Below are 121,896 nucleotides of genomic sequence, written 5' to 3'. Positions count from 1 at the left end.
CACAGGGGTGCAGCTACTTTTGCGCAACATTCCGCTTAATCTTTAGTCGTGGGGTTTTTTTGTGCCCGGCAGCCACAGCAGCGTGGGACGGACCGCACGGAGCCGCACGGAACCGACAGTCCATAACCGGGCACGGCTCAGAAAGGGGCGCGCTCCCCGGGCTGCCCCCGGGGCGAGCCCGCGGCGCCGGGAGGGCAGCCCTGGCGGGAGAGGAGCGCTCCCACCGCCGCCGGACCGCAGCTTTCCCTTCGCCAAGGCGCCGCTCCACAGCCCCGCTCTGCGAGATGGCGGCGGGGTCCGCCATTTCCCGCCCCTCCGCGCACCGCGCCCCGCCCGGCCCGGCCCGGCCCGGCCCTGCCCGCTCGGGGGCGGTGCCGCCGCGCTGTCCCCGCTTCCCAGGGAGCGCCCGGCTCCGGCAAGTCCCTCCTCCGCCTCGGCACTGCGGGCCGCCTCCCTCCCTCCATCCCTCCCCCGGCCGTAGCCTCCTCCGGCGGCAGCGGCGGTGCCCGCCGGCCCCATGGCGGCGGAGCCCCAGCCCAAGGCGCTGACTCGCAAGCCCCTCCTGCTCAGCAAAGTGGAGGGCTCGCAGGATGTGGTGAACATGGCAGCGATAGTGCCCAAGGAGGACGGGGTCATCAGCGTCTCGGAGGACAGGTACCGGGAGCGGGTGTTCGGCGGGGCCGCGGCGGGGGTCCGTCAGCTCCCAGCACTGCTGCCGGTGATGGTGGCAGCGCTGGGCCCGCGGCGCGGAGTCCTGACGGTGATCCCCCGTCCCCGGCGGGTCCCGCCGCGAAGGGATGGGGGAGGCAGACCACCAGCATCCTTGTGCCACTGTGGACTCCCCCGCTCGGAGCCCGGGCTAGCGTCAAGGTGGCGGTGGTCCAGCATGGGGACATTGCTTTCGGCAGACACATGACGTCCCGGCGGGGAAGGAGCCTGGAGCAGGGTCTCCAGCGAAGTGTCGCGCTGTGGGTCAGGACAGTGACCGGGCTGGGGCGCCGCTGAAACTTGCAGGACCTGAGTGACTTTTCTTAGCGTGGGAAAAATGGGATTCGAGATCCCCTTCATCACGAGGATTGCCGGGCAGTCTGTGGAGATCTCTGACCTTGCCTGAAGATTGTGGTGGCATTGGCTGAAACAGTAGTTTTGGTTCCCGTTTCCCCTCTCCAAACGTTTCTTGGTAATTGTTTAAAAATACCGTGTATCGGCGATAAGATCTTGGAGTTAAATCCCGTGTTGAAAAGCTGCCAAGGAGGAGAATGCTTTCAGGCCCTTTAGCAGGGCTTTGCAGGGACGGAGGCTGCCCAGGGGCAACTCTGTCTCTTCTGAAAGAGCTCAAACTTAATTCAGCTCTGCAGCTTCAAAATTCTATCTTGGAAATCTTTTATTTCAAAATAAGTGTTTATTTTTCTTGCAGAATCTATAAATAGTTATTTTAGGCGGGGTTTCTTTGCAGCTCAGGTGTACTGTGTAACCTGTGTCCTAAGATTGAAAGACACATGTAGTTGACCAGCATGTCAATATGTTTTGATACTCACAGGTATTTGGATGGACTATTTCTCATGGATGCCTGTTCTGTCGAGTGTCTACTTTTATGTCTCTGCAGGCTTTCTGAAAAACTGACAATATTTTCTTTCATCTTTGTCCTCACTATGACTTAGTTTTCAGCTGTCAAATATGTGCAAATTTAGGATCATTTAAGTTCACCGAAGCTGAGGTCTCCAAGTGAACTCTCATATGCCTGCTTGCAGGAGGAGCTGAGCTACTTAAAACAAGTATAAGGTCAAAGGAACCTTCAAGTAGAGTTTTACATTGTTATGTGATCACAATTTTATTGTCTTCACATTTTTAATGTATTTAAAGTGACGTTGAATAAAGCTTGAGCTTGTTTTGGTTCATTGTAGCTTGTTAGGCTTACTTAGCCAATTCTTTTTACCTGTAGGAAGGTATTCCTGAACTTTTTTTCCTCTCATATAGATGTCTCTCTCAATTTTCCCTCACCTTAGCAAAAGTAAGTAACTTTAGTTGTTGATGACAGGTTGATGCTCCAGTTTGATATTTCTATGTAGGGAAGGGGATTGATGAGACATCTTTATTTCCACTGAGATGTCAGCTTCCATAAGCTAGCAGTGACAAAGAAGTCAGGAGTTTCACACTAGAAAAGTCTGGAGGTTCCCAGGCTATTTTCTGTTTAAAGGAATTAACCAGGTAATGTGCCTACTTGCGGGACTTGTTTGCAGCATCCTTGACATGCTATGACACAAGCTGTGATCCTGCCTTTTATTTATTCAGACATGAAGATGCTGGTTGATGGGTCTCTCATTTCCTGCTTGGATTAGCATTTCTATTGTAATTAAAAGATTAAGAGTCTAAAACTGACTTGGAAGAGTAGGAAGTTGGGTGTCTAACTTGCAGGTTTTAGGCTACCTGGGGTGAAAGCATAATTTGTCAGACTTTCAATACCCGTGTATTATGATTAGGCTTGTGCAGATCCTTATGGCACCTTTTCCTGTTTGGACCTGCCTTCTCCTGTCAGTGTTGACGTGGTTGTTTAATGGCCACGGAATGTGGAGGGCTTTTAGAGCTTCCTGGAAACTGTTAAAGATCGTTATGGTGATGTTATCTGTCCTTTTACTTGTTAACCAAATAAGTGAGTTTTGTCCACATTTCCCAGCCTGTGATATGCACTGCTCACATGAGGAAAATGTTCTGAAACCTCTGCAGAGAACTTCAGCTGGAATGACTTGACATCTCCAGCAATTGCTTCAGGCTGGGGATCTTCTGTACCTGAAGGAGGAATTGTTTTGCTGGTGAACGGCTGAACACATCATTATTGAAGTTGCTGGTAGTCTTTGCATACCCAACAGCTAGGTTGGTATGTTGGCTAGCCACTTTAAAGATTTTCTTTGCTGCATGATGTGGCCCTGTGCACCTAAACCTTTAAAAGCAGGAGCTAGCTTGGTCTCTGGACCCAATTTTGTATGGCACCAGTGTTATCTGGTTTTAAAAGACACAAAAGTGGTTTTAGCTTTGGCTGGCAGACATAGTCATGGATTATATAGCCATGCATGTTTGTAGCACATACGTGCATATATTTTAAGAAATAAAATTAAAACTATGTAATAATAGAGAGTGTGGTTATTCCTCATAAAGAAAGACAAAGTAGGGGGAAAAGAAGGAATTGGGGGGAGTAGGGGGCAAAGCAGGTTTACATATTTAACTAGATTCTCAAAACTTTGTATACCCAACAGGGTTGGAGTTTCTTTTTAGTATGTGTCATTTGTACAGGTGATGCACATAGTTTTTCTCTTCTGAATCCTGGTCACTTGTGATAATTGAGTGATGTTCATTGTGTCCTAATCTTAGTGGGTTTTCTAATTCTACATGTGGGCAAAATAGACTTATCTACAGTACAGCTGGTATGCCTTGGAGGGATAAGGTATTTTGTGTTTTTCTTCTAAGAAAAAGGATGCACCTGTCTAGACAGGTGAGAGTTAAAATAGTCACAAAATTTGATGTCCAGGAATGTGTAAATCTAAAGCAGGATGACTCTAAGAAGTTAATAGCTTTCATCCATGCTCTTTCCCTGCCATGGAATCAACTGAGATATATGTAGAGTCTTGAGTGATCCATAGCAGTGTATGCTCATGTGGAGCTAGAGTGGGATTTTCCTAATGTGCACAGCTGATCCTAAGCTGTCATCATCTTCCTCAGTGTTAAAAGCATGCACTTCTGTTTCAAAGTTGCACAGCACCTTGTCTTTTGTTGCCTTCAGAAGGAGACGTGGGTGTTGGGCATGTCTGAAAAGTAGGTCATTGGCATGTCAAGTTCAGACATATCTAACTCCATGCTCCAGAGGAGATTTAGTGTCATTAATCTTACCTGAGCATGGGATACGGTGGGACAAGGGCACTAACTCAGCCAGCTCTCAGTGCAAGCAGTTCTCCTGGTGCTGGCACACTCGTGTGTTTCTCAAGAGCCTGAAGAGCCTGCCAGTGCTGCGAGTGCCAGTTCAGCTGGGCCTCTGAGAGGTGCTGATCGTGTGTCACCCATGTGCTGATCGTGTGTCACCGTGCGAGACTGGCAGGAGGGGCTGGGTGTCGTCGTGGTAAACCTGCACTTTGCCAATAGCTCTCTTTTTACCCCTAGCTGGATTGTAAGTGAGGAAAACTTTCACAGAGGCTGGTGTAAACAGCTTTCCTGGTAATTACAAACTCTTGTCTGTGCCCTCTTGTGAGTGGGAGTTCTGTGCTCACTTCCATGCTACACACCTCCTAAATGTACGTGTTGCAATCAAGAACTGTTCTCCTTGAACTGTTAACAAGAAGTAAAAGTTTTCACAGTCAACTGAAAATTGTTAAAATCCTTTTGTTTTAAAAATGGGCATTCTAGTCTCTTGGTGACAAGATATAGGAGAAAAATATTTATCCCTTATCAGATAGCTTTTTTTTTGTGTGTGTGTATTAAGGGAGTAGAGACCTTTGTCTTCTCTATTACCTTGTATTATCTTAAGTTCTTTTTGAACTCAGTTGTCTCAGCTTCTTCATAGGGATCACTGTATAAACAGTGAGCCCAGACTGCCTATCTTATTAGTGTCTTCATGTCACATAGAGAAAACTATGCAGAGTTTTGTATTGCTAGGTTTGGTTTACAGTTTGAGGATTTTAAATACAGATGTGAACTTCAGCTGTTGTCCAAGGCTTGTGTTCTGGGTGTGCTAACGAGCAGGTTTTTTAGGGGGCATGACAACTTAATGTCCATCTTGTGTAAATGAAAATCTCTTTGCTAAACTAACAGTGGACTGGGAATGGGAATATGTGTATGTGACAAGAAATGTGGGAGTTGTCTTTGGCTTTGTGCTGACATGACTTCTAACATGGAGAACCGTGATCTTTCCATCCTCAAGTATATCAAAAGCAATCTTTTTCTCCTTGCGGTTTTCCTGTCCAGATCCAGAACATTGAGCATACAGTGTCATAGTTCATGCCTGTGAAAAAGCTCTGATGGAAAGGTGGGATTCTTCACACAGTGCTGTATTCAAGCAGGGTGCAAGGGCCCACAGACCCTTGGTAAACTGAGTTTCCTTTCTCCTGTGGTGGAAAGTGATTGCTTTGTGGTAGAAAGTGATTGCTTTGCCCAGCAGTGTGGTTGCTGTACAGGTCTGTAATTCTTATCTAAGCACAGGGTTACATCACTGATTTCTGCTCTGCCTTGTGTGTGGCTGTTGGTTCACAGCAGAAGTGCAGGTGCTGTGAGAACTGATTTTGTTGCTGTCTGTGTGTGTTTATCAGTCTAAGCCTGTAGGTTTCACACCCAGGTGATTGCAGTATGAGCAGTAGCTCAAGCAAGGCAGAAGGTGTGGATGCTCTTTTCAAGTGTAAAAGGACTTGTTCCTGCCAGGAGGTTCTTTAAATTTTGGTAAAAACATTAGTCACCAATAAAATTGTTGATAGGAATTGAAGAGACCTAGTGCCGTAGATGGAATTTGGTTGCTCTCTTATTTTGTGTGTGTTTTTAAACTAAGTTTTTTGGATATGTCGTAATTAGATGAGTATGTGTTTGGAATAAAGGTCAGGGTGGAGGTTAGTGCTGGCTGTTTGCAAGGAAGAAGCGGATGCTGGCAAGAGGCTTAAGAGAGAAGATAGGAGGTCCAAAAGTGCTTGGAAACAGACATTGTTGCAGATGTTGAAAAGTACTTGTTCCGGATTTGACTAACATGTATCCTGTTGAGATGCCAAAATCTGAGACTAGCACATAAAATGTCCTGCTGAGTGCTTGTTGGGAGTGATAAACTCCACTTATTAACTCGTGGGAGACCTTGCAACGTTGTGCTTTTTTACTCTCTGCGCCACTTTCTGCCACCGCCTCTTGAGGTTTGTCTGAGGTTGTGGATCCCTTGCCTTAAAGATGCTCTCCTCCTGTGTGTCAGTGAAAGATTTAAAGCTCAAGCATTTAGTATCATCTCTCTGATCTGAGCTGTCCTGAAACTACTAGCTCATGTAGGTCAATGCACAGATTGATGAAACTTCTTCAGTTGCGTCGTTCTGAGCTAAGGGCCCCTGTGATGAAGTTCATGTCTTGATTTCAAGACAACAGCTGCAAAAATGTGTTCTGATGTGACTTGGACCCAGCTTCAGCAGCACAGTTGGGCAGCATGATAGAGTGGAACCTTAGGTGCTTGAGCCTTTCGAGTTAGGGGTGCAACGGCTTTTAGTCCCCTCTCTGTTTTAGAGATTATTCTTTCTATAAAAGGTGTGAGTGAATTTCTCTTATCTTACAAGCTTTATTTGAAATAAGAAGAGCTACTTAATACATCTTCTTTTAACCTTCTGATAGCCTCTTTTTCTGCCTGTTGCTGAACAGTGTTCTTGATGCAGCAAGTTTTGGGATGATGCATCTGCTTCCCATATTAACCAGTTCTCATTTTTCTGCTTGTCTTCCCTGACCCCATCTTAATTTCCCTGGCATTTGTTTACACAGAGACTGGATCTCTCATCAGTGTCTCACGTCTCTCAGGCTTGGTGACCTTCCCCTGCAGTCTCTCCAGTTCTGCAGCTGAACAGTGCTTCTCACCAAGAGGGGACTGACTGCACAATGCCACCTCTGTGCGTGGCCTGTGGACCCTGAAGGAAAAACAAATGCCAGTTATGGAGTCCATGCAGGACAGAGATGGCATATAACTAAAAATGCACTGTTGCAGGAAACCTATTGGTTTTTCTCCTCAAGATAAGGATGTCTAGAGGAGGCAGCGATGCTGCAACACAAAATGGCTGCAATATCTTAAACTAAAGGAATTGCAATGGTTTTGAAGCTACTGAGCTATTTAAGTAAGGCTGACCTTTCATTGTGGGTCACTTAGCAGACTGAAGCTCTCAAATAGCATGTGACCATTGTAGCACAATAGAAATATGTCAGTAGCTTGTTTGAGCTACTTTACACTATTTTGTTTACTGAGACAGACTCTTTTCTTTCCCTCTCTCCAGCTGTGCTGGTGCCTGCATGGTATCTGCCAACACTGATCTGTGCATAGATTTCCCAGCAAGATCTTTTAGCTATGTGATACTATGTGGAAGAGAATTGCTCAAAAGTGGCACAAGTTTTGTAAAATGGTGTTTGTAACAGCCCTGAGAGAAATCAGAAAATACTTGGCAGCTCATAGATCAAATGGAAAGGAGAGAGTAGGGGGGCATAATGCTGGCACTGCATTGGTGCCTCTTGGTGCTTCCATGGTCAGGAGCTCTAAAAGCTTCTTAAATGATGAGCAGTGCCCTAAGGGGAGCAACTGGCTTTTGTACAAGTATCTTCTGTGCATCACTGTGTTCTGTGCACTGTAACCTCTCAGACACTGAAGGATTATTTACCTAAAAACACTGCTTTGCTCTTTTTTGCTTCACACTCTGCCGAAATATGAGTGGGTTTGTATAAAGCTTCGGGAATCTGCATGTATTTGCCCAGGGATTTGATAAGAATTGCAGCAGTCCATAATGCAGTCTGTTGCAAGACCAGAAGCAAGAAAAAACACAGCTGTTTCCCTTCTGCGTACCGTGTGAGGAATGATGAATACAGCCATGCACTGCTGGATGTGACAGGATGGCATGGGGCACCATGGGAGGGAATAGGAGCAGCAGGGATGGAGTATTGAGGATGCATAGCAGGGTGCATCCTGTTCAGCAGAGCCTTGTCCTATGGAGCATTTTAAGAAAGAAAACAAAGCTTCCTTCTTTATACTTTTGTGAGGTAAAGAAATTATGTGAATGGGAAAACTGTAAAACAAACATCCACACAGGAATTGAAGGTACCCTTGCAAGCAGTTTGGGTGAGTGGCTGGAGCAATCCTGGAGAAGGAAAGGGACAGTTTTGTGAAAGAAGAAGCAGGAGAGGGCAAGTTTACCAGACAACCCTCCAGGCAGGGACCTTTAGATAATAACAAAGCCATATGCATCTCTTGGGGTTCTTCATATGTCACAATCTGCATGCCTGATGGCTTGAAACTGTGCATAAATAATGACCAAAATTGATATTGGACTGTCAGGAAACAAATAATACATTTTACAAATTAGACTGTGCCAAAATTTGAGATGGACAAAATACTGCCTTCATCCTCATGAGAGGGAGAACAGTTGTGGAGGCTGGGCTAAAAAATGTGTTGTTTCAATTTTTCTCTTAGTCAGGCTGCAGGAAATAGCATTTTGTAACTAACCTTGGCCAGACTTTGAACATATGGGCTTTGCTTGTCACATCATGTGTATTCACCACTTAAATTAAGTTTTTCAGGGAACTCTTAAGGTTTGGAGCACTGAATCGAAGGCGATGCCAAAGCACAGTTCTGGGTAAAAGAACTGCTGTTCTGCTGCCAAGTTTACTGCAAGTTTTGTCCAATGTTGTCTTTTATTCTCCAAATCCTGTACCATACCCTCCTATTGTGAGGTGAAAGATCAATGTACTTAGCAGGTTTTTGCAATAACAGTAGTGATCGATCAGCCCCAGAAAGCATTGCTTTTGACCTTTATAGGAATGTAATCATGGTTTCATTAGGAGTGGAGTCCTGTGGAGAGAAATCTGAGAAAAGGCTGTCCTAATGTGAAGTGGCCTATTTTGCCATCAGGTTGAATTATCTGGATTCAGGTGACAGAACAAGTACAGTGCTTTGTCCTTAAGGGATATGGAGAGAAGATCCTTGCCCATTTTGAGAACGTGAGAGATGAGATTTTGCACCTCTAGCAGTGAGTGCAAATGTGGTAAATTTACCTTTGGCTTCAAATTCACTTATAATAGCAAATAAAGCTTTAATTGTATTCTTAAGAAGGAGGTGCATCTGCTTTGTGGAACACTTTGTGAGACCTTTAATTTTGCACTCATTTTGCTTATGTGCCAAATTATCCTCACTTTATAATTTTCTTCTTGATTCTAAGTGTTATTAATCAATATATTCTCATTCCCATACCCCATTCCTTTTCCCCATCTGATACAGAGAAAAACTCAGCCTCTCCTCTCAGCTCTGTGTTTTGCAAGAGCAAATGTGGGCTGTGGAGTCATCCAATCAACGGTTCAAATTGACATTTCAAAGGCTTCATGTTTTGCAGCACCATGTGCATTAGTTGTATAGAATAAAAGTAGGATTTCCAAGGAGATGCTTTCAGCTTTATGGCAAGTGGCCTGTGGTCCAGCCTAGCTTTTGCTGCATGCAGGGTTGGCTAAAGGCAGCTGCGGCATTTTGATGGCAGTGGAGGTCCTCTACACGTCTTGTCTGGATTTAGGAATCATTCCTTGGCTTCACTCACTGTCAGCAGCTCCGCCAACAATAAGCAGTTGTCAAAGGATGATTGTCCTTCTGCAGTTACTGAAAGTCCAGCAAGAAAGGTCATGCCTGTGCTATTCTCCAGCATCAGGCATATAGCCCTTGTGCCTGTTCTTGTCATGTTGGTGCCATTGCTTCAGACTCCTGTGGCACTTGATCAAGCTTCGCCTTAACCTGCTTTCTCCTGGCCAGGAGCTTAATGGGAAGTGAAAGGGTCTTGCTGTGAATAGTCCTGTGTTTTTCTGCTAGAGATAAATGTTCTCTATGCTTTTAATCTGCCATGGGAACAATTTACTTTAGCATAGGCAGAAACAAATACTGATAAAAACTAGAGATCTAAGTAGGGCAATGTGGTAGTACTAACATGGGGAAAAGAGGATTGGAGCAGTGTCAACGTTAATTGTGCTGAGGGCAGAGGGTGAAGAGGTAATGTATCTGTCAAATCAAAATTGACACCTTTGACTTTATTGGCTCCTGATACAATTTAATTACTGAAATTAAGAAGTTAATACTTTTTGCAGCAGTCAAGTGACGTATTTTATTCTGCTCCATTGAGACCTATGTCCCATTCTGTCAGAACAACTACAATTCAGCCTGAAAAGAGTATTTTGGGTCTACTAAAGCCTTGCCTGGGCTGTCATGTGTGTTGCCTTAGCAGCTGGGAGTTTTAGTGCTGTCTGATATTACCTCAAGTTTTCTAAGTTCTGTTACATCTGAAGTTTTTGAGACTGCATGAGCTGGCATTGGCAGCTAAGAATGGACCTATGCTGGATTCCCTCAGGCAGGAGCAAGCAGGGAAAGCAGTTCATGTAAGAGTATCAGCTGCAGTGGGTGGTAGACCACTAAACTTGGCATTATGTGTTACATACAGGGGTTGGTTACACAATGTATAGGCACAAATCCATTTCCAATGAAGAATTCAGTCTCTTCTCTTCAGGAAATGAATCAGACTTCATAAACTGATCTCTTCTTGGTAACTTCTGTAACTGCCAGTAAATGAGTGCAGATAAATTAATCCATCATCATGCTTTGAAAATATTAACTGATAAATGATCCTGCCAGATTTCCAGCAGGGACAGACCCATACAAACACTGAACTTCCAGTGTGAAACTCTGATCTCTGTTGTTGCCAAGTTTATTTGTAGCCAAAAGGCCAAAGCCCATAAAATTACAGCGACCTCTCTGTGGTGCTTGGAATATCATGGCAGTCTGAGCTGTGAAGCACCAGCAGGTGGATGGGCTGTTGCAGAGATCTTCTCTCAGCTGTTCTGTAGGCAGGATTTCTACAGGCTGCCTAGCTGCAGGCTTTGCTCTGGAGGAGTATTTGAGACCTCTGGTGTTTGGCATTTCGTCTTCCCTTTTGCATACTCTTTATGGTTGCTAATATGGTTGGGGAGCACAAGACCAGGGGAAGGGACAAAATCCCTTGGTAGCTTGTACCACTAATTTAGGTTCCAAAGTGTTGATTTTGGAGTGGAAGATGAAAAGTAAGGGTAGGGGTTTTTTTGTTAAATAAGAAGTGCTGTGAATGCTGTTGGCCAAGGTCCTTCGGTTTCCAGGAATAAACTTTTCCACAAATACTGCTGCTAACCCATATTATATTCCAGAGAAAGGAGTAGGAAAAGGGAGCTGTGAATGTACTGATTGTTTAAAAAAAAATTACATGCTGTAGTGGCTGAAAAATGCATGACTTTCATCTGAATTCTGAAAGCTCCTCTGTGATTTCAGATGCTTTTGCTCCTTCTTTCCCTTCTTCCTTTGTTCTTTAGTAGATGAGAGAGAAGCCTGGTGAGGATTTCCTTAGTGAGTTTTTGTGACCAGGAAACCAAGCCAAGAAGTTGTCATCTCCAACTAGTTTCATCCACAGAACCCTTTTGATCACAGCTTATATTCCTTCTTCTAAAAACCTGATGACCTAAAACCTCTTCTTCAAGGAAGCAGGCATGAACATTGTTGTCTGGTTTTTATGAGGTGTGAACACACCTGAATGGATGGCCCAAGGATTGCAATTATTGAGGTTACCAGCAGGAAGCATGGCTAAACCTAACCAACAGCTTGATCTGCCTTGGTTGTTGTTTCCCGTGGTCCTTCCTGTGCTCTAAAATCAAACTTGTGTTCACATGCCCTTTTTGACATGAGCAGACATTTTTACATGGTTTTAAGAGTCAAATTCTTTTAGAAAAAAGTGTTATACAGGTGTTAGACAAGTGTTAAGCACAAAACCTGTATTAAATGTGTAGGCAAGCATTTTGTATACAAAATTATATGGGAGAAGTAGATAAACAACCACTGACAACAAATCTGGAGACAGGAAAAGCAAAGGGCATGGATAATTGCTTAGTGATCTGTGTTTGTGTTTAGCATGTGGATTAGAAAGTACAAACAGTGGTTTCAAAAACTGGTGTGTGTTCATGTATTTACACCTCAGACTCAATGGTATTTTTCCAGAAATAAATGATACTGCCTGTGTTTGAAGGCACGCTCCTGATTTGCAAGCTGGTTGTTGTGATATTCTGAAGCATTATCCTGGCAATGGTCATCTTTTGTTTTGAGTTTCATTTCCTTTTATTGCTGTGTATGATAACTTCAAGCTAAAAAATGGTGTTTATTTAATTATTGACCAATGCCATTATACTGACATCAGACTAATAAAAATGGAGGGAAAGTGGGAAAATATGGACCACCTTGAGATAATATTGTGGTGTACAATGTAACAAGAAAGAAGAGTTCTTGTGAGAGTAAGTGCCAAACTCCTTGTTTTCACTTCCCTGTTCTTTTAGACAAGCCCAGTATTGAATAAGATGGTTGGTGTACACAGGAATCAATACTGTTTCCTTTTTTTAATGGCTCTGTGAACCAGCTGGGAGAAATGGGCTGCTGAGCCCATGGCCAGCAGCTATAGTGACTGTATTTCTAATCAATTAAATAGTGCAGGAGTATATTTCAAGCACGGGGGTCTGGCTGGCTGTGGTGTCTCCTTGTTGGTATCAAGCACTGTTCACGAGCCAATTTGCACAGCGTCAAACAGTGCCCATAGAGGGTTTGGAAGTCAGCTTGTACCAGGGACTGTTCCCAGGACGTAGCAGCCGCTGTTTCCCTGCCAGGTGGCCTCACTGCTGGAGGCTGGTCCCAGCCCTGTGTCACTTATTAATGTCGGTGTGTTTCACATCTCTCGGAGCACCCAGGTCATGTGGCTGTTCCTCCTGGTAGGGTATCAGATTGCCTACAGGAAATTCATTCTGTGATTTAAAAAAAAACAACCCCAAACCAGCTAAGCCACTGGTTTAAACAAGACTCAACCCTTGAAGCTGTCATGCCTGTAAGCGTTTCTGGTGGTTGGAGATCTGTAACAGTAAGTTTAAAAAAACCTGAATTTGAGACCAAAGTATCTTGAGATTCTTGAAGATAACTTCAACCAGCCATCCAGAGGAGGACAGGTCTCCCATGGCCCCTGTGCTGAGCAGAAGTGCATGTGCTTGCCAAATTCCTGCGTGTGACATTAACCAGTGACCCACAGGGCTGCAGCCAGGGCTGGAACCCAGCTGGAGCACTGAAGTGGCATTCATGGCCTCTGTGGCCAAGGTCTCCAGTCAGACCTCCATGCTCGCTTCCTGCAGCACAGGAGGCCCAAGCATTGGACCTATAACCAATGTGGATACATCTTCTGGCGTTCCCCAATAGCTGACAAGACATGTTTTCTCCATGAGCCTTTGTTTCTGACACCCAGAGATGTATCTTTGGCCAGCTTGAGAAGAGCATTGCATGTCCTGTAGGTCTGGGAGATGGGACATGAATGCTTCCTTATATGCCAGCTCCTTCCCTGCTTACACCATCCCAGGGTGGCATCCTTCCAGTGGGTTTGGTGTCATTGCAGCTGCATTGTGCCTGCCAGTAAAAGTTACCCAGGTTTGTTCTAATAAATGTGACCGTCCCTTCACCGTTTCAGGCCATGTGGAAGCTTTGGTCCCGTATTTTTGAAGTCATAGAACAGTGCTAAGCTGAAGTAATGACCAATTTTGAAGTACAAGTCACCAATCACCTGCATCTGAAACACAGACAGTAGGACGTTAAGTGCTGAAGAGACAATTCTTCATCAGGGCCATCCAAATCTAGAGCATAGCTTGAAGAAGATCCAGGAAATCCAGACACCCTCTGCTGGGAAGTTTTACCTAAGCATTACATCTTGGAAAAGACCTTCAGTCATAAAAATTACATTTGTGCTCCTTTCAATTCTTAAAATACTTGAAATAAGGCAGATGTACAGTGGTCACTTACCTTACCCCAAGCAGTTTTCTGCCCATACATTTGGTATTGCTGCCAAGTTATTGTAGAAAACTCAAGTAGGTTTTGTAGGTTGTATTAAAACTTCAAGGAGGACAGAAAACAAGAAACTTCCATTTTCTAATAAAACTGGTGATGCCACAAAGAAACTATGAAGAGGAATAGTTTCCTCTTCGTAGCTTGTGAGCTTCTCTAATAGCCTCAAGAGCTTGTGAGCTCTTCTAACTAAAAAAAGTAAGGAAACTTCAGACACAATAATTAAATTAGTCTTTAAAGCACATTTTCAGTAGAAAGTACTTTTTTAGCTAGAGATGCTTGTTCTATAACTATCAAGGTCTCTCTTGCCCAAGCCTTGTCTGGTTTAACTGACACTGAAAATGTAATAGAAGTTAAAGGTGTTGTTGGGGCGAAGTGTTGTGGGGAGTCTGTTTCATAATCTTACAGTTTTTGTATAAGCTGTTTCCATTTGAGTATCTGGTAGATGATTCACACAGTATTTCAGTCCTCTTTTTATCTTCTCCTTTACCCACTGTTTTGGGGAGAGTGATGTGTCTCCTATTAGAAAGAAATAGTAATTTCCTTTTGCTTCAATATGCAAACAAGCATCAAAATTGTCATGGCTGGTTTCATCCTGCTCCAGTGTCACTTGAGAGTTTTGCTGCTGACCCTGGGAGTGGGATCAGCTGAGCGTTTCAAGAGGACAGGTGATACTTGGATTCCTGGAGGAGTGAGTGCATGTACTTCTGCACAAGGATGATAGATTTCCCTTAGCTGTCATGGCCACAGTAACTGGGATGGGGCAGCAGCAGAGTCAGAAAATAGGTGTGAGATGCAGCATCATTGTTCTGACACTCTGGCATGGTGCTATCCTGTGGCAGCTGTGTTCTTACCTTCCTGAACTTGACCCAAGTTGCTAAGCTGGGTTTTGTGTCTTGGAGCCAGGCTTTCCAGTGGCAAGGATTATTGGACTTGCCTTGTCTTCCACAGTCTGTTGCTGTTCCCTGTGGGATTGTGAAGGAATTTATATATTCTAGGTTTTTTTCTTGTGTGGCATGTTTTGTTGTAGGAGCCTTTTGTATTTTCTAGGAAAAGTTTCTTGTTTAGTTTTTAATATTACTTTACTGTTCTCAAGATTGTTGATCTGAAATTCTCTGGTACACAATACTGTCCTCTGACACTAAGGAAATGGTGTCAGAGTATTTTAGCCCAGCCTTGAGTTGTTATAAAACTATAATTGCTTTTTTAAGGCATCAGAGGATCAAGGAAACAACAAAATTTCCTTTAAATTATGTATGTCTGGAATACCCAGGACATAAGAGTTGTACAATAATCTTTATAGTATTTTTCTACAAACTCTGTTACTTTTACTGTTCTACAACATTGCACTGTCTTACTTTGGACACAAAGAGAAATTCTACTTGGTCTCCATTGCATAAAATCTTTTAGAAACAATAATTTCAACCATAGGCTGAGAGAAGCATATTTTGAGTCAAATAAAATTAAGTTACAAATAGCTATCAATTTTGTAGACATAACAAAAAGTAGCAGAACAAAATATCTAACTTAGCTCTCTCCTTCCTGAGAAACTGATATTCTTTTCTGAAATCAAATCAAAGTGACAGTGGTGTTGCTATTTGGCAACATGATCTGTTTACATGTTATCTGAGAAAATTAGGGAAAATCATCTGCTAAAGCTGGAAGTTGAAATGGAAAGGCTTCCTTGAAGAGAGAAAGAATGGCATGAATGTGTGAATATCGATCCTACCTTGCAGAGAAGTTTACTTCTTGTTCAGTCAGTGTGTATTCAGTCTTGATGCTATGAAAAAATGTAACTGCTATGAAAAAATGTGACTGCTACATCTTTGATAAGCGTGTACAGTGTGGATTGGCTTGCACTGGGGTGTTTCATGGGAATCCCATTTTTCACTACCTACCTCTATGGTGGAAGCAGAACTCCTACACCTGTGCTCTTACCATAAGCCTCTTGGACTTTGGTATCATTGTCTTAAGTTCTCTTGTGGTCCTGCTTTCTCTATATGTCCAGGACTGATTTAGAAGCATCCCAAACATGGTTTTTATTTTTCACTAATAGTTATTTTTGTAAATATTGCCTAAACAAGACATTGATTCTGTGTGTTTGTTTAGTCAAAAGCTAAGCTGCTTTGAACAGAAAAATATTTTATTTATGGGACCCAGTAATAACTTGACTCAAGTTGGGGAAGAAAAGAGAGTAGGAATTTAAGAGCCAGGGTTGAGACTTGAAACTTTCTATGAACACTGCAGAGGAAGGCAACAGAGGTGGAGCTTTTTGTCTTCCTTAAAATATGTATACATTTTGCAGTTTGCAGTTGGGGAAAAAATGCTTGCTATTGAATTCAGATAGCCTGCAATAGTCAAAACTTCCTTTTTCAAACTGTTGTTTCTTTTTCTCTATGCATATTTCACAGCAATAGATAATGAACCTTTGTTTGTCTTAAATGCAAAAACCAGTTCCTGTCTGTTGAAAGTAAACAGAGCCTAAAGGATTTAGTGTCCCAAGTAACAGAGCAAGAACTTTGTATTTGTGAGGTATCAAGGTAAGTGCAATTGCACTTTGGGGAAAAGCCTTAATGTGAGAAATACTTTCCAATTTACAAATTTGGAGGTAGCTGTTGAGTGCAGCTGTTAGGTTTTCATTGCCCTGTATGTCACCAGGCTGCTTCATAAATGCACCATGTGGAGCTGGACTTCTCCCCTTTCTTCTGTGAAAGACAATCAACATGCAGAAAGCTGCCCTTCGGCCACAGTATTTTGGGGTTGTGGGAGAGTCTTGAGCTCTGAAGGGTTTGTCTTCAGCCCATTACCTCCATTTGGATAGACCTGTTATTACCAAAACTCTGTGCTCTTTCAGTTTCTTTGTCTGAATGTTATGAACCAGATGTTTACTGCCATCCTTACTGCAGGCCTTGTATTTTTGTACTTTAGTATTGTTTGTACTTTACATCCTGTTCCCTACTGCTGTCCTGTTCCATTTGTGTTCTATCTCTAACTCCTCTCAACTCACTTTCTCATTTCCTCACCTTCCTGCTTATTAATTCTCTCAGTGACTCTTCTCTTATCAATTTGGAATTCAAAAAAGCAGGCTGTCCCCTTCCTGCATGAACTTGGAGCAGCTGCACATCCTTGCTAATGCTGCTAAATATCAATATCCAAGTCAGCTGATATGAAAGTGAAATGGGGCAGCTTGGATCAGGAAAATCGTTGACATCAGAAATTGGTAAAAACCACCTTGTACGTTGGTGATATGAAAAGGCATTTAGTGTGCTTAGCTGGTTTCATCTGCCAAGTGCTGCCTTCTGAAAACCTGAAGTACCTCCTCTATGCTTCTGTGGTCCAGCAGAGTCCACAGTAATTCCTAGTTTATTGCTAGGTTTTTTAAAACCTGTTTAAACGTTATTAAAATGCGCTGAATTGTTATGAGTAATTGAGAGACGGTGGATGTGTGATGCCTCCCAGACACGAGGGAGTGGGATAGGGTGCTACAAGCAGGAGAGAAATGGAAATCAAATGGGAAGAGTTTCTTTCATTTGCATTGGGTGGGGGGAATGGCAATATTTGCCTTTGCCCTGCTGCCTCAAGGCTGACTTGGTGAGGAAGGGAACATGAGCTGCTTGAGGAGGAACATGGGCTACTTCTTCAGTTGCTTGTGGGGGTGCAAATGCTGAAGGCTTGCTGCTGCCAGGAGAGGTGACCTTGGTAGCCTCATACCTGCTGGTTAATGGGTGTTCCTGAAAACAGAAAAACAGGGATGCAGAGGGAGTATCATGCACATCTGAAGCTTAAATTCTTGCCAATATCATGAGTAATTTTAAAAGGCTAAGTCTAGCAAGACTTGTAAATCGCTGTCAGCTGTTGTTGAACCAGATGCTGGAGGCAAAACTCTGGGGAGAGAAATAGCCTGGTTGAAATGTGTGTTAAAATGAAAGGTGCCAGAGGAAGAGACAGTGTGGGAGAGCTGATGGCAGTACAGAAAAATAAGTTGTAAGCTTTTAAGAGCAGGGCTTGGAAGTAACTGGCTATTGGACTGTCTTCTTTGATTCCTATGTTCTAAATAGAGTTAGTGGTTGACCACTGGAAAAGGTAGGACACAGATCTTCAACATTCACTGGCTTTTTAATTAGCATGTAGCTGCCATACCATGAATCTCTGTTTCCTTCTACAGAAATATTTTCCTTTCAAAAACTGATCAAACAAAACCCTTAAATGCTCTGAAAAAAAAAAAAAGAAAAGGTGAGTAGGAAAAGCAGAGACAAACCTTGATCTTTCAGACTTAAGAGTGTGAAGCAAGTATTTTATGGTGCAGTGCCGGGGGAAAGGTGCATTTGTGGAATGATATGGTTGTGCATTTCTAACAACCTTTATTAGCTTGTATTTCCACTGTGCAATGTAGATGATGAATATGTGTGTGCTTCCAAAGCAACCCATTTGTTCACTGCAGTGTTTGAGGTAGTAACTGCTCTCAGTCTTTCCTGTAAACTTGTTGTTCCTGTCTATTGGTGTTATTTACAGCTAACTGTCCATCTGATCTGTTTTAGGGGCCAGATCCTGTCCACATAACAGCTTTGTCTAATAATTTGTCTCCTCCCCTCCAACTGGAATGAAAATTGATTCTAAATACTGGCCTCCATATGCCCTTCCTCTCTCTGATGCTCAGTAGTTGGGCCATCTCTCAATTAAGTAAACTGCTTAACCTGCTGCAGATTGTTAACAATTTACATTTCTTGATAACTGCTCAGAAATTGCAAACATCCCTCCAAAGCTCACCGTGTGTGCCTGATAACAAGATACAATTTACTTCTATTAGATATGATGTGTGGAAGAGACTTACTGGACTGTCAGGTCATTTCTGGGTGTTTTCAGCATGTCTCAGATACCAGGACAGGAGAGTGGGAGGAGGAACTGCTGATACAGCAGAACAAGCATGGATTTTGAAACTAACAGAGGGGGTTTTAGTCTGTGGGATGTGTATCTTGTGGCTTGAGGTGACTGGATGTGTTGTCTCTTTGCATAGTAATTTAACTGTCTGTAAGGAAGGCTGTTCCCTCCCTCCCTGCCTTCTGTGTAAGAAGCAATCCTGTCTGACATGCAAAAAGGTCAAGCCAGAGTTACAAACATGATTTCATTTTTCAGGTGGTGCTGAGCCTGCAAGGCCACAGGATCAAAAGGGACCCTTCTCTTATTTACTGTCTTTACCCCGTCTCAGCTCATCTTTTTCCCCAGCAGATGCTGTGAGCTGATTTTATGCTTTACCTAATAGCACAAGGATTTACTACCCCAGTGTGTTGTCTCTAGCTGTCTTCTACCTTGTATTACCATCTAAAACCCAGTGTCCTCTGCCAAGGTCAGCAGTAGATTGGGTCTGCTTCAATCTGCTGCCGTTCTCTGCTTCCAATGGCCCTGGAAAAGGCCAAGTCATTATTTCAGACGCCTTTCTTTGCACTGCCTATGCTAACTGGTAGCCTTCCACTGGAAGGCAACATCCGTAGATGCAAATGCCCCATCCCTGAAAGCGTTCTAAGCAGGTTGGATGGGAGGGACCCTGAGCAGCCTGATCCAGTAGAAAGTGTCCCTGCCCATGGCAGGGGGGTTGGAAGTAGGTGGTCTTTGGCTCTCTGGTAAGGGACTTCATCTTTATTCAGGATGGGTAAAGTTGGTCAGGTTTTTCCAGTGATCATGTAGAGTTGCCCACTGTTTAACTCAGCAATGACTTTGAAAATCCTTGCTTTGAAATTATTTTGTTTTGAATCCCTGATTCCTGTAAATATATAATTATTGACACCTTTATTGTAATTACCATGCCCAGTAGCATGTAGTAAGTACTTACTACTTTTGAACCTGAAGATGTTATGTTTTGTATTAGCTTGTAATAAGATTTAAAAGTGAGAGGCTGCCAAGAAGAGAAGCATGTCTTTAGAGATGACTTTGTCTCACAACTTCAAATCTATTTCTTGCAAGATAATACTGATATTTTCCCTATGATTTGCAACAGTAAAAATCTGGAGGATGCAAGCTGAGACAGCATCTGGACAGGAAGTGCAACCCTCGTAAAAAATGCCAGTAAAGTAAGGTAGTAATAATGCGACAGCAAAGAGAGTTTTATAATATTTGATGCCTTTGCCATGAACCAGGATCTGTCCCTTATAGCAAAGAGGAAGTTACCCTTGAGACTGTGACCAGGTAATTGAACTGAAGTTGCTTCAGACTTTGTTGGTTTGGTCAGTCACCTGAGCAGTGGTGTCCTATCAGGACACAGTCCCACCAGACATCTTTTCAAGACTGCACTGCAATATGTTGCACCATTTCACATATTTGAAGAATGTATTTTTTGTACCTGAGGAGAGATGGTCTTGTGTCTTCCCAGCACTGCTGCAATAGACAAGGCTTTCCTGTCCTGTTTTCACAAGAGGAAAGCTTGATGCAAAGGGTCAAGGTTTTTCTTGGTATTTGATGGTCTCTGCCTATTGCTCTCCTTTATAATTTTCTTTCCACCTCTCTTGCCAGAAACATGTGGTTCTGAGATTGCCCTTGAGAACTGTGGCTGACAAATCCTGCGTTCCCTTCCCTAACAGTCTGGACTATCTGTCTAACCCAAATTAGCAGATAAGCTGATTGGGTCTGGTGAGATGTGGAGTGCAGAAGAAATTACTGAGTGAATAGCAGTGTAATGCAGAGAGAATCTAATAGTGATAAATATATTTTTTCTCTTTCATCCATAGTTTGTAAGTTTCTAAATCCTGCCAGCATGAAGAAAAAAACATGTACAACTGCTGCAAATAAACACTGCTAGGGTACATACAGGAAGAAGATGCATAAAGAAAAGAATGATAATGCTCTTGTAATTTAGCAGGTTTGTTTGTGTCTGGATTGCTGCATTTAGTACAGAAGATGACAGTTCAGACAGGATATTGTCTCATTAGAGGGATTAGAAAGCAAGTAAGGGGAACAGAACACTAGAACAACTTTTCCAAGAGACTGGAAAGATTGATTACCTTAAAGAGGAGCCATGTAAGAAATTATATGAGTATACACAGCAACTAACCAGTGGAGAAGGTGGAGACAACAGAACTTCTAGTCTCATAGGAGGAGAGCAAGAAGATGTTTATTGAAATATGCTGTTTCAAAATTGAAATTTACTATTTTAAACATAATAGAATAAAATTAATACAGTATGTACTACAATGCTGAAGAATAGAAAAGCTGCAACTAGGCCATATGAAAGATGTAGCTGAATATAAAGAGGCCCTGCATGTTTGAGAGAGATTTTTTAAATAATAAAACCTAAAGTTTAGGATGGAATAGTCAGTCTCATAATACAGGTTTGAAGATGATTTCCGTTCAACTCTGTTGATTTCCATCTCCCCATGCAACCCCCATGGGAATGCAGAGATAACAAACTGACTGGCTTTTAAGCCCTTGAAATGCCAGATCACCTCTAAATTACAGAGTCAGAAGTTTGGGTTTTGCTGGACTTTGCTGGCACCTCACAGCACACTGCAGTATGCATGGTAAGAAGAAATCTGAGAGCCCTTGGTAAAGCACTTCAGGGCTACAGTTCCTTTGCAGCTATTGTACAAACCTTTCAGGACAGGATTTGGTTTGCATAGCTTTGCCCTGCTTTTTTGATCCCTTTTTGCTGGTACTAATTCTGTTGACCTTACTTCCCAGAGTATTGAGACTCCCCAGCCAACCTTGTCCTGCTGGGTCAGAGCAGCAGAGTGGCTTCTTATCTCCTCTAGAAGAGCAAAGCCTGTGGGAGATGAGGACAGTGAAAATATCTCTGACTCGGGCTGCCCGGAGGGGAAAATGGCAATGAGCAGAAAAGCTGAGGGAACATTTTATCACCCATGAATCATTGTTCAAGTTCAGCTGGAGGAACTGGAAATGTGATTTCTCTGCAGAAAGTCCTCAATGCCTCAAGAAGAGCATTAGCAGAGGCACCTTGGCGTGGCACAGAGCACACAAATACATTCCAAGTAAATATGTTGTCTCTGAAAAAACAGTGCTGTAATTGTTCAGCAGTATTTAAAAAGTAAAAGCCTCTCTCTTCTTATAGAGAGTGTTTCAATGAATGACGCAGATGACTTAGGTCCAGATTAAAATGCTGAGAGAGGGCACCATCCTATACATGTGGAAATGTGGCTTCCTTCCTCTGCAGTAAAGGCATAAGTTATTAGATGTTACACTGGATAGTTAACCAAACATTTATTGAAAAATAAGTTGAGACCTAAGGGTAGGACTTAATTTAGAGCTTGGGATCAAATATCCATCTTCTCCTGTAAATTAACCTTTATGTGACTGCAATTTATTACAAAGTGCCATACTGGTGGTATGTATATTAAAAATTAGTATGTTCAGCTTTCACTTCACAGATCCACTTTTTTAGCAATTGAATAATGCATTCATTTTTGAGCAGAGAGAAGCATGCAAGACTTAAAAATTATCAATAAGTTGATAGCCAGTAGGATTTTTGGAGAAAAAGTGGTGTTTTGCTGGACAGATGTTCCAACCAGGCAGCTGGAAGGAGGACAGTGACCTGGTGGGTTCTAGTTCTTCACCTTTGCTACATGGGCAATTTAGAGGGTGTAGCAGAGTTTCTTTCTTGCAAGTTCTGGATCCACTGGGTATTTTTAGCATGGTTCCACTGAGTCACTTACTGCATAGCAGGTCTGTATTTTAATCTAATGAGGATCTTTCTAATAACTTCCATTACTGAAACATTTGAATGTGGGAAGGAGGTGAAAGTAATTGGATTGCAATAATTAAATCATCCAGTGCAATTACCTTCAAAAGGTTGTGTGTTTATGCTTCCTGAATGCAAACAGGAATTGATCAGTACAGGCAGCTCCAAAGCTGCATCTGTTCTGGAAGGGAAATCATTTGGTGGAGTATGGGTGAAGGAGGTCTGTGGGTAAGAGAGAGATGAAAATCATTTTGTTACCCCAAAGATCTGTAAGGAAGGCTGGTCCACAATTTTTAATGAGGAGGTAATTCTGGAACTTAGCTTGAAAGAAGTCCCAATGTGATGTAACACTTGTTTAATTATTTCTGAAGCTGTAGGTTCATGCTCACTGGGAACTCCAGCTCTGCATTTATCTGCATTTTCAGAAAAAATTAGCTTCCCTTCAGCTGGGATGTGGTGTAGTCACTTCACTGCTTCTTATGACACATGATGAGAACTGATTTTTGTGGAGCTGCTTAAGACCTGAGTCAGCTTGGCTCTCTGAACCTCGTTCTAGTAACCTCAATGTAATGGAGCATTTTTCTGTGGTTGTGACTTTTGGTTCATTTTTTGGGTCTCTACTTAACCAAAGTTTGCGAAGTGGAAACTGGTCAGATTGTGATTTTTGTCCCATGCCTGAAGAGCAGAGCTTGCACTGCTCCCAGGCATGTGTACTCAGCTAACTGGAAAAATCACTGAACTGCATTGCTTATTGTCCAGAAAACTGAAAAATGGGTAGAAATTGTTTCACAGCTGAGTAGTAAAGCTGTCATGTAACTATCTCTTTTTTTTTTTTAGATCATAAAAATTAATTTCTCCTGATATTGTCTCCTATAAATCTTTGGGTTTTAGTAACTTCCCACAAAATACCCAAAAAGCCTTCTATGTAAACCAAAACTGTGTTAAATAAAATTGTGTCAATTTCTCTGAGGTCTAAGTACAACTGATGGGTATAACATCCTGAGAAGCCCATGCAATCCTCTAGCTGCATATAACCTACCTAAACTTTGACATTTTCCCTGTTATGCAATGTGCATCTGCATTTAGTTACAGCAGCATGAATTAAATAGGGAAACATCTTATCAAGCATGGTTTGACTGCTTAGTATGCTTTGTGTGAAAAAAATCCTGCCTTTCAGTCCATCTGCCTGCTTGCTTGGCACTCTGTTTTGTGCAATGTTTTTTTTTATATCACTGGGTGGGATCGACAGTGCACTTGAATGTTCAAGTGCTCATGAGACTCCCCCCTTCCTCACAGCTGGTGGCTGAGCTGCTGCTCAGAGACCCAGCTGCCTCCAGCACACGGGTTGTGGTGTGCTCCCTGTGCTGTTCACCTCCAGGGCTGTGTGAAGTCCGTGCTTGGTTCACCCTCCTTGCTGTGATCCTGTGTCTCTGATGTTTCTGAGCTTTGTGTATGAGGGTTCCTGGATTGGTGACAATGGCAGCAGTGTTTTGGATACAACAGCAGGATGTCAAAGGTGCTGGATGTTGGGAGCTGGCCCATGTTCCTCTTGAAGTCAGATCTTACTGCTTCTACGGCTTTGTTGCAGGGCTTGAGAGATAGAGTATCTCTTATTATTCAAAATTATTCTCAGTTGTTCAAAATACAGATACAGAGTATCTTCTCATTATTCAAAATACTTCCATTTTATGGGAAGCCCAATGATGAGTTACAGACCAAGGTTACCATGAGGATATTTTATCTTCTAGAAATGCCTTTATGTAATCAGTGCGAAGAGAGAACCTCTGTAAAACAGTCCATCCTTCAGAACTCTTTAATCACTTCCCCATACATTTTCCCCCTTTTCTGAACTTGTAGCTCTTGCACTTTACTTCAGAAACTCAACCTGCCCTTTTGTAATATAAAAGACCCTAGACCAGACCTACAGTGATCACAGAATCATAGGGTATCCTGGCTTGGAAGGGACCCACAAGGATCATCAAGTCCAACTCCTGGACCTGCACAGGACACTCCAAGAATCACACAAATCACACAACATGCTTGAGAGCTTTGTCCAAAAGCTTTTTGAACTTCAGCAGGCTTGGTGCTGTGACTAGTTCCCTGGAGAAACTGTTACAGTGAAGAACTTTTTCCTAATATCCAACCTCAACTTCCCCTCACTCTGCTCCATGTCAGTCCCTCAGGTTCTGTTGCTGGCCACTTGAGAGAAGAGATCAGTACCTGCCCTTCCACTTCCCCTTGGCAGGCAGCTGTAGCCTGCCATGGGGTCCCCCCTCAGTCTCCTCCAGGCTGAGCAGGTCAAGTGACCTCAGCCACTCCTCATGTGGCTTCCCCTTCAGGACCCTTCACCATCCCTATAGCCTCTGCTGCATGCTCTCTGAATAGCTTTATATCCTTCTTATAGTGTGGCTGCATAGCTGGACACGGACTCAGTCTCAGAAAAAGTCCAGTCAGTTAATCTTTGACTAGTTCAGCTGAAATCACACATTTGTTCATCAAAACCAGGGAAAACAAGGTGGCACCTGGAATGTGCCCCAGCATTTCAGGGTTTATGCAGACCCCTCCATCACAGTTGTGTGGGAATTAGTATGGGTGAGTCTGAATGGGAGACAGTCATGCACTTCCCTGGGCCTTTGGTGTTGGGTTTGGTGGGGGTGGTGTCTGAGTACTGGGGTTATGTCTTGATTTTTTTTTTTGGTTTTTTTTTTTTGTTTTGTTTTGCTTTTCATTTAGGAGGACATAGGATAAGGACTGTTAGGAAAAAGTCCTCTTGTTGCCTGAGGCTTTGGCACTCTGCTATTACATTTCTATTTGTTTTCTCTGAAATGCAAGCTGGCCCAGAAACTACTTCTGGTTTTGATTTTTGCTTTCATATACTTTCTATCAAAATTTATTGGAGAGATGGAACTCCTCATCAGTGGTTCCAGTACACTGGCAGTGGTTCCTGAGCTGCCACTAAGCATGAAGGATCCTTTATTCACAGTAGGGTTCCATGTCACTAAGGGGAAGTCATAATCTCTTCCCATCTCTGCAAAAAGTCTCTGGACAGGTTGAGGGATTTATACTACTGTATAGTTCAGTTTATGCAGTTGTTAAATATTTTTTCTTATCCTAATTCTAATGGCAGTGTGTCCCTGCTAAAGGTGATAAAGCCATCAGCGGTGTACTTGGGCTTCAAAGGCTGCTATTGTCATGTTTGTTTAATGACATCAGGTACAGCTTTTGCTGTCACAAATGCAGATCTTTAGTTTCTACAGAAACATGTCTTTTGAATACTTCTGAATTGTCTGTTATTGGATATTTAGGAATAGGTGGAGTTTCTTTTCAACAATAAAGAAGTCTTCAGTGTATTGATGGTAAAAACATGTACTAGTACTCTATTAGATATGCCTGAAACCTCACAGGTTGCACTAATGCTTAAATAACATTATCATAATATCTTTTTGTTTCTTTCATCAATGAATAGTTGGAGGAGTGTTTTAAAGGACTTTCCACAATAGTTTAGTGTATTCTTTTTCCTTTTTCAAAGCTGTTCTGAAATGGTGTTAAATCAGTTCTGTAGTTAAAACATTGGACAGTATTATTGCCCCTGAAAATGCCCATTGGGCATTTCTTTTTAACCATGTTATTTGCACTGTTGACATATCCCCCTTTCCCAAGGAGCTGTAATGTGCAAAGAGTCTCTGAATAAGCCTGATGACTTTAGAAAGTGACAGATTAAAGCTTCTGTACCTCTGTAATTTGTGTCCTCGCTACAAATAAGAATAAAATTATAAAATAATAAAATAAAATCTTTAAAATAATTTCACATTTCTTTTGATGCTTAGTGGTTTTGGTCACTCAGCAAAACAAGAGATAAAATAATCCTGCAGTACACGGTCCAAGGTACAAACAATAAGGACTACATTAAAATGCTATTTAAAACATTTTCCCAAGAATACTTATGAAATAATGTAGTAAATGGTATGTGTTGAGGGTTACCTCTGCTGTGTTGTCCACTGGTGTATGTCTGGGGCATAAAGGTGATAATATTACAGAAGTGCATCTCATCAAAGAAAAGATTTTAAAAAGACAGAATTAAAAAAGGAAAAAAATGAACAGGAGAGTAAGGATCTGTTATGGGAAACAGATATATTAGGTTTCCTCACTCAAACTGTGAAACTAGAACTGGTGGGTTTATGGATATTCTGGAGAAGTGGAGTGTTGTAGGGATCTTGTTTCTTGCAGTAATGGATTTCCCTAGCACAAATTTCCCAGTATTGCAACATGCAAACATCTTGGGCCCGTGTTTTGACACATCAGTATGTCTGTACTGTGTGCAACACCAGTGTCTCATGCAAGGCACAAAGGAGGAAAGACAGGAGCCCTGCTGTGAGTCACTCCAGAAACTCAGCTCCAGCACTCCAAGCAATACTGAGTTTTCAGGCCAGAGTAGAGGTAGAGCAGAGAATCTTGCGTCCAACCTGGCAGCACTGTGCACATTTTCACAAGGCACACTGCAGCCTGGATGAACAAAGTTGGGTTTGTATGACCAGATTGTTTTTATCAGAAATGAGATGCTAGTGACTTAATAAGTTTCTGTAGATGGTGATGCACAGAGCTGCCACACCGAGGTGGACGTGCTGCTGTTGACATGGGCACCTCCAGGAGTAGTAGGTGCCCAAGTGAGCTCACCTCCTACACAGCCTGGCAGTGTGCTTGACACCTGCTGGTACATCCACAGCCACCTGGACCTTAGCACATTCTCTTCATCATAACAGAGAGAAGCTATTTTTCTTTTAAAATTGGCAATTTTCACATCCCCTTAATATATGAAGACACAGGCTGTCTTTTGTATGGCAGAATTATTTCTATATAGCCTGTCTCATTTAAAAATAAATCATCTCTATTATGAAAAGACTAGAAGAATATCCATCGATTTGACAGCTTCTAAAAATCTTCCCAAGTCAATTTGCTGGCAACGAAATGAAGGGACAACTCATTTCCATGGTGATGCTGACTGAATCACTCTAGAGCAGCTGAATCCTGACCCAGGTGGGTGCATCTTTAAGTCCAGTAACCATGCAAACAGCAAGTACTCCACATGCTGGATATCCATTAAAAAAGCTTGTTTTCATTCATTCTTGGGTTTTTTTCTTTGCATTCTTTAGAAGCTCCGAAAGGTCTGGGTTTCACATCTAGTAGGTAGTATTCTGTAAAAAAGTATACAGAAATGTGTGGAACTTCAGCTGAAAAAGGATGTGCTCTTCCAAGAACATTGGGCTTCTCCCAAACTCAGTAGTTGGTATGGTTCAGTCTTTAGACCAATTCTACTTTGGGAAAAAGTTACCTAGAAAAGGCTACTGAAGTGAGGTTGGTTTTCCTTCTTTCAATAAAACGCTTTTTCTATTTCAGTGATCTTTAAGAGAAGAAAATTCTGAGTCATCATATCCTGACATAAAGAATAACTTTCATGCTTTTACATGAACTTATGGATAGATATTGGAAATCTATCCATATTATAATATCCATATTATAATGCTTAATATTGATTTTAAATGTTTGCTTAAAAGACATGCATAGTAATCGTCCTTAATTTTAAAATAAATTGTTAACAAGATCTTTTCTTTAGATCATTTACTGGGGAGATACTTATTTCTCTGAAGAGTTGCATGAACTGACTTGCTGGTTATGTTTCTTTTCACACACCTTACAGTTAGATGGCATCTTTTCATAGTTTTTTTATTCTTAGAATGCTGTTTCTCATTTAGTTGTCATTTAGTCACATGATTTAGTCCTTGAATGGAAATATATTTGACTACACTAAGAAATGAGCATACTGTGTACCTATAGAAGAAGCCTATATTAGTAGAAGTAGCTTCACTCATAACACAACCTCCAGCAGTTTTTTTCTTTGTTTGTTTTAAACTTTACTAGAAAATATGTTTTGCTTCATTATCATTCATGTAAAAGTCTTAAAATTGATGCAACTGTCAAATTGATTAGAAATTCTGCAGTGGGTACAGTTTAATAAACAATGACAAAACCAACCCAAAGCATTCAATTTATTGCCATTTTTGCACATAAAACTCATTTTTATTTCCTCCAGCTTTTGAAAGATCTGTTCTTCTACACAGTCCTTTCCTAGCAAGCTGAATTATTTGTAAGATGTTGTACTGGATTTATTATTTGCAGAAGTGTCAGAGTGGAGAGGAAGGGCAATGTTGTTGAAGCCTGGGGATTTTGAAACAGATAGCACTTGAATACCTAGATTGGGATGTTCAAGAAAGGCAGGTCTCTCACAGGTGCATTTCCTCAGGGTAGTTTCATATTCAGTTATTTCAGCTCCCTGTGATTCATCCCATTATTTTTTGTGCACACACATTCATTGTCACAATGACCTCACTTGTAAGGACAAACACATTTGTAAGAGCTCATCCATTTGGGAAACTGAGTGGTTGATGTGCATCTAGAGCTTCTGGTCAACAGCCTTGGTCAGCTGTGGGGAGAAATGACAGAAGGATTTGTCTGTCCCTCTCACCATCAAAGATACATCAGCCTTATTATTGGCCAGTGAATTGTGCCTTACAAAGTGTTTTGGCAGCTTTGCTTCAGAGCTGCTGCTGTGTTCAACACAAAAAGGCCATTAGACTTAGGACATAATTATAATGAATGTTACATGTTTTGTGTAATTTGTGAGAGCTTTCTAAACTTGGGACTTGTTAACCCAGTGAAGGGTTAGTTTTTAGAGCAACATACCCTGTTGAGATATTTCTGCAATGGTTCAGCTTGTGTGGTGCCCAAATATACAAGGTCTCAGAATTATTTGCTGTAAAAGGAGTTTGAAGGCAGGGTAAGATGAGCAGAGACTTGATTTTGGACATAAGCAGCACAAGGAAGACAAAGTGGTACAGCCTTTAGTTTGAAGTTTGAAGGATGGATTACTAGTTCTTGAATTGCTTTATTATGCACAGCATCTCAATTCAGACTATATTTGTGTATGTAATGCCTTAGATCAATTTATATTCCTTTATGATGTATTTCTTGTATTATGACATTGCTCTGAATTTGTACTGACTAAAGAGGGCTGCAATCTTCTTTTTGAATAAAATGAGGTAACAATAGAAATGATCATGCAGTCTTTTCCGTAAGCTGTATTTCCGCGTTTCATGTACTGGAAAGAGCCACTCTTGCTTGTTCTTTTTTCTTTATGGCATCAAGTGCAAGTTATAGAAACAATAGGTTTTTAGATCCCTCCTGCATTTGCTGTTGCATAGTAATTTTGACTGAATAGAAGTGGGTGCTGGGTCAAAATCTGTGCTAACATGGTGCTGTCTTGGATAACTGTGTTTTCTAGAGAAGGGTAATACATTCAAAGTAAATCAATAAAGCATGAATACAGTATTATATGGAGAGTTTTCTGGTTAACATTAGATATAAGGATTAGAGGAAACAGTAATTAGAGGAACAGGGGGCTGTAAGTGAGGTGAGAGTGGGCTATGCAGAAACAAGTAAGAGGTTAATGCTGCTTTAACTGTTGACACTGTTACTAGACATGTTTTGATGAAATTAATTGATGAACTGAAGTTGAGAGCTTCAAGTATAAGGAGGCTTCAGAGACTGGACCAAAAGAAGCAAATGGTAATGAGGGCTGAAATAATAAATATTTAATGACCCAGATGGTGCATCAGTCCAGATCCTCTGCTGTAGAAACAAGCAACAATTGTCTCAAATCTCTGAAGGGCATGGATTGAGTAAAAGGCATCTGACAGTATAATATGATTATGAGAAAGCAAAAGTAATCCTGAGATACATTGGGAAGATCTTCTAGAAGAGAGGAAACTGCTGTGTTTGTAGGGAGCACTGTGTGATTGATTCTAAGGGCCTCTATTCAAAGACACCAACTCCAAACTGATGAGGCAGAGGAGACCTGCAGGGCTGCTTGTCACATTTGTCATCCTCTTCAGAGAAGGATAAGTTTGGCTTCTTTGTGCTCAGTGGCTTCTTCTGATAGCACTCTGTGTGCATGGAGGAGAGGAAAGGTCCTGAAGCTGAAGAGGTCGTTTTTGGCAAAAATGGACGTAACCTTAGTAATAAGCAGCTGAAAATTTCAGAACTTCCTTCTTCTTTTTAGGGGTTTTCCGAAAGCAGAACAATGAAACAACAGGCAGCAAATGGGCCAAGGCCTACCCTGAGAGCAGGGGGAAGGTTTCTGCAGAGACTGGAAGCGCTGATACAGGAATGCTCTACTGGGCTACCTGTGCTGCCCCAAATTCTCACGTGGAGCCTTGAATGAACAGTCCTGTTAAAGTCCTTGTAAAGCAAAGAACTAAAAGCCATAGCAGTTTCCAAATATTGTTGAGATATGTTTAGCCAAGTTATTGAATACTGAATTGAACCAAGGAGTCAACGCTTATCACCTTACAGGGGTTAATCTGAGGCTGATGTATCAGACTGGTGTAGGAGTTCATGAGTTTGCTTTCCCTCTCAGCAAAATAATTTAATTTTGAAGAACATATTGTACATTCATCATGACCACTTTGTTTTCATTCAGACATGATTAGTTTTTAATTCTTCCTCCCATGTAGTGCTTTTTCTTTTACAGAACAGTTCGTGTCTGGCTGAAGAGAGACAGCGGGCAGTACTGGCCCAGTATATACCATGCAATGCCATGTAAGTATAAGGAGATGTTCAATATCTACTGTGGATTTGCAAAGTAGTTTTGATGAAGCTTCATGCTTATGACTGTTTGCATGCTTACATCTCTGTATCAAATGTTATTCTTTAACAATCCTCTTGGTACCAGTGAAGCTTTACAAAGTTACATGCTAATGCTTCTGAGAGGCATCAGAGATTACAGCAGTTAAAGGATACAGACATGTTAGCAAGGGATGAGCATTTAATGCAAACACAGGTTTTAAAATATGGGAACTCAAAATGTGGTCTTGCATTCTGCCCCTAATGGAGTCCATAATGCTTTGTAAGTCTCCGGTATAAATCACTCTGCCCTTCCTACTGTGTGTGCTCAGTCCATTAGAGTGCAATGGTAAATGGTTTTTTGGTAAGAACTTAATATTCCGTGGCACCTAATGTGATAGAGAGTATACTAGACAGGGAAGGCAGCTCTTCTAATTTAGGAGCAGAATCATTTTACCTTTGCAATTGAACGTGGAAAACCAGATTTCCCTGATGGATCCCTCCATTATGTCTCCTCTCCCAAAGAGAGTGTTCATGCTTTGAGAAACTGCAGATCAATGTCCATTTTCCCAAGGGAGAGTTGAAGAAATGACAGCCCTTGCTGTTTGCTGTAACCCCTGTGTTGAGTGCAGGAATATAATTTTGTAGGTCATTGGAGGCAGGTATATGCTAATGCTCTTCAGTCAGCTTCAATTAGATGTGCTGGGTTAGCCTGTCTTTGGAAAGCTTGTAAAGCTGACCTTAAATCCAGATTGGGGAGCACATATCAGGTCTCGTGGAGGTATTCATACTGTCTGGAGAATGGATTATTTTAAGCTAAGATAGGTAGATTTGTAAGAAGCATCTGTCTCCACGATAGCTAAAATATTTAAATAGGTGTAAGTTTTAGTAGAAAAACATCATTGGGACTCTAGGGCAGCCATGGTATTTGCCTGATTTGAGAAAACAATTTGGTAGAGGAGGACCCCTCATCCTCCTTTGTTGATGGACTAGCTCATAAGAATGTGTCAATCCTCAAAGGTACTTTCTGCTCAAGATTTTGCCAAGAAGGTATTGGGAACTAGCTAATGGTGTGGCAGTCTCTGGAGCTCTGTCATGATCACTGGCAGTGGCCTGAGTTCCCTTGGCTGGTCCTAAGAGGTTTGCTTTCCCCAGCCAAACTGTTACGAAATGGCCTTTCTAGCTATTTGGCGTTGAGACTTCTCTTTTTCCATGTGATATTGTTGTATACATTTGCATATTTGAATCTCATTAGATTGTTCTCTGGTCTTAGCAAAGCTGTGTCATTGCCAGTAATAACTGTTTCAATGGAAATGATGGAGTAGATCCAGTTCCACTGAATGGGGACTATTTCAAAGCTCCTTCATAAATTCGAACACTTGACAGTGCTCCTTCACTTCGTAGGCTGGTAAGCTTTTGAGGCATGAGATATTGAAATTATATTGTGTTATTCAACAATTTCAAGAATCATCAGGTATAATTAACAACTGAAGCAATTACAACCAGTCATGCCTCTGAGCTTGGAAATCATAGAAAGGGCTCTGAGTCAGAATCTGTACAAGTCTGCACTTGACTGGAAATGATGGTTTTGTCTGTTTCTGTGTTGATCACCTTTTTGATGGTGCTCTGCTTTAGGTTCATACTGGGTTTTGTTGTTTAAAGAACAATGACTGCTGAGAGTTTCTTTGTGTAAAAATGTAGGAGGCACAATGGTGCCTTTGTGCTGCTTAGCAAGCTGCGAGTGGCAATCCTACCTCTAGGTACCCCATTAGCCTGAGTTGTGACTGACTGTGGTGATGTGTGACCCAATCTATTTTGATTTGATATCAGGTAGCCTCAATAACTGAGTTTGCAGACTAGCTCCTCTGGGAAATGAGAAGGATGAGGAGTTGGGTTGAGTCAGTGATGTGCTTTGGTCAAGTTCTGCACCCAAACAGGGTCGTCAATGCATTCTGAATGTCAAAATCAAAAGGCCAAGATTATAGCACTCTTCTGAGCTTAGAGGTAGGATTTCTCCTAATTGGGAAAGTTTTATGTTCTGCCCTGTGGGTGATTCTATGGTCAAAAAATTCTGGACAGCACAGTGGCCATATTTTTGATCATCATCTCCAGCCCATGAGAAAGAAAAAGAGTTCTAGCTGAAGCCTTGCTAATCCATTTCCTTTGCACCAGCATTGTCTCAACAGCTGATTAACAACAGAGCTCTGTAAACATGTAACCCTGGTTAGATGTGTACTCTTGATTACAGGTGTAACCATGGTTAGATTTGTCACTTTGGGCAGAGGACTAAAAAAACAGCTTAGCAGAGACAGATTTATGAAAGGTAAAGAAATTGTAGTCAAGAGTCAAGTAAAATTTTCCAATTAAAAAACCAACAAAACTAAAACACACAAAAAGACCTAAATGCAACCAAAAAACCCTATTAGAGATGTGGAATGGAGTAAAAGATTTATTGTACTCGTGAACAATGGAGTATCCAGTCTTTGAGGCAGATAATACACTGCTTGTCTTATGATGATTTTCGTAACTAACACTTTGCTTTGAACAGCAGGGTGAAACAATTGCAATGCAAAACATGCTCCTTTGGTCTCAAACTGTGTCATGTTTAGGCACTTCAGAGGGGAGTCTCAGAAATTGCAGGGACAAAGTCTCTATTTCTCTTCTGATTCTGTCTGCCTCTAATGAAGGTGACATGCTTTTGAGAGCATGAAATATATAATTGTGATTTCTCTCCATATTTCATTTTCTAAAGGCAAAAAATCAGTGTGTATTTGCCCTGTATTTAAGAAAAGACTGCAGCCAGACTTCTGCATCAGGACTGCTTGTCCTCCATAGCAGTTCAGATGAATCTTTTTCAAGTCTGAAATCTAAATCATAGCTAAGTTCTTAAGTAGAGAATCTTCAGAGTGCTATTATTTTTCCTGGATATGCTTTTTAAAGGGTCTTAAACATCTCAGAAGCTTAAGGTTTTAGGGTTTCTTTTTGTTTTTTTCTTTTTTTTTTTCTTCCCCTCTTTTTAATGAGCCTAAGTGCTAAAGTACCTGAATATTGTCTTAATTTTACCAGAGTAAGCTGCAGTCTTGTTACAAGTAGCACGACTGACTACATCAGTGTAGTTGGTATGGACATAATTTTAGTGCTGTCATAATGATTTTTTTAAGTGCACATGTTACTGAAGAGTTCCCTTGGGAAATATCATTATAGCAAAGTAAGTATCTTGACGCTGCTATGACTGTGTACACACAGTTATGGAATTCAGAAATTACTTCTTTTGCAATTGTGTCAAGCAATTGCTTGCATCATTTGCTTCTGAAGTGTTTGGGAAAAGCATACTTCTAATAATTATTTTACCTTAGGCAACTTCTCAGTGAGCTGCTCATTCATTGCCTTCATTGATACTGGTAGCTCTTTCAATGTATGCCCAGTGTCCAGCATTTAAAAGCTGCTGTGTGATATACCTGTTCTGCCATTAAGTGCCTTTAAACTTATTTGATGTTTATTATGCTTAGAATTGGAGAGTTTTCTGTCCATTTTTTCCCTACAACTCTTATTCTGCTACAGGCATAGAAGCCTCAGTATAGTAGTAATGCACCACTTCTGGAAGGGGTGATTCCAATTTGCCTTTTCTAAGGGAGAGGTATAGGAAGGAGCAATTTTGTCACTGCTACTAGGATTTAATTGTTTCCTTTGTGTCAGTTTCCTTGAACTGAAGCCTTTTAATTGATTCAGTTCAGTCAGCCCTTCCAGGAAAGGAATAAACTGAAGTGCCTGCCTGGATGTGGCTCTGATGGGCTTTCTGTTTATGGTACTTGTCCTCCAGGAAACATTTGAAGAGGGAGTCAATACTGAAAGTGGAATAAGTTTTATTACACAGTCAACATTGACTCCTCTGCATATAGCTTTGCTGCCAATTAAACTATCAAGGAAGATTTGCTAAGCTATGGGCTGTTTAGTCCTAGGAGAGGCATTTCACAAATTGAGAAGATACTGGATCACAAAAGAGAGGACTCCAAGCTTGTTAGTAACACAAACATGCGAGCAATCACAATGGACAGTGGAAACCAAAAGGGCGGAGAAAAGCAGAACTACAAGTGCATCTGACTGTACTCTGTATTTATCATAAGAATATGGTTTATAAAGCTTTATAACTCTTACTGTTATCCTAGCTGCAGTTGGGAATTGCTCCTAAAAAATAATTCCTGAAGGTTTCTGTTGGGACAGCAGGATTCCCAGCTGCATGGTGCTGTGTTGGGTGGTAAAAGCAATTCCTGCTTTCTGAATGTAACTTCACAATTTTTCAATTAAACCAAGCACAGCTCTTGAATTCTTGTGAGGAGACCTGGTTTTATCCTGGGTACAAATCCTGCCAGATCCTTGAGGGAGCATACTGTGACCATCTTGTGTGCAATTTCAGGATAAGTCTTGATATTTATTAGAGTAATATCAATGAAATCAAGCAATGGCTAGTTTTAGATAAATTATTTTGACCATAGTATGTGATACTGTCATAGTACTGTCTCTGATGGAATTGGAGTAGGGGACAGTTGAACTCTGTCCTTAATATTAGTTGACATGTTGATTCCTACTGGGAAATTTTCTTACTGTAGGTATAGGATGCAAGCTTCTGACATAATGTAGTGTTTTGTTTTATTGTCAGCACAGTTCAGGCAAATGTAAAAAACTAAATTATTCAGCTAAGTAATCTCTGACTTATATTGAAATGTCAAGTGCCTGTTGTATCAAAGCAGCACAATTCCTCTTATATGAAAGGCTTGTTTACAGATAACTAGTAAGAAAAAAAAAATTAGGGAACTGGAGTAAGAAATAGCTATTTTTCCATGTCCTAATAGGATAGGGTTGAATGAATTGCAAGAAAATATTTATTTTAATGCTTGTCTATTGGTAAGCTCAAAATGCTGCACAGCATCATAAAGCATGTTAGCTAATTTTAGGCATTCCAGAACTTCAAGAAAATGAGAATCACAGTTTTGTTAACTTCATCAACATGTTCATTTTTTTCAGCTCCATGTTCATGCATGTCTTTTAACCCGGAAACCAGAAGGCTGTCCATAGGTCTAGACAATGGTACAATCTCAGTAAGTACATCCAAAGATTTCTAGTTGAAATGCTTCCTTTTTGAGAAGTATGTGTGTGATGATGTGGTGAGAATATTTTTGCCTAGTGTTTGGGCGACAGACTTTTTAATGATAGTGGAACTAAATCTGTAGTACAGAAAATGTTAGATAATTAAAAATTTTATTCCAGCTGCCACAAAGAGATCAAGTGGGGTTTACTGTATTTATTGGGCAACTCAACAAACTGTCTTAATTTGCATGTCTCTTAAAAAATAACACAGAAAAACAGCTGTTGTTTTATTAAATTTAAGTGACTTGTTAATTACATGATACCAAAGTTTTCTGAAAGCAGCAATTAAGAGGAGGAAACATCATCTTCTTAGAGGCAGAAGGTGGATTTCTGCTCCGTGTCTATCTGCTTTTCCAAACTTCAGAGTTCAGATTTTTCCTCTCCCTTCAGAGGAGTTGCTTCTAACTGGCAGTGAGGTTGCTGAGAGATTTGGTTCATTAACATATGAGATAGAGGTGTGTGGAAAGGAAGTAGGATATTAAAAGAGGAGTGTGTCTGTTAGATCTCTGATAGAGGGTAGCTGTTTACCTTATTAATTGGATTTTTCTTGTGGGATGATGAGTAAAAAGCTGTATCACTTTGGAAGAGTGGAAGAGTCATGGGTCAGAGGTATTTTTCAGATATGCTTCACAATAGATTCCTCTTCCAGTTTAAGATCAGTTTACCATCACTTCAGATTTTTCTGCTGTTATCTCTGCCTTATGGGCCTTATAACTGAATGAGTGTTTTCAGACTGATAGAAGGGCAGCTGTCTGCACTAAAGCCAGTATGGTGTTTGGGGCAGGGGATGTGACCCATTTAGCTGTTGCCTGTAGCTCCCTCAAAGATGTGAAGGTTTTGACCCATAAAGCTGTTAATGCCTAGTAGCAGAGTTTTGTGTGCCTGTAGGAGATTTTTCCTTTTGTATCTAGAAGATGGGACAGATTCCAGAGAATTCTCTGCACCTCTGAAATTCTCTCCTTCCCACTCTGAAATAGCTGAGATTTGCCGGTCCTACTAGGCACTTTTGTTTTCACCAGGGCTTTGAGGAATGTGAAGGCAACTGTAAATAAGGTATTTAAATACTCTGGCATGATGGGAGATGTGTCCTTCATCTTGGGGGCATTTTGTTTTGAAGAGTCAGAGGATGCTTCAGAGTAAATGGGGTCAAATATTTTCCATTCTGAAGCTAAAAAAGGTAAATGAGATATGCAGGTGATAAACCTACACGTGACTTTGGATATTTATAGGTTTTCATTGCCACATCTAACGCAGATTCTATTTGTTGCTAAGCTGGGTTTTTCTTTTCCCAGTCTTCTGGATACAAGTATATAGGAAGAAGGAAGTGCTTGTCTGTGTTGCTTGATTTAGTCTTCTGTAAGCTGCAAGCACTTGTGTGGTAGGGAAAAAATTCACTCCAAAAATTTGTACAAAGGATGAAATATTTTCATCTGTAGCAAACCTATGACTTGTAAGAGTAGCCACAACTGTAATATGCTGCAAGAAGTGGTGGACATGGGAATGGATGAGCAAGGGGAGCCCTGTTTTCAAATCCCAGAAATACTGGGGCATAGAGAACAGCCCCAGATACTTGAACAGGGGTTACAACCACCCTCTTGAAGAAAGGATAGATTTTTTTTTCCTGGGCCCAGCTATGATGATTAGTTTAGCAGAAGAATACCTAAGCAGGGCACATTGACCACAAAATAAGAGAACTTACTGCAGCAAGGTGACCTTAGTACCCTTATTTTAATTTCCTCAAAGGGAAAGTACAGGCAATTTGCTTAAACAGCTTGAAATATTTGGGAATTAGTCAGCTGCTCCACATTAGTGCTTCTGTAATGCCCAGCACACTTGGCTGCTGGGTGCAGGGCCAAAAAAACCCCAAACAAAAAAACCATCCAACCATACCAATAAAACCCTGACAATTATTCTGTACCTTCACTTTGGGTAAAAAAAGAAAGGATTCCTGGTAAGGGCTGTGAGCTGATAGTCATGAGAGTGACACATAATCTCAAATGATTTTTTTTGTTACAGTGCAAGGAAGTACTTTCTGGTGTAAATGGGGATAAGAAAGTGGAACTGCCTTTTTTTATTCTATTTGAAATTTTTGTAAGCTGCGTGGATTTTGGTTATAGATGTGGCACCTCAGGAATGCATATTCTGCATTTTGAGAAGGACGGGCAGCACTGTTGGCCCAGAAAGAAGTTCCAGCAAAGCCACCTGAGGTGAGCTTGTATGGCCACCTCTTTTGTGAAACAAGGCAGCAAGTTCAGCTTCTACAGAGAAGAAGAGATTGTTTTTAACCTTTTATCACTTCTCAGCACGGGGGCTGCGCAAATGTTTGTGCAGCACAGCACACCGTTATCTCAAGTAAAAATTGTCTAGCATCTTGCTTGAAGAGTGGTGGCACCTAATGAAAAAAACCCAAACTTTCTGTGGTCTGCTTTTTTTACAGTTGGCAAATCTTTTTTTGAGAAGGAATGACATCTTAGGGACTGCTTGAAATCCCTTTTGTCAGCCCAAAGACTTTATCCTGGACATAAATTCCTTGCTCAGAACTGGAAAAAAACATACTTTAATGGCTGCAAGGTTCTTAAGATAGCACAAGAAACAGAAGAAGGGTCTTCTTCTTGGAATAAACAGATTTCCACTGCCAAGATGAGACTTCTCACCTCTTCCATCCATATGAAAACTAATTTCCTAGATAAAGTTAAGCATTAGGTTCTGCAGCCAGTAGAGGAGAGATGAATTGTCTTTGGATGCACCCACGTTAGTTTTTCTAGAAACCATTATGAAATGGCATACATTTCTTTCTTCATTTTTGGGGAGATTGGAATGAGGGATTTAATTTTTAGGTACCTGAAGATGAATTAAATTTCTCTCTTTTTTTTTGCTGACCATGCCTAAGTCTGTATGAAGCTGTTACATACTTTGAGCAGAGTCACAAGGGCAACAGGGCACCAGAATAATCCCTTCAGAATTTGTCCTTTGAGATGGTACTTATTAAGATAAATTCATCTTCAACCTTATCTGATCTTGCAGCTGTCTACAAGTTTGACCAGATCATTAACAGTATTTTGAATATCTGAGACTGAGTCAGGCTCTACCTGCTGATGTACAACATTCACCTCTGCTGTTGTAGGGAGTTTAATATTTTTTACCTCAAGAAATGAAATTAAATTATATAATAAATAAAGTGAAAATGCTGTCATTATTCATTGAGACTTGGTTTTTTTCCCAACAGATATAGATGTAGTGTCTGACAGAAGATTTAAGAGTTTCCATTCTCTTCCATTTCTGAAGCAGGTTTTTTCGTTCTCTGGAAGACCTGAGAGTGCAGTCAGTCACTTGTGTTAACAGGATAAAGTCAAGCCTATAAAGAGATCTGTAGTGTGTTGTCAAAATGGCATCATCTATCAAAGAGCAGACTGTAAATTCCCCAGGGTGGGAACTAGCCTGTGCATGGGTAATACATAACTAATATATAAAGATTATTAACTCAGAAATGGATTCAGTTGCTTAAGGAGAGTTCTCCATACATGGAGCTCTGGGAAGGCATGGATCTTCCTTAGCTCCTGGACCATGTTACTCAGCCCCATAGCCAAGGACTCTGAATTATTTAAACAAGATGCTGATACTATTTCCAGGATGAGGTTTTACAGAAGCCTTTTGCTCAAGAGCAGTTTGTGGTGGGTGTATGTATTTCAGTATGAAGGAGGTGTGCTACACAAAGGAATAGTTGTGAGTCTTTGTGCAAAGTGGACAGCTAGATTTTGACAGTCTTCAAGAATTCTCTTTTGTGCTTTGTGAAGATTTTCATGGTACCAAGTTGCTGTTGTAATAATAAGCTCAACTGAAACAGGCAAGACTGAGCATTAACATTTTAATTATGACAAAAAGGGAGTAAAGTAGCTCCAAAACCACCTCTGAAGGATAAAGAGTGATCTTGCCAGAAAAGTTGTTTTTAATCCTTGCAAGGAGGGTGTTTGGTTTTACCATCCTGAGGGCTCTGATGTGTCCCAACCCCTCCTGTGCAAAAGGCTTGCACAAGAGTCAGAAGTCTTTCTCTGTCCTGTTAACAAGCACTGAGTGAGCTGTGTAGGTGACCCCAGCTTTTCCAGCTCATTAAGAAGAGCCAGAAGCTGCCTAATGAGAACTGAGCGTCAGCAGCTCTGAGAGGAGCAAAACATCTACGTAGGCAAGGATAAAAAAAACCACCTTCTGCTGGTACAATGTTAAAGAGATGTAGTCGGTGTTTTTGTAGTGCAGATTACACATTTTATGTGCAATAGGGCATGAATTTCTTGAGCAAGGTGCCCTGTGCTAAATTACCTGCCTAGTGACACAACCTGCATTTGGCCTGAAGAAGGTGAGGGCAATAAGTGCAATGGAAGAACACAAGAGATTGTAAAGGGGACTGGGGAGACCTGCAGAAAGATTCAAAAATGCATCACAAATTAACATGTGATTTCAAAGAAGAAAATTATATGCAAGAAGTCTTTGAGGGAAAAAAATTATATCCAGTATTTAGGTTAACTGAAACTGTGTTTATCTTGTACTATATTTGTCCTTATTTTGGATGGGGTACTGTATTGATAGTACATAGCTGTGGTTTATATTTGAGAATACAGTGGTAATCAGTACTTGGATACACCTTACAAACCACACATGTTTGATTTATTGTATTATAATGGAGATATTCAAAAGCCTTTTTAGTCTTCCAATGAAACTGTAGGGCTCTTTGAATCACAAAACAGAATGGCAACATCAAAATGTTGAGAGAAAATGGCAAATAAAAATGAGAATGCAATCCACTCTCTACATGCCACCTGAAGTCACCAGCATCTGTGTGCCACTGCAGTCAGAGACAAGGACAGCCAAATTGGTGGGAAAGGCAGATGGATCTTCCTATCATGTGCTGCAGCAATTAGAGCAATTTCTCTTTAGGTAGCAATAGCAGAAAATTAGCATTCTAGCACAGGGTCCTGCTTCAAACAGGCTTGTAGTGAAGCATTTCATGTTGGTGATACAGTATTCTTCAGGCTGTGGTTGAGGAAAACAAGTTCCCCTGTTAGTTGCTGGAAAGGTATAGCAGATTTTAAACTTTCTGTGATTTGTAGAGCTAAGGTGACCCTGCTATAGAGATCCAGCAGTTTTTAAACTTTCTGTGATATGTAGAGCTAGGGTGACCCTGGTATAGAAATCCAGCTGACTTAATTTATTTGTTACTGCTGTTTAAGTAACACTCCCCACTGTAGTCCTCAGCTGCCAGAGAAACCTACTGGGAGCTGGAGCAGATTAAGGAAAGGAAGATAAAAAGTAGAGAGCAATTTAAGAGAATGTATTTGTAACAAATTTATGAACAGAAACAGAGAGAGCGGAATACATAGCTGCCTCAAATCACTCACAGTTGTTTTTCTGGAAGCTGGGATCTGTAGATGTTCCACAGATGAGTACTGTAACCTCTCCACCTTGGTGCCAAGCAGTAGATGTGATGTGTTTGAATAATTCTGGTGCTGAAGGCCAGGCAGATTACCTGCAGTGACCCAACAGAAAATCCAGAGTGACTTGTTTTTAAATTGTACTTTGGAAACTGGGGGGGGAATACCAGCCTGTTGGGGGTTAGAATGTCTTTTGCTCTTTTGCATTAAACATTTGGTTTGCCTTAAACATGGTCTGTAGGCTTCTGAATTCCAGTTTTCTCTAGTGCTTTTGGCATGTGCACAAGAACATTTCACAACTGTATGTTTATCAAATTTGCTTATCTTGTGTTTGTAATGTTTATTTTAGTTTTCCATCCTATTTCAGGTTAAATGAGTTAGGTTTTACTTATTTTGTCCTCCAGGCAGATTAGCACAGGGAGTTTCTGTATAGTCAGCTATAAATTATTAAAATAATGTGGTTTTAAACTGCTTCATTTTTTACTTTGTGTTTCTCTAAATATGTGATGTATGTACATAGATACCTGACAGCTCTCTGAAAGCTACTTCGTGTGGTGCTGCCACCAAGCCTACCCTTTGCTTGAGTGCTTCCTCCAGAGAGATCTTGCATGAGTTTGGTAGTGGCCATTCTGTTTCCCCAGATTGGAGTTACTCTCCTCTTCAAAACAATCTGCAGGAACACCCAGGTGGTCAGTGAGTTTACTCACCTGGGACTTTTTTAGGAGCTGAGGCTGCCATGCAGACTCTTAGCTGCCATTTCCCCATGCAAAAGCCATATTGGAAATTGAATAGCAGCACCAAGACAACAGAGCCTGTCCCTGTAGGTGTGCTCTTGCCTGGACACAGAGAAGTTTGGGGTTCTGTTTGTCTGAAACACTGAGAGGCTTTTTAACAGAAACCTGAAATGCATTCCATTCCTATCACGTATTGTTGGTACCTAGTCTGGACTGAGCAATTTGGAGGGTCCCTTAAATATTTATATTGCAATTCCTGAGTGCTCAGGTTGGGGTGTATTTAGTGTATGCGCACACATGGATACATGTGTATACACAAATGTACATGTGGGCACACATAGCTGTGCACACGGGCAGGTTTCTGAGCAGCAGGTGTTCACCAGGTCTCAGGTTCCTTATTTTGTGGCACCTCAGCTCACAGCCAGTCATTTCTGCCAGCCTTTATGATTTCTTTTTTAATGGTTCCTCTTTTGTCCATTCTATTCAGAAGCACTCATAATATTGCCTTAGGCAGCTTTAAAAAGTGAAATAATTCAGGGTTTCAGGTACTCAAAATTATTAAAAGTATAGATAGGGCTGTGGTTGTGAAGAAGGGAGAGCTTACCTAGGTAAAGTATTCAAATGTAAACAGTCTCAAACACTTCACATCTCTAAGTCCTCTCTCATTTGTTTTTTCTTTCCCTCCCTCAGGAATTCATTTTATCAGAGGATTACAACAAGATGACACTAGTGAAAAGTTACCAGGGTAAGAACCATGACCCATGTTAATTGGTTTGTATTGTCATTAATTTTTGTTAGTGTTTTCTTAAGGAGTATGAATGGAAAAGTTTCCCTTACAATGTTAGATTTTTTTAAAACTTATGCAAGTGCTGGTTTTATCAATAGATCTATACTGTGTTTTGTTCTGAGATTACAAGAATTTTAAAAGAGCTGTTTCATGTTCTGTTTTTCCTTTTAAATGTTCCTTTGGAATGGAATATCACAGACAGCAAACTGTCCACGTTTGGGGAAGAGGAGTTTTAATTTTCAGTCTTCAGCAATCCATTGTATCTACTGAAACAACTTAGGAAACTAAACCATGTTTTAAGGCTGAAGCTTTTGGGGTTAGTCTGATTATATTTCAGTAGCTATCGTTTCCAATAACCACAATAATTATCAGTGAATACCTCTCCTAGTAAAAGGTCAAGAAATGCCAGTCCATACCTTTTCTAATTAGAGTCTGGTGTTCACTAATGTGATGTTTTCAGAAACCTATTTATCCTTTTCAAACCTCCAAAGGACACTGTTTTTGACAGGCATTCTTATAAAAGTAACAAATACATATGACAATTTATTCTTATATACTTTTTTGCTGTTAGACTAAGAGGTGGTATGATAATTTATGGTATCATATTATATACTAAGCATTATGTTTCTGTATAGAAGCTCTGACATGTTAGCTTGACATTTCTCACATACATTTTAAAATATGTTCTTACTCATATATTTTGAGTTTTATACCTTGAAAGGGTAATTTAAATCTCTAAATGGAGGCTCTGGGGATCGCTTTGTAACATTTGAATTTTAAAGTATGAAGAGAATCTTGAGTTTTGCAGAGCATGGCTAACATGTGAGTGTTTCATGAATGTCTAGTGTGTTGTAAAATTAAGCTAGAATGCCTGCATTTTTTCTTAGCTTGTAAAAACTGAAGAAAAATATCCAATAATGATAAAATATTTATATAAAATATTTATATTTATGAATCTTGTATGAGATTGATGCAGTCTGACTGTACAGGTGTTAATATCCAAATTTATGATTGCTCTGCAGTCACCAAAGTTTAATGCAGCTTTGTTTCATATTTAAATGTTGTGGTACTAAAGAGGGTGAGCTGTGGTCTTTCCTTCTGTATATGCAGAACAACATAGGCATGAGAACAGCTTTCTTGATGAGTTCTTCAGGAAAAATGCTGAAAATTTTGTAAGAGGGGAATGCATTTCTTGGTAGTATTTCAGAAAAGCCTGTTGGCTGTGACAGCCCACTGAAGGTCTGGGCAAAAATGCTCATAAAATTAAAAAAGAAAAAAGAAGGAAAATGGAAGCTGTTCTTTGTGGCTTTCTGCAATATGCCAGATGTGTTGCAAGCATTAGAGGAGGCCTTTGCATAGGAAGATGTCGTGGAGAACCTCCATGGGTTGTCATGGGGGGAAACCCAAGAGCTCAGCTTCCCCAAATATTGGAGAGCAAAGGATTCCAGTGAGTGTCCAAAAACATCAGTGGAGAGGTGGTGCAGCTGACCACTCTCCTAACTAGAGTCACCTTCTTCCTAGCCTGTCTGGGAAGGTTTTTCATAGGATCATAGAGTGGTTTGGATTGAAAGGGGCCATAAAGATCAGTAAGTTCCACCCCCCTGCCATGGGCAGGGACTCCTTCCACTAGACCAGGTGCTCAAAGCCCCATCCAATCTGGCCTTGAACACTTCCAGAAATGGGGCATCCACAGCTTCTCTGGACAACTTGGGCCAGTGTCTCACTGCACACACCTGCACAATTGCAGTGAACAGTTTTCTGACAGTGCAAGACTGGGAAAAGAAAAGGAAATAAAACCTGAAGAGAATCCCCACTTTTTCAGGACACCAATGACCTGGGGCTGCCTGCTGCTCCACAGCACAGTGCCTCCCACCAGCTTCCTCCAAAAAGACATGCTTCTGGATCCTCCACTCTCACACCAGGTGCTGGTGAAGGAGTGTAGCACCCTATCTGTCTGATCCCTGGGTCTGTGCTGGAGATCTGGAGTTCTGGGGAAACACTGCAAAAGTGAGGTGCTCTGTGAGCTGCTGTCAGTCACAGGATCCTGTAGTTCCATTGCTCCACACAGTGTTAGGCACTTTCATGCTCCTCTTGCTACTTTTGCTTCCAACCAGAACACTGGATATGGGCTTACCAGTGGCCTCACTGGGTCCAAAGTCCAGCTGGCACACAGCAGGGAGTAAAGAGCCACGTTTTCAACATGCTGTATGGGAGAATATGCAGTGAAGAGCAGTGTAGTCCTTTGGGTAGGGATATCAGGATCCAACAGAGATGCGCGCTCCTCACATGGAGCAGTAGGACTCCGTCCACAAACCTATCCCTACAGTACACATTTCTCACATGGCCATACTGAGTTTTGGGGTTGGCATAAGCATCTTGTTGAAACCTCGGCAAGGAAAAACTAAAATTAAAAAGGAACAGGTGGTTTTGTTGGGTCTGGTGGCCTTCTAGTGGTTCATTTGCTAAAAGTCTTACTTTGGAAAAGTTTTGCCCAAAGTTTTCAAGTAAGACCTTTATGTTCTTCAAAAGTATTTTAGGGGAAGTAAGTACTTTTATTTAGCCTACAAAGTGGCTAAATATTGATAGTAAGTAGCTTTAGCTGAATCATGATGGCTGGTTTTGTGTTTGCTAGCTTTGTAAATGGTCAGCAGTGCCCTTGTTCACTGACTGGTGGGCTGTTGATCATCTCCCACAACGAGGCATTATTATAAATAGCTGAGGCTGCTGTAGTGATTAAAGAACATTTATTGTGTCTTGAAAGGCCATGAATATGTTGGCCAAATGATCTTCTGGTGACAGAGAATGACAGCACATGGATAGGCTGTGCTTTGGTCTTGGTAGGGATGTGCAGCCGGGTCTGGTGGCTTATGGAGCCTGGCCTTGGTGATGTACATGGCTGGACATGCACTGTGGAGGTTTTGCTGCAACACTGTGTCTGGAGTTGTGAAATCTTATTTCTTTAAAGGAATCTGAATGCAGAGATGGAGGATGTGACACAGGATTAGTCAGGACTCCGGGGTGGGTCTTGTGGTATTGGCCTCCTGCAGGCACTGACTCATTCCCTTGCATAAGGAGGAGTAGTGCAAGCATTTGATCAGTGCCATTTGGGATGCCCTGGGAAATAATTTTTTTTCATTGTGTGTCTTTCTCCCATATGATCATCCCCATTCTTCAGTCACAACACCAGCTGAAGGTATAGACAACCTCTGTTCCCTCCCTGGGCAGCTCCTCCCACATTCTTCCAAGAAACCTTTCCCTCCCCTCAGCAGCCTTGGATTCCAGCCCCCTCCAGCCCCTCACAGGCTGGTCCATATGGCTGTTGGTGTTTCCAATTCCTTATGGCCTTCTCCAGCCTTCTTCCTGTAGCTGGACCATTTTGCTGTGCTCCCTCTGGACGAGATAACAGCTCCTGGTTCCTGGTGTTTTGGTTTTTATTTATTTATTTGACACACATTTTTCTGCCTAGCCAGATTTGCAGGCCTGCTTCTGCCCCATGCTTTGTGCAGCACCTGTTTCAAGGGTGTCCCTCTGGCCCTCTGCTTTCAGGCTAGCTCATGCCCTTATTTCTGCTTTTCCGTAAGCACAGCCTCTTCACTTGTGCTTTTCTTGCTCATGCTAAGCTTTTTTTTCTTCCTGGCAATTTCCACCTCTGTTTTGTTGTTTGCTCATACTTTTTACAGTTGTAACCCCTCAGAACAGCTTCTTGCCCAACACTGTGTGGCGGTGCACTGGCCATGCTTCTCAGACTTTTGCCTTTGTGCACAGCACTGACCCTCCATTTCCTTTGCTGACATCTTGCTGTGCACCTCCTGGCTGCAGCTTCTTTTTTCTGGGCACAGCCTTTCCATCCTCTCTCCAACCTGCTCTTTGCATAGTGCTTGATGCTGCTTTCTCATAGAGGAGAGCAGCCATCCTGCTCCCTCTGCCCTCCAGCTGCACATGTAACTGTGCCCTTCTCCTCTCTGCTCCTTCTCTCCCTTCTTGTACAGCATGATTTTTCCCAACAAATGGCTCTCTTCTCATTCTGGCTTACACAGATCTGCTCTTGCCTGGTGCCTGGTGAGAGTTTTCCTGTGCTGTGACCACATTCACACTTCATCCCCCATCTCCATCCTTCTTTTTGAGCAGTTTTGGAATTCTTTGCTCCACATTTTTTCTGCATAAAAATGGTGATCAAATCTTCAGTACATAAAGGACCAGCTTTTTATTTGCTGCTTCAAGATGCTGAACTTGTGTTAATCCTAGGGCCCAGACCCCTTCCTTGCTCTTCTACCACCTTCCAATCTACTGATATTTTGCTTCTTTAAGCCTTACAGGAGTCAAATGCCGTCTTAACAACAAGTGACTTTATATTTGCATTTGTCTTCTCTTTGCTCTTTTACTTAGATGATCTGCACTGTACACTTTCACTTGTTTCAGATATATCTGCGATTAGCACATGTCTGGTTGCACCAGCTAATATGTGCAGGTGGACAACAAAGTGCTAACTTGAAAGCTCTTTTTAGGGAGGGAGGATAGGCAAAGCTGTCATGTACACCCCATCCACCTCTTGGCAAGTATCATCTTTTAGTGTCTGCTCCTTTCGTGCCAGAAATAGATGCTTCAGCATCCACAGGCATTACTTCTATCAAAAATTACAAACCCCATTTTTTAGAAGTTTTAGGAGGTAGAAGGAGATTTAGGAGAGTTGGGTGGTGCCAGCTATGCTCACAACCAATTTAAACCATAAGAAGCTGTCACTAGCAGTAGCATTTGCCACATGCTGAGAAAAAATTCCTGGAGAGGCCTTGAGCAGTCTGATCTCAGCCAGCTTTGCACATCCTGTGGAAATACATGGGTGTGTCTGTGGCATTGATGGTTCACACAAGCTCCTGGAACATTTGTGAGCCCATGAGGTACCTGTGGCACCAGTCATGTCCCTCTCCAAGTGCAGCACTCCACTGGCTGGTTCAGATGTTCCCAGAGAGACCAACAGATGGGTAAAGATAAGCATGAGCCACCCAAGGGCCACTGAATTTCTTCCCAGAGAAAGCAAGGGTAGAGAGGAGATGGGATCTATTTGAAATAGTTCAAATGACTCCTGGATGGTCCCCATTCTTTTATCTGGAATGTAAAAGTGTGTGGAAATGACAGCAAAAATCTGAGGTCTTCAAATGGGCAAGGGTGAAAGCATCTGGGCACAGTTCACACATGACACTTTGGTTTAGCTGCCCGTCACCATTATGGCAAGTTGTGTCAATACATCTATTGATTTTTCTGCTCAGGGAATTTCAGTCTGAAAAAGTGTGGATCAGAGCTGGTGTTGGCTCTTGGGAGCCTCTTCTTTCTTTCAGGTAGTTCTCCCTTGTGGCATTTGAACACAGCTCTCATATATGCGGCATATTTGTATAGGGCAGACAGCAGTCTTCTCGTACTGTTCTGAGGTGATTCTCTGCATTTCAGATGGAGGCTTGGGGCTGGTTTTTAAGCTTCTAAACATATTCAGTCTTTTTTTGTGTCAGCTTTTGTACAAACAAATACAAGCAGTCTGTTTTGTGTGACATATGTTGCTGTGTCTTAGAACAGTAATAAGCCGGTAGGGCTCCAGATTGAGGAGTATGGCTTTCACCATTAAGTTACAGCTGGGAATAGTTCTGAATGTCTTTCCAGCCACTTGTTTTATTAGAATATCAGCACTTCATGACCAAGCCCACTGGTCATTCATACAAAAAGCAAGCATGTGTTCCCTTGTTTTAATGAAAACCTTTTGATGGCTTTATTTTGTTAGCAGTAGAAACTTATTTCTTCAGGAGTTTTCTGCATCTACCACAGCTATGATATTTTCTTTTATTTAAATTTTATTCTAGTAACCTTTTAATGGTGAAGCTTCCCTTTGGTGCAGCATTGTGCTTGTACTGTAACTCATTGTTCTGCTGGGGTACCAGAGCCTGGATCCACCAAAACTTCACAGCATGAGGTGCAGCATTGTGTCTGTGTTGTAACTCATTGTTCTGCTGGGGTACCACAGCCTGGATCCACCAAAACTTCACAGCAAGAGGAGCAGCAGTGTAGGCATTTTCACTGCTGTCAAAAAACTAGCTCAAAAGAGGTTTAAATGGAACCCCAAGTCCATTCCACAGTGGCAGCTTTCTTAGTGATGATACAATGATGGAGGGAAGACTTGTACTGATGTAGAAGATAAATGACTGCAATAGGCATGGAAGGAATTAAGTCTTGCTTCCACTCTTTCTCATGCAAACGCTGAACATGCAGAGCAGGGACCTGACAAGCTTCCATAGAAGCTGATGTCAACAGGATTATTAAACACCAGCTGCTTCTGCAGGGAAGTGTGAGTGGAGGAGTCGGGTGCAGTTGGTGTTTGCAATGGTTGTCTGCCCCCATGTTCTTCTCTGCAATGTGATTGTATGTCTGTCTGCTTAACTTTCAGCTCATCAAAGCAGGGTCATCATGATTCTGTTTGTCCTGGAGATGGAGTGGGTGTTGAGCACGGGCCAAGACAAGCACTTCACGTGGCACTGTTCGGAGAGCGGCCAGCGGCTGGGCGGGTACCGCACCAGTGCGGGCGCCTGCGGCCTGCAGTATCCTTTGCTGGGCCCTCTCTGCTCCTGGGCACTCAAACAGCCCTTTCAGTTTATTTGTCTAGCTGTCCTCCACATTCTGTGCCCTGTATGGACTCAGTGCTTTGTGAGAGAAACTGTTATTTAAATCCAATTTAAAAAACTGTCAGTTCTCCTTGCTTTGTCTCCTTAATGCGTTGTGGCATATTTAGGTCTAAGCATTTTTGAGCACCACAATGGGCGATCTGCAACCTATTGTGGTCTGCTATTGTAATAAATATGGATAGGGCCTTCATTTAAACATGCAGTGCATGCTTTCTTCAGAGAATTAATGGTAGCAAATGTAGGTTGGTGATCAGGTCAGAGTGCCTGTGTGTATGCATGGTAAAAATTAAATTATTTAATATAAAATAATGAGTACTTGTCCTTCACTCTGGAACTGCTCACTATGTGTTGGAATTTGGGTCAACTGAAGAGTAAATTACTCCAGAAATGGCACTCAGGTGGCTTATTCATTTACAGCTGCCCCAGCTGCCTGACAATAAAAGAAATATTAATTCAGCTTTATTGCAAATGAAAAGAGAAATGGAAAAGTATGAGCTCTTAGGCTGAAAACAGAGGTTAGCATAAACAGACTTTTTAATGCCCCAGAGTGTATGTTCTATAGATGATGCATGTTTTGCTAGTTCATGAGAAGTGATACTGACTGAAAATTATTGTTTCAAGATGGACTTGCTTGATATTATCTGGTAATTCAGCCAATCTAAATGGCAGAAAGACTGAACTTACTTTCTAATTTATTGATAAATGTTTTTGAAAGCAAGATGCAAGAATTTACCCTGTGTTCCCTAAATCTCACTAGAGAACAGCCAATTTTGACTGATGAAAACTTTTGGAGGACAATTTTATTTGGGTCATCTGATTATCATAGTGGAAGGCAATGGAAGCAGTGGAACAGAGAATCACTGGCAAATACTGCAAAAATATTTGGCATAACCCAGAACAGGTTTGGGGTTTTTTGTTCTGCAGTGTCCTGTGTGCCTAAAATCAGTACTCCTTTATGTTGTATAATTTTGGGTAGGGAGAGAGGGGATACCATCCAACTCTAGTACTTAAGTTACAAAGCCTGAGGAGACACTCTTATGTTCATGGTGAAGGGCTACTTCAATGGTGTTTCATAACAAAACCATTAATTGTGTCCTAGAATAGTCTTGTTTTTTCTCACCCAGGGATACTGCACTATTAGTATGAACAGGTATGAGCATTATTAAGATGAACAGGTACCTGAAAGTACACTCTGAATTCCTCCTTGAGACTGGAGCACTATTCACAAGATTGCACTATACTCATGTCAAAAGAATTAGCTAGTCATGAAAGGAATGCAGAGCTCATGTAAATAATGTATTTTCCTCAGCATCTGTCCTTCAGATTTGATGTGGAAACTCGGCATGTGTTTGTTGGTGACCATTCTGGGCAAGTGACCATCCTCAAACTAGAGCAAGAGTCCTGCAGCCTTGTCACCACATTTAAAGGACACACAGGTAAGGCCTCAGGAGGAGACCCAGAGAGGTGCTCAGGAAGGTCTTCATCTGTGCTCAGCATCATGATGGTTTGACTGTCCTGTGATACACTAGGATGGCTTGTGTCAGTGCTTAGTGTGGAAGAGACATAGCTCTGAAGCTGTTCCAGGAGTTCAGGGAAGCTGTATTGGTAAAAACAAGAGCAATCAGAGCTCTGAGCAGAACACATCTATGGCAGAAAATGCCACAATCTGCTAATTAAAGCAGAGTGAGTCTTGAACAAGTTGTGGTAGTTCAGGGTGGGAGAAAGGATGCTGCTCAAGACAAGATCTGTATTGATAGACACTTCATCCCAAGTGGAATAGGTACAGCTTGGAGGCACTAAATGCTTGTTTCACTGCTGAGACTTGTGCCCCATCACCCTTTGAAAAGAGCGACCCTGGATATGATCCTACCATCTAACAGAAGAAATGCTGTCATTCCTCAGCATTTTTTCTTCATATCCCTCCTCTCTAACTAAGTGCTAATAGTTCAAGATAGCACAATGTAGTTCAGTCCTTGTGCCAGGGGACTGAGAAGATGCCCATAGCATTCCACACTTATTTCTTTTTTAATCTTCTGAAAATTATGGAGATGGGAAGTTGTGTAGCTCCCACTGTGACCATTCTTCTTCCCCACTTTACTGCTCAATGGATTCACCTATGCAAACAGCAGTGAAGCCCTGTGCCCACAGAAGAGCAGGATGGGGTTTCAGTAGTTTTTCTAGACTGTTAGTTTTCCACTGGAAGGCACATGGTTGCACAGTCTTTGCCAAAGAGATGCATTTTAGCACTCCATAATTTTTTTTTATCTTTACATTTAGCTACCTCCCAATCTTCCCGTTCCTGTAATAAAATGACTGATGTGTGTGTTGCTATTGCAGGTGGTGTCACTGCTCTCTGCTGGGACCCAATACAGCGAGTTTTATTCTCAGGCAGTTCTGATCATTCCATTATCATGTGGGATATTGGAGGAAGAAAAGGAACAGCCATTGAGCTGCAAGGACATAAGTACGTTCAAAGCCCTTCCTCCTGCTTTTATAGGAGAAAAGCTAAATGCAGAAGCCACATCTGGAAACGAACAGCCCAAATGTTACAGTCTTCACAAGCCTCAAGCTTGTTTGTGTGACTCCCTGGGGTCCATATACAACAGGAATATTTTGCTTATAGTAAGTTTTCCAGTGTTGGGCCCACAGGCTGTTTTAAGAGTCTGCAGAGTGTGGTGAAGAAAAACACAACATCCGTAGTCCTGAAAGTGTTATGCCAGAGCCTGTGCCTTTGTTGGAAAGAGGACGCTCCTCAAATGAGAGCAGCTGCAGGGAAATTCTTGGGTTTCAGGTGTCAAGGTCTTTCCTTCCCCTAGAGGGAGCATCGGGCTTGGACAATTAATCCCTTTTTCCTCCGTGCTCTTTCACCTACAGCCTGAATTCAAAGTGATGTGCTTTTACCTTTAATCATAGCTGCCTTCACATCTCCTCAGTATCATCTTTGTAAGTACATTTGCACAGCCATTGGTGTCTTTGAAGACGGGTAAGCCCGTGCTGGGCATTGATTATGCATCAGAACGGCTCTGGTGACAATGACTCCTCACCTTGGCAAGGCAACAAGTTGGTTTTAGAGTATTGGGACTGCATATATGTGGGACTTGCATGCCAGGCTCAGGTCTGGAGAGGCAAAATCCCGTGGTGGTTTTGAGCTAACAGTTTCTTACATATTCATGCATTTCTTTTGAGTGATGCTGCACTCTGCTGAGTGATTGGGATGCCTCTGGGATTTCAGAGCACTGCAGAGCTCTAACTGAAATTACCAGATCAACATCATACTCTACCAGTGGTGCTTGCTAATGCATCACCACTTGATTTATTGCTGTGGAAATTAGTTCTAATATGAAATTAGCCTCTGGACCTTAATCTGTGAGATGGCTGTCAGCTGGAGCTGTACAACACAGCATCCTACACATCCTGATGTGCCTCTGGTGTCTGCAGGCAGGCACTGTGAAGGGTGCCCCTGTTGTTCCAAGCTCTCCCATGAATGAATTCCCCTCTTCAGGTTCAGCCATAGGCACAAATAAATGTGTTAGCATACAAGTCCTTTTGGCAGACAAGACCAGTGGTGGTAGCAAAGGAAACCAAATCTTGTAGATGATTTCCAGTCACAGTATATTTGGTTCCTGTGTCTTTACAACCTTGCTTTTTCCATAATAGTGTTGTACCGTCTTTGTTTCCCAGGTTGTAAACAGCCTGAGATGAGGCCTGAATTTATTCTTTTATGAAAGGACTGAGCCCATCTTTGGGAGTTTAAGCTGAATTGTTCCTCTCATGTTGTTTTTTCATTAAAAGAAGAAACAGAAGCACCTAAATTTCCCACCTTACTGTGAGAAGGTTTAGGAACAATTTAGTGTCATTCCTACATTATTTTTCAAACTCCTTATGCTTGTTAGTGTCAAAAGAAAATCTTCAGTAATTTTTCAGTGATTCATTTCTAGATGTTGCAGGGATTTACAAAACAAGGTTGTTACTGACATTCTGCCAAGAAGGTATCTTACCAGGGCTGTGTTCATACATCCAGATGTGCCTTCCAAAGCTGCAACCTTGTTGAGGCTTCCCAGTGCAGCTGGGACCTCCTGTCCCAGGAACAGAAAAAACAGTTATCAGAACACGTCTTTGCTTTTGTGGATGCTGCCCAGATGAGCAACACTCTCATTCTGGTCCCAGTCTGACAGCAAAGACTGATTTGCATCTGATGGATGCCGTGTGCAATGAGTGGTGGAAGGAAACATATGGGCAAACAAATGGTTTGTACTGCTTTATTGATATTCTGTGCTCACTTGTGCAGTAGCCATAGGTGGTTGATTGCTAACTGTCTTGTTTCTTTCCCAGTGATAAAGTCCAGTCTCTCTCCTATGCTCACCACACTCGGCAGCTCATCTCCTGCGGTGCAGACGGGGGGATCGTCGTCTGGAACATGGATGTTGAGAGGCAGGAGGTAGATGCTTAGTTCTTGTCAGTTTGGTCTGAAGCAGTCCTGGGAAGAAGGGACCTTTCTAAAATATGCAGCTTTCAACCTAAACAAGATCATTCCAAGCTTTAAAAATGTTTCTGGATGTGCTCCAGTTGTTATAAAGTAATTACGCCGTGCCTTTGATAATATGATACAGGAGAAATCGGCAGGCAGAAATATGTATTAAATAGGCTGCTAAATGGCTCTTGCTCATTGCATTACTGCTCTGAAAGATATTCTGTAAGGAGGGTATTGAGATGCTCTGCTGTGTTTTTCTGCACGTCAGGAGAAATATCAGTGCAGATGTAAATGGATGGAATGATTGATTCATTTTGGTTTTAAAAAAGTGAAACAAGAAGGCTCTTGGTCATATCTGGAAAAACACAACCCAGCATTTTTTTCCTTGATAAGAGCACATTTAACTAAGGTTTCAAGCAATTGGTCTAGCTTCCCTCTGGTGTAACCATATAGAAGTGGGGTAAATGATGGCTTTGCTGATCCAAACAGTAAGATTTCACCCACACATTCCTAATTGCTTTTGTGCTTCATGGCCAACAAATCTGAGCGGGTGCAAAAACACTCCTCAGGTCTTTGGAACTGTGGGAGCAGCCCCCACTTGGCAATTTCTGAGTCCTGACTCAGAGGTGGCAGGGTGAGCTCTGTGCTGGCTGAGTCAGGCACCAGCCCTGCCCAGGAGCTTGGCAAATCCTGGTGCCATGAGTCACAGCAAACCTCTGCCCTGCAGAGGAAGCTGCAGGGGGTAGGTCAGAGGAAGGTTTTTGGCAGTGTGGGCTTTCACCAGCTTTGCTGGTTCTCAAGAGTTGTGGCTTGCATGGGATTGAGTGTGTCTCCCTTGAGGAAGAAAAAACACTAAGTGGAAAACCTGATTTTAAAAAACTACTGAAGTAGGCATAGGCAGAAACTGAGCTCCCTTTTTAATGTGAATTAGCATTCCAGTTGACTCTCTTTAATTGCTAATCCAGGGGCCAAGTATGTCATCAGCTCCTAAATTGAAACGAAAATAGAGCAGTTTCCTCCTTCCCAACAGATGTTTCCTTTTTGCTGCAATTCAAACATCCAGAAATGAAAACCTTTATTTATTTGCTGCCTTCAAAAGGCTGCAGTAAGGGTTAAGATTGGCTTGTCACCAAATAGGCAGTGAGAAGGCTGGTTTAAAATATAGAGGAGGAATATTATTAGCCAAATAAAGGCCAAGCAGCAGGTGCTAATGGTGCACAGCTTTCCCAGACTATGGCTATGTGGGCTTGTTCTTGTTATCAGCAGCACAGCAGGGTGTTCTTGGTGCTAAACCACCCCCAAAACATGAATCTTTGAGATTTTAATATCAAACCTTGGTTTGGGATCCTAGATCACTTTCTTTTGTATTTTGGCTTTTGTATCTTTGCTCTTTTTTAAGAATTTTCTCCATGTGATCCATGCTCAGTACTCATTTTGTTGCTATCAGATTTTCCCACATTACTGAGATTGTTAGAGTCACTTAAGCCATTTTAGCCCTTGATTCTTTATTTTCAACTCAATTTTTAAAAAGCTGTAAGAAGGTGTTTGAAAGATGCTATAAGCTCTCTTTCTGTTTGACCACAAAGTAGTTGTCACAAACAAAATGTTTTCTTCATCTGTAGTGTTCAAATGCCCAAAAGATGGAAAGTTATACACAGAGATGTAAATCTGTAGGCATTAAAAGGAAAGACTGTTGTGGGTAGAAAAGACAAGGCTTTAAGGCTTTTCCCCAGCAGAATGAACTGCCTGCAGAATAACTGGCAGAAGAATATGAAACAGGTGATTGCTTTATTGCTGGGAGTCAAAGCTCTCCTGGGAGCTGAGGGTCTCAATTCATCCTTAACTTACCTTTGCCTGGCTTTTCTATTGTTTGTAGTTCTTTATCTCAGCTGTGTTTCTTGCCATTTTAATTTGCAGCACGTGAGAAACCAGTGGCTCTGACAAGACAACTGCAGTTTGCTAATAGCACTTCCTCACAAAGTGTTAAACAATATTTAGTGTTTATTTAACCTCATGGGTTGATGAGGGAAAAGAGCTTGGGTTTGGTTTGGTTCAGTTGAATCACATCTTTCTGATCCCTTTGTGTGATTTGTAGCACAGGCACCTCTGACAGCAGGAACTCCTCTTAGGGTGTTAAAGAAAGAAAGAATGCGAAAACCTCCCACAACATCAGCACTTCCCATAACTTCCCTTTCCCTTCAGATTATTTGCTTGGCTGTTGGAAATACTGATTGACCCCAGCTCCCACCAGAGGCAATAGCAGATGGTAAATGCTGTCCAGACAGGACAGAACAAAATATTTTTATATAAAATAGAGTTGTTTCTGTGGTCTTATTATCAAACTCTTCTTCATGATTGGGATGAAAACTGTTTCTTCCATGTCCTTCAAAGCCAAGCCAGAAAAGACATCCCAGGGAACAAATATCATCTTGTCATCATCAACAACAGTGAAAATGGCATCTTGGGAAAATGGAGATAATAAATCAAGCTTAGCTGGCCATATTGCCACACCACAACACATCTTTTTTGTCCTGCCTCTAGGCTCCCTTGGAAATTGTTCTACTTGTTGCTCACTTTGTGTTTATATGTGTGTGTTGCAGACCCCGGAGTGGCTGGATAGTGACTCCTGTCAAAAATGTGACCAGCCTTTCTTCTGGAACTTCAAGCAGATGTGGGACAGTAAGAAAATAGGCCTCAGGCAGGTTTGTATGTGCCCTTCAGTGTGTTAACATGGTGCTATTAAGCTTTTCTTTCATAATGGATTCTAGTAACCCTTTTGCCCCCTAAAGCTTTGAGAATTTGCATTTTGTTCTTCCACTAAGTGCTCAGGGGTGGGACAGTGGCTTGATTTTGTGGTTGAAAGGAACACACTGGTTTTTTTCCAATCAATCCCAATAGCAAAAGCATGTAATAGACCTTGGGCTGAGTATATCTGGGGCCTTCCATGACTTTAGCCATGGGGGACTTTGCTCATTGTTAGTCAAATAAGTTACAGAAAGAAATTTACAGCTGATTTTTGGAGATTTTGCTGGAACCAAAGCTGTTTTCAATAAGATTGGATAAACATCTCTACCTGCTCGGGCTGTATTGGGAAAGGCTCACTGGTCTGCTTGAAACATGCTGTGTTTTCCTGCCTAGCAGGAGAGGGCTGCAGATTGCAGACTTTTACTGAAGGGGCGTAGAAATGCTGCATGTGCTCATGGAACTTGAGAAATGAGTGTCTGGGGCAGAGCTGAGCTGCATCGTATCTTGCTGGAGTGAGATGGAAGGGCCAGCAGACCTGAGCAGGGAGCTGGCCTGGCTTTGTGGCCTGAGAAGTGTTTGTCCCTGTTGTGTCGTGCAGCACCACTGCCGGAAGTGCGGGAAGGCCGTGTGCGGGAAGTGCAGCTCCAAGCGCTCCTCCATCCCCCTGATGGGCTTCGAGTTCGAAGTGAGGGTCTGCGACAGCTGCCACGAGTCCATCACGGACGAGGAGTGAGTGTGGGCACTGAGCTGCACTGCCCTGCAGCAGGGCCTGGGGGCTGCAGGGCTCCAGGAGGGAGCAGCCTGGCACCGTGCTCCCTGGGCTTTCCCAGCAGGATAGGAGGAGATCAAGCCAGAAGGGATAGAGAGCCCCTCGCCCCTGATCCTTTCATGCCAGAAAGGTCTCAAAGTGCTGTTTACAGAGTGGTTGCTGAATTGACAGCTTACAGCAGCAGTCAAGTATTTTTTCCCCAATAGAGGACATTTTGGGGGGAGAAATCCTGCAGTTACAGTTCTTGCTGATTTTGGATTTCTTTCTTCAGGAGAGCACCTACAGCTACTTTCCATGACAGTAAGCACAACATTGTTCATGTACACTTCGATGCCACCAGGGGATGGCTGCTGACCTCGGGGACAGACAAGGTCATTAAGGTAGGAGCAAAGATTGTGCTCCAGCTCCTGTACTTCACTTCCCTTTTCTCTCTCCTGTGGCTGCAGGATGTCATACCTGCCTTCTTCTACCCAGAGACTTCTCACTTGGGATTGGGATTGGGATTGGGATTCCTGCCCAATAAGGTCCAAGGAGGTCTTGGTCTATGAGGTTATTGCCTGAAGGGGCTGGGACAAGTGTTCACTGTAGCTGTCCCTTGAGGAAGACCAACTGTTTTTCAACATGCCAAATCTCAGTGTGGCTAGATAAAGAAATAGCTAAAATAATGACTAAGTTATAACAATTTAGGTAATTTAAAAAAACAAAACCCTCAAAATGTGTTATGACTGTTCTTATCATTGAAGTTAGTAATGTAGTGGGATTTTTTTTTTGTTTCTTTTAAGGCCAGATATGAATCTGGCTCATACAGGTGAAAGCTGACATGACATACAGAATGTCATTTTGTCAGCTTCCACCACTCTGACATAAGTGCTGGAAAATGAAATTAAACTTCTTCAGACTTGTGGCATCCACCTCTAACCATGTTGCGCCTCTTAATTAAAGAAAAAAAGTGTAAATTATACTATATAAAGATTCTATTTTTACTATTATTCATTATGTTGTTTTATTTTATTGTATTTAACAGTTGTGGGATATGACACCAGTAGTGTCTTGATGTTACATCAGTGGAACTTGAAAGGTGATATTTGCAGAAGAAATGGATTTCCTAACCCCAATTATACTGCAGAAGATAGATAACACTGGGCACATATGGCTGATGAGAAAGGAACTAATGTGTTTACAACAACTTTATGTCCTCTGCTTGATCCAGGCTGAACATTTGCACGAAGACTCTTTCCACTTCTTCTCAAAATATACAAGAAGGTATTTTTTTAACTAACGGTTTGTACGATCTGACTTTGGTTGTCTTGAGTTCGTTTGGAAAAATCTGTGTGCAGTGCAATTTTTAGTTTTTATATTTCAGTATGTCAAGATACTTGCTGCTTTGTACAGAGGGTTCTTGGGTTTTGTCTTCCTCTGTGAGTTTTCGGTGTCAACAGACTGTGTAAGGCAATTGGCTCTCCCTGCAGCCAGTACCTGTTGGTTTGGGATATTCCTGATGACCATGCTCTTTCCAGACGAGGAAATCCAGGCTTGGTCTCTGGGTGCATCACTGAGGAGCTGATGGACTATTGCAATTCCTAAAAGGGCTCTACCATCTACTTGTCCTAGTTGACATAATCCAGAGAGCATTCATTGGTCTGTATAATCTTCCTGCCTCTCCCTTTGCTGCACAAGTCACAGAACCAAGGGTCAGGTTATTCAGCAACTGATTTCTACAGAAAACTGAAATAGTTTTCCAGCTCAGAGCATTCTAAGGAGCACACAGACTTGTTTGAGTTTGATGATGCTGACAGTCTGATTCAAATGAAATTATTGGCAACAGGAACTTTTGGGAGTGTGTGCATGGAGGGGGGCAGATCTAAAACTGGTCTAGATCTGAAAAGTCTGGTTTATCTCTACCTCTACCTCTACCTTGCACAGCAACATTTCAGCATTTATACTTGTCTGTGTTGTTGAAGATGAATTTTGTTCTTCCTGTTTTCCATATGGTTAGTCATATTTATTTTTTTAAATGCTGATGGTTTTTATTAATTTTCTCTATAGACCCAGAAGTGATATTGCTGAATGATGCCCATTGTCCTGTTGTCATACTTTACAGTTTCTCTTAATAATAAACAGTATTTAAAAACCTGGATTGACCAAAATTACCTTTTTAGAATGACATTGTCAGGGTGAATATCTATAAAAGCCCTTTTTTCCAAAGGGACCTTCTCTGAAGAGCCAACTCTCCATTCCATTAATCCATGTTACTTCTTAGCATGGCACTACTCACACACTTCAAAGAAATTGGTGTAGAGAATTTGCTCTGCAAAGGCTTTCCTGCATCTCCTGTTTCAGCAGGTCTTGAGGTTGTAGCTATTGTGGTTGCACCACATTATTGGTGGCACTCGGTCTTGCCCTGTTTTGGACTTCCCTTCTTCCCTCTGCAGTGGGGAGGCCATGACATTTGCCACTTCAGAGCACACTGCTACCTGGAGGAGCCTTGTGGTCTCTTTTGAGAGAGAATGCCAAAAGAAAATAAAGCTTCTCCTTTGTTTGCCCAGCAGCAATTTGCTTTTGAGGGAAAAAAAAATATGGTTATCTCAATCCATGGCATTAATTCTGGTCCATTGAGCTGCTGCAGTAAAGGGTGAGTGGAATTCTGTGTGCACATCACAAGACTGCTATGTGTTTTCAGGGAAAATTCTCTTCTTGAACACCTTGTAACGTGATGAAGCATTTTGCAGTCATGTTCTCTGAAATAACACCACCTTGGGTTTCCTGGTCGTACAGCCTGTTGTTGTTTCCCCTCTAAACAGCATATTTTAAAGCATATTGTCAAACATAACTCACACAGTACTATTATTTTTCCAACTTGAAAGTTGTTTTCTCAGTCTTCCCACGTTCTCTCCTGGAAACTAGATGCTTGTTTCCTATTGGAATGCTTTTCATTACACCTTGTGCATGTTTTCTGATGACTGAAGCGTTCCTGGCTGTCAAAGCTATGCAAGATGAGCAAGTGGCCCTGCCATATTTCGTTCCAGCTGGAGAGTATGTACAAAGCTTTGCTGGACTGTGGTGTTCCATATTCCCTTGGGCTCAGGGCCTTTTGGCCAGAGACCTGACTTGTGCTGTGCAGGGAGTGCATCCCATGGTGACAGAAGCACGGGCACACCAAAGTGAATTTCAACTGCTGTTTAGTGCTCGGTTCCTGAGGAGACAGCAGTGGCACCAAGGCTGGGACTCCATCACACTGATGGAGTCATGGAGCCAGCAAGTTGAGGATCTGCCCCTGGGTCAGCACCTGCTCCTGAATGCCTAATGTGCAAACAGAGGTGAAGAACGGATTCCAAAGGAGACTGCATTTGAGAACGACTTGTTTGGACTGGTCTGCAATAAACTCATGGCCACTTCCCCTTGTCTTCCAAGGAGTCGTGGTTTCAATGTTGCTTATATGTGGCTGTGGGGTATGCAAAACTGTTTTGCAGAATTTTCCTAGTTTTCTTTCTCACTGAATGACTGCAGGGTTATCTGGATTTAAGTTAAATATCTCCTTATCTTGCAGTCTCAGGACAAGCTGCTCTGGGCTTAGAAAATTATATAAGCTGCAAGTGAAGCTGAGGGGGAAGGAAAATTTGTTCCTTTGCAATGTCCTCAAGAGCTGAAATGTAGACATTATGAAGAGAAAACAGATGCATCTAATTCAATAATTCTTCTACTTTCCAAATGGAACAAGAAGGATTTGACACTGGGAGAGTTAAAATGCCTGCCTTCCTCTTCTGCTGTGTTAGAGTAGCAATCTCAGTTTCTTCTGTCTGCTAGATGCATACAAAAAGGGATCTCTGTTGCCTGGTCCTTTTTTTCCATTTTACTTGCTGAATAAGAAATCTGAGCTATTTTTATGAATTGCACTATTGGAGGATGGGAGGAGGGGGTGTTTTGATACAGGTGTAGACTATGCATAAACTCTTTAATGAAGCCAAGCCCCCTTTCCCTGGGGCTGCTGAAGGGCAGTAGCTTTTAGTGATACCTCATGCTGTGACAAGGGGCACACAGACATTGCTAGCCCTCTCTGCTCTGCACATCAGAAAAGGTGATTTCATTTCTCCCTTAGCTGGTGCTTCCTGGTGGGAAGTGTCCTCCAGAGCATTCTGGGTTTTTAAATTAGCAGTGTCTGTAGGGCTTAGGCAGGTGATGGGGCAGGTGCTGGTCACATACACAGTGCCTGAGCAGCTTGCTAGAGTCACTTGTGTCCCAGGTGGGGCAATCTGAGCACCAAACTTCAGTCTTTTTAAGCTGAAAATATTTAAATGAAGGGAAAAGAATGTGGGCATCTGCTTGCAATGTAGCATTGATGGTTCTCCCATCCAACTTAACGTCGTGGTTAGATGTTGAAACAGCAGTGGTAGGGCTACAAGCCAGCCAGTCTGCCAGAGGATAACCCTGAGCAGTGACATTGGTGTGCTCAGCTGTGGGCACCCTTGTCTGCAGCTGCTCTTTGCAGCCAAGCCCCGGTGACCTCCCTGCTCTGTCCTCCTGAACTTGAGGCCATCACCTGAATGTCAGCATGTGGGCTCCCAGTACCCCAGCAGTGGTTACTGCACATTGCCTGAGGGTGGCATGGGCATCTCCAGTACTGGGAAAGGGAGGGATGTGTTCCCTCTGAGTGGGGAAATGAAACCACTGTATGGAGTCCAGCAAAGGGACACTGAGATGATGAAAGGTACTGGAGTATATTTGGGAGAGCTGGGACTGTTCATCTGGAGAAAAGAAGGCTCAGAGGGATCTCATCAGTGTGTATAAATGCCTGAAGGGAGGGTACAAAGAGAATGCACTGGTGTCCAGTGACAGGGCCAAAGGCAAGGGGCACGAACAGAAACAGATTTCCTCTGAACATCAGGAAACAATTTTTACTGCAAGGGTGACTGAGCATGGGCACAGACTGGCCAGGCAGGTAGTCTGTGGGTTCTCCATCTTTGGAGAAAACCCAACTGGACATGACCCTGGGAAACCACCTCTAGATGAACCTGCTTGAGCAGGACCAGATGACCTTTGAAAGTTCTTTCCCACCCAAGCCATTCTATGATTCAAAGTCCACTTAATGCCTGTGTCTACTCTAATGCAGAGAGAAGGAAAGAAATTACTATCTTTCCTTAAATCTCAACTACTACCAAATTAGTTACTAACAAATTAGCAAATATTGTGTTTGTCTGGCCTTGCTGTTCCAAACAGGATTTGCATACCAGCAACCAAAGTTCTATTTTGTAGCACACAGGAAATAGGGCTACAATGGGTGGTTTTACAGGCCATGTCTTTTCCAGGAGACCACAGCAAGCCCATGGGATGTTTTCAGTTAGGCCTTAGAAGATGCAACAGTAACAACAAACTTGATCGTTTGTTCAGGATGCATTGATGTGCTGAGCCCCTTCAGCGATGACCTCTTATGTAATATTGAGGAAGACAGAGATTTTTCTCTTCAAAATTGCATCTTGTGAATGTTGGCAGGAAATCTTTGCTCCTCAGAAGGAAAAAAATGTCCTTAGTTTGCCAATAACTTGAAGTTCTGGGATTTGAGATTAACTTTCTGTGATCACATGTGATTTTTCATTGCATTTTCCCAGTTTGGGGATTTTCCCTTGTGACCAGTCTTTGGCCATCTCTGAAATTTTGTTTGCTGCAGGACACATTGTACTGCTCAGAGGAGAAAGAGATTGAGTTCAATTGAAATTGCTGCCAAGTAGGAATGTTGAACTCAAACCGAAATGAAAACAAGAGAGCACAGTCCTGGCAATGTCTGTGCAAAGAGGGGATACCGAGAAAGAATGTTATCATCATACAAACAAAACCTAAAAGAACAAACCAAACCAAAAAGCACCTACAGTATAGAAATGAATATTTATCAGAGCTGTATAAAGCCAAACATAACCCCCATACCAGTACTGTAAGCCAGCCAGCAGCCATGGTCCAGATCCAGAAGCCACAAGGAACAAAGAGTTGTTCCAGTCTATGAAGATTTGACTTCCATTTCTTGTTCTTTGGTTCAATTGCCAAATAATATTTATCTACCTCAAATAGTTTTTTCAGGACTGCATTAAATGCATGAGCACTTCGATATTAAGAGGATGGGGAAAAGACACATTACTACTGAGATGGTACAGAAAAGGTGTCAGGCCTTATGAAGATAGTCTCTCTAGTTATTTGTTCTTTAGATATTAAATAATCTGAATTTATTAAAGGGTTTATCACCTTTATATTTTCCTTTTATCACAGGTCAGGGCATCCTTCAGATGTGAAAAACCCATTGCTAACCACCCCTATTTTGTCCTGTCCCAAGAAAATTCTGTAGAGTTGCCACGGCCAAGTAATTAGGGAATTTTCACAAATAAACAAATTCACTAAATTCCTTGCTACATCTTTGTCATTAGCACTAGTTTTGGCTGTGGTTTAGCTTTCCAAAGGCTGAGCCTTGTTTCTGATTCTGCTTGCTAAGTTGTCATACTGACCAATACCTCATGGGCTTTGCTGTCTTTTTGATTAGAGGGATTTTATATGAAAAAAGCTCCTACTGGCTTTTGTTCAGGTCAGTGTTTTATAGGAATGCTGCTCAACAATTTGACCATCTTTTCTACCAACTACATTGTAACACTTTCCAGTACTGTTCCATTATGTAAATAAGTGTCTCCTATGTAGCTGAATAAATTGTGGTATCTTAACCCTACTAAATTAATTTCTATCAGCTTTTGGCTATTTCTTTTCCTTCTCTATGTGTGTAATGAGGAATTTGGTTTACTGAGTTTTGACTGGAATCGTTCACCTGCCTGTTTGTGAATTGTCATAAAACTGACAGCTGTTGTATGGACATGTCTTTTGCCTGGACAAATTCTTACCCTGAGTGCCTGGCTGGGTGAGCAGCCCAAAGGAAATGGTGTCTGGGCAGCAGAGGAATTGCATGATTTTGTGCATCACTCCAAGGCTCCCTGTGGATCGTGGACTCTAAACTGAAAAGTAAAGGGAGGGAAGATGCTCAAGATTTTTAACCATTCCAAAGAAAATGGCACTTCCTGGGACCTCTCTCCCTGAAGTTTGCACAAGTGCAGGTTTTACCACTCTTCCCCTGTTTGGATAATATTTTTATGTGGGAAATGGCACTGCTGGTACAGCAAAGGTTTGAGTTGTATCTCCTGGCAGCAGGGTAGAAACCTGTCCTGCTGAAGATCTTTGGCCAGGCTGACACCGTGCCCCTTCATAAAGCTGAGCATTAGCTTTTGTTTTGATAGAAAACACACTTCCTTCAGAGGAATACATCATTTTTCTTTATCTGATGGCTCCCTCTAGAGAGAGGAACATAAATACTGCCCTACTGCACAAACCGAAGTTCTTGGATTTGATCACTTTTAGTCCCAGAAGTGGGTTTTTTGCACTTGCTTCCTATCAGATTTGGTGCCTTTTCAAAGCCTTTCTCTCATTGTCCAGATCAGTGCTTTCTGGGAGACTGCAGGAATACAGAATTTTTAAGTCATCTTAGTTGCATTTTAAAATTATCTCCTGTAATCAGTTGCTGGCTCTGCTGCAATGTGCCCAGAATTGCCTCTCCTAATAAAGCAAGAGATGGAACCTGAGACAAACAAGAAATACTGTGAGCTGAGCTAGGGAAGATGCAAAGCTGTGCTCTGCCAGAGTGGAAACTGCCTGTCTAAAATGACTGTAGATGTTGACCAGCACTAGTTTTAGATAAGTATGACCCAGTGTCATGAGATGGGGTGCTTTATTTTTGCAGGGAGGGTGAGAGAGTAACACACAGAGCAACTCACAGATTTGAACTGCTTCATAGCTGCCCTCCTCCACTGTTCCATCAGGTTGTTCCCTGAAGGACTAACTCCATGTTGACTCTTCACTCACCAAATTGAGGAAAACTGTACTGCTTCAAGTGCCATAGCTTTTAGAAAGGCTTTGTCATTACAAAAATACAAACTAGTGCTTGTACTGACAATTGAAATGGCTGGGATTATCCCCCCCACCAAATAAATTTATTTCCATTGAGGTTTGCAGGACTGACTTATCAGGCTATAATGAAGGATATAGCAGAACTCCCTTGGAGTCCAGGCAGTGCATATTCAAAATCCCACCTGAGCCCTGTTTTAACAGGAAGGAAAAGGGGTGGCCCTGCTCATACCTTGTTGCCACTGAGTAGAACACAGAAGATGGAGTGTGTGTTACTGCAAATGCCAACAATTGGTATTGGCAGTTCACTCCAAAATTGTGAGGTATTTATGGAAGTGCCCCCATTCAAAGGCAAACAACAAACAATTTTTTACAACTTTAATCAACAGCAGGTTGATTTAGTTTATTGAGTTTTTTTAAACAATGAATAAAGACGACCCAGAAATTAAAACTAAAGACAAAATGCAGTTTACAAAATTGTTTGATACCTGTTACAGTGACCTCCTAAAATTTTCATCCAAGACAAAAAGAGAAGTTGCAGTGGTCCCTGCATCACTGCCCTGCTGATGGGCTGTGCCTTTCCATTAGGATGTAGGGTAATGACCAACTCCACATGTGCTCTGTGGTGCTACATTCCTCTGCAAGAGCCCTGAGAGCAAAAACTTCCCAAGTAGCTGACTTCACAAAATGAAGAAAAATATGAAGCCATCAGAGTGAGGTCAGAGTCATAAAAGCCTCAAAGCTGCCACAAGAAGTGTGGGGCTGTGCCTGGACTGGAAAGGGTGCCAAGAGCAGCTGCTGTGCTTGTCATTCCATTCCCAAGAACCAGGTGTGCTCTCAGACTCCCAGTGTGCACTGCTTAACAAGGACCTGTGCCACCTTCATCTTCTGCTCATCTGTCACTGGATGCTGCTTTTATTTTGTTCATGAAGTTTTAAAGTGGAAGAGGAGAGTGAGGGGAGACCTAATCACAGTCTACAACTTCCTTGTGAGGGGAAGAGGAGGGGCAGGCACTGATCTCTTCTCTGGGGTGACAGGGCCTAAAGGAATGGCCTGAAGTTGTGCCAGGGGAGGTTTAGGCTGGATATCAGGGAAAGGTTCTTGACCCAGAGGGTGGCTGGGCACTGGAACAGCTCCCCTGGGAAGTGATCACAGCAGCAGCCTGACAGAGTTCAAGAAGCATTAGGACAGTGCTCTCAGGCACCTGGTGTGACTCTTGGGGTGTCCTGTGCAGGGCCAGGAGTTGGACACCACGATCCTTGTGGGTCCTTTCTGACCCAGCATAATCTGTGAGTGTGTAAATGTATTCACTTACATGAAGTTGCAAGTCACTCTGGATTGCATTAGACAGATCCTCTCACTGGCTTGCAGCCACATGCCATGTTTGCTCTCGTGGAATCAGGCTGAAATAAAGCATCAGCAGGACCATAATACCAAAGTGTGTGACACTCTGGACTTAGTTTCTACTTGCTGTCCCTGTTGTTTAGTTCTTTTTAAATCAGAAGTGCTCTTAAACCATAGCATGTTGCTCTTAGACACTGTGACCAAACTTTGATTAAAGCAGTTTTCTTAACTGGCTTCATTTTTAAGCTGTGACAAAAAATGAAAAATATAGGCTATTCAAATACACTAGTGTAGAATGTGGACTAAAATGTGTTAAATATATACATATATAGTGCACAATTTGTACTTTTATGAACTATTTAAATACCAGTCATTAAAATTTTCTTCTGTACTGCAGAGCTGAGAAGCAAACTGATGTAAATACTAAATAATGCAAATGTTTTTATTAGCCTTGCAGCTATTGGGTTAAGAAATGTAGTTACTATACATGCTTCCAGCCATGCTCTCGTTTTGGGTAACTGTGTTTAACAGCTGAAACCATAGAAAATGTTAATACCAAATTTGCAGGAAATAAACCTCTGTACAAGCCTTGCTGTTGTTTTCTTTCACTGTAGGACAAGAAGGAGTTAAGTTTATAAATGAGGCAATAACTTGAATGCTGACCCAGCCTCTTCAGGAGGAGCTGTGACAGCCTGACTTGTCTCAGCACTGCTTATCATAGGAAAATTTTTGTCAGGGCATCTCTGACAGTAAAGTCTTTACTTCTAGGGAGATTGACAATAGGCTGAAAAAAGCAGATTTTTCTTAAACTGATACTTAATAGGAGATCTTTGAATAATGAGGAAATACCATCAGCCAGGAGGAAACTAAATTACGTAAAGCAAGACAGAAAGAGCTCTCCTCTGTCCATCACCAGTCTTTAGCTGCCAGTCACTGCAGAGAGCTCAAGAACATCTGTGTTATATTTGTGTTTAGGTCCCTGGTCTTACCACACTGGTGTGAGGCACACGTGAAACACTGCAGCAACTTGGCTGGTTCTGGAGGCAGCTGGTTAATAAACACACTCAGTTCAGGAGAAAAGGTGTTACCTTTGTTAATAATAGTCTTGGCTTTGCAGTAAATCTGAAATAATTAAGACAAAATGAGTCCCACCAGAAAGTCTTAGTCTGAGCTGATTGTCTTCAGCACTCTTAGAAAGATTCAGCACTGTAGGTGGTGCTTCTCAAACTACGTCCAGTAAATCCCTGTGAAAAAGCCCATCTTCCCCTCTACCGATTTACATTGAGAAACTCTGTGAGTAATTCAAATGTCCACAGATCAGGCAGGATGAATCCTGTCCTCTGTGTCTGGAAGTAAGCACACCCAGACAAAATACAAGCCTCTCATCAGGAGGTACATTCTCCTCTAAAAACTGTGCCACACCAGTGCTCCCTTCCCCTCTTAATCCATTCACAATGACAAAACAATTCCCTTTAATCTCTCACAGAAATGGCAAGCAGATACACCTTAGCACGTTGTTTCTTTTTGTGCCTACAGTCATGCAGCCATTTCTCTGCTGGATCCAGCCATGTCTGGGTGTGTTGTGTTGAAACCTCCTACTTCATGGTATTTTGACATAAATGGGATAATATTTAGCCCTGGCTCCATAAAGTAATGTGGAAGGCATTTGGCAGTGTTCCTAAATTCTTGCTGTTTAAACATGAGGAAGCAGATCACTTCTGCATACCAGCACTAATTTATAGAAACTAAAGGCCGTGAGGAATCCTTCCCTTTAAACTAAGCAGGCTCTGCAAGAGAGTTTATGCATTCCCAGTTACATGCTTGAGCCCAGTCACCCTCATGCAGTGAAGGAAGCCACCAACCTGTCCAATACAGCAGTTAAAAGTTGTGTAAAACATTCCCTGTTCTTTCCTGAAGTCTTTCACAAAGGCTACTGAAAGTACACTCCTCTACATTTCTCTGTGCTCAGTGTTTTAAATTAGTCTAGGTAACTTTACAAAGTCTCAGGACTTATTTTAATGCCTCTCAATTTTTCTTCCAATCCAAAGAACACAACCTTAGTGTGTCTTCAGGCAGCAGCTGCATATTCACAATGGGAGAGACTTGGCAGCGGAGGAAAATTACACAGGTGCCACTCTACCACCTCATTATGAGCACACCTGAACCTAATTCATTTTTAACAGGCCTATGGCATCCTACTTCCCCTCAACAGCAGATTACTGTGTAATTAGAAGATTTGTGGTGACACAGTGTCAGCAGAGACCCTAAATTCCTGGAGAAGCAGATTTAAACTTCTGGGAGAACTCTTCCAGCACCTCCATTAGCTTCTCTTCATCCTCTGGTGGACTGTGGGTGTATGCTAGGGGTAAGTGCGTAGGGACTGGTTGCCTGTCTGGAAGAAAAGAAGAGAAAAAAAATCTTACAGGTACATTTAACTCTCTTATAGCAGAAAGGTTTTCTGATAGACTCTGCACTGCTCAAACATACCTCATGGTCTTGAAGCCAGGAAAATTAACCTTCTAGGTAATTGCAAATAATGCTAATTAAGCTTATCTTCTAAACCAAAAATTAAACCAGCTCAACCTGTATTTTGGAGCTGGAGTGATTTTCCTGTAGCATAATATGACCTGGACTGTGCAGCAAGCCCTCATTTGCAGCTGGGGACAGTTTAGGAAAAGGAAGGCTTCCCTGTGGGGTTATGCCTGTCACCAGTGCAGCACCTACAGGCAAACAGCAATAGCTGGAGTTTGTTGCTGCAGGCAGAGGATGGTTTTGCACTTGAAACAACATTTTTCCTTGCCTCTTGGATAATCTTGCTAGTACTGTACAAATTCCCAGCTGGGACTCTGTAGTTAGGATTATTTTCAATCTTAAAATACTTGCTTTCATCCTTAGAAAAAATGGTTAAATTCTAAATGCAAAGGAACTTGGGCTTATTGCTCAGTCACCATAAGTGACACATATCCAACCAAGTTTGCTCAGTTTGATGCTTTACTTTGTTTTCCAAATCTCATGCCTGTCACTCACTCTGTAAATACAGCTGTTACCACCATCCACTCTAAGGGATCCTCCCCTCCAAAAACATGGTGTCTAGAGTCTGGGAGCCTCATGACAATGCTGTCAGGTGTCTGTGGAGCAACAGTCAGAGCACTGGTGCAGCACTGTTAAATCTACTTAGCAAGCCCAACTTCCACAGCAGCCAGCTGAAACAAAAAGAACAAGCTGCTGCAACCCTGGGAAGCAGATTTCCCTGAAAACCTATCAGGCTGCTACTGGGCTTCCCAGAAGAGCAGAGGTATTTGCTCTCTTAAGAGCAAATGTTCACCTGACTGCACATACCACATAACTTCTGCTCATGGAAAACTGAGGAGAGAGAGAGAGAGGAATGTTCCACTCTCCATCACTGAATATGAACAGCTTCCCACCTAGCCATAGTGCTTCCAGTAGCCTGTGCTAAAGTTTGGGAACTAGGTATGAAAGCCAAGTTCAGCATCACAGAGAAGATGCTTCTAGTCTTTGGAAAGCAGGTCTCTGTTTTTATACATTTTAGCAGATGCAGAGAATTCTGGTAGTACTAGTCATGTTCTCACTTCATTATTTTCTCAGGTTAAAAAAAAAAAAGCTGGCATTGGTTTGCTCTCAGAGGGAACAGAAGAAGAGAATGCAGAAAATGGAGGGAAACTGTGAATTATTTGGAAAATGGCTGCCTAGGATCAGAAGTGTGGGGTTTGTAGCAAAGTGCTCCTGCACGCCAAGCCCTTCACTGAAAGGGTCTGAAGAGTGCCCAAGCTAAGCTGTGGCTTCCAAAAGGTCGTAGAAGTAAGAAATAACTGACTTCACCACTATTTGGTAAGCACAAGACATACACAAGACGCAGAACTTCTCTTGCAGCTTTAAGAGCAGTCATACCAGGACCAAAGCTCTCCAAAGTCAGTCGCTTTAGCTAAAGAGGCAGGGCGTGTTCCCTGTTTACCAAAGCTGGGGGTAGAAAAAGGCCAAAGGGAAGAGCCTGGTGAAATTACAAAAGAAACAGAAAGAACAACTGAGCAGAAGCATTAGGACCAGAAGAAAGTGACTGGAGTAAAAGAAAGGCAAAGCCTGGTTCTACAAAGAAGGCTGACCAGCTGGGATGTGGGGTTTCCACATGCACTGCATGCTGACATGAAAAGTGTCCATTTTAGTATCTGTCAGCCAACCCTGTGTGACTGTCTGTGGGACAGAAGGAACAAAGTCAACCCAAATGCAGACAAGTCTGAGCTTCCTGCATTCTCCATATAGCAATTCAGTGAATCAGGATTTGATTGCCACATCCAACAGAAGCACTAAGCTTCCGTAAGAAATTACCCTGAGCTTTCTCTTTCTGGACTGACCTGCATCAACCATTGAGGCTTCCTTGCTTCCAGCTGCTCCTACAAAGATGCCTGTCATTTGCCTGGGAGAAAAGAAAGGCTCTGCCCTACTTTTCCATTCCCTAAGCTCAGTGCCAAAAATGCCACTGTGCTCAAGTCTTTGCCCAGTGTTAGAGAAAGGGGGAATTGGCAGTTTCAGCCAGCATGGAACAATAGGAAGAAGAACCTGTCAAAGCAGAGCCAACTCCCAGTGCTCTGTGAGCAAGATGCTCATTTCCTAGCATCATAAAAGCTGCTGTTTGACTGCTGTGATTCACCTCCCCTTGGCACAGTCCTACATGCAGCCATTTTCATTACAAAAATCCCCAACCCTCCCTAAAGAAATGCTTTGAAGTCTCTATCAGCTACTTTAGAGGACAAAAGCAGGAATATAACAATTTAACACAATGCTCACTCGAACATTTAGACTTGAAACAACTTTGAGGAATGCTTTTATCCTTTGCACAAGCTGCCCTTATCCCCTTCCTGGCCAGACAGGGATCCTGAGCTCAGGCAGGCTGGGGATCTCCAGTGCGTGCACTGTGAGACACTGCTCCTTACCTTGGAAGAACAAGCCACTGGGCAGCTTTGTTGCTTCAGCTGACACCGCCAACCACAGGACTGTGTCGGCTCCCTGGGCCTCCGTGCGCAGAGAGTTCTTCATCCTCTCATAGAAATCCGGCATGGCTGACCTCACAGCTGGAAAGCATAACAATGGAATGCTGGCCTGCCATGAAAGGCTTTCTTGACACAAACAAAAAAACCCCAAACAACAAAACAAAATACCCCCACCAAACCAGCTTCAAATTGCCATTTTTTGTGCAGGAAGGAGAAGAGGCATCTCTGGAGCTTATGGAAGAAAATGAATATTTCCCCGTATCTGGGAATAGGATGGCTTGTGGAAGAATAGCACTAAGTCACCAGATGATCCACCACTTGTTTGTTTGGGCCAAATTACAGGGACAAAACTGACAACAGGATCTGTAAGAGGTTCCTCTGCTAATTCCACTCTAAATTATAAAGATGACAAACACAAGGAAAACAGAAATTCCAAAAAGCAGTATTGTAATGGGATTTTTAGCTCTTCTTTTCTCACCACTTTTAGGAAACCAGTTGCAGCACTGTATTTAAAAATTGCTTACTTGCTGTCTAAACTCTGGTTTCATTTTATTTTGTCCAACAGATGGTGACTGTGGGCCCATCTAATGTAGGTGTTTATTTTTGGGGGTTGGAGAGTCTTTGAACTTTAAGGTGGGATAACTTTACGGTTCATTAAGTTTGAAATCTGCAAAGGAAGTGCAAAAATAAACGTATTTTAAAGAAAAAGAAATACCAGGATATTTAGTTGGAAAGGGCTGTTTTCAAGCATAGACAGGGTAAATGCTTCTGTTGTCAGATGCAAATTTTGGAAACTGCATCCCTATAAAAGACCTAGAGATGTAACTGCTATTCTGCATCCCAAGCTTGGGCACTGGGGGCTGGAAACATTGGGGAATGCAACATGCATAGTGTATGACTGATACTGGCCCACCTGCTCAGAAGCAGTCACTGAAGAACAGCTGCAGCTCAGACAAAGACAAAACTGCTTCTCAATAGCAGTAAATGTTTAGAGGAAGAGCAGAGGGCTTGCACAGTGGTGCATTCTCCTACATGCCCTCACAAATTCCCAGTGTCTGTACATTGGTACTTACAGAGGCAGAAGGTCCGTCTGTGTGTTTAACAGTTCCACTACAAATGCAATTTAAAGGTTACCTTAAAGAACTGTGTCTCTGCTGTGCATTTGTACAGGGCTGGAAGCATTCACTGCCCATTATTATTCTCTAGCTATACACAGCTAGCAGACACTGTGCAGAACAGAGCCACCAAGGGGATATAAAACTACTTCAAGCACCAGCTTGGAGAAAAGAAATTACTGCACCTGTTGCAAAAATATACTAGGAAGTTTCATTTCTCTTTGCTTTTAAACTAATCCTGAAAAGAAAAAATATCGTCAGAGCGTGAAGCAGATGTTACCTGGGGTGTCTGCCCAGCCGGGGTGCATCACTGAGAAATGGATATTTCTGTGAGCCTTTGCCCACTGTTCTGTCAGGACAACTTGCTGTCTCTAGGATAGAGCAGTAAGAGCCACACTAGCACCATGTTCAACAGCCTGTCCACCAAATTAGTTCCCAGGGAAATAAACTACATCAAATGTGCCATAAATACCAGAGCATTATGTACAGCAGAAATATACCCTTGCTCATCCTGGCTGGATTTATTGGATAATTTCATCAGAGACTTCCACAGTCATTGCCATCCATACCCTGGCTACAACTTTACTTTTAAAGCAGCTGCACTGCTTTTACTGACCATGTTTATTTGCTGCAGACTGTGGGCAAGAACTAAGCAGGCAGACAGGGCTCATCAGCTAAAGACAGTGTTGCCCCTTGGGACTTCTCTCATATCAAATCGAAGTGTAGTCATGCTCTCCTCCATGCAAGATGTATGCACTCCTAAGGGCATGCCATCATACTCCTGAAGATTACTGCCTGTGCATCTGCATGTGGGTTGGATGCAAGGGGAAAGCAACAGTGACCAACAGGCTTGTTGCAAAGCAGATGGTATGAGCGGCCTAGCAAAGAAGGGCTGGGTTTTGTTTTCAATCCCAGGGGCTGTACCTTGTTCTGTGCATACACCATGGTTCCATCAAATGGCCCACTTTCTGACTGCAAGTCAGATACGTTTAGTTTTTGAACTAGCATGCCCCCAGAAGAGACAGTGATCTGTAATGAAATGAATGAAAAACAAACAAATGAAAAGCAAAACCAGGAACTCCCCACAGAAGCACTCATGCATGCAGTGTAGTCTTCAGGCCATAGCTGGAAGTCCCTACGGAGCAGGATTCCTCTGCATACTCTTTGCATTATGCTTATGCTCAGGAGCAGAGCATACCTGGAGATGAGATGAAAGATACATAAGGTTTTTGAGAAGGGATTTTCATTCAAAGTGATGTTGATTCATTTCAGAAATTTTGTGCTTTTTCCTTTTGGAAAGTAATGGGGAGAAAGAAAATAGCGGAATAGCACTATTTGTAGTTTGTATGTTTAACACTTACCAAAGCTAATTAGAAGTCATACAAAACTTGGGAAATTTCATTTTTAAAAATGTACCTGCTGTCTTATTTTACACCAAGATCTGTAAAGTTCTTTTAAGCCTATACTCCTGTTGTACATATTTTGCACTCTGCTGCAGGAGCTGACTTGCCCTAGGGAATCTAGGGCAAGAGGGTAAGTTCCCAAATGAAGTATTTTACACTGATTTCCAATGAAGGGTTGAGAGCAGCAGGCAGGAGCTTTGCCTTAGACCAGGAGGTTTTTGTTAGCAAAATCCAAGAGTATTTTAGAGATCCTTACAGCATTGTAAGTAATCCTGCATTGCTAGCACAGTCAGAGAACTGCTGTTACAAGCCAGAAGGTAAAAATAGTAAAACACCTCTTTTAAACAGCATCACAGACTCACCACTCTGGCATCAGCTGCTTTTTCCAGGAGGGGCACCAGGGCAGTTGTCATGATATATGTACCTAAAAGACAGACAAGCACCAACATTAACTTCTCCTTTTTAAAAAAAGCTTTCTTCTCTCTCCACCCTCCTTAACAACCCAAAACCCAAAGTCTCTTTACCTGTGAAATCTGATCTGAATTTGACAATGATTTTTTTCTTGCTGGTTCACCTGCAGTGTGCCAGTTCAATTTGTAGCGGTTCACATTGCCATATACTTAGCAAAAGGCATGTATTATTTTATAGATTTTCATGTTTGTTCTACCTATAGAGAAAACTGCTCCCTACATTCATCTGTGATAATCTGAAGGCAAAATAGCTCAGGTATGGAATTCCTTGGGTAGGGGAAGGTGATTCCAATGAAGAAATTGAGAATGCATTTCCCCTACAAGTCTGGCATATACACACAGATCTAAGCTGGGTCATGAACGAGAAAAGGAAACTGTACTTCATACTTACAGTTCTTATGGCACTGCATATGCACTTAAGATTTGTCCATTCTTCCCTTCTCACTATGAAATCACTCGGAGCACACTGACACTTTTTGTGTTGCACACAAAACCCACCCGTTATATCCCCAGCATGACTATTATAGAAGATAAGGAATCCTTGGGGGAAAAAATATTAATGTTGCCTGCCCGAGGCTGAGCTAAGATTACTTAGGGAAACTTAATTGTGTCCTTCCCTGCTTTTGATCATGTTCATGTAGTAAGGATTTTTACACACCACACAAATATATTCCATTACCATGACCAGCAAAGTTTGTTATTACAAACACTGTCCAACTGACAGTGTATTTGACTCAGACACACAGACACACCTAGTGATGTTTCAGGCAACCAAGTGCAACAAGATTTTTTTTCTATTTAAAATGTATTTTAAAAAATTCTATTAATTCAAAATTAATTTAGCCCCATTTAGTGTAGTGTTTCTACACCTACTTCCCTTTCATGTCTTTACAAATGGCTCTAGTTCAACAATTATACCAGTAATAAATGCATTTTTTTCTTGAGCTACTGAGGCCATGTTTTTCAGTAAGCATGAAGACTTCAGCATGTCTTTATAACCTCTCTTCCACACAGGCAATGAGATCACCCAGTTAAAATACAGCATTTTTATAAATATGGTACCAAAATCAAACATGTTACATGCCTGGTGAACAAACTGTTCAGATCCCCTGTCAGTCACAGCATAATCAGAGGTATGTCCATACACACACAATATATTTAAAACCCTGGCAAACCAAACTAAGCAAGTGCACCGCAGATGAGCAAATGCAGCCTGTCTTCAGCAGAAAATGTGAGAAAAGGCAGTTGCCAGGGGATGACGAGAGCCCGGTCGCGTCCCCGCGTAGCGGCGGGGAGACTGAGCGGTGACATCATCGGTACAAGAACTCCCGCTGACGGCCAGGGGAGGCTGCCGCGATGTGGGGGAAAAAATAAAATTAAAAAAAAAAAAAAAAAAAAAAAAAAAAACAAAAAAAAACACCAAAAAAACACTTCAGTATAAGCTGAGAGCCTGGTTTTAATGCTGTTCGGCTGTGGATTCTTAAAAAAAGTAACAACACGTCTTGGTTAAATAAGCTGCCTCTCCTAAAGGCAGAGCTGCAATGCACCATCTCTGTCGATGCTCCATTTTACTGTCCTGCAGATTAATTTACACTTTTAAGGGGCTTCATGTTGATTTGTTAATTCTAAAGAGCTGCAAAGATGAATGCACTAATGTTGCCTCATTAACAACCAAGCTTTGTTTTGTTTCCAGCCGAATAAGAGAAATGTTCAATGCCAAAAATCCTGCTTAGAGCAACTACAGCCTGTCAGAAGTTTATGTGCTTATTTAGAATCACAAACTAACTGCAAAGCCCACATCTCCTCTCTTCCTCAAGTTTATTAAGAATTCAGTAAATCCCACAACAAAAGCCAGAGCATTCCATCTTTCTGCCCCACAAGACCACTTGCTCATTTGCTTTGAGACAGAGCAGTTTTGATCACAGCCTCCTATGGCAAGCAACAGTATCTGAAAACACACACAGACACAATGCATCAGACATTAAGGCTGCAGCATTTAATTTCTCCCACTGCTAAACATTTCACCAACTACTGTCCCCATATTAAGTGTTTGAACAGAAACTCCTCATTCCTTTGACAAAAATACTTGGGTGTTGCACATTCTTATTTGCCTGGGCTGGTCTGTCACGCAAAACAGCCTGGAAATTTAGAACAGTAATAGCAGAACAGATACTTTATCAGCAAGGTTAGAATACACCATCATCAACTGAAAGCTCCCCATTTGTATCAGTGCAAAAGCTGGCCTGTTGTTTGATGGTGCCATTCAAACATTGGGAGAATGCTCAGTATGGTCACTGCAGGGCCTGGCACAGCCGTGCACCTCACAGCAGCTACTTTGTCCAGCACAGCTGCATCACAGCAGGCACTAACACTGAAGTTAATTTCTGAGTAAAAGGGGAAGCAGCAAATGAAGGAATTGCCTGTCACCGTCCTTATGGGAAAAGAAAAAAAAAAAAAAAAGGAAACTTTTCTTGTTAAAAAAAAAAAAACTTTACAAGGAAAACCCAGACTGATTTGGTAGAAGAAACTACATTCATCTCTGCCCCTATGTAAGTAAATCAAGGCAACATCCAAACTGTATGTCCTTTTGATAACACTTGATTATTAATAACAATGTAGTGGATATCAGTCTTTCCAAAACAAGCACTTGAGCATTCTAACACATTTACTCAATGCAAAAAAATTCTTGTCTGTTAAAGGAGAAATTTCCTCCCACAGAACTTAATTTAAAAAGATAAGGCATATCAAATGTGGTTAATGTTTAATTATCACTGTGTTCAAACTGTACAAATTGAGTTGTTTTGTTGATTTTTTAAATGGTTTAACACAAAAGTACATGAAAGGAAAGGCAACATTCAACAGTGCTGTGCCTTGCACTGAAAGCAGTAATTACTGGGTATCTGTTGAACATACAGCTAGTACTACCTGCATTCAGGACTGTGTGACAGGGGCCAGATTTGTGTATCACCACTTTCTGTCACTGGAAGGTACATTATCCACATGGCCTACATGCTTGTCTCCTACTGAAAAAAAATCAGTGAAATAAATGGTATACAACATTTCCCTTTGATGAGAAGTATTTGCTGTGACACAAAGGAGTCCAGCACAATGAATTTGGGAGTTTGCTCAGAAGCAGCAAGAATGCAGAAGAAGGTGAGTCCAGTCTATCACACCCATATACAGGATTTCATCTTGCCCTTACTGAACTCAGCCAAGGTGAAGAGTTGACTTGCAAAACCTACTGGAACAGCTACTGCCCTGTTCTGTGTAATGAGGTCTGACACAGTACTGGCTGGCCATGTTTTCTCCACTCAAAAAGGCTCCTGGGATAGAAGTACAATTTATTTTAAAGATAAACAGTCTCTTAACATTAGTTTTCTTTGGAAAAGCTTCTGTAGGCTTTATGCCTTGGAGCTGATCTCCCATAATAGGAAATCACATATAATGCAGAGTAATTAAAACTTTTCTATAGAGCAACACCATTACACACCATAAACCAACTTTATCATATGGTAAAGTAGACAGGGTGGGTTGCCAGTCTATGCATTAAACATGCTTGTTCCAGTAAAAGTAATGAGCATGGCATTTAATCAGAACATACTCTGTTCATGCACATTAAAGTTTAATGTTTACTTGAAAAATATAAAAACAAAACCCACCAAAAATATTGAATCACCAAGCAGCATTCCCTTGTGGTCTGTCTGGTAATTGTTCCACCTGGTCTGAGATCTTCTCAATTCACGAGTAATCTGATATTGTGCTCTAACTAACAAATCAAATTTTTGACTCCATACAGTGAACTCCCCTGCCAACCTGGATAAGCACTAATTCAGTGGTTTCACAATCAAAGAATTAAATATTAATGACATATGTAAAAAATGAGGCACCGTTATGGAGATAAACATTTGATTCATATAGTAAGTTGTTTCTTTTTAAAAAGACCAAAAACTACAAAAATCAGCCTGACTGCTTCATAAACTGCTAAATAAAGTTCTGCTGCCTTTCCCATGACATGATGCAGAAGCTGAGGGGACTCTATGAAAGACACTTTTATTAGGTCTTGTGGAAAGGTAGCTCTGCATGTTCTTACAACAGTTATTCCACTGTGGGTCTCATGACAGGAACAAAATGAAAGGATCCTACTGCACAGGACAGCAGTCTCCAGTGTATTAAACACTGGTCTTTCTCACAGAAAACTGCAAGTCTTGCTGTACTAAAACATAAAAGTAATCAAAACACGGGATGGCCCTAACAGAAAATATAAACAAACACTGTGCGTGCAGATTTCCAAACTGCTGGTGGTTTAAATCAGTCTGCCAGAACCTGGAAGACTCCTGAGGATTCACATAGTTCAGACTGAAAATTAATACGATATGACATAAAGTAAAAGTACACAAACATATACTCTGATTTGCTTTAAAATCTAATGTGACCCTAAAATATGTATTTTATAAATCAACCTTGAAGAAAATCATGGTTTCAGCAGAAGTAACATTGTCAACCCACTACCTTCCTATAACATCAAATTAATTGATGATACAATTACTGTGGACCCAAGTGTCTTGGTGGATTCCAGAATGTTTTTTGCTTGATGTTCTATCTGGCAATTAGTGGCACATTGCTGGTGAGGTTTTTGTCCTGCTAACATTGGAATAAGGGCAGGCAGCCAGCATCATACTAAGTGAAGTGCTTCATCTGCCTGAGCTCTACAGTATTATTAGGAAGTGTTATTTTAACTGTGAAAAATGTGGGAACAAAAAAAAAAAAAACTAAACAAACAAACAAAAAACCCCAACACCACCAAAAAACTTTCACTGTACATATTTCAATGGCTCATTCATCTGGTAGAAATCAGTTAAAAGGGCTTGCTTTTCTTGAGTGCAAGTAAAAACAAACCACAGAAACAAACAAACAAAACTACCCAACAAACAAAGTTCCATTCTTCATTGGCCTGATTATCTTTTCCTGCAGTTTATGCAGTTCCCAGTAAGAGACATGCCTGAGTCTCTTCTCCTGAGTAAGAGATCAGGAATGAGGATTACAGTGTGCTGTCTCCAAGGGCCAATTCCACTGCACTAGCAATAACTGAGAGTGCATGGGAAGAGGTAATGAACATGAAACACAAAATAAAGGTTTACATTTCCTGCAAATGACAAAGCTCATCTCAATAAGGGCTCCTCTGTCTCCTGGGAACCAGGCTTCAGCACAGTTTCTGCATGTGCAATTATATTCAACATTATCCTTTCACATACCACCTCTGATCTGTAAGTCTCAAAGCTCTTTAGAAAGAAACCCAGAACCACAGCCTCCTTTTCACAGATGAGGTTGTCTTGCCAAAGATCAGGCATTGAACTCACAGCAGACTGACAGCTGATATTCAAGTTATTTGACTTCCAAGTAGTTCAGAAGACCAGGCTGCACTGGATTCAGTTAACACCAGTTAGATACAGTTCATGTGTAGGGAAGAGACTGACAAACGTGAACCCAGGTCAGGCAGTTTGCCATAGATGGGCTATAGTGTCCCTATGACAGATAAACATCTTACTTCCTCTGGCTCTAACCCTTCTTGTACAGAGTGGAAGTATATGTCTATATATTATTAAAACATGAGAGCCCGTTAGATCGAAGAAAAGATGCATACTGGGAGCATCATTTATCTCTCAGTGTGTTTTAGCATCCCCTTGCCTGGTAAGCAGCAATAAAAAAGTAACATATATGTCATTTTTCCATGTCAAGCAGGAAGATATATTGAGTAAATGCAAAGTGAGGTAGGCGATAAAACAGAGGAAAAAGGATTGTTTCAGCTAAATGCCTACTGCTTCAAGAGGAACATGCTGCTTTTGCCTCTACCTGCTTATAAATCCTCAAGGTTTTTTCAAAATGACTGAATACCACCAGCTTTCATAGTCTTTGTTGGGAGTTATACAAAAAAAGTAAAATAAAATTAAATTTTAAAAGAGTTTTGACTCAGAAATCTACAAGACTCATCAGAAGAAATTATTGCTTGTTGCTGCCCAGCTCCTGGGTACAACCCTGAGTACATGGTCAGCCCATAAGAAGAAATATAAGGGCAACATCACACAAACTAGAAGACAGAGAAGAAATCTGCCCATCAGGACTGGCAGGTCTGCAGGCAATCTGCCCATGTTACCCCCCATGAGTCGCTCAATTTGGTTTATTTTAAAGTGTGTTTCAATCAGCAAAGTGCTGTTTCAGAATTGTGCCTGGCCAGTGCTCCCACATTAGAGTCCAAGTGTTCCATTCTGCTCTCTACATTCACTGAGCTCCTGCAATCAGACAACAGTTCTTGAACCTCTAGCAGGGAAAGAAGGCAAGGTGTTTCACTTGACAGCAACAACAGAACCACAACAAGCCATGCAGCACTTGTGCCTCAGACTTACTGTAAGGGTACTACAGCACAGATGCAGCTGCCACCACCTGCCCAAAGCACTTTACAGTTTGAACTTGAATATTACACAAACCATACAAAGCCTTAACTATCAACTTGCATTTTACATTTTCATGAACTTCATCCATCTGCATATTCTGACAGCACCAGAGAGGACTATGCACCTCTTGTTTCACTAGCCACCCTCAATGAGCCAGTCAGCTGTGTTTTACATTAAGGGAATTTTACTTTCTAGTCTAACCACGGTTATTTTTGTACATATTCATACAAGAGGACTTATGCAGTCATTTTTGTCCCATGGAGTCCAAGAAAAGATCAGGACATGTTTCACAAGCCAGATCATCAATAAGAACTGAACACTGTCATCTATTATGCTCAAAAATGGACTAACAGATCAGTCAAGAGGAAAACATTCCTAGGCTAGATTTAAAAGCTCCACAGCATTTCAGACACCTAAATGAGCAATTTTACAGCTTATAGAAATGTTAATCAGATCTCTGATACAGAATTCAAAAACTGTGACATGTGTATTTAAAGCATGTTATATTTCAGTCTTGCATTTTTAGATAGTTACAACCTACACGGTCCTTTGCTAGACCAGAGATAGGAAAAGTATCCTACAAGGTAGGAAAAAAAGTGAAAGAACCATGGAAGGAACACCCTACATGTAAAGATTTGCAAAAGATATTGATATTATTCTACCTGGTTAGTTCAAGTGAGAGACAACTGCGTATTTTCCAAACAAGGTTCTTGAGCCCATGTCACCCTTCAGGCTTTAGCATTACTGGGGCAGAGAGGGGAATTTAGTTTGTTCTTTCAGACCACATCCAAATTTACAGCCAACCTATAGATATGGCTATATTCCAGCCATATCTAATTTAGCCAGGATTTTCTCTGAGAACCTACAACCAAGATGGTTACTGAAAGAAATTAACTTCTCCCAAGAAAAACACACCCAAAGGCACCTAGTACTCAGGGAAATAACAGAGCATCTACTCTGACAGGTCTTTCTCCACACAGCTTTCTCCTACTGTATGATGTTATGATTTATTACCCTATCCCCTTGACTTTGAAGAAAAAACCTGTGGTTTGCAGCCTTGGTCCTTCATGTGTGTCTGGCCTGCAAGCACAGAAGCTTCCTATTGCACTGCCAGCTTCTTCCAGCTCAACCAAGTCCCACTCTGTTCTAAAAGATTCAAAATTTAATCCTAATTTTTGTCTAGAGAGAAGCAGGCTAAGCAAACAACCCAGTCCTTGTCTGAACTCTTGAAGAAGTTGGACAACAGAGGATAATTTACCTCCTTAAACTCCTTATACAGTCATGCAGCAAGTGATACACGAATGAGTAATGCAGATCTATAAGTAACATCCACTAAAGATAATACAGGCATTTTCCTAGTTTGCTACAACTATAATTCAGCTTCCTCTGTGCAGCTGTATACCACTAGTAAGGCTGATTTACAGCTGGAAAAGCAGAATTTGCTGCTTCCACTTGTGTGATAAAATATAATTCAAGTGGTGCACCAGTATGGTTCCTCAGCACTTAATATCCTCAATGTCTGAAACTAAACCAAAATATGCTTTTGTATTCAGACTGTTGTGTTTGTTTCACTCTGCTTCTCTACTGAAGAGCTGTACCTTTGCACGATGCTGGGTTTTTGTCTGAAAGACCACAAGAGGATAAAAACTAATTTAAGGTGAATAGATCCCTCAGGATAGAAGTTCTGGTACTTACACAGCCAAGGGAAATTTGATGGCAATATAAAACTCTTTTTGAATTTTTTGACCATGAGAAACAGAAGAATGTTAGCAGAAGAACAAGTCTGAACAAAATGAATCTCTGCCTTTATTTAATTGTCAGTTTAATGTATTCAGACTTGCAGAAAAAAAGAGCTGTATGCACAATAACAGTAAAGCGTAAAAGAATGATATGTATAAATGAACAAGACATTTATACTAAAATGTTAGTTTTCAAACATAAATAGGATTTAAGGAACCAACACAAGACAAAGGCTAAGAATAAAAACTAACAATGGTTTCCAGGTTATACTAGTTCTATAAATGCCTTATCTTTATAGACTAGGTTTTCCCCATCCTCATTCCAGATAATGATGAACAGGAGGAAAACACAGAATCAAAGCACCACAGTTCTTCCTTAATGTGTCACTTTTGAATATATTGAAGACAATCTCTTGAGAAATCCACCTACCCTGCACGGAGGCAGAGGGAGAAGAGTGTCAGGACTGTTGGGTCGATGCAAGCACCATGTGTCTCTTTGCAAAAGGTGCAGTTTTCAGCCTTACAGATATTACCAGTGTCAGACACTCTTCTCTCTGCTGGCTGGCTGTTTGCTCACCTCTTTTCCACAGCTTCTGTGGGCAAACCTTCCACTTGGCTTGCCATTTCCCCTGCCCTTCCACATCTCCACTTTCCCTCGTGACTCGCTTCCCATCCTTTGTCCCTATTACACCAGTGCCACACAGTTCACACATAAAGCCCCTTTCACATGGAGCACCCAAGACTTGCCCATTGCTGCTCAATCCCTTGACGAGAGATTGCATCTGCTTGAGAGCATCCAGGGCACAGGCTTCCTGCACAGTGCCTCTGTCACACACAACAGGCTCTGCAAGCTCACTCAAACATTTGAATGTCTCTTTAAACATCTGAACATGTTCCAAGCTCCATCCAAACCCCAGACAAACAATTATTAGAAAGATCATCATTAGCAGCAATGCTCAGAATAAAGTTCTCAAGCAAATTTCAGAATCAACCTGCCATTTTTCCACTTCTGCTATGATAAATAAAGACGCTGATGTCAAAACAACTGAAAAATGGAGAAATTACAAAATGACACTCTGAACAAGCTGTAATATTTCTTCTTTTCCTTCCTGGCTCCATCCCTGGCACAGCAATGCTATGATCTCTCTTCGAGCAGGCATACCTCACGAACCCAGCTATAAAAACACATTTCTGTACGCAAAATAAGCATGTTCCAGAAGAAAACCTTCAATACTCACCCAAAGTGTTTGTTGCAAAGTTTTTTTCAAGTCCATCTTCAGTTAACTCTCTGTTATTCACCATACATCCCGCATTGTTGATCTGCAAAACAATTCCTTTGAACAAAAACAATCAACACAAATATCTACAAGGAAATCCACACATATGAGCGGTCCACGCTAATTTGCTGTCTTCTGGCACTACAAAACAATACTGTAGCTTTTATTTGTTCAATAAAACATGACTGCAAGCCGTGTGCAGCTAGCACAGTCTCTGACACATTTGTTTCTCTGCCTTACCTTCCAGAAGGAGCTCAGACTTTTCTTTCCCACCTCAAAAAAAGATCTGCCCCTACACACCTTCCTGCATGCTCACTGGCACTCCTCAAAAGTTATTTCCTCTTTTTTATCAGACGTTCCTCATCTAGTAAGCACCAAAGGAGCTGCTCCAGGTGCCTCAGCTGTGGTTCAGCCCCCCCCAAGCAAATTTTCACTGCTAAATAAAGGGGGAACTGCACTGAGCCCCTTGCCAACCATGATGATTAACTGTTTAGTCTCTCCCTGGCTCTGTTTTAGTCACTGGAGTTTTAGCAAAAGTTTAATCTTTCAGAAGGTCTAGCTTTAAGAGGGACAATGTTATTAGCAATGAAAGTCAAAGAGAAAATGTATGGTGTCTCCAAAGTTGCAGCTATAAAATTACTGCTTTTCTCTTTTTCTGTAACACATCTGTGTTAACTGAGAAGGGACAAGAGCAAGCAAACCATGGAGACTCCTGAAAAAAGCATTTAGAAAAAATTAAGGAGAGAATTGTGGGCCAAACTGTCAAGTCTACATGACCTGTCAGACAAATTCATAGGCTACACACTCCCAAGACAGACACACATGATTAAAGTACATGAACTTACCAACACATTTAATTTATGTTCATTTCTGAATTTTTCAGCAAACTTCCATATTTCCTTGGGATTAGATATATCCACAATATGCAAGAAGATATTCTAAAGGAAAAGAAACTAAGTCACAATCAACAGGGAAAATGAAGAGAAATCCTGTTTAGGCCTGTCTAGGTGAAAAGCTATTTAAGTAGTATGAAAAAAAACAGTGTCTCCAGAAGCCAACTAATACAGGCTAACATGCACAACTGCAAAATTTAACTCCAGTCTTTAAAACATGTTTAGTCATTATTCAGCTGCTTCTGAGACACAGATTTTTAATGCCAAAGTTATTAAGAGAGAGTCCTACTTAAATAAATATATGTGACAGACAGGCATAACAGAGAACTAGAAAAATATTGCAAAGCGTGCAAAATTTCAGTTTAAACAATTTAGCAGCTTTCTCTTTGGTTGAACTTTCCAAGGAAATGTTCAAGGTCACAGCATTAGAGAATAATCTAGGTTGGAAGAGACCTCTGGAGGCTGCTTGACAAACATGGAGATTCACCAGTCTGTCTCAGCCCCTTGCTCAGAGCATTTGATCACCCTCATGGCGAACACATTTTTCCTACTGTCTACTCAGAATTTTGTCCCTGTTCCAATCTGTGTCAGCTGCCTCTTGTCTTCCCACTGAAGACCTCCAAGAGAAGCATGGTAGTGCCTTCCCTACACACTCCCATCACATGGCTGTAGAACACAGCAAGACCCATCTGAGCCTTCTCAGAGCTGAGCAAATTCAGCCTTCTCAGAGTCACTTCATCCATCACATGTCTCACCTCCCTAGTCACTCTCTGCTGGACTCACTCCAGGACACTGATGACTTCCTCATCCTGGTGAGTCCAAAGCCAGGCACAGGACTCCTGCTGTGGTTTCACAAAGGATTGATCAAGAGGAGGAGCACTTCCCTCAGCCTGCTGGCTAGACTCATGTTCATACAGCCAGGAGTATGGCTGGCCTCCCTTGCCCCAGGACACTGCTCACAGAGGGACAACTTGTCACTCCCAGGTCCCTTTCTGCCATCTGCTTTCCAGCCAGCTAGGCAAAGACTGCACTTCATTCTGTCACCTGTGCTCTTAAAAAGATGTCACCAGGTTCTGCCCTTGTATTGATTCATGAGGGATGCCACTAAAAATCATTAACAGATCAGCTCTATACTGTTGATTGTTACTTTTAAGGCCACATGATCCAGACAGTTTCCCACCCACTTTTCATCCACCAGTTCAAACCACATCCCTCCAAACTGGATACAAGGATATCATGGCATACCACGTAAAAAACCTTGTCAAAGTTAAGGAGAGCACTGCTCCTCTCCTGCCCACAGGCAGAGTCATGTCACCAAAGGGATCAGGGAGAGAATCAGAAAGGTAACAGAGAACTCATGGGCTGAGATAAATTCAGATTAATAGGGAAAGCAAAAGCCACAGACAAGCAAAAAATCCCAAGCCTATGAACATACCACCCTGAGAACACCCAATCTTGTCTGATCTCAGAAACTAATCAGGGTTGGGCCTGGATAGTACTTGGATGGGAAACTGCCTGGGAATACCAGGCACTTTAGACTTTTTACAAGGAATTAACTGACTGCCTCCCATGGACAGGCAGGTGTTCAGCCATGTCCCAGAGAGCAAGGCTCCATCACACATAATAGTTACTTGGGAAGCCACCAGCCCAAACATCTCCCCATTCCTTTTTCCTTCCCCCAGTTTCATATAGCGAGCATGATGTCATATGGTGTGAAATATCCCTTTGGTCAGTTAGTCAACCTGTCCTGGCTGTGTCTCCTCACAAGCTCCCATGCAACCCCAACTTCTTCTCCAATGTGGCAGTACAAAAAGTAGAAAAGGCCTTGGCTCTATATAAGCTCTGTTCAGCAATTGCAAAAGCATCTCTGCATTATCAACCCTGTGTGCAGCACAAATCTTAAACATAGTCCCATGCAAGCCACTGTGAAGAAAGCTAACCCTACTCCAGCCAAAACCAGTACAATGAGCAAGAGTATACATCCACTCCAGCACTCTAGTCATGCCAACTATATCTGCCTAATCCCAGTGAGATCACAGCTCTACAGTCCTGCATGGATTCCTGTGTTTCCTATGCTATGTGTACTCATGAACAAGTATCTGAAATGGGCTCCCAGACATGCTACTTTCTCATGAAAACTGTGAGAGCTTCCTCCATTTCGCTGTCCCCTAGACACTCACTGCTCCCATGACTCTTCTACTCTTCTGGGTTTGGTCACTACAAACCAATGAAACCACTTTAAAGCCTCCTCAGTAGGCGTAGCAAACCTGCTGGCAAAGACACTCTTGCTCTAATACATCATCCCTCCTCAGCAAAGCTCATTTAACAGAGAAGGTCCAAGAAGCCATGGAAGCTAAGGACAAAGTGGCACCAGCTGACCATTCAGGTGTTGATCTGCAGGGCATATATGCTCCTACCCAAGCCCTTTCCTTTCACTGTGTGGATTTAGGAGACTACTGCTAGGGCTTCCATGCCCTTGGCTCTCTAAACACTCTCAATGAACTCCAGGTTACCCCTCACAATGTCATGGGTGCCCATGTGGCTGGGCAACAAGGTACCAGGCCAAGGTCCAGAGCAGCCCCAGCAGACTCTCTGCAGTACCTTACATCTGAGCTCCCAGCAAGTGACAAACTTCTCAAGTCAACAAGCCAAGACTGCAGACGGGTGCCTCCATCCCCCACAGGAAGGAGCCTTCAGCCATCATCACCCACGACTTCCTCCCACTGTCAACAACTGTTCAGGATCATCTGCCTCCAACACCTCCCCTGACAGAGCCTGCTCTTCCCCATCTGTTACCATGGCACTATACCTATCCTATAAATGCACATCTGCAGGCAGAGAGGGAGCTGCCTTCTGTTGCCAGCATTCACAAGCTTTAATTCCTCCCCATCTTAGAAGTCTCTATCCACTACTTATTCAAATGCAGCTTCTAGCTGTCCCTCCTTCCATGCAATGTGCTCTTCTACTCTCTGCAGAGACCCTGTCAATCTCCTGCTCCTATTCCCTGTGGTTCTGCAGCCTGCTCATCTCCTGCTGTCACATCACCTGGCAGCTCAGCACCCTGAGGACAGCAGAATCCAACGCATGAAGCCACCATCATGCGCTGCCCCAGGCTCAGGGAAAAGTCCCAGTCACTCCCTGCAATCCAACATCTGCCACATTATCCCTCTGGAGCTCTGTCTGGGCTAGTGTCCCATGTGCCAGGCACAGTTGCTCCAGCCAGGGTGGTAAAGCCTGCTTTCAGGAGCAGCACTGCACCCACTGCAGCTGCCTCAGAGTGCTGGGTGCCTTCTGCATCCCCTTGCATGCTAACTGCTGCATTAACTGCTAAACCCTTGTCAGTCACTCCACCTCACAATGCTCTTGCAAATGTTTTGCAATACTATGGCCAGCAATGTGGATGCAATAGGAAAAAAAAAAATTTAAAAAGGGTTGACATAAAGCAAAGTTATCATTTTCTAAGCCACTAAAGCTAGAAATAATTCCTCCCTCCAAAACATCAAAAGCCTTTTACTGTTTGCTACAGACAATTCTTTTGCTTTTTGCAGATTTGTGCTCTACACAGTACAAGCACAGTGGCATTTACCAGCATACAAAGGCACATCAACTCCTACTCTTCTCCTAGACAGCACTTAGTCTCAAAGACACACCACAGATAGTCTTATGACGTATGCCAGGAAAAGGCAGTTTTAAAATAATTATGCAGAGGATGTGTTCTCTTGCAAAACAACAAATAATCATTAAAGGGCCTCCTCTCTTTCCAAGTTGTTTCTTTAAATACTCATTATACAAGCAAACAAGAAAAGTGAAGAAGCTGAAGAAATGACATGGCATTATTCCCTGCCTGCAATTCTGCTTCCCTGAAGATAAAAAGCACATGACTTTCTCTCTAGTCAGTTGATTTCAGCTCCTTAGCTGAGTTTGAATCAGAATTTTCTCATTGTAATAATGTACTCTAGGATGACCCTGCTTGATCAAGGAGATTGGACCAGATGATTCACTGTGGTCCCTTCCAACCATATCAATTTTGTGAATAATTTCTGACCAAAAACTTGACACTGCTCTACTGGTTCAAGCTAGATACCTCTTTAAACTTCCTACTTTTGAAACTATTACCATTATCTACTGGTACAGAAGAAGTAAAGATTTTTGGGCAGATGTCCAGTATTGCAAGGGATTTCAGAGATTGAAAAAGATCTAAATCAATGCTTATCTGCTGAAGACTGTCACATTGACTCAGGAAAGGGATATTCAAATCTGTTCCCTAAAAATGTCCTCAATAGTAGCAAAGCCATTTTCAAAGCAAACCTAATCTCTGTGACTTGATCTATTTTAACAAATTAGGAGAACTTTCCAGCTCCCAGATCTAGGGCCAGGTGACTGCCAAATAACTCCATTTCAGCACTGCACTCCAGCATGTACTGTCGAAGATGGAAAAAAATCTTTGGTGTATACTATAACAGGATCCTCATCCAAATTATCAGGAAGAGCAAATTCAGCCTGGATACAGCCTGTCAATTTGCAGATAAAGCATTTTATTATCTCTCTGTATTGCTTCTGAATGAGCACTTATAAAGAAGAATATTCTTGTGGACTCCTTATTAAAATGCTCTTCCCAGTGCAGTCACGTGTCCCACAGGGCCCCTTGTAGAGCTCATCTAACACTTCACTGAGATCTGCTCTCTGCACAAGTGCCCCGTCCCCAGGGTCACAAACAAGTCCTGCAGTGCCCTCACACTCCCCCAGGACTACAGAAATGACAGGTCTGCAGCCTACCAAAAAGTGGGAATGCAGTAATTATGCTGCCTTTAAAGGGAGAAAATTATTTGCCTCAAGTGTTTTTCATCAGGTGACAGAAGGCAGAACATGAAGGAACCTTCAGAGGTCAAACTCACCTCTCTTCCCAGGCAGCCTGACTGCAGTTAGAGAAGGAGGTAACACAGATAATCACAAGCCTTACTATAGCCATGGGATTACACAGCTATAGACAGCTGGAAAGTGTTTATTTCTACATAAGGACTGATCTAATTCACCTCCATTATAGAACTGAAGAGTAATGGTAGCTGTCACACTAGGGAGCTGAAATCAAAGAGCAGAAATTTAGTCAATATGATATTTCTAACCATAAAAAACTTCAGAATTTTTGATCCACATTAAAACCTATTACTGGAATCAAAATACAGTGTACAAGAGCCAAGTCATTATTTAAAATGAAGACAGGTCTGCATCCATGTGGGTTAACCCTGTGGGTAGGTAGTTCAGCCCCATACAATTCTATTTACTCACTCCATTCCCAGTGGAAATGGGGAGACAAGCACAAGGACAAAACAGGCAGAACTTTTGGGCTGAGATAAAGACATTAATAAGTGAAGCAGAACTGTGCATGCAAACAAAATAAAACAAGGAATTAATTCATTATTTCTTATTGTCAGGCAGGCATCTAGCAATCCCCAGGAAAGCAGGATTTCATCCCACACCACAGTGATTTGGAAAGCCAAATACCAGATCTGTGAATGCCCCCTTTTGCTCCTTCTTCCTGCCAGCTTTTACTGCTGAGCAAGATGTCCTATGGTCAGAGGTGTCCCTTTGGTCAGCTGGAGTCAGCTGTCCCAGCGTGTCCCCTCCTTATCTTCCTGTGCATCCCAGCCTGCTCACCTGGTGGGGCAGTGTGAGAATAAGAACAGGCTTTGATGCTGTGTGAGCACCATTCAGCAATAACTAAACTGTGGCTTGTCAACACTGGTTTGGTCACAAATCCAAAGCATTGCACCAGTGGAACTGCTGGAAGGGAGATTAACTCTATCCCAGCCAAAACCAGGGGACCAAGTAAGAAAGATAATGACTAGTGAACTCCATAAGCACACCCTCCTGAACAATTAATGAAAGCAACAGTGACAGATATAGAGGTGGACTGTACAGTGATATATACAGAAACAAAAAGAATGTCTAACAGAGGGAAGGAAGAGGTATTATAAGAAAAGGAAATTAAAAGGCGTGTAGAGCACGGAATTAGTACCACACACAGGACTTCACAGAGCAGCCAACCTTAGCAAATCAAGAGCATGTTATTCAGACACATAAAACCTTCAGCTCCAATGCTGTAGACTCAGAAATGTTGTTGCAATAGTGTTGCAATGCATTAACTTATAAAAGCCTGAGACACATAGTTAGGAATAGTAAGTAGGACATCAAAAAGCACATCAACAAACAAACATTAAATAAAACAGCATGCTGCTGATGATGTTACTAATCACAGAATACATCACCTAATGAAGTTAGGTGATTCAAATGGTTTGAAGTTAATCACTTCAAATCATTTGAATTATAAACTGCTAGATGTTTCCATGTCTGTATGAAAATACTATTAAAAACACAACATCAAGATGTTGGAAGAGTATCTCATGGCCTCTGGGGTCTTTAATATTAACAACCTTTCTAAAAGTAAACAAAAGACTAAAAAACAACTCACCTGATTGCCTGTTTCTGTCACTATTTCCTCTTTGGCAACTTCAGCCCGTTCCTTATTTCGGCAAACCAGATGAACCGTGCCACCTGGTGGATTGCAGCAAGAAATGCATTAGATAATTAATTATTAACTGCATTTGGGTGAGACATCAGCATTTTAATTAGGTGAGATACTGGATATAAGAAAAACACTGGAATATTTCTGCTTGGCTTTGGTTCCTGTGAAGGCAGGCAGGGTCATCAGGCAAGGAAAAGGGCACTGCACTCTAAGTACTGTGCTCAAACCATTTCTGCCAAGTCTGTACTTCATGTTTAGCGGGTGAAATACCAGAGATAAATGGGAAATTGGAGCTAAGGCATCTGCACCATAGATTTTTTTTTTTAATATATGCTTTAGGAAGTTCAGTAAAGAGCTTGAACAATACAAGTGACTAGAATTGCTCTGCAGAACGGAAATAAAAGTGCCAGATATCAGAATTCTCAAGAGTGGGAGATAAGACAAGGACTATGGCCTCAATTGCAGCTTGGGAGGTTCAAGTCATTTGAATTATTTTTCATCAGAAAAATAATTTTCAGTAGGTTTCTTCTCCATAGACAGGCTTTCTCAAGAGGATGCATAATTTGCATCCTTGTGGGTATCAAGCAGCAAGACACAGCAATGACTGGTTTGATCTACCATCGCCAACAGTCCTGCTCCAAGTGAGATGCTGGACAAGGTAACCTCTAGAGGTCTCTTCCAACCAGTTTTTCCATGAAAGGAGACACAAGGCAAGGCTCTTCTCAGAGACCTGGATACTTACCACAATCTCATCACTTAATCATATTAAAGAAAGCCTTCAAACACAAGACAAAAGTACAACTAGGCAACGTTTTGGGTATTTTTTTGCTTCACATATTCTCTGATTGTTACAAGTTATGTGTTTATTTCAGTCCTAGGAATACCTATACTCCTTACGCCTCACTTTTGCCTGTTTTAAAAGGTGTTTTAGGGAGTGCTAGCAGTCCACCTCTAGAAAGCTCAAAGAATTAATCCCTAATAGAAACATAATTAATCCATAATAGAAACAACAACTGTGTCGGGTCACGTTTTTTAGTGCCCAGAACCCAAATGCAGAACACCAAGTCTACCTCTGGATGATACAGTCACACACTGCACAGCCCAGTCTGGGGCCTGATAATGAAACCTTTTGTCCACAGAAGAGATTTTTCCACTGAGCACCAGGAAATAGGGGAAGTTTAGGTGTGTCTGACACATTAGGAAATGAATTTAAATGTATTTTCTTTGGTAAAGATTGAAACTATTTGAATGTAACACATGGGAATAATCAGATTAGTTGGGAGAAGACTGTATCAAGCTGGAAGTGCCGCAGACATCTTTTTCACTAAAAATCCTTTCTTTAGAGTTTTCTCTTCTGGGAAGCTGAGGTCTTAGGAAAAGAATGTAAACAATGGTTATCTGCTGCTATGGAACGGAACAGGTAGATTTTTGATTGGGCCATCTTGAATGTTTATAATTAATGGCCAATCAAGGACTGAGCTATCTCAGACAAAGTCCAAGAGAGCTAGCTTTTGTTATCATTCCCTTCTTTTCTATTCTTAGCTAGGTTCTGAGGAAAGTTTATCCTTCTTTTTCTTTTTAATATAGTTATAATGTAATATATATAATAAAATAATAAATCAAGCCTTCTGAACATGGAGTCAACATTCTCGTCTCTTGCCTCATTCAAAAACCCCTGTGAACACTGTCACACTGGAAGTGCAGTTCACAAGACACAGAGGAAAGCCCAAATCCAAATATCCATAAGACACCAATTCAGAGAAAAGCTGAACTCAGCAAGTATCGGTTAGAAATATCTGAGTGCTTGAAGGTAAAGCCAACAGAGCCTGATTATTCCTCTGCTGAGTCAGACTTCCTTATTCACTTGTCATGGAGTATTTGAAGAGATTCAACTAGAAGCCTGAGCCCCAACAGCTGACACGGAGTTTCAAAGTGAGATGTTCAAGGATGAGACCGGGAAGTCATTTTAAATTCATGTGAACAGCAATGCCCATACCACACATCAGACACACAGTCTGAGCCCAAGGTTGTTCTGCTAAACATGGTGACCAAGCCCCATAGAGATCCAGCCAGCTTTCCAACTTGCAAAACCTGGTAGAGATAACCATTTGTGAGCAGAACAGTCACCTGACAAAGCAGTACTTACATAAAGTGATTATGTACAATAGCAGTGGTAGGAACCTGAAATAAATCACATGTTGGCACTGATGAAGATCTTAAAGACTCTTTGATGCTAACAGTTTTGAATTAGTTTCGTTTAACTGAGTTGCCACATTCCTTCATAAGATGGTTACAAAACCTAAGCACAAGAAAGAGAGAAAAGAGCCACAAGCTCCTCCCCTTCGTTCTACATGCCAAAACTCCTGTCACTCTTGCACAACAGGAATTACTTTGTCAATTCTGTAAGGGATTAGGTTTATCCTTCAGCAGCAGGTAGGCCCAGTTTACACCATGTCCTTGTGTACAGACAGCAACATAAAAACATAATTACATGTAATCAGCCAAAAGGCACAAACTCCAGGGTATTATCATTAAGATCAAGAACAGCTACATTGGGGTTTTTTAGGCTCTACTATCTCATTTTTGTAAAGACAATTGTTTTCTTTCATCGTATGACAGATTTGCAGATTCCTCAGTTCAAATTCAGCCAGGCTTGTACCGAATTAACCTTAAACAGACACTGATCTGTCACCAGCATTCTTAGATGCCAGTATAACACAGATAGTTTTGGAAAACATACACTTGAAAAACGATTTGCAGCTCCTCTCTGCTAATTTGGTTTCCTTATCCCAGTTTTCACTGCACTGATTGGGCTTAAACCTCTAACCCACACTAAGACCCCTGTGAAATGATGTCACATCCCAGGGATTTGTGTTTGTGTGTAAGTGTTGGAAGGCCAAACCTGCTGCCTTCCATCTTCTCTGTAAGCCTCCTGGGAGCCCCATGGCAGCCCTGCTCACCTCTCCTCGCTATCTCCTTGGCTGTGGCCTTGCCAATGCCACTGTTTGCTCCAGTGACCAGGAAGGATCTTCCAGCCACATCCACCTCCACATCAGCTGGGTTGAAGCGCTTGGAAGCAGACTCGTAACCACCTCTGAACAAATCAAGAGACACCTGTGAGAAACTAGAAGCAGCCCTTCCAAAACAAACACATGTGTGGGTGAAAAGCTCACAGCTTTCACAGCTCAGCATCCAGTAATTGCCCTATTTACTTTCTGTACCCATGGGGCAGGCCATGAATACCAGTGACACTGCGAACAGCAATGTATCACAGAATCATTAAGGTTGGAAAAAATTCCTTAAGATCATCAAGTCCAACCATCAACCCACGTTCACCCACGGCCTCAAGTGCCGTATCCAGAGGTTGTTTTCAAGACTTCTAGGGATGGTGTCTGCATCACTTCCCGGGGCAGCCTGACCCCGTGCTTTGCAATCAAAGCGTCAACTCGCGGGGGTGTTCAGCCGCCCCAGCCCACCCAGCCCCGACCTCGACCCTCGGTGGGGGCGGCCGGAGCCCCAGGGCGGGCCAGCCCGGGAGGCCCTCAGCGAGCGGGGCTGGAATCCGCCCGCCTTCACGGGGGCGGGCAGCCGTCCATAAAACACCACATGAACACGGCCTCCCCGCGGAGAGACAGGAGCGGCCCAGCCCGGGCGCTGCGCCCGCCCCACGCCGCCTCCCGCCCATACCTCGTGTACTCCCGCAGCCCCTTCACGAACCACACGGTGTTGCGGTACCAGGACATGGCGCTGCTGCTGCCGCCGCCCCCGCAGCCGGGCCGGCCCCGCCTCTGCCCTTACATAAAACTCCCGGCCAGCCCGGGCGCGTTAGATAAGGCCTGAGGGGCGGCTCCCCTTGGCCCGGCCCGGGCGCGCTAAAGGGAGGGTGCGAGGCCGCGCAGCGAGTGTGATAGTGGGGGTAGTGGTGCCAACTTCCTTCTTAGCAGCAGTTCGTGGGCTGGTTCTTCTTATTCTTTCTGTTTTCTTCTCCGTTAGCCATGAGGGATAGCTGGAGCCAGCCCCTGCCTCGCTTCAGGCGGATGTGCCTGGCGAAGGTGGTGGCGGATGAAGGATGGAGGAGTTCCCAGGGCTCCAGCTTGGGGCAGATGCTGCTGCCGGCTAAGGCAGGGCTGGAAACAGGCTGATGTGTTCTGGGAATGGGGAGTACTGCTACAGGCCTGCATCCTCTGCCCTGGAAAGCTGCCAAAGGGATGCTCCCAGAGAAAAATGATGCTGTGCCACGTGAAGTAGTGTTTTACATAACAAATCCATTAAATACCTAGCTCCTACTGGTGAAGTGAAGTATTCCAGTAAGGAAAGGATACCCAAGTGGCTGTTGTACTAAGGGGAGTGAAATTCAAAGTGTTTTCTGTTTATATGCTTTGGACCTATGAAGCCCAGGAGAAGCACTTGGAGCTGCATCTGGATAGCCTACGTCAGCAATAAGGAAATTGTCATTATAGCTATAATTACACTTTTAATTATGCAAAAGGTCTATGTGCTTAGAAAGTTCTGGGTTCAGGTTGGATAAATTCATGTATTTTATAGGGTGTGCAGGGCCACAAGCTCCTTTGGGAACCCTATCTAAGTTTTCAAGAGCTTAAGTTACCTGATTTCAATAACACAGATAGTGGAGAAATGGGGATGTTCTCTCCTTTTTGATTCTGTATTATAGCCTGATACTTCTTTTTCTAAATCTCCAAATCTCTTTGCTCTGGCAAAGGCCTTGTACTAAAGTCTTCCACTTTCTCATCATGATATGTGAGTATTAGGCTCATACAAAAAGCACTTCCCACCATGAAGTTACAACTTTTGAACTCACCTCCGTCTGCTTGTACTGCACATTATATGTGAAGTAACAGTTTCTAGAGGGCAAAGATACACATTTTAACAGTGATATTTTCTTCCATGCAGAGGCCATCCAGCTACATGTTGCACCTTTCCATGAAATCTAAAAATGCTCGTTTTTAAAACAATTGAAAGACTCTATTAAAATTTTAAATACAGTAAGACAGTATTCCCTTGTCATTTCTGTGTTTACCCTATTTATTTCTTAAGAACTGCGATTATGGCTTAGTACAAGCAAAATGGGATGATGTCTCTGATGTGTTTTGTTTGTAGTTCCAGCCTGTGTTCTCATAAATTGGGAAGTTCATCCCTGCAGTCTGCCAACCTCTGAAAGTAAATGGGGTGCATGCAGATACGCAGAATTCCTCACAGGCTGAACCATTTGGACTGTGATCAGCATGATGCTGGCTGATGCAGCCCTGAGGTGCTGACCAAAGTGAGTATGCCTGGCAGAAGCTGTCCATGAGTCAGACACAAAAAGAGATTATGGCAAGCGGAGAATGGGAGCAGCTCATAATATTTTGGGGGTGAAGCAGTAATGGGCAATTACAGTATATTACTCATACTGAGATTACAGAAGATGTTTGAATGTAATGTTGGCTACCAGTGTCATCCTGGTACATACACAATTTTCTCAGAGAATATTACATAAATACTGCAGTGCCCCTACTGCAATGTGTAGCTGTACCCTTCTAACTAATGGTGGTTTAAGGACATTTTGTAAATGCCCAGAAATTATGCCCTTTCCAGAGTGCACCAATCCCTGAGTACATTCAGCTGTGACATTTCTGCTTAGAAACACTTGCTTTTTCTGTACTGAGGGGCTAAGCTTGCACCCAGAAAGGAACTGTCACAGCATTCTGTCTGTCTGTCTGAGCAGCCTCATAGAATCAATCATTAAGGTTAGGAAAGACCTCCAAGATCATCAAGTCCAACCTTCACATCAAAAGCAAGCTGTTGTACACTGTCCTAACACCACCTAGATGTTTCTGTTGCCTCATTTCATCCCCTGTGGTGTTTTGCTTCTGTACTGCTGTTCCAGAGGCAGGAGGCTGTACAGATTGTGTAAGTGCTCTCTGCTAACCCAGCCATCACAGTGATGAAGGGTTGTACAGGAAAAAGGCAAGATGTAATTTTGCCAAGAGCTGGGTGCTGCTAATGAAGGACCTGCATCTCAGTATTCTCACGGGCAAAATTTCTGCCCACTTCAAAAGTTTTGACCGCATGTCTTGCCTTCTGTACTGAATTCTAGGTTGATACATCTTGTTAACTGAATTAAAACCTATTCTGGAGCTTTGGAAATTCAAAAAGTTGTATCTTCTGGTTTCATTCTTGACTGCTGGTAGCTTAGCAATTAACTCCAACAGGATGCTGCTCTGAACATGAGGGATTTTTTTAGACAAAGACTTTTTCTCTTGAATTGGCATCCTACATCTCAGACCCCTATCAGAGCCAGCAACTGGTATATTTGTGTCATACAGAGCTGAAAGTGGGAGAGCTAGAGACTCTTGAGCTCCTAATATTTCCCTCATTTGAGGACAGAACAAAATGGCTTCACCCAGGCTAATAAACACAACGCAGTGTTTATCCCTGATAAAACATATCCAAGTTAATTATTTTCCTATATCTATGCTCTCAAGTGCTGCATTGCAAATTCCCAGGCCTTGATCCTCTTATTGCCCGCAGGTAAAGATTGTTGATGCCCAGGTCACAGTAGCTATTAAGCAGATGCTTCTGTCCAAAACAAGCTCAAATGTCATTGTGAATAGTTTGCTCAAAGGGTGTTGTTTTTTTCCCAAACACAGATGGGGATGCACCAGGGTTAACACTGCACAGCTTGGCTTGGCCATGGTGGGCCTGTGTTCTGGTGCTGGCATTTACCAGTGTACAAATAGCTCCCAAGCCTGTTATGCAAGCCCTCCATGACTGCAGGTAATCCTCCAAGGGCAGAAAAATTCTGGAGTGTTGTGGCTGTGAGCCTCCAGACATTAGGATTTTTCATGGAGTAATGAGTTGAGGATCCCAATTTTCTTAAAACACAAGAGCTGATGAAAAATACCTCTCTGGCACTCAGCTGGGCTAACATGAAAAACATACCTTAGACTTGATTTGTCTTTGTACCTGTCAAATAGCGAGAAGTTTTAAAAAAAAGTTTTAATTACTTCCAGCACAAAGGAAAGTTGAAAATGCTGATTCCTGTTAAGGGCTGTGCATTTTAGTGTGTTCCATATTTTCTTCCCAGGGGACAGATCTAAAAGTAGAGTGCTCAAGAGCTGAAAAGCAATTATATATTATACAAGATGTTTAAAACAGCTTCAAGGCCATTTTGCCAATCTCTTTTATTATCCTTTTTCTCCTTTTTTTTTTTTTTTTTTTTTTTTGGTGAGAGGCTAAAAACTTGGTCTTAAGGACAACTGGCTCCTTTGCTTCCTTCCAGGGATCTGGCAGGCAGTTGGGCATTCCCTCCTTTCCTTGCAGTTACTAATTTTCTAATTAAGTCTCTATGCCTGTCCCTATTAAATCAATCAGAGCTGATTCAGTTGCCACTGATTGCAGTGGGAACAGGCACAGGCTTTAAGGGCCAGGTTTGCAGGAAAGCTCTGCGTCTCTAACTGGGGCCAGGTTTCCAAAGGAAGTGGCAATTGTATGCAAGCCACTGTGGTGGGAGCTGCTCCCAACCCTGTTTTTACCATGCTGGCCTCAGCTCTGGTTGTAGAACACTTGAAGACTCTGCTTTAGAAACCTGCACAGCCCCAGTCAGTGTAATAGCAATCGAGAGCTGTCAGCAGCCTGGGGAGAGGCAGTTGACACTTGTCCTGTTGTCTGGATGAAGGAGAGGGTTTGGTGAGTGGTTGAAGAAGAACACGAAGTCCCTGAGGTCTCAAGTACGTGTCTGAAGTGCTTGTGGTAGTAGCAGGGTGAGAGAGCAAAAGCTGCTCATCCTGAGTGCAGGGAAGGGTGGAAGTTCTGACCTGTGTTGTGTTTTTGTGAACAGTAGGGTGTTTCCTTTGTTGAGTACCCAAGTCATCCCCAAGTTTGCCAGCTGCTGTCATCAGCAGTGTTGTTTCCAGTGAAGAGTCAGACTTTCCCCAGACCAAATAGCCTTTTATTACTGAGGAACAAGTGTGGCAGTATGTCATCATATCTATTACTCATTGCTCAGAGGCCAGTAATCTCATGCTGTGCCTTATCAGAAGTATAGGTTTGCTTTGTAAACTGCTGAGGGCCTTGGTCTCTGGGAGCTTGCAGGGCTTCCCAGGGTCAGGCATGTCCTGGTGAAGAGAGGGTCTGCTTAGTGTCCTCCCAAAGTGGAAAGAATTGTCTGGGGGAAGCAGCTAAACCTGCTGCTAACCTAGTTCATCTCATATATAAAATAATTTATGCAAGCTGAAGTGTATATAATTATTTTAAAAACAATAGGATGGCTTAGGAATGTTTTCAAAGTAATAAAAGTGAAATATTATGGTTGATATGCATCCTAGAGAATAATTTCTTTAGTCAATAAAAGATAATTTTGTGATTTCCATGACTGAAAAATTCTTTATGTTCCTACAGTAAACAATGTACTTGAATGCATACGTGTTTGTTGCTAGGCTGTGGCAGTAATGCAGCTATCTATACTAACATTTTCTTCAGCTACTTGTTTTTCTTCTTACTGCTGTTCTACTGGGCCTTACTGTTCTTACTACCAGCTGTTGGACAGGAATGCTTACTTATCAACTCAGGTGAGTCCTGCTACACTTTTTTTATTCTTCTGCAATCTTACTGCTTATTAGCATTTTATTCCAGCCCAGTTGTTACCAAATTGCAGATGTTGTCTTGCAGAATATATCTTCCAAGAGGTATCTACAAGCAGAGGAGCACACACACCTTCTTACACGGTTGCTGTTTGGTTCAAATGTCAAAGGAACAGTCTGAAGCTTTGTGTCTTCAAGCAGTCCCTGTGCTGTTGTAACAAAACTTGCAGAGATATATAAAATTTATCCATGCAAAGCTGTGGAGCCAAACCTTCCCATGCAAATGAGCACCAGACCTGTTTACTTGAAGTCTTATTTCACCTGGACAAGTTGGACACGATTAAAAAAAAAAAAAAAAACAGGTTCACAAAAAACACTGAAGCAACTCTTTGTTTCTGATACATTCTGAAAATAAATAGTGTCTGTTATGAACTACTGTTGTGAAATCCAGAAGCAGAAGTAGAATAGTAATACAAAAGTAAACAGTGATAATAAAAACATGTTGTCTATAGCAGTTTGTGAATAAGACTGAATAGTGGCCTTTCTTCTCCACTGTTTGCATCCTGTGTACTCATTTCATATTACACTGAAAGGCTAAATATTTTTCAAAAGGTCTGGCAATCAAATCCATGAGGTATCATTGAAAGGGGCATTAAAGATTATGTAGTTCAAACCCCCCTGGTGTGGGCAGGGACACATTTCACAAGACCAGATTATTCAGTACTCTATGCAACTTGTCTTTAAACACTTCCAGGGATGGGGCACCCACAACTTCTCTGGGCAACCTGTTCCAGTGCCTCGCTACTCTTAGAGTGAGGAATTTTTTCCTATAATCTAACCTAAACCTGCTCTCTTTCAGCTTGAAGCCATTTCTCATTATCCTGTCACTACATGCTCTAAAAAGTCTTTCTCTATCTTTTTTGTAGGCTTCCTTCCACGTGCAGGTACCTAACTCATCTGGGCATCAAGGGGACCTTGAAAAAAGAAAGCTTTCTTATATGGTGATTTGTGAATTTTCATCTCTCACATTTGAGCTGCTGTTCTGCAGCATGGGGAAGGGAATCATGGATTCTTCCTTGGCTGGAGTATTACTAATCATACAGAAGAGCCAGTATGGCTGAGATTCAAATCTGTGGGCGAAATCAGTCTCTGATATAACTATTCATCTCAGCAAAATTGCAGCAGGCTTGATTAAAATTATCATGACTGGTAAATGTAAAGTACCTTAATTTTTAGACTGCAGTCACATAGTCTTATGCACTTACACTCATTTTTATTCAAATGAGACATTTGGTAGAAATTCATTGTTACAAACACATATACATGATTTCTCAGAATTCCATACAATTTGTTCAGAAATCTTTCAATATGACATTGTTCTTTTCAGCACTTTCCTTGTACTATGCAATATCAGATGGCACTTGCCAGCCTTTTTTATTTTCCCTCAAGTACTATACTTTCTAAAAACATTTTCTGTTTCTTCCTATGGCTGATACCTGAGAGATCTGCATCTACTCCAGCAGCGAACAGGAACCTGAAGAAACCTATGCTACCAAGCAACAGTTTCAAATCGCAGTCCCGATGTAACAATCATTTCTCCATTACATGTAGAAATAGAAGCATCCTCCTTGTGATGCAAAGTCCCTACCAACTAGAATTTGGAGAATATTAATTATCTGAGAAAAGATTCAAGAAAACTTACAGAAACTGGTCTGGTTTAAAATGTTGTACAATATATATGAGTTATCATCAGTTTCATCTTTGTAGCCCTTTGCCTGTAAAGTCAAAGCATTTAGGATCTTTTCCACCAACTGTTCCTATTTCAGGATCTGGGACATTTGAAACAGCTCTTGGCACAAAGAAGTAGAAGCTATTCTTGGTTATTTTTTTTTCTGCACAGTTACCTTGTAGTTTTAAGTCTGATGTCTTGGGACCTCATAAAACTCAGAGCAAGTGCTCTGTGAGAGAGATCATCTTCTCTGACAGCACAGCGTTCTGGTTTCCAGTCCTGAGAAGATGAGGTCTGTGGTGTGTCTGATGCTCTTCTTTTCTCTCTTCTTTGGGCCAGCAGGTAGGATCTGTCTGTGTTCAACATTTGGAGTGAAGGATTGCTTGTCTGTCTGCTGCTTCTAAAATAGCTGTGGAAAGCTACTCTCTAGAGCTTTGGAATCTTACGCCTATTGCTAAAGAAGGTGGAGTAGTGGGAGGACAAATACACTGTGGGCAATAAACTGTAATAAATGTAACTTATTTCATGGCTCCTGACAGTGCACTTGTATGTGTGTGTATAGAGTCAGTGCGTGCAGACAGAATTGGCTTTGGGTCTTCATACTACTAGATTTCTGTAGTACTCACAACTAGCAGTGAGCTGGCTACCCTAGCCATTGAAGTAATGTATATTTTTTTTTTCCTTTAAATACTGGAAATAGAGCTTTCCTTCTCAAGAAGGGGAGCTGATATAACTGAAACAGAGCTGGTTTCCTGCATTGTAGTCAACGTTGAGTGCATAATAATTAGCTTAAGGGTGTATTTTGTTCAGTTTTTCAGTAGACATTTATATAACTGTGGGAAGAAAATTAACATTCTCAATTTGTAATTTTAATCTAGTGGCAAAATTCAAATTAAACGTTTTAAGGTGTAGACTGTATTTTCAGCTGCTTGACCTTTGGGCTGTAATGACTTAATTCCCCCACAGCTGTTTGCTGAGGTGCCACACCTACTTCTGTAGGGCCTGAGCATTTGTCTGGGACACCATCAGTTTGTGGCAATTCAAAATGCTGCTGCAAGTTAAGGTGCTGTGGACCATGCACACGTTCATAGCTTGCCCCTAAGTGAGATAAAGCATCTTCAATTAAACTGTTTTCATGTAGATTTGAGTGCTACTGGGGCAACTTGAGAGAAACTATGCAGCTGGTGGGTCAGAAGAGTCACTGTGACTCAGGTGTATCTAATAACATGTCCAAACCAGGTATCCCTGCTCCAGTCCTGCAAGATTCCAGTCTGCTGAAAGTGCAGAAGGCATGGTTAGATCCCTTTGGGCACAGAATTGATGGCTCCAACTGTTTTGGAGGTGTTGATGTTCTCACTCATATGTGCCATAGCATATCGATCTACACAAGGTACATCAAATACTATCAGTCCAATACTATCAGTAAATACTATCAGTGCAGAATTTTTCTGTCTTGGTTGTAGCAAAGTGTGTTGGTTTTGTTCATTTTGTATAACTTCAAAATATTTCAAAAATGTCTTTTGCCTCATTAATACAACCTCTATAAATTTGTGTTTGTACCAACCAGGTGTTGAACACTAGCACACTGACTTAGCAGCACTTTCCCAAGATGTCAGTGAATACCCTGGGTTCTCATATGTGAAGAATTAATCCTCCATGTCAGACTGTGGAGAATCAGTCAGTCTTAGCCTCCATGAATGAAGCATAGGCCTCAGGTTTACTGTTGTGTGGCTGAAGTTTGGCAAATCATTGCACATCTGCTGAGTTGCTGTACCCATGCTCACAAAAGCACACAGCAAACAGAAGGCAATGTCACCTTACAGCTCTTCTCGTCTGGGCCAAACTAAAATCTCCTCTTATTTGCTCCAATAGGAGAACATCATCACTTGCTGTGAGGTCACAACAATCAATTCAGACTTAGTTCAGGAGTATTAGCCCTTAATTCCTGATGATTAAGAGTGATTCTAGCAGTATTTTCCAACTGGGAAGTTTGTACAGGGGCCCTGTGGGTGGAGCTACTTTTTTGTTAAATTTCTTTTGCACTGACAACTGAGTATAATTTTCTGGTTTTATGCCTGTTCCAGGCTTCTGGGTGAAGTTCCTGTGTAATGATAAACAGCTGCTCTGTTGCATTTGAGTGATGGATGGAGTTATGCCTTCTGATAGGCAATTTCTTAAACATTTTGGGTTCTTAACAAACGAAAGATGCTCTCCACTGAAGGTAAAATCCCATAGATCAGTTCAGAAGTGAACCCTGAAATCCTGAAGCCCAGGTGGTGAGCCATTGTAATGTTTGTGGTGGGAAAGAGGAATTCTAGCATTTTCACCATTGGCAGCAGTTATGTTTCAGAAAAGTGAGGGGCAGTGGAGAGTGTGGTAGAGCAACTCCTTGAGAAACAGAGCCAGTGATTTTTCCCAGATCCAATCTGAGGCCCACAAATAAAAGGAAAGATTTCCACTGGTCCCATTTCCCTACATAAAACTGTGCATGGCCTGAGCCAGCAGTAATAGTAATACCTATTCCATGGTTTCTCAATGGGGCAGCCTGGCTGTGACCTGTCCTGAATGGATGCTGCAGAGCAGGGGAATGCTACACTGACACTGCCCTCATGTCAGATTATTTCATCTTTGTCCTACCTTCTTTCTAAGATTAGTTCTCTGGAAATAAACAGTTCATAAATCTGGGACCTGAATTTAAATCCTTGTAAACCAAATGCAGGCTTATCTATACACAATAGCTGGTGAGATAAATGTTCTTGTTTGAAGACAGGTGGTTCTCACAGATGTTACACTGCTTTCAGGCTCAGTCCCAGGAAGGATGGTTGAGCAGATCCTGTTCAGCTGTGGCATATTGTTAAGCTCTTTTACATACCTCACCTTTTCACAGGCATTTTATAACCCTTTTGGATTTCTCTAAAACACAAGTTTCACCTGTGTGGGTTTTAACAGCCAAAATACACAAAACACACATCTTTTCCTGTGCCTTGGGCCACCCTCAAGCTCATCCAGAGGGGAGCCCCTCCATTTTGACCACATTGACATAAGTGCATAAGAGCAAAAGCAGAAAGAGCACTTTTACACTGCATTCATCAACACATGAAAAAACAATCTACCAGGACCACTTCTGGGGTTGTTCCATTACATGTCACAAAAAAAATTGTCTCTCTGCATGCTGGTGCTTTTAAAGCTGCTGCTGCTGACTGAAAAACTGCTTGCATTGCATCTGTCCATTAAGTACAGATTTCCATATGTACAGCACCAAGAAGAACAAATCAAATGTACATTCACACCACAACCAGAGAACTGCTGTAGAGAACACATCTGCCTGAAATTCTCACATCCCCACCCAAGTCTTATTGTTGTGGTCTATATTCAAAATACCAAGGTAACATCATCAGTTTTTCTATTAACTTGATCACAATGGTTCGACAGTAATCTTTGTGTTAGTGTGGTATTGACAAATTACTGCTATAGAAAGTGTATCCCCTGACTGGGGAATGCTGAGCCCTGTTGAAGCACCAGTCTGACACTCAGTAGCTCAGTTCTTTGTTCTGCCAAAGACTTGCAAAGCAGCCTTAGCTCACTTTGGACGTATTGGACATATATGGATGTATTCATACTGTCTGCTTTAGCCCCAAAGTTAGATATAGATGCTTCCTAGTCCAACTTCAGAAGAGACCTGAGGGCTATATTCAGGCTGCATTTTATACAAGCTCCTATTGCTATCACAGCTGCTTACTGGCCAGTCTGACAGGGGCCTGAATAGCTCTCTAGTGAGCGTCTCAGTTACTGCCAGAGTCCGCAGAGTCCATGTGCTTTGCAAAGTGGCCTGAGTGCAACCTTTGTCTCAGCTCCCTCATCTATAACTCAGGGCCAATAGCAAACCTCAGCAAGACTGTGTGGAGATGTTCAGATCCCAGTGAAGAGAACAACATGGCTACTTTTATAGGCAAAAATGTCCTGTGCTATATACAGCATAAGGGGGATCTGGTTTTAGAGGAGTTTGCCATCTGCAAGAGCTCCCTCCTGGTAAAACATCCAGAGTTAAAAAATGGGATGTAAAAGTTAGCAGTAGTACACCCTGGCACCTGCAGCAGCATTTTTGCATAGACTATGCTGTATTCCAGCATAGCTATTTCCAGATGGCACTGTATTTTTTGATTTCCCCTTGAAGTTGACTGCTATCACACATATATATCATACAACAAAGATGTACACAAGGGTGAATTATTGCCTGTTCTTTGTTGTACACACTTTCCCAAACATGGAGATTTATTTATGTAGCATTTAGTCTTCCTCAGAAGAGAATCTTTGCCTGGAAAAACAGTATATGCAGCAGCTACAGAAGATAAGGAGAAACAGAACAGTATGGCTAATAATGAGAACACCAACAGCAAAAATGTACAGGGTTTTGTCACAGTAATCCTGAGGCTGATGAAAAGGCGGGATGAAATTTGGCAGATACACAGAAAAAACCCAGTAGTTCCCAAGAATGAACCAGAGAAAGAGGAAAAGGCTGAGGGTTAGATGGACGTAGTACTTGTGAGCATTCTGCCTCCAGGGATACTCGTCGTCATCATCATCATCAATCACAACAGACTTAGAAAGCAGCTGCCTCATCCTGGTTGAGTCGTACAGCAGGAGAGTCACCTGGAGGCATGGGGGGAGAAAAGGGAATAAGTAAAGTAGCTGCAGAGGGTCTGAACACCTCCTGGCCACTGCCAGTCTTTGGGTCAAATAAAATTGGATGTGGGAAAACAGAAAGTTAAGGAGCCACAAATGAGGCAGGTACTGCTGGAAAATAATGCATTTTTCCCTTGCAGGTTATTCACCAGTGGGGGTCATACACTGGAAAAAAATTGCTGATGGAAAGGCATGAGAACAGATTGTGTAGGGAGATGGCAGCAGCTCCCACGCTGGAGACTTTTAAGAACAGATTACAGTAACTGCTAAATGACTTAAGTAGTGTAGTTCCTGTCTTGTAGTGGGTAGATTTTTCTCTTCTAACTCTATTTTTCCATGGTTATAAAGTTGGATCAGTTTATAGCAAATTATAAAGCATATAGACTATGACTTAAACCTCAAAGAAATTACTTTAGATGCTTGCAATGTACTGTTGTCAAATTTTCTTCAATTAAGTGCCATTTTCCCAGACTGCTCCATTCCTGCCTTCAGTTAAAACTAGCAGAGAAATATGTGGAATGCCATGATGCCAGGTGGTTAGGAAGGGTTGGTATACAGGGAATGCAGTAGGACTCATCAGTGATGCCTGAATTTCTCATTTAGTCTTGGCAATACAAAGAACACAGGTAGATTCAGTGGGGTTCTCTGTCATGTTCTCTTTCACAGAGTTATAATCTGTGCTCATTTTTCTGCTTGAAATGAAAGAGAAGAGCATCCCTCATTTTACACTCTTCTTTCTCCAGAACACTGGCCAAGGAAAACCTGTTTGGGTGTATATTTTTCCAGGCTCAGATTTTATTCCATGTGTCCCATTTTCAATAGGAAAAGCTTAGCAAGAGAATCCAGAAATACAGAGTTTTCTCTTATTCTTACTCTTCTCTGGAAAACTGTTTGGTTATATATAAATTAATTAATATCTGTTTACAAAACCAACTGGTATTCCAGCCCAGATGTTGTTACCAGTTTTTGAGAAACACAGTTTAAAGTCCGAGCACCAACATAGGCAAAAAAAAAAAAAAAATTCCACAGATGTCTCACATCCAGCTGAGCACCCAAAGCAACAGGCTTGCTCAGACTATCATCTTCTCATATGAACATTTGTTTTACACAGACTCCTGAGGCACTGGAGGGATAAACCTGCCCGGCCAGTGGCTCTGAGGTTTCTGCGTGAGGGCGCCTGTGGCTGTGCTTCAGTCTTTTTAGCTTTCAGCTCAGCACTCAGGTTCTCTCAAGCTCAGCAGTGAGAATGGGGTTAAATGGCAGATGAGTACTGGGTTTGAGGCAGTCAGAGAGACCTCCCAGGTAGATTTATGAATCTCAACTGCATTTAAGTAGTTCACAGAAAGTGCATTTAATTCTTATGGATATTGCCTTGCCAAGCGTGATTGAAGAAATTGCTGGCAGTCGCTCACATTGTTACTAGCTGCTGAACATACATTTATGGAGCAGCATGGCATGAATAAAACAGGCCTCTCTGGGTGCTCTAGGATGGTTCAGTTGCCTTGGTGAACAGTTACCATTGCTTTTTAAAAGACTGGAGGTGGTAAAGAAATAGATGAGAAGCCTACGGACTGCACAGATCTGGGCTAGAATGACTTGCTATTAGATGATGTCCATCATGGGACAGCATCCTTTCAGACTTCATCCTGCACCCATTCTGTGACCTTTTAACTTTCAGAGCTCAAGCCAAGGGCACTGCTGGATGAAGTCAGTGCAGTCCAGTGAACAGAACAGAGGGCACAGTTCAGAGAGGCGAGAGACTTGAATTTGGCTGCAGACCAAGTGCTGAGATAACACATGAGTGAAGCTAATCAAGTTCTGACCAAATGCATTGCCAAACTACAAAGTAAGCAGCCCTGCTGTCAACTGAAGTAAAATTCAAAGCATTATTTGATGTCAGCATCAATGTTAACTGATCCGTTTGCCACCTTAGTTATAGTGAGAAAAACTGACTTTTAACGGAAATGGCTAAGAACATTTTTTATGAAAGCTTCAGTCCACTAGCCTCAAAATTGCCTTTCAGTTCTGCTCTAATATTTTCTAAACTATTATTAAATGAACCTTTGATTATACAGATAAGTCCACTGGTGTGATCGAATGACTAAGCATTTGCCAGTAGAACTCACAACACAGCAAATTCCTTGTAACAAGATTAAGCACTTTCTTTTTTCTTTCCATTTTCTTATTTACTGACCAAAGGTCCTTGGAGGGCATGATTCATATCCCAGTGATGTACTGTGGTTTTGTTGGGTTACCACTTTGAAAGAGTGCAGTGAATGCAGAGACCTGCAGAGTAGGATTCTTTCCTCTTTTTTTCAGTCCTGGCAAAGAAAATGGCTAGAATTGTTGTGGTAAGGCTCTCCATGCTCCCTAAAAGCCAGTTAACACAGTCTGCAAAGGGACTGTCAGAACAGGGACGATCCTTTAGAGTCAATGCAGAGTTATATAGCTTTATAGTGACCAGGGTTTATCACAGGTATGAGGGTGCCTCTCCTTGTCAAACTGCCAGACTGGGGCTCAGCAAAGATATAAGTGAGCACAGTCCACTAGAAGACAGATAGCTGTGGTTAGAAAATGGTGCATCTAGATTAATAAGCCCTGCTGTGTTGCAAGGATATATTTACTTTGGAAGGAAGTGATTCTGCTGCAGTCATTTACTTCTGGCCAGGTCAGAGTGGGAGTAAATTGAACTTGTGGAAGACTATGTACAAACACAAGTGGTTTTGTAGTACTCCCAAAGCAAGGAGAGTAACTTAGCTTTTTGTCCTGTCTGTATGAAAGTAATGGAGAAAGATTTGACATGGTTGGAGGATTGCTTGTGGGAAAAGGACCCCATTTACCACAGGCATCCATGTTAAGAAGTCATTTCCCTCAGCAGGGATGGTAGCACAGATGCTGTGGTGCAGGAGAAAGTCACACCACAATGTGTGGGACAATGCTGAACTCATTAGCAGCTCACTTGACTGACAGGTGCTTTTGGTGCTGGAACAAGCACAGCCTGATCCTGTAGCTCTCCAGCACTGGGTGCATGTGGCTGTGTGGAGCTATCATCATGTCTTAACAAGCAAGTCAAAGTCGAGTCACACAAAATATTTTTCACACACAGAAGGCACATTACCTTTAAGCTGCCAATCACACCACCCACCAACAGATACAAGGGAATCAGTGGCTGGACTGGGCAGTCTTCCAAAAACTTCATTCCTGAATGGCAAAAATGGATGTTTGTTATCTCAAGTGACCAGATATTGCAACAAGCTGTACAGCGAGAATTATAGATGCTGTAAGTGAAATGTCTTGCTTACACCCAAGTTTTGTATCCTGTGTCTGTTGAAATGGGGGCAGAATTAAAAGGAGGCTGCACCTCCCACTAGAGGAGTGAGGGCCATGAGCAAGCAAAAGGCAGGAGAAGGAAGAGAGATAGCAAAGGCAAATCCAACATTACTATTTTCTGGCAATACTAATGCAGCCACATATAGAGGTCATTAGCTTCAGCCACAGCTCTTTGTTAAATGAACCATTGACTGAGCTGGACAGGAAATCAGTGGTAGAAAATTCACTGAAAATCAAAACTACAAAAAGAAGGAATTCTGATAAACTTCCCCCAGGATTTTCCTGCTCATTAGTTCCTATGAGTATGGCATGTTCCTGAGTCAGATTCCTGGAAGCTTGGGAGCCAATACCCGTGGGTGCACCTGGAACTGTTTTAGCTTTCCAGGCAGCTGATAGGGAGCTGTGGAAGCTCAAGTTTCCAAGCTGTTTGGGTTGCTGGAGGATAAAAGAATTGGTTGTTATGGAGCTGAGGACCCTGGCAACCTTCAAATCTACTGCAAGAAAGAGAAAGTTGGGTAAGTTGTAGAGAAGAGTGTGTATGGCTGTGTGAGGATGTTGCTGGCAGTAGAGACTGAATCCTGTGATACAGGTCTGTGGCAGTGAAACTCATCTGTCCAAATATAGATGTCTGCAATGCAGGCATCCATACATGAACTAGTTTTCTACACTCTGAAGTCAATAGGGAGAAATAGGCACTTGTAAAATTCAATTCATTTTTCCTAAGATAGGCATTTGAAATGGGTCAGGTGAGTTGGTTCCTGAAAGGGCTTCTGTCTCTCCATGGCTATACAAGGAATCCAGACAGCCAGCTGTAGATACCTGTAAGTTAGCTGGGATGAATCCCCTGCCCAAGTCTCTTACCCAATAGCATCTTCAGAAATTTTAAACAGTTCATTACACTGTAATTTTATTGGTATTGATCCCATGTTTCAGGGCTTTGACAGATCAGTTGCATAGGGTAGAAAGGATTTTCTGTTTTCTTCTTGCTATATAAATAGTTTGCAAGGAGATATTCTGACTTTTCTTTGAATAATTGGGGTTGCCTAGTTGCAGGATACTGAAAGGAATGTGCAAGTCTTAGTACTAAACATTTCTCAGGTGAAACATCTTGCCTCCATTTTCAGAACTACACTGAATAGGAGGAATTAAGAAAGAAGTACCAGTGGGTTTTTGTTTGGTAGAGTTTTTTTGGTTGTTTTGGAGGGGTTTTTTGTTTTGTTTTGGTTAGGTTTTTCTTTGATATAGCTGTAATCCTCTTTAGCTTGTCAATTTGCCCACCAAATCCACTGCTAGCGCTGGTCCATAACATTGCTCATGTCCTGAACCTCTCCTGCACTCTTTGCATGGCATAACACAGGTGCTGTGGATTGCGGTTGCTTGCTACAGGTCTGACTTTAATCACAGGACATGGGACAGTGTTTTGTGGTCTGCAGTTTTGTGATCCCCTGTAAGGGCTGTGGACTCTTCTATACTAAGCATTTATTACCAACCTTTGTATAAATGAAAAAGGCTGCACTTAGATGGATTTGGACTCTCTCCCCTTTCATTCTTATTACAAAGCTGTGATTTTTTGTCCATTTTGCCCCTATGTAACACTGAGACATGCTCAGACTCCCAGCTTTACAGGGGTGGGCAGCAGGGAAATTGTCACAAATTACATCAAATTCATCAGAAAGCTGCTACCAAGGTTTCCAAAGTTCTTGGCCATCTAATAGCCTGCCACAAAAGCAGCTGGCAAGGGATCACTGGGAATATATTTCAGTTTAGGAACCTAGGCAATTTCTATTTCCAATGTGTTAACTGAGATTTCAATTTGAGGGGGGAAAAAAGTCAAGAAAAAATGCCTTTCTTTTTTTTCTCATGCTGCTCCGATTCTCTTTCCCAGACAAATCTATTATGGAATCCTTTCAAATATATATATATAACATGATATCAGTCAGTTTTGGGAAGGATTTGAGTGACAGACAGCAGCACTCTGTCGGTTTTGGGAGAATACTGCAGACAGATATGACAGCAAAAGAGCAGGTCAAAGCAGGTGATACAGTAGTAACTTTAAAAATACACCCCAAGGTGTGAATAGGAAATGTAGACCTACAGTTGGCAGATGGGCACTGGTATTTGTTACAGTGAAATCAGCAAATGTGCCAATCAGTTCTCACACAGCGTGTGGTTTATCTGGGAGCACCAAAATTTGTTGGAACGCAACAAATTCTTTCCCATAAGCAACAGATATGTTCTCCTTTGACTGCTAGAGATGGGATGTATGGACCATGAGAGGTCAAAGGTCTGCTTCTACTGCAGTGCTCCCTGCAAGCCAGAGCAATCTGTGGTTCAGAGCGAAAAGCAATTGAGCCTGACCACAACACAGAGCAGCAGAGGAGTCCAAATGAATGAACCAAAGACCTGTGCAAGATCAGACACAGCCTGAACAGCATCCAAAGGGGAAAAAACAAGAGAGGGGAGGCTTGGGAAAGCAGAGGTACTTGCACGTTTTACCTCTTGGCTACCACAGAACAACACTGCAGTGAGATCCAGGACACAGGGTCCAGCAAGTGGAAAGAGCACTTGTGAGCAAACAGGACAATGGCTTCTCTAAGGGCACCATTTGGGGCAGTGCTCTGGCAGGCCCATAAAGGATTGCTACCAAGTGTCCTTGTGACTCATGATTTTCCATGAGATGAGGGGTCAGGAAGAAGGAAAGGCAATACAGCATTGGCCTCTTTTTAGCTGCTTTACTCTTCTCAGCTGAAATGGCTCAAGTACACCCACAGGAAAGGAGGGCTGCTGTATAGCAAGGCTGATCCACTCTTTGGAGCCTACTACACAACTTTATTCCTAATGGGAGGCAGAGACCTCAACATGCCAGGCCATTTTCACGTGTTCCTTGTGGATGGCTGCAGCTGTCATCACTTAGCACAGACCCCAGTCGAGCCCTGACTGTGGGCCTTACACTTGGATCTAGGTGCTGCAGAGAATTTATCTCGAAGAAATTGCTTTTGGGCACCATTTTATGAGAAAGCATGTCAGCAAATCAGGGGACTGGCTGAGGGACTGGAATGCAAGGAAAGATTGTGTAAACAACTACTGCTAAAGCACAAAACTGGTTCCCACGTAAAGGCACAGAGTAAGAGAATAGGCTTCAGACAATTCTCAGGAGCATTTGAGATTTGAGGAATTATTTGGTGTTGAGTGTGAGGAGTAGTAGTGGGTTAAACTTGAACAGGAGGCAATTTAGGCTGCTTATTAAAAAAACCCCATGTCATCAGCTTTCAAATGTGATTTAGCTAGCCTTGGGGTATTCTGTATATAAAGGTACTCTGGACAACATACAAGAACGGGTTATTGAGAGTAATCCTTCACTGTCCCGGAAACTAAAAAAAAATTTAAATAAATCTCTATATCTTTAGAGTGTTTAGTGAAAAAAGGGATCATCTCTGCCAGTAAAAGTGAAAAAGCTGCTAAACAATCTATGGCTTAAGTGATGTCACAAGTCTGCAGCTTGGAAAATATGCTGAGTCCTTTTCATGTATCTTGAATTATACTGTGATTTACAGCAATATCGAATTTTAAGAGTGTATGATGTTGGGGTGTAATTATTACTAGGGCTGCCTGCTATTCATCTCTGAGTTTTAACAAGTATTTTACCTCACAGTTTTCCTCTGTAGGAAGCAAGAGCCAAAATTACTGGAGGCACATCAGCAAGTTTTTTTCTGAGATTGTGGTAACAGAATATTATCAGAAAATCATAGGATTTTGCTTGGAAAATAAATATCAGCATTTTCCTTGACATTTAATTTTCCTAAAAATAACTTGCTGATATGGAGCTGCAGGAAACCAATATCCTCTGACAACACTACATTATAGTGACATTATCTCTTAATTTCAGTAAGTTGTGGGGGAAAAAAGGGCTATGTATCTGATGCAGGAGATATCCAGAGCTCCAGGCTAATATCTTACTATAGACTTTCCACTTCTCACTGATCTTAAAGATACTGTGAAATATTCCTGAGAAATCTTATTTGTAAGTGGTCGGATTCCAGACCTGGATTCATTTCCAGAAGGCAGGATGTCAGTATGCATGGAAACCATACCACATTTTGTATTATACCTTCCCATCCCTATTTCACAGTTCAGGCATATTCAGCCTGGGGAAAAGCTAAAGCTAGAATCTTCTTAAGGGATAAATAGCAATCTTAAGTCATGGATAAATATAAGAGCACAAGTGTTGAGATGCAGCAGTTCAGTCCATTTTGCTACTTCCAAATTGCTCCCCAATCCCTCATTAGAACTCCCTGGTTCCTAATTAGGAAATCCTAACTGGATTCCCACCATAGTCATGAGTGGTACTTTGAAATCCCCAGATTAAGGGAAGAGCACCAACCTTTAACTGAACACTTATTATGTGGATTTGGATAACTATCCATGCCAATGGGCCAGGCGTCCCAACTGCCTTAAAAGTCACCTCATGTCAAGGCAGACACCTAAGAGAGGGTGTGGGAATTTCCCTTTTCTGCAAGGACAACACACAGCACTCAGCCTGGCTGTGGGTGCACACAGTCTGAGTCTAGGTGGGATGCAGCTTGCCCTCAGCATCTGCATCTAGAGTTCCTTTGGACCATCCTTCATGAGGAGCGAGGCACCAGGTGAGCAGCTTCTCAAAGACAAGGGCTCTTGAGGACTTTGAATTCAAAGTGATCTGGATACACTGGAAAAAGGCATTCAAAATCTACAAGACAAAAACTGATAGAGCCACTGTGTGTTGGGTAGGAAACTTCAAGGTAAAAAAACGAGATATGTCTGGTAGGGAGCAGCACTGCCAAAAACCATCTGGGCTTACAATGCACCATAAACTAAATTTGGGAGGAAATGGGTTGGTGCAGAGAGACCATGTTTCATTTTGAGGTGTGTTTACAGAAATCCTGCATGTTAAACAGAGGAGCTAATTACTCTGCACTGCTCATTCCTCAGGTCTCAGCTGGAGGCCTGCGTTACATCATTCTTTTATTAATAAGGAAAAAGACTTGCACAGAGGTCAAAGGAGGGAGGCAAAAATGGAAAAAAAAAAACAACAGCTACAGAGGCAGTGACCCGTGAGGTCAGGATGAAAGAATTAGGTTTTTAAGACCTCTGGGAAAACAAAAGAGAAGATGGAGCAGGGTTATAATAGCAGCCTTCAAACAGTTCTAAGGATCTCTTGAGTAAGACAGTGACCAATATGTTTTTGTGACCACAGTGGGCAGGACAGGCTGTAATCTGTTTCATTTGCTATAGGGAAGATTTAGGTTAGATATGGGAAAAATATTTTGTCTTTGAGAGCAATAAAATGTTGAAATAGTCTCCTTGAGAAGCCATGGAATTTCCTTGAGCAAGGGCAAGTCAGACATCTGTCAGGGATGCTGTGAGCACATGGGCCTGTCTAAAAGCAGAGGTGGATTGGTGTCTCCACTGATGTTTCTCAAGTGGGGTTCACAACCCATATGGAGGATCTGAAAGGCCCAAAGGGAGCAATGAAGTGTTACAGAAAAAACAAAGATCTATGTTAATGGTAAGGGAAAGGTGATGCTTAAGAAAAGAAGAGGGGCCTTATGCAGTTTAAAAAGGTATAAAATTCTACTGCTCAAAGGATTTTCCTTTCTTAAATATTTGATCTTGAAATGCTACTCACAAATCCAGCCTTCAAGGGCAGATGAGCCAAAAACCAGGTCTGACTTTCAAAAAGGGAGAAATAGCAGCCTACAGCATCTCTTTTCCCCTTCCAGCACTATGCTTCTACAATTTTTTACAGTGTAGTTAATACAGAGGGATCCTGAGTAATGAAATCTTCTCATATGTCAGATTCTGAGCTTCCTCCCACAGACAAAGCTGGGTTTTGAGGTAAAACACACTGGAGGGTTTTTTAAGATAAACAGGGTCAGAATTCAAGTACTCCTTCATTCCTGATACAGAGTGTGGGCTGAGATTCTGTCTGAAGCTAAAGTACCAAGACAGGGGTTTAACAGTTGGAAACCCAAACAGTTGGAAAGTTCTTCCACCAGATATGTTAACCTGCCACAGAGTGCCAGGAAGTTTCTATTTTTGATTTACTTTAGTTGTCAACTTACCTATAAAAGTCATGGACAGTGGTAAGGCAAGGAAAGCGAGGAGCCCAAATATAAAGCATGCTGTGAAGGAGAAAAGAAAGACAGTGTTATTTGGGCTAGTTCAAGTTTAGAGGCCAGCATTTCCATCCAGTTCTTTACAGATCCTCTGTAAATTCAGACAATTGTGTAGGAAGAAATACAGTGCACTTGATGGGGTGGGAATATCACCTGCGTGGTGCAGTATTTGCGGTGGTGAGGCCAACACATGTTTTATCACTTCCAGGATGCAGTGAGAGACACAAACTGCTTTTGAAGCTATTACTTGCAGCTTGTCTTAATCCAAGGGCAAGGAGTCATCCACTGCTGCCTTATCCTGCATCCTTTTCAGAGGCACTGCCAGGCGACTGTGCAGTAACAAGTAATTCTGCATCAGCTAATCCATGGCAACTGATGAGCCGTATCTGTTTGCTAAGCAAATAGCAGCTTTAATGCCATTCCACTTACTTTTCAATGATGGCTAAATAAACTGTCTTTATCACAGATGTGAATGGTTTCTGGCTGGTCTAACTCCCTGACCCAGCTTAGCTCATGAGCACAAAGGCAGCAGTGCTGCTGCAAGGAGTGGGATTTGTCATTGGGCTAGATCAGCTTAAGCTGTGTGGAAGGATGCTCTTAGGGGTGCACACTGACTCTCCCTGCAGGTGAGTGGACCTGAGAGACTTACCTACTCCCTAGAGAGTTGCTGGTGTATCTGAGCCCTGATGTTTCCCCTGCACAGCCAGGTGCTGCAGAGGATGAGTGCTTACCTTCATGGTGGGTGAGGGACACCAGTGTCTAGAACAGTGTGAGCAGCCTGTCTCACAAGAGCTGTCACCTCTGTGCCTAATCATGAACACTTGGCAACATTAAAGTGAAACACTGCCCTGCCAAATGAGAGTAAAATATAATGAGGACATTCTGTGGCAAGTGTCCCTTCAGAGCTCTCCCAGAAATGGCTCAGGCTGCAAGTGGGTCCTTAAGGGTGCCAAAGTGCAGGTGGGCATAGATTGCAGAGGGGCTGAGAAGCGCACGGATAAGAAAAGGAGTAGGACGTCTCCTTGGAGGCTTGCAAAAAAAACCTTGGAGCAAGTATTTGGATTTGGCTTGGGACCAGCCCATTCCCTGGGTAAGCTGTGTCCTGCAGTTCCCCATGCCAGAGAACTGCAACCTCTGCAAGGTGCACGGTGTCCCCCTGGCCGCGCAGGAGCAGGGACACTGCCAGTGCCCTGCAGACAGCGCCACTCTGGAAAATTCTGCAGCACTGCCAAAATACCACCCTCAGGCTGCCTTAGAGAAAAAGGGCAGCATTACTGCTTCTGTTTTCCAGAAGGAGAAACAGAGAGGACATAGGAACAGCATCAAAATTCAGAGCAGATCCACCAGGCTTTCTGACTCGCAGACACTTTTCATGGGAACACACCATCCCCCACATGCTGCTTGTGTTTTCTCCACAGAGAACCAGGATCTTACACTTAAGCCCTTGAGAGACATCTTTCTCAGAAGCAGCATGTTTGTTATCTCCATGAACTGGGGGAGACTGAGGGTATTTTGAGCTGAAGAAAGCACTTCTGTTCCTTTGTGCCACCCCCTCCTCCTTTCCCTGTCGGCCAGTCTCCCTCTCTCTCTCTCTCTCTCTCTCTCTCTCTCTCTCTCTCTCTCATTTTTGCTCAGACTCCTATCTCTCGAGTGCTGCATAATACAGAAATTCTTCCTCTGCTTCAATAGTGTCCTACACTTGACTAAGCTCTTTCAACCACTGACAGCCTCTCATTAGAACAACTCAGCCTAGAGCCTCCCTTTTCACCACATGTCACATTTTGTGCTAGCTCCTCTTGCCGTTATCTAGACTATTCTTTCATATCAAGAAGTGATGGTATTGTAAATGAGTTGGGCTTCCAACATAATTTCTGAGCAAACAGTGCCCAGAGGGTGGGGAACCCATCTATCTGGTGCTGCTCAAAGGGGTGCTGCTCAAAGGGGTGCTGCTCAGGTCTGCAGGCATTGCACCGACTGCCTGCTGTGGCCACGAGTGCTGTCACTGCAGCGTCACCCCTCCACCTGTGGTTTCGCGCTGCCTCCTGTCCCTGTCCCTGCTGCAAGGGAAGTGCTCAGGAGCCGGGGAGAAGGAGGAGGACGAGGAGGAGGAGATGGCATCGTGTTGTTTGTTAGTTGTGCAGTGCCTGTTTTGCCTGACCCCGGGGAGGGATGCTGCGGTAAGCTCTGGAAAAAGCTCAGGGGGCTCTTGTGCAGGCGAGGCTGCACATCTGGCACACAGGTGTCCGTGCTTGCTGGTGTCTGACATCTGCCCAGCAGCTCGCTTTTGGAGGGGAGAAGTGGGAGGTAGAGACCACTCAGAGCTCAAGAGAAAGAGATAATGGTTCATTAATTCCGCTTCCAAAGCAGGCGCTGGGAATGTATTTACTCATTATCTCCCCATTCAGCTACAGCCTCTTAGGTCTCGAATTGGAGGGGCAGATGCATAGTCTGGGAAGGCTTCCAGATCCATGTTTAACAAAGTGAGACTCTTCAACAATTGCCTACACAACTGGCAGGGCTCTGCAGCCACCCTCAGTGTCGCTAGCAGCGCTGAAGGCTGATTTTCCCGGGATGTGTGGGGGTTTCACAGGAATGCTGCTCAGCCGGCATACACGCATTCTCTGCCCGGGTTTGTCTGGGCTCTGCTGCCCCGTTCTGGTCCCAAGACAAATTGCTTCAGAGAATGGCGCTTGCCGCAGAGCAGCCCGGCTCCGCAGAGAGGACGTGCGGGCAGGTCCGCATGTGGGGCTGGTGGTGTTTGTGTGTCGGCGATATCGCCTCACCCTGGACACCCTGGCCTCATTCTTGGAATAAGTAGCAAAAAAAGGCTGATAGTCTCTAAAAACACAGCACAACTAGGGGAGTGTTTCCAGGCATGCCTCGGAAGGGTGTCTGGTATTCCATGAGGCTGGTGCCTGGGCATCGGGCAGGAGACCTCACTGCTCTGTACTAGCAGGGCAGCACCTGGTGAAGTCCTGCTGCAGGATCCTAACGTGCTGGGAAATGGATGGAGAGAAGAACTCGTGGCTATGATCACATCAGAGGAAAAAGAGAACTGGTGGCTGAATATCTTGCACGTTCCTTGAAATCTGTGCCCACAAAAATTAGATCAGTGGGTGCAGGTTTTGTGTCTCCTGCCCAGCAGTACACTCAGCTGATACAAATCTGCTGTTTGGCTGAATTCCTCTTGCCAGGATTTCCTCACAGAAGTAAACACGCTTGAGATCGCTGTTGACATTTTGGCTGTATGTCATGGTCTCTCTTCTGTCTGATGCCTGAGCCTTTGCATCTTCCACAGGCATGCCCCTGCACTGCAGCTCTCCTACCAGTCCTCTGCCACTCCCTTGTTGTGTCTGGCCTCAGCACACACAGCCTCTTGCCCTCTGGCATTTGCTTGGCATCTGGAGGCAGTACTGGAGGTGACACCAATTCACCCGTGGGCTCCTCAGACTTCATTTTGCTGCCACGAGTTTTCCAAGCACTTGAAAGGTACAGATCAGCTCACACTGTCCCTATTTACTTTGAGGAGAGAGCAAAAATTCTTTCTTTTCACGTCTTCACAAGATTTTCAGGAGCTACTTATGAATATAAATCTCAATCTACCTACTCTCCTCTAATACAGCTGTAGTGCAAGCTGCTCAGTAGAGTGACAAGCTCTCTGATAATAAATACAGTAATAAATGTAGTGTTGGTTACATTGCCATCACTTCCAGGTGCTATTTGTTCTGTAGTCTGTCAGGTTCTGGATAAAAAAGAAATTTTTATTTTTTTACATGAGATACTCCAGCTTCCAAACAAAGTCTGCAGTTATCCCGAGATTTTTCTGCATACACAAGCTGAAGAGCAAAACTCTGTGTGAAAATATGCCAAAGCATGCCCTTTGGACAACACCCTGTGGGAATGCTGCTCTGAAGGGGCCTGACTCCCAGCAGTCTGGGTGAGAGGAAATTTGGGTCAAATTCAGTTGGCAGGGCCCCATGCCTGCTGATGCCCTGGGGCAGGTGCAGATGGCAATGCAGTAGCTCAGCAAGCAGTGTCACAGAGTGCTGCACTGCAGCATGGGTGCTGTAACAGGCTGGAGTGCACGTGGGAAACAGGTATTTTCATCCTTGTTCTATTCCTTCATGGCATCTGCAGGCATCCCCTGCAGTGCTGATAGGCACTTGGAGGAAAGAAAGAATGCAGCCTGAGGGGGTGTCGTGGTGGCAGAGAAAGTCTCGATGGATCTTTCTGAGGAACCAGCCCAGTAAGACTGTATGTTTTACAGACCAGGGATTACTGGCTGTCATTCTGTGCTTTCAAGTCACAGGAAAATGTCACTCTCTCAGATGGGATATGCAGAAAACACTTGAATGAAGTAATGTGAAGGAAAGGAATTAAATCTGTTCAGCTTGGCCGGCCACCACCAAATAAGAAAATAACAGCAAGGTTTGAGCACTCAAAACCAGACCTGTGAGTGATCCAAAGAGTAGAGACATGAGATATCCTTGAGCAAAACCAAAGACTGTCTGATTATGAGGCTAATGCCATAGCAAGGAGATATATTGACGGAATAATCTCTGGGGATGAAGGGCAGGAATCCCATCCCTGGCATGACTGAATCCCTTGACCAGACTAGATACTCAGAAGCTGGAGGAATCAGGGTAAGAAACAGCCATTCCCATGGAGGCCTCTAGTTCCTCCAAAAGGAAAAAACCCACCATTTGAGGCAGGGGAAGTGTGAGGAAACTGACCAAATCCCAGCTCAGGGCCACCAGCTCTTTGCTGTGTTCCACCACTCCTTGATTAGGCAGGGTTGAATTACTGCAATATAGAACTTTGGTACCCAGATATCAGCATCACATCACCTAAAATTTATGTCCTAGGTGCAGCTGCCTTGGGGGTTGAGCAATATTGCAGAGTGTCTAGCCTGGATTTTATATTATGCGTCGGGATACTGAACTATAGTTATGCCATGGTCTAAATTCTGGATTTGGCCCCTTGTGAATAATTTCCAGAAGTAATTTTATAACAATATTTAGGCATTACATATAGAGCCATTCAGTTTGCTTTGCAGCAGACCCAGGGTAGTGGATTAGGCTTTTTTATTTTGGTCAGTAAATTGAAGACTGAACTTAAATTGCTACACCAAGAATGAAAAGATGCTCCACAGGTGGGTTCTTGGAGCTCTTGGGAGTTATTTCAATACCAGCAGACCAAAGGTACAAATGTGGATTGTGCTGAAAAGGTCTTTGAAAAATAAATACAGGATGATGAGGAAAAGTGAAATTAAGCATCACTGCATTTTAATGAACATAAAATCAATTTTGAAAGCATTAGCTGATCCATAGCTAAAGCTGAGCTTATTTTGAACTCAAGCATGATAAGAACCTGAAGATACTTTTCTAAAATGATATTTCTGAGTTCCTCACACATGGGTAACTTTTCAGGTACCCAAGAGGGTACTTCTGGTGTAGAAGTGCATAGGTGAGATCAGAACTAATCCCAATCGTTAGAAAAAAATTCTAAAGGATTAATTCTTTTCTCCCTCATTATTGAAGTTCCAGTGGTAATTTAATAACAGGG

At 42.2% G+C, this 121,896-nt stretch overlaps 3 protein-coding genes, 1 long non-coding RNA gene and 1 pseudogene across 6 annotated transcripts in view; 3 read left to right on the top strand and 2 right to left on the bottom strand.

Annotated features, from left to right (window-relative positions):
- The first annotated feature begins 466 nt into the window (after nt 1-466).
- On the top strand, nt 467-64,415 carry WDFY2 (WD repeat and FYVE domain containing 2). The gene is made up of 12 exons (XM_059466575.1): nt 467-654; nt 30,883-30,950; nt 35,997-36,070; nt 42,967-43,021; nt 49,491-49,641; nt 51,049-51,161; nt 52,063-52,189; nt 54,058-54,163; nt 56,797-56,898; nt 57,540-57,670; nt 57,982-58,090; nt 58,735-64,415. Exons 1-12 carry the CDS (start codon nt 518-520, stop codon nt 58,762-58,764), a joined length of 1,203 nt encoding a protein of 400 aa, XP_059322558.1. The 5' UTR covers nt 467-517; the 3' UTR covers nt 58,765-64,415.
- Nucleotides 64,416-66,745: 2,330 nt separating this feature from the next.
- On the bottom strand, nt 66,746-95,671 carry DHRS12 (dehydrogenase/reductase 12). Of its 2 annotated transcripts, XM_059494030.1 has the most exons (10): nt 95,540-95,671; nt 94,813-94,946; nt 91,799-91,881; nt 85,282-85,374; nt 84,398-84,479; nt 74,864-74,925; nt 74,023-74,127; nt 73,379-73,469; nt 71,927-72,064; nt 66,746-69,369 (listed from the first exon to the last, which is right to left on the bottom strand). In XM_059494030.1, exons 1-10 carry the CDS (start codon nt 95,593-95,595, stop codon nt 69,242-69,244), a joined length of 972 nt encoding a protein of 323 aa, XP_059350013.1. In that variant the 5' UTR covers nt 95,596-95,671; the 3' UTR covers nt 66,746-69,241. The 2 variants fall into 2 exon arrangements, with proteins under 2 accessions (XP_059350013.1, XP_059350015.1); XM_059494032.1 differs by lacking the exons at nt 91,799-91,881; nt 94,813-94,946; nt 95,540-95,671 and having other exon boundaries at nt 84,398-84,493; nt 85,282-85,348.
- LOC132070413 (5S ribosomal RNA) lies at nt 86,751-86,869 on the top strand (annotated as a pseudogene).
- Nucleotides 95,672-99,324: 3,653 nt separating the features above from the next.
- Nucleotides 99,325-101,435, top strand: LOC132069936 (uncharacterized). Of its 2 annotated transcripts, none has more exons than XR_009417849.1 (3): nt 99,325-99,582; nt 100,334-100,422; nt 101,361-101,435. It is a non-coding gene; the product is annotated as an uncharacterized LOC132069936 (long non-coding RNA). The 2 variants fall into 2 exon arrangements; XR_009417850.1 differs by lacking the exon at nt 101,361-101,435 and adding an exon at nt 100,523-100,761.
- A 4,187-nt stretch (nt 101,436-105,622) lies between these two features.
- Nucleotides 105,623-121,896, bottom strand: part of TMEM272 (transmembrane protein 272) — a 17,875-nt gene continuing 1,601 nt past the window's right edge. Inside the window, exons 2-4 of the mRNA XM_059466767.1 lie at nt 116,278-116,337; nt 109,965-110,047; nt 105,623-106,813 (exon numbers count right to left, since the gene is read on the bottom strand). Of these exons, the coding sequence (XP_059322750.1) occupies nt 106,451-106,813; nt 109,965-110,047; nt 116,278-116,337 (506 nt within the window). The 3' untranslated portion in view covers nt 105,623-106,450. The remainder of the gene's footprint in view (nt 106,814-109,964; nt 110,048-116,277; nt 116,338-121,896) is intronic.

Source organism: Ammospiza nelsoni, chromosome 2 (genome assembly GCF_027579445.1).
Source record: "Ammospiza nelsoni isolate bAmmNel1 chromosome 2, bAmmNel1.pri, whole genome shotgun sequence".
Lineage (NCBI taxonomy): Eukaryota > Metazoa > Chordata > Aves > Passeriformes > Passerellidae > Ammospiza > Ammospiza nelsoni.
This window is presented reverse-complemented; position numbering and strand designations above follow the sequence as displayed.

Excerpts from the sequence above, each read along its gene's own strand:
- WDFY2 (XM_059466575.1), top strand. The coding sequence starts at position 518 with ATGGCGGCGGAGCCCCAGCCCAAGGCGCTGACTCGCAAGCCCCTCCTG. Across the intron at positions 43,022-49,490 it reads ACTAGTGAAAAGTTACCAGG|CTCATCAAAGCAGGGTCATC; the intron begins GTAAGAACCATG and ends CTTAACTTTCAG. Across the intron at positions 49,642-51,048 it reads GCGGGCGCCTGCGGCCTGCA|ATTTGATGTGGAAACTCGGC; the intron begins GTATCCTTTGCT and ends TCTGTCCTTCAG.
- DHRS12 (XM_059494030.1), bottom strand. The coding sequence starts at position 95,595 with ATGTCCTGGTACCGCAACACCGTGTGGTTCGTGAAGGGGCTGCGGGAG. Across the intron at positions 91,882-94,812 it reads CAAGGAGATAGCGAGGAGAG|GTGGCACGGTTCATCTGGTT; the intron begins GTGAGCAGGGCT and ends GCAATCCACCAG. Across the intron at positions 85,375-91,798 it reads TGACAGAAACAGGCAATCAG|AATATCTTCTTGCATATTGT; the intron begins GTGAGTTGTTTT and ends CTTTTCCTTTAG.